This window comes from Rattus norvegicus, chromosome 15 (genome assembly GCF_021556685.1).
Source record: "Rattus norvegicus strain SHRSP/BbbUtx chromosome 15, alternate assembly SHRSP_T2T, whole genome shotgun sequence".
Lineage (NCBI taxonomy): Eukaryota > Metazoa > Chordata > Mammalia > Rodentia > Muridae > Rattus > Rattus norvegicus.
Window position 1 is genome coordinate 31858205 of NC_141548.1, and position 139905 is coordinate 31998109.

The window sequence follows — 139905 nt, forward strand, 5'->3', positions numbered from 1 at the left end:
CAAGACCAGAGTCTTCAGGTTATTCCCCCAACAAACCTGCACCCCCGGGTTACAAGTCCACCCCCTGCCTAACGTCCACCAATGCAGAGGGAAGCAGAAATTAAGTTTATGATAAGACTCCCAGCACCAGCCAATTATGTTAAAGGCCACAGTAGCTTTCCAATCAGATGCTTGCACACGGACTCCCTGCTTGCTACTTACTATAAAGCCTTGTCCCAATAGACATTCGGGGCTCCCCCACCTCCAAAACCGCCGGGGCGTGATGGTGGTGCTTTTGGGGGCAGGACGGGAGGGTGGGTGGGGCGAGCTAGCTCCAATAGAATAACGACCCTGCTGTGAGTTGCATCAGATTGGCTCCTGTATGTGTTTTGGGGGATCGCTAAGGTTTCCCTGGCACATTTCTAAACTTTTACAGGTGCTCTGTATTTTAACATTTAAATGAAGCTGTTTCCAACACACAGATAATGAAAGGTTGTCCCTACCCCCAGGTTTTGTTTCTTTGTTTGGGTTTTGTTGTTGTTGTTGTTTGTTTTTTTTTCTTTAATTTTTAGAGACAGGGTTTTGCTGTAGCCCAGGATATCCTAGAACTTACTATCTAGACCAACCTGACCTAAAAGCAAAAGAATCACTGATAACAAGGGCAGTAGAAACGTTTATTGTCCTTCTTTCTTATCAGTTTTTAAAGATTTATTTATTTATTTATTTATATATATAAGTACACTGTAGCTGTCTTCAGACACACCCAACCCCATTACAGATGGTTGTGAGCCACCATGTGGTTGCTGGGATTTGAACTCATGACCTCTGGAAGAGCAGTCGGGTGCTCTTAACCGCTGAACCATCTCTCCAGCCCCTTTCTTATCAGTTTTATCCTCTCTTTGTCCCCTTTTTCTTTTCTTTCTGGGATAGGGCCTTGAGTGTCTCAGGTCGTAACTAGGTATGTGGCTGAGGATGATATTGAGTTCTTTCATCTTTCTGCCTCACCTTCCCAAGCATGGGGTTATTTATTCAACCAAAAAAAAAAAAAAAAAAGAAAAGAAAAGAAAAAAAAAGCTAAACTTTTTTTTCCTGGAGAGCTGTTTGTTGTGTGTTTAAGCCAATCAGCCTCTATCCACATAACTTCTTAGTTTTTCTATTTCTAATTTATGCTGTACTTTTAAAGCATCCATGATTTTCACTTCATTTTAGATTATGTCAAAGCTTCTATGGCTTTGCGACTCCATTTTCTTTGGTTTTGGGGGTCGTTTGTTGGAACATGAATAGGCTCATTTCCCCCCTCTCAGCTTCCATGGTAACAAGGGGTGCGTCCAAGACCTCTTGGACTTGTCAGGCCACCGTAGGGCCCACCTGCCAAGGGAGCCGGCCTGGCTGCTTCTGCGGCTGCGCAAGAGGATCCCCGCCCCACCCCACCCTGCCTGTCCCCGCCTGTCCCCGCCCACACCGCGTGCTGGTTCAGTCTGGCAGCAGCCTCACACCTGGTAGCTGTCCCCTGCGGTGGTGGCGGCTGCTTGTTTTCCCGCCATTTCCTGTGCCTCGTGAGAGAACCGGATGGTTTGAGATCTGAAGTGTTGGATCCCGGCTACCAAGCTGGTAGGGACATGAGCTAGAGTCAAGCTGGAGGCCGCGCGAAGGCTGGCGGCCTCTTCCCCAGCCAGTCAAGGCCGCTTATTACTCCAGTGTAGCCGTGACTGAAACCCACCAGCCTGGTGCTGTGAGGACGGTTTATTTAGATATTTATTTATTTAGATTGTTTATTTACTCATTCATTCATTCATTCATTCATTCATTCATTCATTGACAGGTTCTCACTACATAGCTCTGACTGTCCTGTAGACCAGGACATGGCCTCCTAACACACAGTGAATCTGCCTGCATCTGCCGTCCAAGTGCCAGGATTAACGTCCTGTGCTACCTCACCCTACCATTTAGTAAATAAAAGAACGTTTTACGTTTATTTGTGTGGTGGGGTGGGGGTCATGCGAATAGTAACTGGGTGGTGGCTCGCTTGCTGTGGTGCACTTGTGGAAGTCAGGGGGCAGCCTCTGGGAGTCTGTCCTACCTGTGGATCCCAGGTGTCAAGCTCAAGTCACCAGACCTAACAGTAAGCAGCACCACTATCTTAACCAATGAGCCATCTCTCCAGCTCCATTGATCATAAATCTTAAACGGCAGATGTTTATTTTATTTCTTGACACAGGGTCTCACTATTTAACTCTGGCTGGCCTTGAACTTACAGAGGTCCACCTACTTCTGTTTCCCAAAAGTTCTTGGACTGAAGATATGTGCCACTTCGCTGGCTAAGTGGCAGAATTTTTTAAGATGGGGTGCAAAGTAACCTCATTCACTTTGTAAGCCTTTGCATAAACTGGCACTCTAAAAATGAGTATTGTCGAGAGAAAAGGATTGTGGTAGGGAAGAAGTAACTTGTTTTAACATTTTAAATATTAATTTATATTTTATTAAGAAATTTATAAATATATGATACATTATATTATGTTAATACATTAATATTAACTAGCATATTCATATCCAACATAGTTTGTTGTGTTCTTTTATAGAGCCCAAATGTCAGTTTCTTCATTTAAAACACTCCTACAGCCTGGTCTACAGAGTAAATTCCAGAATAGACAGGGCTACACAGAGAAACCCTGTATGGAAAAACAAAGCAACTCCCACAAAGAGGGCCAACAAGATGGCCCAGTGGGTACAAGTGGTTGTCATTTATGTGGAGCTCATGATCCCCAGAATCAGCATGGTGGAAGGAGAGAAACAGCTCTCAAAAGTTTCCTATGACCTCTACACTTGCCTGCTCCACCTATGAAATAAACATTTTTTTCAAACCTCATAAAATCACTTTTGTTTGGATATATATTTAAGAAATTGTACAAAAGTTGCTGTTAGAAAAAAAACAAAATCATACCATACAAATTATGGTATGATTACCATGTGAATGGAGGGCCTGTTTAATACAGGAACATGCATTTTCTACAGAATCAGGAGAATCGGATTCTAATTCCAGAATTACCAGTAAAGATGGAGTTTTGAAAAGGTTGGTTAGTCCTGGTTATAGTCACGTACATCGTGTGTCTGTGTGTGGGAGGGGCTAGGATAAGCTTGCTCCTGACTTTAACACCTTCCAGATCTGTGACTGGGTTTCTGTGAAGTAGAAGGTGTGTAAGCTGAGACTGTTATCACTCAACTGTTTCCTTTATATGAAACATGTCCAAGTGCGTAATGTGTGGTCCTTCTGATCCAGCACTGTCTATTGGCTCCTTTCTCTGCCCTATTAATAAAGACACAGGCTGGGCCTGGGGCTCAGTGGTGGTGTGCGTGTTTAATGTAGCACCTCACAAACATGATGGCATTCCTCACGTTTTTAAAGATTGATTTTCTAGTTATAAATTGGTATATGTGTTAAGCTACAAAACTTAGAAAGCAAAAGCGAGTTAAAGTAAAGGCAAGCACATAAATATAAATACTTAACAACTATGCCACTCCAAGAAAGGGGGAAAGCCTCATTTCTGATTTCCTATGACTTTTGTACAATTTTTGCACACACACGTATGTACGTACACACACACACACACACACACACACACACACAAAGACACACACGTGCTCTATGGCATATAGTAAAGGTAGTTTGCCATGTTACATGTATATCACTACAGACAACGTAATGCACACAAATTCGCTCCCACACCCAGTAAACTGAAAAGTTAATCAGTTTTATTGTAACAGCTATAATTCTGTCATGCTCTACGTTATTCTTATTCTTTCTCTCTATCTGGTCCAGAATGGATTGGTTTCATTGCAACCAGTGTTTCCGAAAAGATGGGGCCCATTTCTTTGTCACCAGCTGTGGCCATATTTTCTGTAAAAAGTGTATGACTCTGGGTGAGTGACTTCTTTTCAGATTTATCCCAAAATGATTTCTAACTTGGATATAGTGGATAGTCATTTCTCTGTGTGATGTAGAATAAATGTCAGTTAGTAGGCATCAATGACAATATGGATACTGTACGCAGCTGTTCATTTTGGAAATTGAAGGAATCCATTAATAAAAGAATGGAACAAACTGATTTAGCAATAGTGTTACTCTTCAGTGTTTTGAATTGTGTCAGGAAAAGTCATAATGGATGAAAAATGATGTTGATACCTTGGAGTTTAATAAGCAATTTCCTGTTTATTTGGCAGTGCTCAGTATAGAACTAGGGCTTTGCGCATGCTTGGTAAGTGCTCTGCCAGGGGCTTACTTCTTAAGCTCCTATACAATTAAAAAAATAAGTTATAGTGTTTATTTTCAGTAAACTGATTTTTAAAAATAGTTTTTGCTTTTCCTGTTGTTTTTGAGGCAGGATCTATAATTACTATATAGCTTTAACTGTCCTTGAACTCACAATCTTCCCGCCCCAGCCTCCCAAATGCTGGGATTTCAGGTATATATCACCATATCCAGCCTCTAGCACCAGTCTTCTGAATTTTCACCACAGTCCTTGGTCGTAATTGTATTCTGTAAATAAGGAAATTATCTGAGAGAATAAATGATTGCCAGCTTCTTACAACTATCAAGTTTTAGAAAGGAAACTTGAAGGCCAGGTAGAGTATGGCAACAAATGCCTTTAATCACAACACTGAAGAGGCAAAATCAAGCAGATCTCTGAGTTCCTGGCCAGCCAGAGCTATAAAGTGAGACCCTGTCTCAAAGAAAGAGAAGTTGAGTTTAAAGTTTTATTTTGTAGTGAGCATTAGGAACTGAACCCAGGACCTTTAGGATGCTAGACAAATTTCTGAGCTACACCCCTAATCTAATCACTATTTTGTTTTATTAATAGGAAAATTCTTAGGGCTGGGTGAGCAGACATGGTGGTTATGACTATAACTACTAGGGAGGCTCAGTCAAGAGGGTTGGTTACTTGAACAGAGGAGTTTGAAGGCCAGTATAGGCAACATACAGATTCTGTCTGAGAACAACTATAACAAAAACCCTATAAATTATCCAAATTGCAAAAAAAGGAATTTTTCCCTACTTAGGACAGGATGCTTTGATCAAGAAAAACATCTTAGAAAGCATTATGCTGCAGTAGGGTTTTGAACAATAAACTGGAGTTTGCCAAGTTTGGCAAAGATCATTCTAATTTAAAACTGGGGGCTGGACAGAGGGCTCAGTGGTTCGGAGCACTTGCTGCTCTTGCAGGGGATGTGTGTTTGGTTCCCAGCATCTACACAGTGCCTCATTGCCCTCTTCTGGCATCCACAGGCACTAGGCACACACCACACATGGTACACATACTTATAGGCAGGCAAATGCTCATGTATATAAAATAAAAACACATCTTTTAAAACAGTTTAAGACAGGGGTTGGGGATTTAGCTCAGTGGTAGAGTGCTTGCCTAGGAAGCGCAAGGCCCTGGGTTCAGTCCCCAGCTCCAAAAAAAAAAGAACCAAAAAAAAAAAAAAAAAAAAACCAGTTTAAGACAGTAGCACGTGTAATAACAGGACATCATTAAATTGTAGTGCAGATACTTACCCAGAGTCGAGATAGAGTAGAGACAGGTAAAATGGTGAAAGATGAAGCTAGTGGTAGGCAGAAGCAAAATGGTAGAAATTTCTATCCATCAGGGTAAGGATCCTGAACTGTTAACCTGTTGGTTCTAGAAAGCTGTAGAGTTGTGTTTCTTTTAAACAGGATTTTTTCACTTGCTGGCTCATACGGAGATCAGTATATAGGGCAGACTGGGAAAGAAGCTCTCTTCCCCAAGGAAAGAACAGTCACATTAAATAGTCTCTGGAGAACTTTGTCTTCCTGTCTGAGGCTCTTGACCTTTTTGAGTTATCTGCTGATGCAATGATGTTCTCTATGGTTGCAGCAGCTCACTTTAGAGTGATTGTCTCTGCGAAGCATAAAGCCATGTACTGCTTTTTCCTGACATGGCATCTGTCTTTCTTTTTCTTGGTCTTATGTATGCTAAACAAGTATTCTATCTGAGCCTCATCCACAGCCCCGTGACACTTACCATCAGCAACACTGCTAACACTGCATTTTAAGGAAAGCTTAGAAAGTGCACTTTTTGCCTCTTTCAGATGGCATGAGTTGAAGAGGAAGAGTAGGGGAGCTTCTAGATCTAGGAATATGAGCAAAGTGACAACAGGGTAGGATAACCATGGAGCCAGCCTCTTATAGTACCCAGTGTGTGCCTGCTGTCAGGCAGAGAGGAGAGGTGGCTCAGTGGCTAAAAACACTAGCTATTTTTCTAGAGAACCCAGGTTCAATTCTGAGCCCCCATATGGTGGCTCCAGTTCCAGAGGATCTGACACCTTCTGATTTCCTTAGGCACCAAACATGTAAATGGTTCACAGTCATACACAAAGGCAGAACATTCATAGAATAGATATTTTTTAAAAGTCACCTGAAGTGAGGATCATCGTACTCTTGTATTTGTCTGAGAACACTTGCAAATGTATTCCTGTACTACTGTTGGCACAGTAGAAACTACCAGTAAATACCACTAGTCCCAGCACTCAGAAGGCTGAGACAGAAGGGTTGCTACAAGTTTCAGGCTAGTTTGGGCTACATTTATGAAACCTTGGCTCTAAACCAAAGGAAAGCAGACAGAGACATAAACACGGTGCAGGCCTCATACTTCAGCATGTTTGTTTGGCAATGCTGACTTAGAGAATAGAGATCAAGGTAATATGTTTTATAGCACAATGATAATCTAAATTTAGTTAAGAATCTCTTCTACTTGACATTTTACTACATACTCTAGGAAAATCTTACCTCCTGTCCTTAAGAACAAATATCTTTTCCTTTTTCGCTCAGAGAAATGTGGTGTTTGTGGACGTCCTTGCAAGCATCTGGCCCTTTCTGATAATGTAAGTTTTCACCTTTGTCATAAACTGTCATCCGGTCCCTGGCCTGTAGGAAGTACATAACACAGGTAATGAGCAGCTCAAAAATAAAAGAAAAAGAAAGCAAATTTAAAGATGGCAGTTGTAAAGGGTAGTTGTTTAGTGCGGGGTCAGTAGTTCCTTTCATTTTGTTGTGGATATTCTCACTGCGTGTCTTCCTCTCCTCACAGCTAAAGCCTCAGGAGAAGAAGTTCTTCAAAAGCCCTGTGGAGACGGCTGTGCAGTGCTTTAGTCACGTCGCTCAGGTATGATAGCCAGAGGAAGAGCAGGCCTCACTGTGTAAGCTTAAGGCTACCTTGGGTCACGAGTGATACAGCTGGGTACATAGAACCCTTGTCTCCAAGAGAAAGGTGAGGGGAGCCACCTCTACCTCTTTTGAAACAGGGTTTCTTCGTGTTAGTCCTGCCGTCCTGGAACTTGCTCTAGAACTCAGAAATCCACCTTTTGCCTCTGCCTGAATTAAAGATTTGTGCCACCACCACCAGGCAGGGAGTTTTGTTTTTTGTTTTGTTTGTTTGTTTGTTTGTTTGTTTTTGTTTTTTTTAATGCTCAGTAAACACAGAGTTTCTTTTTAAACTGTCTTTGTACAGTGGACAGAAACTGCTTTCTTTACTTTCTTGCCTGATACAATCTCTATAGTTAACTTTTTACTGACTAGAATCTATGGTATGGAGGGAAAACTGCAATCTAATTGAATCTTACTTTGTAGTTCCTACTTCTAGTAACCTGTTCTTGTGGCTCAACAGTGCTCTAAAGAACCGTATCATCATCTTTCTCTGCAGACAGAGGCATTTCTTCAAAATTACATGTCTAGGCCTACAAAGAATGGATTTGGTAATTTAGCTTGTGACCTTTTGCTTGTAGACCTATATCCATGAATGTATGTCTTATCCTTTGTCTTTCAGTAATCTTTTTTTTTTTTTTTTGGTTCTTTTTTTTCGGAGCTGGGGACCGAACCCAGGGCCTTGCTCTTCCTAGGCAAGCGCTCTACCACTGAGCTAAATCCCCAACCCCGTCTTTCAGTAATCTTTGCAATAATATTCAACTTTATTTGGAGTTAACAACCAATTGCTTGAATGTTAGAAAATATTTGTCTTTGCTGATGTCCCATATGTTGGTGAATGATTGACATGGTCAGGAGTAGTAGACTATAGCAAAAGGCAGAGAAAGAGTAGGATCATTTGAGAGAGTTCTCAAGTCGTAAAGACTTTGACTTTCACATGAATATCATTGCCCTCTACATGCTTGGCAAGTGCTCTACCACTGTGCCAAATCCCCAACTATTGTCTTTTTTATTTGCTTGTTGTCCTCGAGGGGAGCCTCCCCCCATCCCCCACTTCTTCAAACTCACTGCTGCTATATATGTGTGCCCGTGTGTTAGAGAAAGGGCCATTGCATACCACAGCAAAAATGTAGGACAGCTTGCAGGAGTCAGTTCTCCTCTCTTTCCAGCACATGGGTGCTGTGGATTAAAGTTTGGTGGCTAGTACTTATTCCACTGAGCCATCTCTCCAGCCCAAGGGAAGGTCTGTTGTATGCTATAACTCACTGTGTAGCTAAGGATGACCCTATATTTCTGATTCTTTCCCCTCTACTTGCATGCTGAGAATATAGGAATGTCCTGCCACTCTAGGTCTATATGTGCTGGGAATAGAACCCGTGGTCTTACATATACTGGGCTAGCAATTAACCCACTGAGCTCCAGCTCCAGGATGTTAATTTATTGTTTTCGTTTGAGAAAGAATCTCACCTTGTAGGCTAGGCTAACCTTAAATGCACAATCATCTTGCCTCTATCCCCTGAATGCTGTACAAGGCATTCAGTACAAGGCATGTACCAAAAACCATACTTGGCTTTGATATTCTTTTTCTTGTTCTTTTGTGTGGTGTATTGCTGGGAGCTGAACCCAGAGTCCCACACATACCAGGCAAGCTTTATACCAGTATCAATTCTTCTTAAGAAAGCTTTTTTTTGTTCTTGCTCTTGCTGCTCTGCTCTCTTCCCCTATGTCCCTGTCCCTTCTCTCCCCTTCCCACCCCTCCACATGCCGGCCTCCTTTGTTCCTCCCATCCTTCTTCTCTCATTAAACCTCTCCACGTGGGGAAAAAAAAGAAAGCTTTTTTTTTTTCTTTTTTTCTTGAGACATGCCTCATTATAGCTCAGGACGGCTTTGAACTCATGATTGTTCTTCTTCCATTTCCCAAGAATTGGGATCACAGGCAAGACCCACAACAGCCAGCTTAAGTACACCTTTTCTAAACAGGAAAGTTATCATTAATGTTTCCCCAGCTGCCAATCTTAGCTCTGGAAATACAGTAAGCAGAATTAAAGCTTCGGCTGTAGCTGTCTTAGTCACTTGGATGAGCCATTATATTGAGATATATTCGATGTTGTAAGTCAATAAAATCCAGCTGAGACCCAAGGAGAAATGTAAAAGAGGTCACTTGAACAAGAGAAAAAGCAAAGCTTTGGCTAATATTTAACCCCGTGGTTAGTTAATAATCAGTAAAGAAATTATGTATAGTCTGAATCTTAACCTGCCTAATCACGGGACCAATTATACATGGTCAAATAATCAAGGTAAAATAAATAGAAAGGATCAGTTAATCATCACCTTTGTGATGGGACAGTTTGGTTAAGTCACCAATTTGGAAATGTATTTTCCTACTCTGTGAGGCTGAATAGCTGATGTGGTGCCTACCCCTACACTGAGTCATTCAAGCTTCTACTTAAGGGTCCTCTCCTCAGAAGGATCTTCCCTAGCATCAGAAGCTGCTCCAGCATCTACTTCGTGTCTTGTTTTTCTCACAGCTCCTGTCTGTTGTCTTGCTTACCTCTGAATGCTGTGCTGAAGTACAGCTCTGGGAGGACAGAGGTTTGGTCAGTTTAGTCTGTTGTTCTCTTTGAATAGTTTCTAATACTGAATAAACATGCAAAACATTGCCCTAAGTGAATGAATGGACTGTGGCTCTAAATGTCCATTTCCATTCTCTGTGATGACTCAACAAGGACTTTTTTTCTGCTTTGTTCTAGTTCTTGATAAAGCTTCCTGTTCTTGACTCCACTCTAAACTTTGCAAGAGAATTGAAGAGCTTGTAAGAACCTGCTAGTTTTCTTATATTCCTAAACCATAGACCACCGTCTTTACTCACAACTTGGCACCTTTTAAATAGATGGCAGAATTGTTCCTTCTCTAGTAAAGTCTTCCATGATTTCTGTACCAGAAATTTGTTTTGTTTCTTGTACCCTCTATTGCTTCTAACTCTGCAAAATATTTAACTCTAAAAAATGTGATTTACTTGTGCACATATCTGTTTTATGTTTTTCTCACTTTTTAAAGGCAGACACATCTTTGTAGCACTTAATGGCTTACTAATTGTCTCACCTAAATTCATGAGAAATGTTTTGTAGAGCCAAGTATGGTGGCAAAACCATTTAATCCCAGCACTGGGAAGCAGAGGTAGGGGAACTTCTGTCAGTTTGAGGTCATCCTGGTCTACATAGCAAATTGCAAGACTTGGAGCGTTTTTTAAACAAGGAAATGATGTCATGTGATATATAATTTTAAAAGAGAATGTGGCTGTTGAGTGACTAGACCATAAATAGGTTAAGAGTACAGGCAGAGAAACCAGTCAGGAGGGGAAAATCTAAGCAGACTGCTTGCACAGTGATGGCAGCAGAAGGGAAAAAGGCTTGAAGGTTATAGCTCAATAGCAGAGCCTTTCCCAGCAGGTAGAAAGGCCTGGGTTGATTCTTAAGACACACACGCACACAGAAGAGAAGGTCGTTACTTGCATTTTGTTTTGTATTCTGAAAGCTCAAGGGCAATTTTATTAATGTTTAAGAAAAAACATAGTACAGGTTAGGTGAAAATACCAGCAGCTGCCAGGAGAAGTAGAGAAAAAGTAATGCCTTTTGAGTTAAACATTTGAAATAGATAGCTTATTTTAAAGGGGGAGGGGCCAGAGATGGCTCAGTGATTAAGAACACTTGTTTTTGGAAGATCTATGTTCAGTTCCCAAAGTCCACATGGTGGTTCACAGCCATCCATAACTCTAGTTCCAGGGGATGATGGACTCTTCTGACCTCCACAGGCATAAACATAGTACACATACATTCTGAGAAAATACTTATACACAAACAATAAATAAACAAGCAAGCAAATGAGAAGGACTGCAGCAATGACTTGCTCTTCTAGAGGTCTGGAGTTCAATTCTCAGCATCTGTCTGGTGGCTCACAACCGTCTCTAATGGGATCTGATGCTCTCTTTTGGCATTCAGGTGCTCATGCAGATAAGAGCGTTAATACATAAAATACATATACAAATCTTTTAAAATATTAAATAAATAAATTAATAAGCAAGCATTTCCAGGAATGGAAGTAGGAACTAAGGGAGCTAAGTGCCTCAAAGCTTGTTTTGTGGATTTATTTTGTTTATTTAGGGATGTTTGTGTATATGTGTGTTGTTTTCTTTTGAGACAGGGCCTCTCTACATAGCCATGGCTGTCCTAGAATTCAATATGTAAGTGAGGCTGGCCTCCAACTCACAGAGGTCCACCTACCATTCCCTCTAAAGGTGTGAACACCACACTTCGCATGACTTACTTTCCAAAGAATGAAGAAGTAATATTGCTCGTGCAAAGCAAGAAAAGGTTTACCTTGTTTTGATTGTTTCCTCAAAAATCTGCAACCATTTTTTCCTGGTTGATTTTTTCCTGCATCTGCCAGGATGATATAGACATGTTAGGTTTTAGATGTTTCTCAGAAATCCAGGTGGAAACTCAGGAAGGCTGAGCTCATCCTGGAGCACAGGGCATAGGACAAGACTGAGCTTTGGGTTCACAGCTTGCCAGAAAATCCTTTTTAAAGCGTGGAGGGGAGAGCAGTGTGGGTGGGTAGCTCAGCGGTAGGGTGTATCCCTTCCTGAATGTTAGAGTGCCAGAGCCATGTATCCATCCAGGCGCAATCCCCTACCCTCACCCCAACACATAAACACAGCGAAAATAAGTCTTGGGAATAAATAAGATCATGTAAATAGAGTCCCTTCAATGTTAAGCAATTAGGTGGAAAAAGAGAAATTAGGAAAACTGCAATCAGAAGTTAAAACAAAAATATGTGGTGTCCCAGAAGTCAAGTGAAGGAAGTGTTTCCAATGGTAGATATAGTCAGCTGAGTCAAATCCTGTTGAGAGATGAAGTCAAAATCGTATGAGTAAAAATCAGAGTTGGCTGGCCATAGCAATGTAAAGATTACTGTCATTCCCCACAGAGTCTTAACACTGTACTGGACCTTACTGCTGGGGAAGTAGCTTTCATCTAGTTTACCTCCTGAACTCTTTTTTTAAAGATTTATTTTATATATGTGAGTACACTGTAGCTGTCCTTAGACACACCAAAAGAGGACATCAGATCTTATAACAGATGGTTGTGAGCCACCATGTGGTTGCTGGGAATTGAACTCAGGACCTCTGGAAGAACAGTCAGTGCTCTTAACTGCTGAGCCATCTCTCCAGCCCCCTACCTCCTGAACTCTTACTAGCCCTCTGTGATCTGGTTTCTAACTGTTGCATTAAAAACTGCCCCTGCTAAGGGCATCAACATCCTCATCAAAATCAATAGATAACTTTTGTTTCTATTATAAATGGTCTCTTTTCCACATCTGAAGTTTTATTTCTCTGCTTAGAAATAGTCTTTGGCTATCTTAACCAACTCGTACTGTTGCCTTCATCTTCATCCGTACATCTCTTTTTTTTTTTTTTTTTTTTTTTTTTGGAGCTGGGGACTGAACCCAGGGCCTTGCGCTTGCTAGGCAAGCGCTCTACCACTGAACTAAATCCCCAACCCCCATCCGTACATCTCTTAAATAGTTATATTTCTCTGAGGGATATCTTTCCTCCTTAAAAGTGCCAAGAATAATCTCATCAACCTGGGATATATGCCCAGAGTAGTATAGCTGACTCTTGAGGTAGATTGATTCCCAATTTTCTGAGAAACCTTCATATTGATTTCCCAAGTGGCTGTACAAGTTTGAACTTAAACCAGCAATGGGTAAGGTTCTCCTTGCTCCTCAGCAGTATGAGCTGTCACTTGTGTTTTTGATCTCAGCTCTTCTGACAGGTGTAAGGTGGAGTCTCTAAGTCATTTTGATTTGCATTTCCATGATGGCTAAGGAACATTTCATCACATGCTTCTTAGCCATTTGAGATTCTTCTGTTGAGAATTCTCTGTTTAGATCTGTTCCCCCTTTTTAATTGGGTTATGTGGTTTGTTGGTGTCAAATTTCTTGAATTTGTTATATTTTGGATATTAGTCCTCTGTCAGATATAGGGTTGCTGAACATCTTTTCTCATTCTGTAGGCTGCTGTTTTGTCCTTTTGCTTTACAGAAGCTTTGCACTTTCATGAGGTCCCTTTTATTGTCAGTCTTAGTGTCTACACTATCAGTGTTCTGTTCAGGAAGTTATCTCCTGTGCCAGTGCATTCAAGGCTCTTTCCCATTTTCTCTTCTGTCAGGTTCAGTGTGTCTGGTTTTATGTTAAGGGTTTTGATCCACTTGGACTTGAGTTTTATACAGGGTGATAGATACAGGTCTGTTTGTATTCTTCTACATGCTGACATCCAGTTAGACCAGGGCTGTTTGCTGAAGATGCTTTCTTTTTCCTATTTATATTCCTGGCTTCTTCATCAAAAATTAAACATCCATAGGTGTGTAGATTTATGTCTGGAACTTTGATTTGATTCCGTTGACCAATTCATCTCTTTTTATGCCAATGCCATGTGGTTTTTATTATTATAGCTCTATAGTACAGTTTGAGATCAGGGGTGGTGATACCTCTGGATGTTCTTTCATTGTACAAGATTGGTTTAGCTATCCTGGGTTTTTTTTTTTCCATATGAAGTTGAGTATTGTTCTTTCAACAGACCCATCTTTCTAGCACCTTCTAACTTGTTCAGGAACACAGAAGCTCTCCAAACTTTCTTTTCAGTTAGTTTATGAACATTTCACTAGGCGTGACTGATTAAATAATTGTCCATTGGTGATCAAACTTATTCTCTTAGCCTTTATCCCTTCCATAGATATGTGGAGAAAAGGGAAGGATTAGGGCTAAAAGTTCTAACCCTCTAATCAGTACTGATTTCTCAAGCAACCAACTCCCGTCTCATTAAGAATCACCTCATCAACATACACAAGGCATGGTTGAAAGGGGCTGTGAATAACTGGATTCTACTCTCAATGAGGACAGTGCCACAAATTTTAGGAACTATGTTCGTTGTCATGCTACATTCTTTAGAAAATCAATTTAGTGTCAATACAAAGCATTTCAAAGGTGGTATAAAAACACAGTTTACAGGGTTGGGGATTTAGCTCAGTGGTAGAGCGCTTACCTAGGAAGCGCAAGGCCCTGGGTTCGGTCCCCAGCCCCGGAAAAAAAGAGCCAAAACAAAACAAAACAAAACAAAACACAGTTTACTCTAGAAATAAGTATGAGAGGCCACAGCCTGGCAGTCTAGGTTCAGATTGCCCTGAGGGGGAAGTTTCATGTAGAAATGGTTGCATCAAGTTTTATAAGTTATAGGACAAAGTCATAAAGCCAGGCACTTAACCATTGGTTGAAAACACAAATAGGTGAGTTATAGCAAAGTAAGAAAAATTCTGCAGTTGGTTTCACATGTTTCTCACAACCTTTGTAGCCTTTGAAATTGAATAGATAATGGTCTGCCAAGGACACATTTTAAAAGATTTTAGGAGTCACAAGGATAGTATCAAGTCAGACATAGAAGTGGGCAATGAATGACTTTCAAAGGAACTAAAAACAGCACAAGGTATTTTGGTTCTAGTCTGCAACATTTTTCAAAAAAATCTCTTTTAAATAACTTTGATTGGGCTGGAGAGATGGCTCAGAGGTTAAGAGCACCCGACTACTCTTCCAGAGGTCCTGAGTTCAATTCCCAGCAACCACAGGGTGGCTCACAACCATCTGTAAAGGGATCCGATGCCCTCTTCTGGTGTATCTGAAGACAGCTAACAGTGTACTTATATATAATAGATGAATAAATCTTAAAAAAATAACTTTGATTGTTTTTTGAGACAAGATTTCTTTATGAAATCCTGGAAACTACTAGTAGTCCAGGCTAGCCTCAAACCAACAGAGTTCTACCTTTATTGTAAGAAAAAGTGAGGAAAGGGAGGTTAGGGTCCCCATGTTCTTTTTTTTTTTAAAGATTTATTTTATGTGAGTACAATGTTGCTGTCTTCAGACACACCAGAAGAGGGCAGCTGATCCCATTCCAGATGGCTGTGAGCCACCATGTGGTTGCTGGGAATTGAACTCAGGACCTCTAGAAGACCAGTTAGTGCTCTTAACCTCTGAGCCATCTCTCCAGCTCCCCATATTATTTTTTTTTAGATTTATTTATTTATTTATTTGTTTGTTTGTTTGTTTAATGTATACGAGTACACTGTAGCTGTCTTCAGACACACTAGACCTCATTACAGATGGTTGTGAGCCACCACGTGGTTGCTGGGAATTGAACTTAGGACCTCTGGAAGAGCAGTCGGAGCTCTTAACTGCTGAGCCTCCCCATATTCTTTTAAGGACTTACCTTTGGTAAACCTTTTTCTGGTAGGCTTCACTTCTTAGAATTTAGCCACCTCCTAATAATGCCACAGACTGATGACAAAATCTTCAACACATAAATCTTTGAAGCATATTAGGATCCAAACCACGTCAGGACCTCTATGTTAAATAAAATCAGTGACAAAGAAAATACATACTTCGCCATACTGTACAACAGTCCTCAGTCAATCGGTAGTTTTAAAGGGCTGCAGTGATAGTTCAGTTATTTATTACTATGCATTTATTACTCTTTCAAAAGACCCATGTTTGGTTCCCAGCACCCATATGATTCTAGCTCTTCTTCTGGCCTCCATGGACACCCCCACACAAACCCATATACATACACATAAATACAAATGAGGGTTGCTGTTGTGTTTTTTTTAAGATTTATTTATTTTATTTATATGAGTACACTGTAACTGTCTTCAGACACTCCAGAAGAGGGTATCAGATCCCATTACAGATGGTTGTGAGGCACCATGTGGTTGCTGGGAATTGAACTCAGGACCTCTGGAAGAGCAGTCAGTGCTCTTAGCCACTGAGACATCTCTCCAGCTCATTGTTGTTGTTTTTATACCACTGAGAATATTCACAGGAGATAGGCAAATAGTCTCTACCTCTCAGCTACATCCCCGCCCTTTTAAATTTTATTTTGAGGCAATATCTCATTAAGTACTTAGGCAGTCTTCAAACTTGTGATTCTCTTGCCTCAACCTCCTGAAAACCTGAGACTATGGGTATGCATCGTCATGCCTAGCTTTAAAATTTTGTTATAGATAATTTCAAATATATTAAACCAGAGAAGATGTAATGAATCTCCATTACTAATCATCATTGTATTTCACCAGTTGTAAGCTGATGGCCATATTTTCCCCTTATCTTCTACAATCTTAACCAAATTATCCAAAATCAGGCATTTTATCATGTTAAATGTAAATATTTCATGTGTATCACTTAAGGTGAGAGCTCTTTTCTTTAATATTTCCCAATATTGTCAAATAATTACACAGTATTCATATTTCCTCAGTTTTCTCATGATTTTTATTTTTTGAGACAGGGTTTCCCTAGCTGTCCTGGAATTCGCTGTAGAGACCAGGCTGACCTTGAATTTACAGAGATCTGCCTGCCTCTGCCTCCTGAGTGCTGGGATTAAAGGTGTGCAGCACCATGCCTGGCTTTCATGATTACTCTTAGAGTCTGTTTGAGGTAGTTTTCAATAAAGTGTATATATTTCAGTTGGCTATTATTTCTCAAGTTTCTTTTCACCTCATTCCATTTTATTATTAAAGAATAAACTGGTCTTTTGTCTTACTGTTCATAGCATGGATTTTGTTTACTGCATTCATTGGCTATTCACTGTGCTCTTTGGGCCTGTTTCCTATAAATCGGCAGGTAAAGCTTGCTCACCATCATTGAATCTGGGAGAGGGGAGGCAAAGCAATGTCAGTGTATTGCATTTCACAAGAAGTACATGTTGCTCTTCTGTCATTTGTATGATGTTGCCATGATGAACTTTGTACATACTTGTTAATTCCTTACATGTTTTAAAGTGTCGATATGCTAATTCTGTCATTTCCTTTGCAGTTTTTTAAGCTGAAATACTAAAACCAAATTCTGCTTTATTAGCTTTGTAACTCTGAAATATAGTTCAGAATATAAGACCTAGAAGATTGCTCATTGGGCAAAGGCAGTTAACAGTGAGCATGAGGGGGTTGGGGATTTAGCTCAATGGTAGAGCGCTTGCTTAGGAAGCACAAGGCCCTGGGTTCGGTTCCCAGCTCGGGGGTGGGGGGGGCAAACAAACAAAAAAAAAAGAACCAAAACAGTGAACATGAGGACCTGAATTCAGTCCTTGGGACCCACATAGTGAGAGGAGAAAACCAACTTCCCAGGTTGTTTTCTGACCTCCATACACAGTCCGTGGCACACACAAATAAATTAATGTAGTTGTAAGACTTTGGGGGGTTGGGGAGGCTGGAAAGATGACTAGGTGGTAAGAGCACCAGCTGCTCTTCCAGAAGACCTGGGTTCAGGTCTGTAACCTTAAAATAGCTCTCTAAAACTTATCAACTCACTACATGTACTCAAAACTGCTTGAGACAATAAATATTTAGCCAGATAAAAACTGATCCTGAGAATTAGAATTAGGGGATGAGGGATGGTTCAATCAGTAAATTACAGGCATATGGACCTGAGCCTGAATCCCTAGCACCCATATAAAAAGTCAGGGGTATCAGCACTGGGCAAAGTGGAGTGGAGGACAGAGACAGATGGATACCTAGAGGCCATAGGCCAGCTACATTAGGACATGTTTAAGTTTGGTGAAGGAAGTTGAAGACACCCATTATCAACCTCTGACCTCCACAAGCATGCATGTACGCACAAGGAAACTTTAAAAAGTAAAGCCATGGGGTCGGGGATTTGGCTCAGTGGTAGAGCGCTTACCTAGGAAGCGCAAGGTCCTGGGTTCGGTCCCCAGCCCCGAAAAAAAAAAAAAAATAAAGCCACTTTCAAAACCAGAAAGCCACTTTTGTCAGGCATAGTCACATATACCTTCTAGCACAAGAGGATCACAACAGGTTTGAAGTCAGCTTGGTCTACATAGCAAGTTCCAAGCCAGAAAGAACTATAATAAGACCTTGTCTCAAAAGAAAAAAATCGGGGTTGGGGATTTGGCTCAGTGGTAGAGCGCTTGCCTAGCAAGCACAAGGCCCTGGGTTCGGTCCCCAGCTCCGAAAAAAAAGAACCAAAAAAAAAAAGAAAAGAAAAAAATTAATAATAATGCTACAAGTAATGCTCATTTCTATAACAGTAGTTTATAAACAAAATCTTTGTTTTAATTACCCACATCGAGAGCTAGTAAGATTTCTCAGTGGGGAGGGCACTTCTTTCCAAGTAGAATGACCTGGGCTGATGAGACGGCTCAGCTGTTAAAGACTGGGCTCACAACCAAGCCTAATGATCTGAATTCAATCCCCAGAATCCACATGGTGAAAGACAAATACAGTACCCTTTAGACTATTTTCTGCTGGCCACATGTGCCTCCTCCCAAAATAAGTTAGTGTAAAATAAATCAATAAACAACACCAAAGCAAAATAACAACAACAAAATACAGAGTGAATCTGCTACTTTGCTTCCATAACTGTGCCTCACTACAATTTGGAAACTGATGTCTCCCAAAGGCTCCTATGTTAAACACTTGGCCACCTGTCTGTGGCACTATTAGAGTATGTGGGACCTACAGGAGATAAAGTTGGGATGGTAATGTAGCTTGGTTGATAGCGTTTGCCAAGCATTCATGAAGCCCTGGATTCACTCCCTAGCACCTCATAAAACTGAGCACATGATAACCTGCCTATATTCCAGGTCTTAGGAAGTGAAGCTCAGAGGGTCAGAAGGTCCAGGGCATCATCCGCCCCATAAAGTCAAGACCCTGATTTCTTGTTCTAAGTGAGGCCTAGTAGAAGAAAGTTAGATAATCGATATGTCTTTGAAGGGAACATGGAGATCCTGGTCCCTTCCTCTCTTCCTGCCAGCCATTTAAAGTTGAGGGCCTACCACTGTGCTTTGCCACAGGTCCAAAACCAAGGTTACTTGGTGTGGTACTTTGAATGAAATGTTCCCCACATCCCAGATTTTTGAACACTTGGTTCCCAGTTGACGATGATGTTTGGGAAGGTCTAGAAAATGTAACCTTGCCGGAGGAAGTACATCACTAGGGGTGGGCTCTAAGGAGTCAGAGCCAGTTGTTTCCAGTTCACTCACCTTTATGCTTGTGGTTCAGTGTGCGAGCCCTTGGCTTCCTGTTCTACTCTCATGGACTTCAACCCTCTGTAACTGTAACATAGATCAAGTTCTTCTGTTTGTTCCTTTGGCTATAGTATTTTATCACAGCAACAGAAAAGCACCTAATACAATTGATAAGCATAGACTATAACCTTGGGAACAATAAGCCCAAAAACCTTTCCTTCTCTAAATAATTGTGGGTATCTTGTCACTGTGGCCATAAGCTGAAGAACAGTTTTCAGGTGTCTTTCCTTTACTCTCTCCAGCCTTTTGATAGACCTAACTCAGAACTGAAGTTTTACAATGCTCTCCTCAGTAAGTAAAAGTTATGTTCTAGTTGGGCATTGTGGTGCCTTTATACCTTTAATACCAGCTCTTGGGGGCAGAGACAGGTAAATCTCTGTGGGTTAAAGGCCAGCCAAGTCTATAGCAAGTTCCAGGGTAGCCAGGGGTATGTAGTAAGTCCTAGCCTCAAAAAGAAGTATGTTCTATGTGTTAAATAAAAGTTATAGATAAAATTTATAGGAGACTATTGGATTAGACTGAGCTGCTGCAGTAGGCCCAACAGACCAAACCAAATAGACCTGTTCATGCAGAAGTTCCATGCCACCAAACTAAATTGTTTATATGACTGCCTAAGAAGGGTGGAGTTGGAGAATAGTCAACTCTAAACATGCCACTTTTATTCATAATGATAAGATCCACTTTGTTTTTATAAGAAATTTCCTTTGAAATGCTAATATGAAGATGGCATGGGCATATGCTTAGGACTCCAGGACTTGGAAGGATGAAGAAGTAGATCATGAGTTTGAGGTCAGCTGGCTATATAGAATAATTTTGAAGTTATTTTAAAATTTGATTTAAAAATTAGTAATCTGCTTTTTTTGCTGTTGTTTTCTTCAGCCTCTAATGCCAACTCTTCTCAGTTTATCAGGCTCCCCCTGTTTTATAGAGAGATAATGCCTAATTTAAGAATCAAACAATACAGTCCTCCTTAGCCACAAGGAATACCATGTTCCCCAATGGATTCATGAAACAGCAGATAGTTCTAAAATTTATGTGTGCTGTGGTTTTCCTCTGTACGCATAAACCTGTAGTAAAGTTAAATTGGTAAATTAGGCACAATAAGAGATTCACAAGGCAAAACTGAAAAACTTCTTTTTCCTTCTGCACAGTTTTACAATGTGCTGGCTTGTTTTATGTCAGCTTGACACAAACCAGAGTCATTTTGGGAAGAAGGAACTTCAGGTGAGAAAGTAACCTCACCAGATTGGCCTGAGGTGCATTTTCTTGGTTGATGATAGGTGTAGGAGAGCACAGTTGACCGTGAGTGGTGGCCCGGGTTAAAGTTCAAAGAATACAGGCTAACGGAGCCATCAGCCATCGGGAAGGAGCCTGCAAAGCAGCACTGCTCCTTGACCCCGCATCAGCTCCTGCCTGGAGGTTCCTGCCCTAACTGCCTTTGATGATGGACGGTGATAGGGAAATGTAAGCTAAGTTACTTCCCTCCCCAGGTTGCTTTTGGCCATGGTGTTTCATCACAGCAGTAGAAACCCAGAGATACATGAGTATATTTGTCCTTAGAAAAATTTAACAACTTCCACACATTTTTCCCTTTTCCCTTTAGTCGAGAATTTATACCTATTCACTTAAAGGAAGCACTTCATGACTTCTTGTTGGTGTTTCCAAATTGCCAGCATCTACTGTAAGTACAGTAAGGGTTACTCAAACACAAGCACTACAAAGATTGCTATGAAAATACTTTAAACCACACTGCACCCTGGGTCATTGAAATCCTAGGAAAGTGAAGTGTAGCTGGTGTTTGCTACATTATGGATTCTTCTTTTGCCCACCCTTTATCCCCCTTTCACCACTTTGACTAGATAGGGGAGAAAGTATAGAGGAGAGAGAGCTCCATGAATCTAATTTCTTCTGTGTCTTCTTTGAGCATGACTACTAACAGACTGCAGCCAACCTCCCTCAGTGACCAACAACCACCTGCCTCACCTCTTAGGGCCCCAGCCTTTCCGTACCTGTCGTTTTTAAAACAAAATACCAAACATTGCATTTCACCAAATGAAGACTCAGGAGTCAGGCGCTGGGGTGGAAGCCTGCTAGCTCGGAGAGGCAGAGAAAGCACCCTTCCTCCTCATCTGATGTCCCAGAAGGAAGAAAAACAGTTCTCCATACTATCTTAAAACCCAACCGAATGTCCCTCCTTTCTGTTTCCTTTGCATCTCCCCACCTTTCTGACTTCCTCTCTTTTAATAGACATTTTATTTTCAGTAGCATAAATAAAAGTTTATTGATAAATACAATGAACATTCTTCAGTCAGCTTTTTCAAGCCCAAGGAATAAGACCTGAATTACAATTTATATTTTGTTTCACACATTAGAAACTCCATCCATGTCAGCTGTGGGATTTTAATCCTTAGTGATACTGTTGGTTTCTTGAAAAGATAAACATTGAGCGGGGACCAAATCCTTAATTTTTGCTATCCAACCATTTTTCCTGATCTTTCTCTCTAACGCCATATGTTCCAGACTGTAAAATGGATTTGTAATAAACTTCCAAAATAAAGGGAAATGTCTACTCATTGTTTGCCTGAAATCTTGGCTTAAGTTTATCCTTTTAAACTAAAAAATAAGCTCCAAAAATAAGCTCAGCAGCTAAAACTCCTTTAAAGATCTTCCTTGCCAGAGGTTCCATGGTTCGAGCCATCCTGAGACCTTACCAAACCCTCCCCCCCTTTTTTTTTTCTTTTTACTCCCTGTCAACTGGTTACCTGCTCCATCTCGACCTATAGTTGATTTTATTCAATTTTTTTTTACAATAAACAGCTCTTGTATTAAAGGTATGTGCTAGGACTGAGCCACACCATTACTAGAAATAGTTTTTTCCAGTATACAATCTCACAGTGTGATAATGTCGAGTAACACTCTTGAATTAAAGGTGTGTGCTAGGACTGAGCCACACTACAGCTAGAGATGGGGTTTCCCAGTACACAATCTCAGGGTTCACCGTGTGATCAAATATCCTTCAACGTATATCCTCTGAAAAGTTCCCAGATTTCAAACATCACACAATTGCAAAAACTATCTTCAGCTAGCAAAACCACACTTCTATTAGAGCACCAGGCAAATCATAGTCAGCTGCTTCATATAGATCAAAGCATCTCATCTCTGGTATCAAAACAAAAGTATATTCTTATAATATTTCTGTTTTTTAAAGAAACCAAAAATTTTAAATTGTCACTATAATGAAGCTTTCAGTAAATTTAATTAAAACCCTGTTAGTATCTGTAAGCTAAATTTCATACATTTTTTTTCTTAGACAAAATCTCACTGTCTAACTCTTGTTGGCCTGGAATTCGCTATGAAGACCAGGCTAACTTTAAACTTACAAAAATGTACATACCTCCTGAGTGCTGGGATTAAAGTTATGCACCACCAGCCTGACAATTTTATAATTTTTAAAATGAACAAAATCTATAACATGAAGGCAATGATACTTACTGTCTGATCCTAGATGTAGAGGTGAATGAATGTCATTTGGGTCGGGAAGTGGATAGTTTCACATAGTGTTATAATTAAATGAATAATATTAACACTTGAGTTATCTAGATTGTGTTTTCAGTAGTATAACAACTTTTATTATCTGCTCTAGATTACTGTATTAACAAAACAATCATCTTAAAAATGATCTATTTAACAGGGTGGAGTCTTTTCCAGGCAGCTCAGTTGGTCCGAGGCTCTTCCAGGCAGTTTGGTTCATCTGCTTCTTCCAAGTTTTAGCAGTTCTTACTAATCCATATTTTGGGGCTGATGGGACCTAGTGAGTCTTGTCAGTTTCAGGGACTTCCTGAAACTGAGCTATTTGCTGAATTTTAGAGACCTTCCCTGCAGGATGAAATGTTTCATGTCCCTTTAGAATATCCCATGTCTTAAAGAGCTTCTTTGAAAGATGAAAGGTTTTATTGAAAAGGAGAATGCTACATAACCCTTGGCTTCATGTGAGATTTAAATTTCAGTTTTGGGGGATAAGAAGGCAAAGAAAGCTTGCTTAGGACTAGTCAGAGGGCTCTCCTATAGTCTAATCTGGCTCTTTGAGTTCTGTAGTGGGGTCTAGTCTCAGTGTACCTGTGACCCTTGACAGTCTCAAAGTGAGCTATATCTAGACTAAAGTAGGATTTGGCTTTGATCAATCTCCCCTTTTTGTTAATTTTTAAAGTTTTGTACATTTTATTTTTAAAAATGTTATGTGCATGCTTGTCGTGGTGGCTTAAATGAGAATAGCCCCCATAAACTCATATTTGCATGCTTAGTCCCCATTTGGTGAGTTGCTTGGAAGGTTTAAGAAGTGTGGCATGGCTGGAGTATGTGTTCTTGTTGGAAGAGGTACATCACTGCAGGCTTTTGAAACCTCAAAACCAGGCCCAGTGTATTTCTGTCTTTGTAGTTCCCAATGCCCCCGTAGATCCAGATGTAAAGCTCTCGGCTGCTTCAGCATTATGCCTGCCTGTGTGCATTGTACTCCCTGCCATGATGATCATGTACTAACGCTCTGAAACTGTAAACAAACCCCAATTAATGCTTTTATTAGAGTTACCTAGGTCACAGTGTCTTTTCACAGCAATAGAACAATAAATAAGGATGTGTGAGTGTGTGTGTGTGTGTGTGTGTGTGTAGAGTGTATGTACACTTATGTGCACACGTCACACCACATGTGTGGAAGTTGGATGACTACTTGCAGGAGTCTGTTTTTTCCTTCTAACATGTGGGTCCCTAGGTTGAACTCAAGTCATCAAGATTGACAGCACCCACTGAAGTCATCTCACCATCTGGCCTATTGGCCTTTCTTAGTCATAGGATCTTGCTCTGCAGTCCACTAATGTAGCTCAGGCTGGCCTCAAAGTTAGAATTCTCCTACCTCAGCCTTACAAGGGCTAAGATTACAGGCATGAGCTATCAAATTCAGCTAAAATTCCAAGTGCCTTATAATAACTCATTTCATAACATGTTGATCCCACAGTTAAAACTAGAATGTTGGGAGTACTGTGTCTTATTACATAGTTATCTTTTTTTATTCACGTCCAAACACATCCTCCTATCATTTCAGATAATTCTATGTAATTTTTTTGCTTCTGTTTTGTTCAAATTTTCTAAAATTTTACTTTTATAAACAAATCAGATGAGAAAAAAATCATGTGAAGAGTACACATACCCAGAGAAGGGCCTTTGATAAAGGATTTATAGTCAGATCAATGAGATGAGACATAAATTCTGCTGTGTATTCAAAATAGAGCCTGACACAGCTAAAACACTTTGTAAATATTAACTCTGGTTCAACAGTCCTGTGCTAGATACATTAGTGTAGCAAACGGTAAAATAATACGGAAGATAAAGTTATATGTCTATATCCAAAAATAAATCAGAAAACTTTAAAAAAATCAGAAATATTCTTTTATGTCCTTCCTCCTTGAGACAGGGTCTCATAGCCCATACCACCTTCAAATTCACATTGTGGCCAGTCAAGTCAAGCCTCAAACTCCTCATCCTTCTGCCTCTCCCTCCTGGGCACTGGGATGATGGGTGTGTGTCATCATACCTGGTCACATCTACCACTTCTACTTACACAGCACAAACATCCTTCGACTAGCACAGCCTAAGTGTTACAGAAAATACATTGGAAGCATTGAAAAAAAACTTGAAAGTTTTATTATTGTTTTTTGCTCAGGATGAACAGTGTGTGTGTGTGTGTCTGTGTGTGTGTGTGTCTGTGTGTGTGTGTCTGTGTCTGTGTCTGTGTGTCTGTGTGTGTCTGTCTGTCTCTGTGTGTAGAATGAATATTATGAATATATATATGCATATATATATCATTCAATAATGCCAAATATTCTCATTAAGGTAAGAGAAAGCCAATGTCCTAAAATGGAAAGTTTTGACTCTCCCTAGTGTTGAACTCTATAGTTTTGGGGAGTTAAAAGTTATACTAAAAGGTCTAGGAGAAGAACAGTTCTAAACTATGATTTAGTGAATTTCCCCTTATAGTTTAAAGTAATATGAATGAGTTAATAGAAGTGTATGCCAAAGACCTCTTTTTTCCTAGTAGGTGTGGTGCTTCCAGAAGAAACAAACAGATCTTCTTATCGCCTTTTATAAGGACAGAATTAGAAATTTAGAAGCAGCTGTGAAGGAGGCCCAGGAAACAGCAGCCAGCCAGAACAAGTAAGCACAACGTTAAACCTCCAGCTAGCACCTTTTCTTTCTTTTAGTAAAACTGTAGTCTTTTCCAAATGTAAGCACTGAAAATTGCCCTATGCATGTTCATATTTGTCTTAGGAAAGTCAGGTATGAAATTTTTGGTTGTTCCCCTTGGTCTCTCTTATTTTTTTTTTTCATTCTTCAGTCTATGGACTCTCCTCACTTTATAGCATTTCTCTTCTACTTCATTATATCCAAAAACATTTCTTCAGTGAAGTCAGATATAGCAGACTCATATTGATAACATTGAGATATAACATTCAAAAGGAGTGCATTTTGGAAATCTTAAACTAAAAGACAGAATCTTTGAGACTGGAGAGGTAGATCAGCAGTTAAGAACACTGGCTGCTTTTCCAGAGGACACATGTTCAATTCCCAGTACCCACTTGGTGGCTCACAACTACCTGTGACTCCAGGTCCAGGGGATCCAATACCCTCACATAGACATATATGCAGGCAAAACACCAATGTACATAAAATAAAATAAAATGCTAATTAAAAAACTAGAGTCCTTGTTGGAAACTTAAATTGTTTCTTTACTGTTTGTGAGTGTGCTGTGCATGCAACCCTCCATGCATGCCAGCTCAGAGGGCAACTTGGCAGGTTGGTTTTCTCCCCTCACTACGTGGGCTCAGGGAATTAACTCAAGCCATAGATCTGATCCAAAGCCTTTCTCCACTGAGCCTTCTCAAAGGCCCAGTTGTTGGAAACTTAGACATCAATAGTCCAAGGTTATGTATGAAGAAGAAATGGAATTCTATGCAAAACCCCTTGAAGTCATACCAAATAACTGCTCATCTTGTCCATTTGTTTTTACCATCAAAACCCTGCCACTTTCTCCCTGAATCACCAGATCCTTGATGAAAGTACCTTGTCTTTCTGCAAACACCTCTCAGCAAGCATTAACTAAGATGTTGATAATAACAATAATTTCTATCGTAGTGCCCTGGACCTGACTGTTTCCATCTTTTGCCTAGAGAGCTATCAGTCTTAAGGAAGGAGAATGGAGAACTGAAGAAAATTCTAGCCATCCTAAAGGTGAATAAAATAGATTTTATCTTTTTTACTTGTTTTGGTTTGGATTTCTAGAAATCAAATTCAGGGTCTTTCACATGCTCAGATAGATAAATGCTCAGTTACTGAGCTCCATCCCCAGGGTTCTCACTGGGTAGTCCAGGCTGGCTTCAAACTTAGGATCCTTCTGTCCCTGTGGTCGAGAACTACCACCCATGTCCCCGTGCCCAGTTGAATAAGACTCTTTATTATTATTCTACTTCCTACCTTATTCATCTTTCTGGATGGCTATTTAGAACAGTGCTTCCCAGAAAACTCATATTTATACAGTAGGCACACTGTAGTAAATAAATACAGGCACAGAAGACTTTGGAAGGCTGGAAGCATCAATAGTTAGCACACTTTCGACCCATTCTGAAATGTCAGTGAGTAGTACTGTAATTGATGAGAATCCCTCATTAAGAAACATATTTCAACTTAACATTTCTCTTGAAGAAGTCCAAAACGCCTCAGGATCCTTTCCTTGTTATGTTTGTTTCAAGATTTGTTTAATATTATTATTGTTAGTGTGTGTGTGTGTGTGTGTGTGTGTGTGTGTGACGTATGATGCGTATGTGCTGTGTGCTATGTGCATGAGAGCAGCTGTCAGTCAGATGTACCTTTAAGGAATCAGTTTTCTCTTTCTACGGTGGGAATGAGGGATCAAATGCAGGTTAGCAGGCATTTTTACCACCTGAGCCTTCTTACTGAGCTAGCTAGCCTAGGACTCCTGAGTCTCTTGCCTTCTTCCCTTAGTACTGAGATTACATGTGTGTGCTATATGCCTAGCCTCCCCAGTATGCTGTTATAAAAAAAAAAAAAACAACTAAATTTTTATTCTCTGAAAGCTAAGAACAATTTTTTAAGAAAACACAGTTCTGTTCTTCTGTTGGCAGCCTTAGCTAGGGGGGCTTTCAGGTAAATTATATAACAAACCAGTTTATAATCCATTAATTAAAGCCTTTAATGATAGCTTCCCTCACTTTCATTTCCCACCTACAGGGATCGCCAAGCTGCTACTACGGAAACAGGTCGGTTTCTACCTCACTAGCCCACTACCTTGAAGTTTTCTGATTTGTTCTTGAAAACATTTTCAGTTTTATAGTTGTACATAAATGTGATGATGTGCTCCATGTGGACACTGTGGACTGAACAGTTCATGGTACCTGGCATTCCTTCTCCTAATCCTTAACCATTTTCTTATGTTGGGAAGCGTTTGGCTAGTTTTTCTTTTCTTTTCTTTTTTTTTTTTTTTTTTTTTTTGGTTCTTTTTTTTTTTTTTCGGAGCTGGGGACCGAACCCAGGGCCTTGCACTTCCTAGGCAAGCGCTCTACCACTGAGCTAAATCCCCAGCCCCTTGGCTAGTTTTTCTTGACTCCTAATTGTGTGGGCTCCATGGTGGATAAAATGGTTGATGAATATATCTTTTACTTTCCTGATTCTCTGACAGAAGTGAAATATTTTTGTTTTATTTTTTGTGGTACTAGGGGCTAGGGTCTTTGCCACTGAGCTAGTGCTCTCAAGAGCCACCTCCACCCTCCCCTTTTTATGGAGAAGAAACTCTCACTATAGCCCTAGCCAGCCTGGAACTCAGAGATCTGACAGCCTCTGCTTTTCACTGTGCTGGGACTAAAGGTACATACCACCATGCCCCTCACCCCGCCCTTCCTGCCCTCTCTCTACTAATCATTTTGAGACAGCCTCACTAAGTTACTTAAGCTGGTTTTGAACTAGTGATCTTGGCTCAGCCTCCTGAGTAGTTATATGTGCCACCACGCTCAGCTCTAAAGTGAAATCTTGAGTTTAATACTCACCCTTGATTACTGTCTTATAAGTTCCTACTAATTCCTCAAGAATTCAACATGTATTACTGTACTGTGCCCTACTAACTAGTAAATATTTTTTTTAATTTTTTATTAGATATATTTCTTTACTTACATTTCAAATGTTATTCCCCTTCCTGGTTTCCTGTCCAAAGGCCCCCATCCCCTCCCCCTCCCCCCCATCTGCCCTCCTTACCCCCCCTTGAAATTCCTCTGCACTGGGGGTCCAACCTTGGCAGAATCAAGGGCTTCCCCTTCCACTGGTGCCCCAACAAGGCTATTCTCTGCTACATATGCAGTTGGAGCCCTGGGTCAGTCCATATATAGGTATAGGTCAGTCTAGTACATGTATTGGGTAGTGATTTAGTCCCAAAAATATGGAACGCTTCACGAATTTGCGTGTCATCCTTGTGCAGGGGCCATGCTAATCTTCTCTGTATCGTTCCAATTTTAGTACATGTGCTGCCAAAGCGAGCACTAGTAAATATTTTTAATGATGAATATATTCAAAAGACATAGCACTCCTGAAGTCACAGAGGTTGCTATCTAGTATTTCAATTTTTTTTTATTTTTGTATATCCATTATAATATATAAACTGTTGTGCTTGAGTTTGTTTGTCCCCCCCCCCCCCCTTTATGGTCCTGGCATATCAAATCTCAGGCCTCGCTAAGGAAGCACTCTACCACTGGGTTCTATCCAGGCCTGAGTCTTACCTTCTCTTAGTAGCCTATGAATCTCTCATAGCCAACTGTTCTAATCTCAAGGCATAGAACATAGATATGTTTGTTGAATGGATGGATGGGTGGATGGATGGATGGATGGATGGATGGATGGCTTGCGGGCTGACTGGCTGGCTGGATGAATGAATGGACGAATGGATCAGTAGATATAAAGTTGAGAATATTTGGTAAGATGCTATCAGAAGGAAGAAAGACAGAACTCCAGAATTACTCTATGAGAGAGAATAGAGGAAGGCTCCACTGGGGAAGTGGAGAGTAAGGGACCTCACAAGGAAACTTGACTTCTGTATGCTGTGATGATGTCTTTCCTACCATGTTGTGAGTACTCATTCTTAGAGAAGAAGCTGCTACTCCATTCTTTCTTTTCTTCTCTTTCCTGCTCTTTTCTTTTCTTTTCTTCTTCCTCTGCCTTTTAAAAGAGATTTTATGGGCTGGAGAGATGACTCAGTGGTTAAGAGCACTGACTGCTCACCCAGAGGTCCTGAGTTCAATTCCCAGCAACCACATGGTGGCTCACAACCATCTGTAATGAGATCTGATGCCCTCTTCTGTGCTCACATACGTGAAATAAATAAATCTTTTTTAAAAGAGATTGTGTGTGTGTGTGTGTGTGTGTGTGTGTGTGTGTGTGTGTGTGTGTGTGACCCATGGAGGCCAGAAATATCAGATCCACTAAAGTTGAAGTTAAAGGCAGTTGTGAGCAGTCAGACATGGATCCTCAGAAATGCAAGAGCCATTTCCCCAGCCTCTAAGCTACTGTTTTTATAATCAGTGAATGATTGACTCTCTAATGTGACCTGTAATTCTGCTCCATGAGATCAAAGCTGACTTCTTTTCATTTTCTTGTAGGTTAACCACACCTCGACCAGTGGGTATTACTTCCCCATCACAGTCAGGTGAAAAACAAAAACTAATTCTTTCCAGATATCTGTGTGAGATGAAAAAGTATCTTTTCCTGATATGGAAGTTGTTTTTTTCCTCAGAAACCGTAACATGATTATGCTAATCTTATGTATAATGTGTAAAACATGATATAGCCAGGTCACCACTCAAAGCACATTAGCCAGGTAAGGCAGAGTTCCACTAATGGCAATTTTTCCTACACTTCATGCTCTTTCAGCTGCTCCACGACCCAGTTCCCAGCACAGCAGCCAAGTGGTCAGGTGAGTGGAGGCCTATTATTGAACATTGTAGCTGTTAACAAAGGTGGATGAGTGAGGTGGCTCAAAGTGGTACTGGAGAGGGTTACTGCCAAGTCAAATGTAACACAGGTTTTTTATGTTTGCTTTTGTTTTGTTTGAGTTCTTGTTTTATCTCATTTTATGCAGTCGCTCTTCTTCTATGGAGTCCATCCCTTACACAGTGGCTGGTATCAGTCATGTGGAACAGGTAAAGTAATGGTCATATTATTTTTTTAAGAATTTATTTATATGAGTACACCGTAGCTGTCCTCAGACACATCGGATCCCATGACAGATGGTTGTGAGCCACCATGTGGTTGCTGGGAATTGAACTCAGGACCTCTGGAAGAGCAGCCAGTGCTCTTAACCGCTGAGCCGTCTCTCCAGCCCCATATTATTTTTCTATATTGAGGTTTCTAATGTTTAATAAAAGCAAGACTGTAATTCAAGAATCTTAAATATATATTGGTTTTGGCACAAATCTTGTCATGCCATATGGCGCCTACCTTAGATATTCAGCATTGGACAATGACATGGATCAGCAGGGGCAGCTGCAGTGTAAGTGCTCAAGAAGTGAATGTGCAGTCCCCGCCTCATGCATGTTTGAAGTAAAAAAGCACAAATCCCTCTTTATTCTTTAAAGACTCATTTATTTATATATAAGTGCACTATAGCTGTCCTCAGACACACCAGAAGAGGGCATCACATCCCATTACAGATGGTTGTGAGCCACCATGTGGGTGCTGGGATTTGAACTCAAGACCTCTGGGAGAGCAATCAGTGCTCTTAACCACTGAGCCACCTCTCCAGCCTGCATAGGTCCCCCTTAAAACCAGTTCACATGCTGTGGGAGAATGATAGATGTGTGAGCGAATTGTTACTGAGAAACAATGGGGAGTCGGGGATGTAGAGGAACTGGGTTGAGTAATTAATGGTCATTATTTTTCCGTCAGGGAAGCAGAGGCCTGCACGAAAGGAGCGCTCCCAGAGACTCTTACACTGGTGAGAGAGGGTAGGGGGAAGGTATCTGAAGTCTGCATGTTCTGTCCAGATACTAGAAATTTCTAGTGTTCTATGCATAATATAATGCTGTTTTACTTTTTTCTTGAAAAAATGATCCCAGGTATCCCAGCATACATTACAGTTTTTCAAGTATGGTATTTTTGTTCTGAAACAGAGAGTAAGAAAATAAAAAGTTGAGAGATAGCCATTGAAAACCTGATCAAGGGGGCTGGAGAGATGGCTCAGCGGTTAAGAGCACTGGCTGCTCTTCCAGAGGTCCTGAGTTCAATTCCCAGCAACCACATGGTGGCTCACAACCATCGGTAATGGGGTCCAATGCCCTCTTCTGGTGTGTCTGAAGACAATGACAGTGTACTCATATGTAATAAATAACTCTTTTTTAAAAAAAAGAAAACCTGATCAAAGGTGTCGCTCAACGGGTAATAGCCTTCTAATCTAAATTTGACTACCCCAACAAACATAAATGTGGAAAGACAGAGAACTGGAGAGAGGGCTCAGTTGTTAAGAACACTGGCTGCGGGTTTGGGGATTTAGCTCAGTGGTAGAGCGCTTGCCTAGGAAGCGCAAGGCCCTGGGTTCGGTCCCCAGCTCTGGAAAGGACTGGGGTTCAATTCCCAGCACCCATATGGCAGCTCACAATGTCTATAACTCCTGTTCCAGGGGAACCAACATCTTCACACAGACATACATGCAGGCAAAAATACCAATGCCCATAAAGTAAAAATAAATACGTCATTTTTTAAAAGATGGAAGGAGAGAACCAAGTAAAAGTTGTTTTCTGGTCTTCCTATGTGCACCATGGCACAACAATCTCCCCCTCTCTGTCCCCACCCCCACTCCTACCTCTCTACCTCTACTTAAAAAAAAAACAAAAACAAAAAAACTCTGATCAAAAGACCTTAAGTTATTCGAATTTTCAGAATTGCCACAAGATGGCAGTAGAAATTAAGTCTAAAAGGAAATTAACAAAGTGAATTTCTTTTGTAATGATGGCATTTACTTCTACTTTTCTGCACCGAGACACATGTGAAGGTCAGAGGGAAAACTGTGTGGAGTCAGTTCTGTGGGATCCAGGGGTCAGACTCAGGTCATCAGGTTTGAGTAAGCTCTTTATCTGCTTAGCCATCTCACCAGTGCATAAAATATCAGTTTGTAACCTGAAAGGTGTTTGTTTTCTTACTCCGCATTAAAGGTAAAACATGGACTTCGTTTTTAGTAACAATGTTTTTTTTGTTTGTTTGTTTTTTGTTTGTTTCTTTTTTTCGGAGCTGAATTAACAATGTTTTTTAAAGTCTTGTTTTGTCTGTTACTAATACAGCCACTTGGGTTTTCTTTTTTGCTTTCTTCATGGAAGGCAGTGTGTGTGATGGGCTGGGGACTGAAACTGGGGACTCAAGCATATTCCCATTGAGATACATACACAATCTTTTTCTTCTTTCCTTCCTCCCTTCTTTCTTTCCTTGTTTGCTTTCTGCTTTCCTTCATTTTTTCTTCTTTTCAATCAGTACTGGAGATCAAATACATATTAGGCAAATGTCTACCACTGGCCTCTATTCCCAGCCTGTTTGATTTTATGTAAATTTTTCTTTTAACTTAGTATGTGTACACATGAATGTATACTAACCCATGACATCCATGTGGACGTAAAAAGACAACTTTGTGGAGTTGGTTTTCTCCTTCCACCTTAGGTGGTCTCTAAGGGTTGAATTCAGGTCTCCAGGTTTAAGCAGCATTGGTCTTGGTTTTCTGCCTTTTCATTGGAAACATTATTACATTTATAATTGCTATAATTGCTAATAAGAAAGAACTGCCATTTTGCTATTTCTTTTATAAATGTCATCCTTTTGTCATTAATTCTTTTATTACCGCCTTCCTTTGTGTTAAATTGATTGTTTTCTAGTACAACACTTTAGATCTTTTATTTCCTTTACTATATTCAAAACTGTTTTAAGATTACAGCTAACATCATTTATAAAAGCCTGGTTTAAGTTAGTACCGCATTTAATATCAATACTTACCAAAACTTCATAGTTCTGCAACTCAAACTTTAAATTACTACCTTATACAATTGTCTTTAAAATACGATAGGGGGAAGCTACCAAGAAAAATGCACTTAAACTGTCTTTTGTTGTATTTACCTCTATAACTATCTTTTCCACATTTGAGTTACTAATTAGTGTCCTTTCATTTCAGCCTGAAAGACTCCATTTAGTATTTCTTATAAGGCAAGTTTGAGAGTGATAAGTTCACTGTCTAAATTTTTGTTTATATAGGAATATTTTAACTCCTCCTTCAGTTTTGAAAGGTAGTATTATTGGATATAAGTTTCTGGTTGATAATATTTGAGAACTTTGAGTGTCCTCTGGTCCCTGGTATGTCTGATGAAAAAGTCATTATTATTATTTGTGACGTGTGGCTTCCCTCTTGCTACTTTTAAGGCTCTTTGCCAGGTAGAGGGCATGTGGCTCAGCTGGTAGAGTGCGTAGGTTACATGAAACCCTGACTTGATCCCCAGCATGGTGGCACAAACCTATAATTACAGCACCAGAGAGACTGAGGCTGGAGGATCAGATGTTCAGGGTCATCTTTGGCTACTTGAGACCCTGTCTCAAAAGAGCAAGCTCAATTAATCATTGATTGTTATGACGAGAAGCAAAGTATAGGCAACTCTTAGAGAATACTCCTTTTGTTTTCTTACGTTAAATAGTATTACACACCCTGCCAGCTTTGTTTTGTTTTGTTTTTTATTTGTTTTTATTTGGGGGGGGGTGTGAATCTTCAAGACAGGGTTTCTCTGTAATAGAAACTTGTCCTCAGGAACTTGCTTAGAGTAGTCCAGGCTAGCCTCAAACTCACAGAGATCCACCCGTGTCTACATTCCAAGTGCTAGATTAAAGGTGGGCTCCACCACCACTGGCCACTTTTCTTTTTTCTTTTTTCTTTTTTTCGGAGCTGGGGACCAAACCCAGGACCTTAAGTGCTCTACCACTGAGCTAAATTCCCAACCCCCACTTTTGCTTTTTCAAATGGGGTCTCACTGTTCGGACCAGGCTGGCCTTAAACTCAAAATTCTTCTGCCTTGTCCCCCCAAGTACTGGAAGGGATTCTGGGTACTTGCCACCATTCCTAGCTACTTTTTAATTTTTTTCCCCAATACCATTTAACTTTTTCATTTATCCTCCTCCTTCAACTTCAATTCACTCCACACCACAAGATTCACTGAACACTTTTCAGTCAAGGTCCCATAAAACCTCGAGCCATTTTCCAGCATTGGTAAATTCTTTCTTAAAATAATTTCTCACTTTCTTTTTTTTGTTTTTTTTGGAAAATTATCTTTAATCCCAGAATCATATATTTCTTCCCATATACCAAGCATTGAATTAGTAAGGGATATTGTAATTCATTTCAGTACAAGGAAAATATTACAAAATATTTACAGGAAAATATTAAAAATAACTCAGTCACAAAAGTCAAGTTGGAGTAATCTTTTTTCCTCCAGAATTTTCTACTCTAGTCCCCACTGCATATGAGTGAAAACGAGTAACTAAGACCTCCCCTACAGAATTCCCAAAATAGAGAGGGGATGAGACGGAGGATGTGGTGGTGTCAAAGGGCACAGGGGTGGGCAGCGTTCATTCCTTCACGTCCTGGTCGATTATAAAGAAACGCGTTGTGTGGGGATCCCAGCAGACAAACATTAGGAGGCTCCTGGAACGGGACTTGGACAACACCTGACAGTGGATGTTGCTCTTCACTCTAAGTTTAGCAAGAGTCTGTTGTTCTCTGGAGAGAACAATCCAGTCCTCTGGAGAGAAGCCTGTCCTGGCAGGAGACTCTGTCACAGCAGCCCTCCCATCTCTTTCATAAACGCTTCATAAGCATCGTCCTTAGTTTGTGCTGAGGCAGGAACTGAGGGACCCCATCTTGGGGCTGCTTTGGCAATGGGCACAGCAGCCTCATCCTCCAACCTTCTTTGGAAAACAGTAGCATCTTTATTCTCACGTCGCACCTTCAGAGCAGTGGGCACGAACCGTGTGATGTCTGCCTTGGGATTAGAGATCTGGGGCTTGGCACTGATGGTCACTGTGGCTTTCTTCTCCATGGTGACTACACTTGCACCTTCTGCCTTTGGTCCCTGAATGAGGCTGGGCAGGTCAGTCAGCACCCCTGTATTGGGCAAGAGACCTGTTGAGTAAAGGGAAGGTGGAGCAGGTACAAGAGGAGGCACCGAGGATGGGCAAATCATCCCAGGATGAGGAGGGATCCCTGGAGGTACAGGAGGAAGCCTTGGCAGAGGTCCTTGCGGGGGCTGAGGGGGTAGACCTGGAGGAGGACCTGGGGGAGGGTCAGGAGGTCTGCCTGGAGGAGGTCCTTGAATTCCTGGCATTCCAGGTGGTCTCAGGAATGGAGGCCCTTGGAGGTGGCCCACGAGGAGGGCCTGTAGGTGGTCCAGGAGGTCGAAGAGATGGTGGTCCTGGCATGGGAGGTGCTTGAGTCTGAGGAGGAATGGACTGTGGAGGAGCCTGGTGCTGTGAAGAGGCAGCAGTTGTGCCCTCAGAGTGGGAATCTTCTTTATCCTGCTTCTGCGATTGTTTTCCCACTTCAGAATCTTTAGAGTCTTTCTCGTCCTGCTCCTCTGAAAATTGCTCTGATCCCCATCCTTCCTCGGGGATTTCCTGACCTGCCATTCGCAGCATCATGGCTTGAAGAGGAGTTGACTCCTTTATGTTGTTCTTCCTTGATTTCCCAGGCATATCAACACATCGCACCTTCAGACCTGACCTTTTCTCTTCAGTCTTGTATCTCTTACTGCCATTGGGGTGACTCTCTGAGTCCAATCTGTCAGGGTCTCTGTCCTCAGTATTCTCATCATGTGTATCCTGTTCCATGTCCTCCGCATACCCATGATCCTCCCTGGTACTGGACGTGTCGTCATCATGACCACGCTGAGCAAGCCCTGGGCTGTACAGCATGTCTTCATCTTGTCTCTGAGGGGAAGACCTAGAGCAAAGCCCTCTTTACAGCCATCCATCAGCAGAACTTGAGGAGGAGGGCCAGGTGGAGGCCGGGTGGTTTTCTGCCAGGGGGCAAACGTGGGACACCACGACCCAGGAGAGTCAGCATAGGAACTGCTGGGGTTGGAGGCCCGTACGCTGAGGCTTTCTTCAGGATGGAGGGCGGCTGTGCACCAGGAAGAGGAATGTCCTGGATCAAGATGTTGGAAGGAGCATGGGACATGTCTGGCAAAGGGATGCTCTCTAAGTCCACATGCTGAGCGTTGTTGATGGCATCAAAATACTGGATCTGTTGATTTCTCTTTTGTTCATAATCTACCTCTAGCTGTCTCAATTCTTTGTACACATCTGGGTTTTCTTTTCGATAAAGTTGTAGAATTCGTTCAAACGTTTCCCGCAGCCTTTTCAGCTTGGCTTTCAGTACTTTCTCATTCAGCTGTGGCTGTTGCACTGGGTTAAACTCCATTGCATCCAGTGTCTCCATGTCCCGGATAATCTGTTTGGGATCTTTCATCTTCAAAGCCGCAGCTCGGACCATCATGCACTGTTTTTTGTTCTTTTTCTTTTTTTCTTTCTTTTTTTTTTTTTTTTTGGTTCTTTTTTTCGGAGCTGGGGACCGAACCCAGGGCCTTGCGCTTCCTAGGTAAGCGCTCTACCACTGAGCTAAATCCCCAGCCCCTTTTTGTTCTTTTTCAATTCTCTTTTCCGGGCTTCCTTTCTGGCTTGGTCTGTGGGGTTAATAAACTTCCCACTCTTGGTGGAGGATGTTGATCTTTGTCCCATGTTGACAATCTATTTGATTTTCTTCTTCAGTAAATAAAAAACAGAAGGACCGCTGAGTCCTTTCTGCGAAGGGGCCTTCACCTCTGCCTCTGTGTCTACCACCCAGGCAAGGCGATCTTGAAACCTCGAACACTGGTGAACTTCAGCTTCTCAGAAGAAGGAAGATCCTTTCTTCCCAAGATAGAGTTTTTCTTGGTTGTCCTGGCTGCCCTGGACATCTGTGTATAGATCGGGTTGGCCTAGATCGACTATCCCGCGCGCCTCTGCCTCCAAATGAACTCCAAGGCAGGAAGGAGAGAGTACTGTGACTTTTTTTCTTTCTTAATTCTAAATTCAAATTTTCCTTTGACTTCTCTGGCTTCTCTATTAGAGTTTCTTTTGTTGATTCCTTCTCTACCTAAGTGTTAAATAACATTTCTCAAATGTTTGGGTCTTCCATACAAAGGACCTCAGTCCTAGGAATATTTTTTAAATGGGTTTTTGTCTTTTATTTAGCCCAGAGGTTAACTTTGGGTGTCTTCCTCAATTACCATCCACTTCCACCTCCTTTAAAGCTTGCTTTGTTAGCTGGGTCTGCTAGCACACACCTTAATTCCAACACGTGGGAGGCAGAGGCAGGCAGATCCCTGAGTTCAAGGCAAGCCTGATCTACATAGAGCTCCAGCACAACCAAAGATTCATAGAAAGACTGTCTCAACACCTGCCCCAAGAAAAATGTTTTAATTACATTTATGAATGTATTTAGTGTGTATATGTATGTGGGTACAAATGAGCCACAGTGTCCATGTAGAAGTCAAAGGACAACTTTTGAGGGCTGGTTCTCTCCTTCCACCATGTGGGTTCTGGGGATCTGACTCCAGTCATCAGAGTTGGTACCAAGTGCCTTACCCACTGAGCCATCTCACCAGCCCAGTCACCTTAATTTCTTCCTTCCTTTCTCCCCCCGCCCTCCTCTTTCTTTCTTCTTCTTCCTCTTCCTCCTCCTCCTTTTTTATTTTTTTTTTTGAGACAGGGTTTCACTATGCATCCTGGAATATACTCTGTAGACCAGACTGCCTCAACGTCCAAAGATCCCTCTGCCTCAGCCTCAGCTTCCCCAGCACTGTCATCAAAGTATTCACTACCGTGCCCAGATTTTTTTTTTAATTTATTTATTTGGTAATTTCCTACTTATTACATACTTTGTATCCTGATCATACCCACCCTCAATCACCCCATTCCTCCCTCTCCACTGAGTTGAATTAGTCCTGCCTATATGAGCGTAGGCAACCTACCAGCCACATCCCCAAAGAAAAGTAATGCCTCCCTCTTCAGTTGCCAAGAACTCCTCAGCCTGGGCGAGGTTTCATAGCCTCCCTACCCTGACCATAGTGTCACTGTTTACTGGTTTCATCGAGTCCAGGCAACCACAGCTGTTGGGAATTGATGAATGCAGCAGGCCACACCATTCCCTCCCCACCCTCAGGGTCTTAGATCTCCACCCCATCTTCCTTAGTGATTCCTGAACCTTGTGTGCTCCATTTTAATTTGTTAGACAAGGTCTCTCACTTGAGCTTGCCATTTCTGCTAGACTGCCTGGGTACAAAATCCTAGGGATCCAGTCATCTCTAGTCCCTCCTGCGATGGGGCTACAAGCTCACACTGCAATGCCATGCCTGGGTTTCCCATGGGTACAGGGGTTCCAAACACAGGTCCTCATGTTTACATAGCAAGCTCTTTCCTAGCTGAGACAGCCTTCCTCCCACACCCCACCCTCACCCCTACTAATTCTCTTGTGTAGTTTGCTTTCTTGATTTGATAAAGTGCTATTCTCATCCTTTCTTTTAGCATGTTAATATAATGGGGCAGACAGGAACTCCGGTGCTAGAGCACATATGTGGCACATAGAGGACAACTTTTGGGAGTCAGTTCTATTTTCTCTCTCATGGGTTCTGTGGATCAGACTCAGGCATTCAGGCCCTCAGGTTTGTGTAGTAAAGCAAATATTCTTAAGGGATGAACATCTCACCAACCTATTTTCAGTGCTTTAGACATAATTCACTTTCCTTCTTTAAATGTATTTTAAAAGGGTGATTAAATCTTTGGAAAATTCAGTGCTGAATTTTTTTATCTGTTACATGATTTGCATACTTCCGGCACTCAGTCATCTAATTGACAACTGTTCTTTGAGACCTTCCATTTGTATATTGTCAGGGTTAGTTCAAGGTGAGAACTTAGGCCTTTTCAACTGTTTCCTGCATTTGTGCACAGTCCTGGGTCTAGGTCCTGGATTTGGGTTAAGACATTTCAGAGTTCTCACACATCTCACTCCCCCAGTTTTCCTCTATGTCTTTCAGTCTGTTGTTTGTCCCAACTGACATCATCTCAAGCAGCCAAAGCAAGTGCCTCTAACTGTTTTCAACAGTACTCCTGGGGAAGAGGCTGGTATGTGGTGAGCTCTGACAGAAAAAACCTGGTAACCTTTAGTCCTAAGTCTTCAGTCCTGTGTGAGGATTTCCAGGAACCAAACAGTTCAAGTAATGACAGTTGTCTAAAAATGCAGCTTTGAAGCTGGGAGATGGCTTAGTTTGTCAGGTTGGGCAGGCCCAAGCATGTGCTTGGGTTTGGCTCTCCAACACACATGTAAAGCCCAGGTATAATGACATGTGTCTGTAGCCCTGTATTGGGGAAGTAGAGACATGAGGATTCCCTGGAGTGCTGTCTGCTGTCTAGATGAACAGAGCTAATGAGCTCCCAATTCTGAGAATAAAGTACTGGGCCTGGGAAGGTGGCTGGGCGGTAAGGGCTCACAGTGCCTTTGTTCCCAACACCCACAGCAGCGGCTCACAACTCCCTGTAACTCCAGCTCTGGGGGATCCTATGATGTGGGCACCTGTCCTCATATGTACACCATATGCATAATTTAAAACACAGCTCTTTAAAAAAAATAAGGTGGGCTGGAGAGATGGCTCAGCGGTTAAGAGCACTGACTGCTCTCCTAGAGGTCCTGAGTTCAATTCCCAGCACCCACATGGTGGCTCACAACCATCTGTAATGGGATCTGATGCCCTCTTCTGGTGTGTCTGAAGACAGTGACAATGTACTCATACATAAAATAAATAAATTTTTTTAAAAATTAAAAAAAAAATAAGGAACTGGCTAGGTGTAATGTGACATACCTCTAATCCAAGCACTTGGCAGGGGGGCGGGTGGATCCCTGTGAACTCTAATTAGCCAGGGCTACATAGTGAGACCTTGCTTTTTTTTTTTTTTTTTTTTTTTTTTCCTGAAGCTGAGGATCTACCACTGAGCTAAATCCCCAACCGGAGACCTTGCTTTAAAAGTGTACAGAGCAATAGAAGATACCTGACACCAACTTCTGGCCTCTACGTGTATGTGCATACACATGCACACCTATACAGCACATGCACACCTATACAGCACATGCACACCTATACAGCAATGCACACCTATATAGCACATGCACACCTATGCAGCACATGCACACCTATACAGCAATGCACACCTATATAGCACATGCACACCTATACAGCACATGCACACCTATCCAGCAATGCACACCTATATAGCACATGCACACCTATGCAGCACATGCACACCTATACAGCAATGCACACCTATATAGCACATGCACACCTATACAGCACATGCACACCTATACAGCAATGCACACCTATCCAGCAATGCACACCTATCCAGCAATGCACACCTATCCAGCAATGCACACCCATACAGCAATGCACACCTATCCAGCAATGCACACCTATACAGCACATGCACACCTATACAGCACATGCACACCTATACAGCACATGCACACCTATCCAGCAATGCACACCTATACAGCACATGCATAGAGATGGCAGCTTTGAAGAACTCCAACCCCACTCCTTCCCTCTCGTCACTGTCAAACCTGTTTTATACATGATTATGGCCTGTTGTTTTTCAAAGCTACCATGAAGCTGGAGGAGACATGAGTACAGTTGAAAGGTTAAAGCGTTTGCTATAGTTGTGTGAGTTCTACTCACATTCACTGTTGGTTTTGTTTTTGTTTTCCTTAATGTACATTCTCCAGGCTGCCACCAGATCTTTATAACTTTAGGTGTCCTGTAGGATATTCTAACTGCTTTTGCAGGATTTTTCCAAGCCTTGGATGCTGGGGATCACTTTTGGAGCTCTGATTCACCCTCTCTTCGCTGATGTCTCTCCTTCAGCTATACTTTTCAGTCCCGCCTTAGAAAGCTGAAGCACAGCCATGTTACACATCAGTGATGGGCCCTGGCTCCAAACTCAAGAAAGTGAAAAGAACGCCTTTATGGGGTGCTGCCTTGTGACTTACAAGCCTTTTCACACACCATTAGCCTTAACCCTAAAACATATGGGAAAAATCTTTGGCCCTATTTCTTTTGCTCTGGCCCCAGAATCCCTTCTGAATTATCTCACTGGTTCATGTTTATGCTTTCCAGAAACCCCTTCACCAGCTTCAACTCATAGCCTCTCTTATCGGTAAGTAACTTTGTACTTCCTTTCTGTTTTGTTTTGGAGGCAGAGTCTCCAGATTTACTATGTAGGCCAGTCTGCCTTTGAAGGCCTGATCCTGCTGCCTCTGCCTCTCAAGTGCTGGGATCACAGGTGAGCACAACCATGCCTTGTTGTCTTGTTTCCTTTTCTAGAGATGTGTTTACAATGTTTCTGCCAGAATTCCTCGGGTTCCTTGCCCAAAGGCCTATACTGCTGGCATTCATAATGTGTAGTCTATAGAGTAGAGGAGTATTTGTGTACTATGCAATCAGAGTCTTTCCCTCTCAGTTATGGGCAGGATTCTCTCCACTGCCTAAGGCTTACTTTTACATGCACTTTACCCTGCTTTCCTTCCCTATTGAGTTTGATTACTTTGCTTACTGTTGGTTGGTTGATTTGTTTTGAGAACTTGATTCAATCCTCCTGTCTCTTGGATCACCACCCCTGGGATTACAGTTGGGCTCGTACAATTCTAGCTTTGCTGTTGCTTTTATTTCTATTCCTTAGACCTTCATCTGCCTCCTCTGGACAGGGGGTTTCTTTTAGACCATTCTTCAGTGGGGATTCAGGCCACACAAGAGTCCTCACCCCCAACAATTCTGGTAAGTTAATGTTCTCAAGTTGTCTTTACAGTGAGGAGAGTGGTTTGCATTTTGCCTGCCTAGTACAAACCTGTCACCAGTAGAATCCTACTATGTGCAGATTGGCTTGTAGTAGGCTGGCTCCCCATGCCCATCCACAAGCTAGATATCAAACCCAGGACCAGGGCCTTATTAAAAGTGTATGCTAACCACAAATTAGATCTCCTGAGCCAGGCCTCGTGCAGGAGAGCCTTCAACCAACTATGAGGTCCAGGTATATCTCAAACTAGTGATCTGGCTTTTTTCTATATCTCATGTTGGGATTTGGTAAGAGGACAGCAGGTAGTGGCTTTCTACCAAGCCTGATGACGTAGTTTGATCTTAGGACTCACAAATGTGAAAATTGTATAATGGAAGGAAAGAAAAGCAGCTCTTGAAAGTTGCCCTTGGATATCACCTGTGCATATGGCACCTGTGTGTGTGACACACACACACACACACACACACACACACAAATAATAATAATAATAAATGTTAAAAAAAAAAAAGCTGTGGATTTTTAGATCCCACATTGAACATGGTGGGTGTTTGGTTCCAAAGGTTGTAAAAGCCAGTATGTTTTTAAAGTACCTCTGTTACCAGCCCTGTTGTCACCTTCAATGTGAAAGATCCCCCGAGCGGGGAGACCCTCACTCAAGTCTCGGGATGACGCGACCCCCCCAAGAACTCACACAAGACCATCTTTGCTGTAATCACATGAGGTTTATCGATAGGAACCAGTGCACTGGGGTCGAGACTCGTATCCCACGCAGGGGCAGTGGAGTTCGACCCCGAGAGGCTGGGAGAAAGAGTATTTAAAGGCAGAGGCTGGGGGTTGGGGATTTAGCTCAGTGGTAGAGCGCTTGCCTAGGAAGCGCAAGGCTGGGTTCGGTCCCCAGCTCCGAAAAAAAAGAGAACCAAAAAAAAAAAAAAAAAAAAAAAAAAAGGCAGAGGCTGTGAGCCCAGGGGATGGGGGGGATGTCAAAGGGGGATGCACCACAAGTTACAGTATTGTTTTATGGCTCTAGGAGATAAGGGGACCCAGAAGGTTTTATGGCCCCCTGGTTCCTGGAACAGAGCTACTAAATCAGGAGAAGGGTCGGGCCTTCAGGTCCTCATTATTTTTAAAAGTTTGTCAGAATTGATGAAGCATCTGCATTTGAAACACCTCTGGTTAGGCTTGGGCCTCCGGTTTCTTGGAATGTTCTCTGCAGGAGGCAATGGCTGGCAGGGACAGTGGGGGCTTAAATAAACATCACTGGGGCAGAACAAAGAACAGTTACTCACACCGGGTGATAAGCAAAGTAGTTCTCTTGCATTTTTAACACTCTGTCTTCCTGAGTCAGATCCTGTTGCTGAGTTTGGGCTAATTTAAAACTCTATCTCTCAAATGCTCACTCAAATGTTTATCGTGCCTCTTTCAACTTGTAATTAAACTTAAGTCTCAGACTGTTCTGTCCCGATTCCATCCTATGTAGCCACACTGGCATCATGAAAAGAACCGACAAACTGCTTAACTTCTTTGAGACAAGGTTTCGTGTAGCCCAGCCTGGCCTGGAATTCCCATTGTAACTGAGGCTGGTCTTCTGCGTGGGGGGCAGGTGTGTGCCTTTTTAAGGGGCTTTCTGTTTAGCCAAAGCTGGCTTTGAACTGTCTATAGCCAGGCTGGTCTCAAAGTCATGATTCTTCTGCCTCTACCTTATCGGTGTTGGAATTACAGGCATACATACATCACTATGCCAAGCTGCCTTTCCCTTTCCAAGTAGTAGTCTTTGTTTTAGATCTTACTAGATACTATAGTCTACAGTAACATGGCTGAGAAACTCTGAGTAAGTCATTTTACAATTCTGTCCTACTCTTCAGGTCAGAGGGAAAGCAGAACTACACCAGAGAACCTTCCTGGTTTCCAACTTCCAGTCCTACAGGTGAGGTCTGACTAGTAACTTATCAGTGTATGGAACTCTGGAAGTTAGGCCTTCATGCTAAAAGCTGACGCTCAGGCGGTAGAAGATAACCAATGGAGAGTGACGTAGGTGTCACCATGGTAAGCTGGTGTTCAGTTTCAGTTTCAATGATTCTGTCTTACTGTAATACTAGTTTGCTGTGGGGTGTTTTTTGTTTTGTTTTGTTTTGGGAGGGGGGGCGAGTAATTGTTTTTGTTTGGTTGGTTTTTTTCAATGCAGGGTTTCTCTGTCTGGAACTCACACTGTAGACCTGGCTGGCCTTGAACTCGGAGATCTGCCTACCTCCTGTGTGCTAAGATCAAAGGCATGAGTCATCACTTCCCAACTGGTTTGGTGTTTTGTTTTGTCTTGGGTACTGGGTACCTTGTGCGTTATAGGCAAGTACTCTTCCAGCTACCTCTCTCCCTAGACCTTTTCCATTTTACGTCAGATCTTAGTGAGTTGCCCAGGCTGGTCATGGGCTTAGCTTTCTTGGCTCAGTCTTCCACACAGCAGTGAGCACAGGCTTGCACGGTCATCTCTGGCAACCAAGACTCCTCTCAATGGAATATGTCTTTTGCACAAACTATGGAGAGCATGTCTCCAGAGATGAATTTATGGGGCTAATCCTAATCCAAAGAACAAGAAGAAAGGGTGTGGCAGAAGCTTGTAAGGATATCCCGAAGTGAAAAACTCCACATTTGTGTCTTTGCAGTTTTTTGAGATTATTTTTACTGAAAGTCTCCCATGAACCAAGGAATAGCTCCTGGGATATGTTTATTTCCACAATCTAAAATGCCCTTTATCAGCAAGGAATCAAATTTAAGTAGGGCTTTGTGGCAAAAGTCTATAATTCAAGCTACTCAGAGACTTCAAGAAAAAAGAAAAACAAGTTCAAAGCCAGCCTGGGCTATAGTGTGAGTTTCATGACTTAGTAAAACCCTTCCTGAAAAATGACAATTAACCAGGTGTGGTACAGGGTACCAATAATCCCAGGGTTTCAGAAGATGACAGTAGGAGAATCACATGTTTGAGTCCATCTTAAGTTACACAGCAAGTTCCAGGCCAGGCTGGCTAGAGACCTTGTTTCAGGTAAAAGAATAGACAGGGCTGGAGAGATGGCTCAGCGGTTAAGAGCATCTGACTGCTCTTCCAGAGGTCATGAGTTCAATTCCCAGCAACCACATGGTGGCTCACAACCATCTGTAAAGCGATCCGATGCCCTCTTCTGGTGTGTCTGAAGACAGCTACAGTGTACTTATATATAATAAATGAATAAATCTTAAAAAAAAAAGAATAGACAAACCAAGTCTATATAGGGATACAGGTCACCAGTAAGTATGCTTGCCTGGCATCCACCAGGCCCTCGGTGATATCAATCCCTAAAACTGGAGAATAAAAAGAAATTAAGGTTTAATAATCAAACTCTTTGCTTGTAAATTTAAAACATGAGCTAAGTCCTGGGTTCAATCCCCTGCATTTCGTAAAGCTAGATACTTGCACTCAGGAGAGGAACAGGAGGTTCAAAGGTATCCTTGTTTATATATCAAGTTCAAGGCCCATGTCTCAATAGAGAGAAGAGAGGAAGGGAAGAGCATTGTTGTTGCTGCTGTTTGTTTGTTTGTTTGTTTTAAGATATCAGGAGCCCAGCATAGTGACACATACCTGTGATCCCAGCATTCAGGAGGGACAAGCAGGAGAATTAGGAGCTTAAGGCCAGATTGAGATAACTAAGCTGTCTCAAAACCAACAAAAGAAAAAGCTGGGATTCAAGCTGTAAGAAGTAACACTAAGTAAACAGACCCTCGGAGAGAGAGAAACCTATAAGGAAATGTAAGAGATCTAGAAGTATGTGGCCCCAAGTTGAATCTTGTTAAGAAACACACTTATTTCTGTCTGGATATAGTGATGCATACCTGTCGCCCAGCACTTGAGATCTAGGTAGGAGGGTCAGGAGTTCAAGATCATCTCGACTACATAGCAAGTTTTCAGGCTAACCTGAGCTATATAAAACCTTATCTCAAAAACAAAACAAACAAACCCTGCTTCTATGAGACAATTGAGGAATCTTAGTCTGTCAGGCACTATTACAAACATTTTTTTGGGGTTTGGGGTGGGAAGGTGGGCGGGCTCTCTCTTGTAATCCTGGCTGGTCTAGAACTGTAGACTAGGCTGGCCTTAAACTCAAATCCACTTGCCTCTGCTTCCTGAGTATGGGATTAAAGGTATGTACTATTCCCTGAAGTATTAAAAGAACTGTAAACACAAGAAATATTTCAGGTCTGATGACTCTGTTTGCACAAACACAAATAATAACACATACACCCATATGTATGTAAATAAAAATTTTATGAAGTTAAGTATCTAGATTTTGTTTTAGTATAATTTACTAAAAAGAAGTAATAGAAAATAATAAAGGTTGGCTATGAGATTTGTTGATGTTAGATGATAGGTCATTATTCTGGTCTACCCTTTAAAACAGTGGTTCCCAACCTTCCTACTGCTGAGACCCTTTAATACAGTTCCTCATGTTGTGATGACCCCAACCACAGAATTATTTTGTTACTACTTCATAACCGTAACTCTGCTACTGTTATGAATAATATAAATATCTTATATATAGGATATCTGATGTGACTCCTGTAAAAGGTTCATTTGACCCCAAAGGGGTGGAGACCAATAAGACAAGAACCACTGTTTTAAAACAAAACTTATTGTGACTCGAGAGATGACTCAGCACTTAAGAATACTGGCTGCTCTTCGAGGGGACCTGGGTTCGAGTCCCAGCACCCACATAGTGGATCACAACCTTCTGTAACTCCAGTCCCAGGGGATCTCCAGAGCACAGAAATACATGCAGCAAAACATCCATAGATATAAAATTTTGAAAATAAAACACTATAAAGTTAAAAAGTTACTGAACAGTGCCACATCACTAGAGGTGTAAGATCTCTGCCTCCCTGGTAATTGCTTTTTGATACAATAGTCAAAGTTCCAAATCTTCCAAAAGTTTCTCAATATTTTACACCATCATCATAAAGCACTGAAGCGTACAGTTTCTTTCTTTCTTTCTTTCTTTCTTTTTTTTTTTTTCCCCCCGGAGCTGGGGACCAAACCCAGGAGGGCCTTGTGCTTGCTAGGCAAGCGCTCTACCACTGAGCTAAATCCCCAGCCCCTGAAGCGTACAGTTTCTTAAGTAACAACAAAGCCCTCGTCACACAGGATGTATCAGATCTTAGTCTGGGTTGGGCACAGTGGCCAACCATTTGGGAAACGGAAGCAGGCCAATCTCTCTGAATTCACGGCCAGCCTGGTCTACAGAGCCAGCAGGGATAGTGAGACCCTGTCTCAAACAAAATTTCTTTTAGTTTGGAAGTTAGTCATCATACAATGAGGAAAATCCATGGAGAAGCAATAGGCAGTTGATTTTGTTCAGTAAAACTTTATTGGTAGAACCCCTTACTCATCTGTGTTGTCATAACATGCAAATCTGTTCTCTGCTGCAGACATTCTACCAACACAGACAGATGGGACTAGCCAGGAGAGACGGATGGAGCGTTTCCAGATAGAGATCCCTCTTCTGAAAGGTCTGATCTGTGCGTAATGCTCCAACTGGACTGCAGTGTCCAGCACTGTTAGGGAATATGGGGGCCTGCAGTTTCCTGGTTTCAGTCTGCAGCTTCATCTCTTGAACTTTATCTTACATGTCTTTCTCTCCAAAACATTTAAAATTTTTTAAAGAATATTCCCTGTTGTAGGAGGGTATACCACTTGCACCTGTGATGTAGGTGCCCTCAGAGGCCAAAAGAGGGCGTGTGATCCCCAAAAGCCAAGGCTATAGGCAGTTTGCTGACTGACATGGGTGCAGGGGAACCCGGTCTGGGCTTCTTTTTTTTTTTTTTTTTTTCTTCTTTTTTTCGGAGCTGGGTACCGAACCCAGGGCCTTGGGCTTGCTAGGCAAGCGCTCTACCACTGAGCTAAATCCCCAACCCCCCGGTCTGGGCTTCTTGAAGAGCACAAAGCATACTAAACTGCTGAGCCATTCCTCCAGCCCCTTGAATTTTTTATTAATTTATTTGGTGTAAGTACTTGTGGGGAATCCGAGGACAACTTGTAGGAGTCAGTTCTTTCCAACAAAGTGGGTCCTGGGGATCCAACTCAAGTCACTAGACTTGGGGGCAAGTGCCTTTACTCTCTAAGCCATCTCAGTGGCTCTATCTTCCACTAACACATGAGAAAGCGATTAGGTCCTACACAGGGCTTCAGGAAGATAATCATCTCTCCCCTTCATGCACAGCCTTTCATTTCCTAGTTCGAAACTAAAGTTGCAGAAATCCTTAGCCTCATGCTTTGGCATAGGGAGACTAGAATATATATATTATATATATATATTCATTCTTTATATATCCTGGTTCATTTCTGGATTTCACTTGTTTAGCTCTGGACTCAGCTATCGTGTTGCCAAGGTTAATAAACGATTGCTCCCGCCCTAATGTATCACATGTTTACCTACTGTTTGTTCTACAGTCAGCTGCTATGAAATGTTTTGATTTTCCTTTGTCCAAACAATAGGTAGAATACATTTCCAGCTTTGATTTTCCTGTTACAACAATAGATTTCCAGCTTTATTATAGACTATATAGACTAATAAAGAGGAAAAAAAATCATTAAAAATATATCCTTTTATGGCTACTGCAACTCTTGCTAAAACAGTTTCTAGAATGGTGGGATAAACAAATAGAGTTACAATCTGTCTGCTGAAGGACCAATAAATCTTGCCATCTGACTCTGGAAACCACTGTGTGTCAACAGATGCTGAATTACTGTCTTCTATTTTTCTATTTTTATTTACTGCAGTGTGTACTGACTGACTCTTTAAAAAAAATAATAAAAATATACTAAACCAGAAGTAATTTTAAAGTGGTGCTGGGGCTTGAAACTAGAATGTCACACATGCTAAGTAAGAGGCCTATCGCTGAGCTACACACCAGCCATTAAGTCAGATGGTAATGGACTTGGCTACATTAAACCCTTACACTAGGCTAGGTACAGCTGTGGCCCAGTTGGCAAAGTACCTGCCCACCACACAGAGGCCTGGTCTGATCCCAGGGCTGTATAAACTGGGCATGACGGCACATACATACTTACACTCAGCATTTAGGAGATGAAAACAGGAGGATCAGAAGTCCAGCAGCAGCCATGGTGTCAGTGAGTTCAAAGCAAGCAAGCATTTAAACACTGAAGAGGGGGCTGGAGAGATGGCTCGGCAGTTAAAAGTCCTGAGTTCAATTCCCAGCAACCACATGGTGGCTCACAACCATCTGTACTGTGATCTGATGCCCTCTTCTGGTGTGTCTGAAGACAGAGACAGTGTACTCACATATATATAGGTGAAGGTGGGTGGATAGACAGATAAAGATATATCTTTAAACATAGGAGTGGCAAAGTGGAGAAGAGAAACAATTTTATTTTTGGCCTTTTTATTATCTTAGCAACTGGGGCTTACACTCTACTTTCAGATGACTAACCAACTGTTAGCAGTGATCCCCGTTCTACAGCACCATTAGTTAGAAGACCATGGTCCTTCTGTCCACAAGACAGACCCTATAAAGAGGGAAACATCTCTTGTTAGACACAAACTGAAGCACTAGCAAAAAAGGAAACAAACAAACAAAAAAGCCCACCTAACAAACTCTATCAACCCTGGCAGAAAGTAGTGTCAGGTTTGTAAATCCAACCTGTAACTACCCCACTGCCCTTCTCCTCTGTCACACTGTTACTTCAAAAACAGATTCTCACATAGTCCAGGTTAGCCTTTAACGTCCTAGGTAGTAGTCAAGGCTGGCCTTGAACTCCTTGATCTTCCTACCTCTACCTGCCAAGTATAGTAGTCACAGGGACTATGACACCTACAATAAATATACAAATATTCACACTCTGATTATTAAAAAAATTTCCACAAACTCTGGATGTAAAGATTTACCCTGAGACAATAGTGAGCAAAGAGGGGAATAGAAATCAAATGGTAGAGAGCAGATTGGTCAGTGTCAGAAGCAAGAACAGTCTGCTGTGAATTAGTGACAAATCGAGTTAAGACATCATCAAAGGGGTCTGAGGACATGTCTGTTACAAAACCAGGGCCCTGCAATCAGTAGCAGCATTGTGTTTGACATGTGCTCAGAAAGACAGGACAGGCACAAAGGATTCTCTGACCAATGCTGGGGTGCACTAGGATCAACTGGATCACAATGCCTCTCTCCACTCAGGTGCCCTGTAGATGTGGGACTGAGACATGACTTAAGAGTCCTAAAGAACAAGACAGAGCAAATGCTCTTTTCAGCCACTGTTTGTCCACATCCCAAATTCTCTCTACATGGAGGCTGGAGAATTGGATTTATGCTGATCCAATTACTTCAGTTTATCCTTGTCACCCTCTCCTGTCTACTGTCAAGATCACACACTTCGACTATTCAAGAAAACAAAACATTTACAAGAGCAATTTTAAAAAGTTTCAACAGTCACTAAGTTGATTAATATTTCAGTAATAGACTGCCCTTTGCCTCAGCCTCCCTCAGTCCCGTATGATTACATCATCATCTTCTTCCTCCTCCTCCTCCTCTTCTTCCTCACCATCTTCTGGCAGTTCTTCATCCTCCTCCTCTTCCTCTTCATCTAAACAAACTACCACTTCTGCTGGCTTGGGCAATCGAGAGTCAAACCAGTCCAGCACTTGCTGAGTGCTTAGTCTTGATGCCTGACTCAGTTTAAGGATATCAGCTTCCTGCAGCTGCTGGTGGGCTGCCCAGTACCTCTCCAAAGGTCGTATATCTGGTGGGGGCGGTGGGGCTGGTAGAGGTGGTGTCTTGGCCCATTCTTTCAAGGAACGAGTTGATGATGTAGAAATGGCTGGATCTTGAAAACTAGGAGTACCAAGTACTGCATTGTCCCGAAACCATTTCAGCTGTCCATGCTTCAAGGCATAGCGTGTATCACCAAACCATTGAATGATCTCAGGGCGAGGTAAACCAGTGATCTGTTCTAACTTATGGTAATCTTCTCGTCGTGCCCATTGGCACTGCAGGAAAAAGGATTTAAGGATGGCCAACTGTTCTTTGGTTTTACGCTTAGTCTTTCGCTGGTGTTGCATATCTGGGGAAAGGTATTCGGTGGGGCCAACCCTGCTCGGTACTGAGTTATTCCGTAGCCTTTGGGACCAGAGTGGTTCTACTTGTGGAGACAGTGCCTGCTCACTAGGTGAGAATGACTGTGGGATATAACCCAAAGGCTGGAGGGGTTTAGGGGTGGCAGTGGTTCCATTAGCCAGTACCTGGAAAGGAGAAGAGGCAGAGGAAGATGGAGGTGTTCCACTAGGTTCAGATTCCTCCTTACAACTATTATCAAGTAATGAGATCAATGGGGACTTATCTGGCTGATGGACAGCTATGGAGTGATTCCAGGAAGCAGTTCCTCCACCACATGACTGGTCAGGACCCCCGCCTGCCTGCTCCTTAGAGAGGCCACTGATCTGAAGATCCTGACAATCTGATTGGTGGTTCAATGTTCTGCTGCCCATCATCAAAGGCTCCTTAACTTTCTGATGATTCAGTGGCAGCTGTGATACCTGAAAGGGCTCCTCAGGCTCAACCTTCAATCCTTTCATCTGAGTGGGCTCGCTAAGCGCCAGAGGACGCAGTCCAAGAGCAACCTGTTCTGGAGGGGTCACTGGAGGCATCTCCTGTGGGGGCCTCACTGCGTGATGTGTGAAAGACAGAAGAGACTTGAAAAGGAGCTGATCTCGGTGGTACACCACTCTGGCTCGAGTCTCTTCTATCTCTTCAGATGACCAGCTAATGCCACAGCGGAGACGTTGGGCCATGAACCAGGTCTTTACCTTCTCCATCTGCAGCCCATGCCGCAGGCAGAGGAGAGCGATATCTGCCAGGCTTGGGTAGGGGAAGTAGCTGAAAGCCTGTAGCAGGTGCTCATTTCCGTCCAGCTCACTGGTTTGGACCGCTTGAGTCCACACAAGCTGTAGCTCCTCGGAGACTGGCGGGAGGCAGACAAGCCCTGCTCCCGAGCTGTTGAGACTGCTGGAGTCTTTATTCGGACTCATGACCTGCTCTGATTTGTACCCTTCAGAGACAGCTGCAAGAAAAGAAATAGTTCCATTACATTTAATGTTTACAAACTGCTGAAACCAGACAGTTTTCTATCTGAATGATGTTTATCGCTCCCTAAAATCATTTCTCAACTTTCACAATCTTGTCAAGTCATCAGGACCTGCTGTAATTCTTGTTTCTTTGTATTAAATGTAAGGTCCATAGAAGTTGGGGTAAAATTGACCCTAAGCCTCATGACAAAAAGGCTGTCTTTAGAGGCTAAGGAAAAAAGGTATCCTGCCACAGCCTTTACTGTTCCAACTTCAGTTTGCTTCTAAAGCTGTCACTCAACTCTCACCTTTAAGTTCATGGACCAGCACTCAGACTGTACTTAACCACAAAACCAGGGCCTCATGCTCTAATCTCAGAAAGATTACTCTTTAGTGCCTAACAGTCTTGTATGACTTCCAGAACATGAAGACAGGGAGACAACCTATCACGTCAGCACGAGAGGGTATACCTACAATCCCAGCACTTGAGAGATAGTTAGTAGGACCAGGAGTTCAAGCACAGCCTAAACTACATAAAACTATCTCAAAACATACAAAAAGCAGGCAACGACAAAACAGGGTGGGGGTACTCTGCCCAGCCCCAAAGACCACCCCTCTTTTCTTGGTGGTGGGAGTACTGGAAATAGGAAACTGTATTCATAGTACATTAAAGCCCTAAACTCATCTCAGTAGGAAGACAGAGTCCAAAACCTTGGTATAAAAGAACCTTATTCCCCTTGGGTTAGATTTTGTGGAAAGGGCAGTTTTCTTCCTCAGCCAGCTTAATAAAGGTTAATCCCCTCCCTGAGATTTTGTCACCTCTCACAGCTCAGCCTAAGGAGATGATTCCCTCCCCATGAACAGCCTACTCCACAAAGGGCAAAAGGGCTCCTGCTTTTGTCTCTTCAGTCCAGTTTTCTCCTCAGAACCAGCTGGGCAAGTTCATTAAACAGCACGGCTCGCTCCCAGCGGTGGGCAAGGGGACCTGTTCATTCCCCAATGCCTGGCAAAATCTGGGAGTATTCTCTAACTTGTTTTTTTAGTTTTCTTTTTTAAATTCATCTATTTTATTTATGTGAATAACTGTTGCTGTCTCTGTTCACACCAGAAGAGGGCATCAGATCCCATTACAGATGGTTGTGAGCCACCATGTGGTTGCTGGGAATTGAACTCAGGACCTCTGGAAGAGCAGTCAGTGCTCTTAACCACTGAGCCATCTCCACTCATTCTCTAACATTTTAATTCAGCTCCCTCCTTAGGTATTAGAGATACTCTATCACATCACATTTTATTCTTGGAGGAATCCCATTGGTATTTACATTATTTCTGGTCTGTCTAGGATAGGATGAGATTCCCACATAAATGCTACTGATTAACTGACAAGTTTCGAGTCTACAAAGACCGCATATACTGTTTTCATTTCTTTGGAGACCTCCAGCCTAGGCAAATGCTCCAAAAGGTCAAATCCTAGGGGCTTTATTTTAATCTATAAAGGTTTTTTAGTTAGATTTTATTTGATAACTGGTCCACATGTACATATGCACCATGTGTGCTTGGTGCCCTCAAAGATTAGAAGAGGGCATCAGATCTCCTGGATTTGGACTTAAAGCTGGTTCTAGGCTGCCATGTAGGGAGGGAATGGAACCCAGGTCCTCTGCAAGAGCAGCAAGCGCTCCTGAACGCTGAGCCAGCCCCCTTGAGGCTTTATGGTTATAAAACTGGACATTCCTTTTAGTGTTTGCTTGCCATAGCTTCTGACAATCAAATCTAAGAGACCAGAAGCCATGCAGATCCTAAATGCATTACACTTGAAGGGTTCTTTACAGGTGAGGAGGCAGATCTAAGTGGAAGCAGCTTAAGAATTCTAAGTTCCAGACTGGAGAGATGGCTCAGGGCTTAAGAGCACTGATTGCTCTTCCAGAGGTCCTGAGTTCAATTCCCAGCAACCACATGGTGGCTCACAACCATCTGTAATGGGATCTGATACCCTCTTCTGGTGTGTCTGAAGACAGTGACAATGTACTCATATATAATAAATAAATAAATCTTAAAAAAAAATTCTAAGTTCTACTTAGGTCTAGCTCTGGGTTAGTCACTGAATCCCTACTGATTCTCTGCTCCATTTCCCTCCTCTGTAAAGAATGCTGTATGCTGTGTGCTCACGGAAAAGTCATATTGTCACCAGGCATCTGTTGTGTGCAGGTGCTACAGCGTCACAAACAGCAGCTTGGGGAGACCGAAGTTTGGGGTGTAGCAGACTTGAGGTTAACTGCAGCTTCCCTGCTTTCTAGAATGCTATTTGTCCTTAGCCAAGTTATTTCACCTAAAGCTTAGTTTCTCCTCAGAGAAAAAGGTACCCTACCTGGGAAGTCTAAACTGGGTAGAAGTCAGAGTCTTCTGGCAGGCAAGCGGTTTAACAATGAGCTATATACAGCTCCAGCCCCATGACTTTATATTCTCCAATTCTGAGGTTTTGAAACAATTTCAAGATGGATTCTGCTGCTTTGAAAAAATCTGTATAAAGGCTAGAGAGAGGACTCAGTGCTTAAGAACCTGGCTGCTCTTCCAGAGGCCATAGGTTCAGTTCTAACATCTACAAGGCAGCTCCCAACCAGCTGCAAGTCAAGTTCTAGGACACTTGGTGCCCTCTTCTGGCCACTGTGGGTATTGCATGTATGTGGTGAACAGACATACATGTGAAATAAAACGGAAAAAGAAAAATAGTCTGTGGCCATGTCTCAGAGGGATAAATGCCATGTCTCAGAGGGATAAATGCCGATTGAAAGCGTGTGCCACTACACCCAGCTAAAATCAAGACGTTCACTGTGTGGTTGGTAACTCTCTGAAGAATCTGTCTTTCAATCAGGAGCACATGGCTCCTAATAACAACAAGTAGGGGCCAGGCACAATGGCACAATGTAAAGAGACTGTCTCAAAAGCAAGAGTGACAAGGATGATAGACCAGTGTTCTTTTTTTTTTTTTTTCTTTTCTTTTTTTCAGAGCTGGGGACCGAACCCAGGGCCTTACGCTTGCTAGGCAAGCGCTTTACCGCTGAGCTAAATCTCCAACCCCTAGACCAGTGTTCTTAACAGTATTCTTGTGCCTCTATCTTGGACTGGAGAGAGAAGGAGAATCCAAACTGGAGGGTTTCTACCTGGGCAGAGATGGTGGTGGTAAATCTATTATGAATAATCACACCTGAATCCTTATTACAGATGCCAGATATATTATTCTGCTTAGTCATTGATGTAAACAGTACACTTATAACGTTCTTCCCTCCCTTTGATTTCTAACGCCCCAGCCAGCCAGAAAGGAGAAGCAGCTTAAACTTGGAATTTAGATGCTTCCTATACACTGATAGGGAAAAGAGTTTGGAATGTTTACTTAAATATAGGCTTGTACTAAAACAGAAGACAAAGCAGAAAACTGGATATGATCCTGCTCAGCTCCTAAGTCTTTATTCAAATAAGATCTGAAATAATGCCTAAGGTATGTCTGGGTAATACAGTGTTAAGGGCCTTACGGACTTTTGTGATGTTTAACTTATGTGCTTCTGAGTTGCCTAAGGTATGTCTGGGTAATATAGTGTTAAGGGCCTTACGGACTTTTGTGATGTTTAACTTACGTGCTTCTGCACTTTTTAAATAATCAACTTCTTTGAGAATCAGATAAAAATCACAGCACTTTGGGCTGTAGAGATGGCTCAGCACAAGTTCAGTTCCAAGCACCCATATCAGGTAACTCATAGCCACCTGTAACTCCAGTTCCAAGGGATCAAAGCCCTCGGGTTTCCCCAGGCTTGATTGTACATAGTGCACACAAACTCACACAGGCACACACAAATCAATCTTTTTTTAAGAGCCAGACCTTTCGAAATTTGTGACTTAAAAATGTATACCCGGGGCTGGGGATTTAGCTCAGTGGTAGAGCGCTTACCTAGGAAGCGCAAGGCCCTGGGTTCGGTCCCCAGCTCCAAAAAAAAAAAAAGAACCAAAAAAAAAAAAATGTATACCCAATACAAGTCACAACTGCACTCAGACATCATTGCCAAGAGATCAGCTTCAGATCTCTGCTTTGTAAGTCTTCCTAACTTAATGAAGGCAGTGTGCTATCTTGCTTAAAAGTGAACAAGCAAATTAAATGAACGGAAAGAGTGGGAGACAAGAGTTCCGACTGTCTAAAAGGGACCAGGGTATCTGTGGTACCAGACAGGATGGGAAAGATGCTAAAAAGTGACCCATAGATTACATGGTCAATACCCAATGTCCTGGACACTCAAGGTTAGCTACTGTCTAGTGCAACACACTGGCTTTATTCAGTTGTCGTGCTTGAAACTGTGTGCTTCTCCAACTGTTTGTGGCCCCACACACTTGCCCATTTCTGGGCATCTCTGGGTATCTGTATAATAATGTAATTAAAATATCATGCACCTATTTAAATATGGAAACTAAAGACACCTCAGCATGCTGAGGCAGGAGGATCACAAATTTGAGGCCAGCTTGAGCTACACAGTAAAGCTGTATAAACACAAATTAAATGCTTTGGAGAGACTAATTCAAGAATATGCATTAAAAGCCTGCCCAGTCAGGAGTGGGCAAGGCAACTGTTGAAGATTGAAGTATGTTCCAACTCAGACAGCTTCCAAAGGTCCAATCTCACTTCACTTTGAGAAAAGCCAAACTGGAAATAACATGGTCAAAGTGAGTAGCTTTCACCTAGAGTGGCACACTAGAATTACCTGGGAAACTTAGAAGGCCACCCTCCTCCCCACTTCCTTCTGATTAATGCACTGGGACACAGGCATTCATAATTTTAAAAAGTTCTCAGGAGGTTGGGGATTTAGCTCAGTGGTAGAGCGCTTGCCTAGCAAGTGCAAGGCCCTGGGTTCAGTCCCCAGCTCCGGAAAAAAAAAGAAAAAAGAAGAAAAAAAAATTCTCAGGGTGCAGTTAATGCTAAAAACGGGTTAAACAATACACCAAACACTGGTGAAATTTACTTTGAATTTTAAGGTTTAGGATAATTCACGTATCTTAATTTTTCAATTTCTGGCTTTTGCAACTACTGCTATCTGAAACATATGACGAAGACTCATCATACGCATCGATCTAGGCCCACACTGATTTTTCAGACAAGCCTCAAGCTTGAGTTTTCTTCCAGCTGACAAGTCTCAGACGCAATACCAGGAACCTATGAGGGCTTTTCATTTCCTGGTTGGTTCTCTCAGTATGGAGGGGCACAAGAGTCGGGGGGCCACTTGTTTGTTTGAAACCATTCATTTCCAAATGGTAGTGCTCCCCGAGAAGCGAGGTCTAGTTGTATATGCCTGTTGAGGTCGCCAGGAGGTAGTCATGGGGACAGGGGAAGCCCGGGCCGGAACTGGGTCAGAGAACAAAAAGTTGCAGCACTTGGGGCAGTGAGCTCAGAAGGCAGGTGAACCTGCATCCTTGCAAAGGGCGTCCCAACCCAACCTTTCCCATCCCCCCCTCTGTAGCCTCCCCCAGTTACAACAACACAGATTCGAAAGTCCAGGGGAGGAAATAGGGACAGGACCCGACGACTTCCAACGGAGGATTCTCCTCCCACCACGAGGATGGGACTCAGAGGGTCCGAGGTTTCGCACTGGCCCGGAGGCAGGCCCAGGGGCTGGGGGGGGTCGGTCACTCACCACGGCGCGGCCCCGGGCGGCGGCTCCCAGCCTCGCACCGCGGGCTAGGGCGGGAAGGGGGAAGAGGGTAGGGTATCCAAGAGGGAGAGGGGCTGCGGCACGCCCGACTCCTGGCACCCCAGCCACGCGAAGCCCTGGACCGCCGCTGCCCCCAGCCCCTGGAACCAGGCGCTCCGCCCCTACTAGTGCGGCTTGGGGGCGGAGGCGGGGCCAAGGTCGGGATTGGTGGGCGGGCATCGGCACAACGCACTGGGCCGGCCATTGGCTGCACGGGTCCCGGCCGAGGTCCGCGATTGGCTGCGGGGAATCGGTCAGTGTAGGCGCGTGGGGCTGGGAACATGTCTTCCTGGGCAAGGCGCCTGTAGTGGACCTCTGCACCCTGTGGTCCATCCAAAGTTCTTTACTGAACTGGCCCCCAGTCCCGCAGGAAGACCTTCGGAAGACCTTTTAAAACATCTACCACCAGTCTTAAACTGGAGACCAAGCGCCACCAGCAGCGGCAGCCCGGGCAAACCGCTTAAAGCCACTGAGAATGTACACAAGAAGGATCAGATGTTTAGCCCCCAGAAAGATGGGCATCTTAAGTACCCGGAGACTTCGGCCACTTATGAGGTCAATGTGGCGAAAGTGTTCTCAATGACGAAATATTCTGGGTTTCGCTATTAGGGTGTAACAAGATGTGCTGTTCACTAAACCGTATTTTCCATAGGATGGAAGTTCTCGACAAAATTTATCACATTTAGGATTTCCGATATTACTTGGAAACAGCACTTCTGAAGTCAGTTGTGGACATTTGAAAAGGCCTAATCTTATTTATTTGGGTAACTTAAAAGGCATTGTCAGTCTTAGGTATTCTCAGACCTCAGTAGGTAAGGCTTTTCCGTACCTATTTGTCGCATAAACTTTTCTTGAAAGAACAAATGGAAGCGGAAAAGATGGCTCAGAGGTTAAGAGCTCATGCTGCTCTGGAGAGGTCATGAGTCAGGTCCCCAGCACCGACATCACAGTCACCTGTAACTCCAGCTCTATGGGGTCTGAAGCCCTCTTTAGACCTTGTGAGCACGTGCTCACACGTGTCCCATGTTGTTCTCAGAATCCCCATAAGTTTAAAAAAATAAATCTTAACAAAATCTCCAAATGGCTAACAAAGGTGACCAAAGAGATGACTCCACCCATGTATAGCTTGGTGAATTGGTGAATGGTGTGTGTGTGTGTGTGTGTGTGTGTGTGTGTGTGTGTGTGTGTGTGTGTGTGTGTGTTTTCAAGACAGTGTTCCTTTCTGAAGCCTTGACTGACCTGGAACTTGATTTGTGGACGAGGGTGGCCTCAAACTCAGAGCTCCATCTGCCTCTGCCTCCTGAGTTCTGGGCTTATGAACTTGCACCACCACCGCCCAGCTGGTGGATCAGATTTTAACTGGGTTACTAGGAGAAGTGTGAGCAATTTTATCAGTGGCTGTACTAAAGACTTAAGTGTCTCCCTCATCCTAACAACTGTTAACTGTTTCTACATCCTCAGGGAATGGAGGGAGCCTTGTGAGCTCCTTCCCCAACAACCCACCCCCACCCCCACCAGCCCACCACCACTACCACTCCCCACCCCCGTGTTTCTGTTAGGTGTGGGTGGAGCCTCATGAGCACCGTGTGGGTCTCCTTGCAGGTAACCACCCACAGTTTGAATTCAGGAATGGGCAGGTTTACCATTCGCTAAGGACAGAATTCCATTCCACACTTCCTCTCTAAGAAACCAGGTACAAAACTCGGTTCATTTTTCAAGGGTTCCACTCCAAAACCTAGAGCTCTTTGCAGGCTGACAGACATCTTAAACATCTCTGGTTTGATGCTGAGCCGTATTTTTCTGTTGCTAGCCTATTATTTGCCTCCAATCCCTTTCCTCATTGCTCTACCTCAGCCTCAATATTAAAAGCCCTCTTTAGACCTTGTGAGTCCATCCAAATGGACTCAGGTGCCTGGCAGAAACATCGTGCAGGTAAACAAGAAAAAATAGGTTTCTTTAAAAAGACCGCTTTGAACTGTCAGGTGTTGCAGGATAGTTGGAACCCCAAGATTGTGTTATTTACTGGGGAAAAAAAAATCCTGTTTTCAGTTGTGGTGTGGCTCAGACTTAGCACACGCCTTTAATCGAAGAGCTTTCTCCTTGAATATTGTAAACAGGATTAAATAAAGTCCACCTTAGGTCAAGAGGCAGAGAAGGCAACCAATGGAAGGAAGTAAATGTAGGATGATTAAGAAAAAAACATGGTACGAGGGAGTCCAAAGGACAGATATTGAGACCCGGAGAAAGTAGAAGGGAGGGACATTCAGTTCGAAGGATATTTTTTAAAGACTTCGTGAGAGAGAGGGGCATTGCTGGTGGGACTTCGGCTGTAAAGGAAGGGCAGCTGGTTGCTTTATCTCTCTGAGCTAGCAGGCTTTCCCCCCAGCATCGGGCTCCCAGGTCTTTGTTGGTAAAATCTAGGGTAACTTTTATCTACCAGGCTTTGAGACACAGCTGTTGATATTTACAAGACATTCTTCTGAGTCACAATATACAATGTCCGTTGTTTGGTGGGTAAGATGAAGAAAGGGATACAATGTCCATTGTTTGGTAGGAAGATGAAGAAAGGGAGAAATGGGACGTCTTAGCTGGGTAGCCCTTAATTACCAGTGAGCAGATCATTCCCCTCACAACACTCTATTGGACTGGATTGCTTGGGAAGAATCTGTGCTCGAATGGCTGGGAACTGAGGGAGGAGCCAGCCGTCTGTGGGAAGCAAACACCTGACTCTGGAAAGGTTCTGGCCCCTGTGGGCACTGCATGCACGTGGTACACAGACACTTATGGCACGGAATACTCAAACATTTCAAAGTGAGATAGTCAAAAGAGGGTGTTGGTGTGAGGGAAAAAATACACAAAAAGAAGAAACCCCTGTTCTAGGTTTACTATGAGCTTTAACCTCTGGATTTAGAAGTTGCTGTGGACTTGGGTGTGAAAATTACTGAGCAGTCATCCAAACACAAACACAAAAGGAGCCTGTGATTAGCAGGATAACAACCGTCTCAACTCTTCTTGTACTTACGACCAGGGGCTCATGTTATCCTCAAAGGCTCCCATCTTTGGTGAGATTTTTTTTTTCCTCGGGCTTGCAAGAGGTCTCAGCAGCAAAGACGCCCGCTGCCAGGCCTGAGTGCTTGAGTCGAATGCCATCAGTTTGGTTCCCGGGTCACACATGATGGAGAGAACTGACTCCAGAAAGTTATCCTCTGACCACCACACTGCCCATAGCATGAGCCCATTCATACACATATTTATGCACCCAGGCGCACACTCAAAAAAGGTCATTTAAAAAAAAATGTCCTGGGCTGGAGAGATGGCTCAGTGGTTAAAGCACTGACTGTTCTTCCAGAGGTCCTGAGTTCAAATCCTAGCAATCACAGGGTGGCTCACGACCATCTGTAATGAGATCTGGTGCCCTCTTCTGGTGTGTATGGAGACAGCTACAGTGTACACATATACATTAAATAAATACATCTTTAAAAACAAAATGTCCTAGCAGAGTGTAGTGACACACACTTTTCATCCCAGTGTGTATTGTTGTCTATATGCAGGTGAGGGCAGGCACAAGATAAGGCAAGGTGTGTGACTGGGCAGAGAAAAGGTAAGGCAGGCACAGAGTTTTGGAGAGGGGAGAGAGAGGAGAAGGTGGAAGAAGAACCAAAATGGAGGCAGAGAAAAACAACCCAGATCTGTGTGGCCTTAAAGGGTCACAGGTAGTTATGAATATTTTATAAGGAATAGATTTTTATAGGACAATTTGTCTTATCTAGGTGGGCAGTTTATATCAATATTAATTGGTTCAGAATTATTGTATGGATGTTTTATGGGGTGAGAATTTACGGATATAAATCTGATAGATAAATTATAAGCTTTTAGAGTTTTGATTTTACCGGGATACTGGGAGTTTTGACTATAACCACAGGGGGCAGATGCTGGGAATGAGTCTGCAGCAAGAGAGCCACGAGATAGGCGGTCTCTGTATGGAGCTGGGGTGGCAGCGACCATGGCAGTCTTGGAAACTAGGTGGATGGTCACTGATGGGGCTAGTCACTGAGGCGGAGAGACAGAGAGTAGCCAGCGGCAGCATGGGATGGAAATTGGACACTTAGCGAGTCGGGTTGAGATGATTTGCTGATTAAGATGAAAATACCCCCGCAGATGCTGCCTGGCCCACCAGAGCTGGCAATATGGTGTATCTTTTTTTTTTTTTTAAATATTTACTACAACATCCCAGCACTCAGGAGGTGGAAGCAGGAGGATCTCTGTGATTTTGAGGCCAGGCTGGTCTACAGAGTACATTTCATGACAGTCAGGGCTGATACACAAAGAAACCCTATCTTGAAAGAACAAACAAAACAAAATTAAAGTAAAAAAAAAAAAAAAAAAAGAAAGTCCTCCTTTTGAATGGCTGAGGTACTGGCTGACCAGAGGAATAATTGGCCTATGGAGTTCCAGAGTCTCTCCCTTAACAGACCTCTTGCAAAGCATTGAGAAGCCCAGCAACGTGTTAACATGGTGGTAAGTCGTTGTAACGTTTGGAAATATACCTAGTGGAAAGGCAAACTTGCTAAGATCGATGTGCCCTTCCTTTCTTAATTCTCCCTCCATCAAGCTTCCCCCTTTGTCCATTGGCAATGACTGCCATGGACATCTTGAGATTGGCTGAGCTAGGAAAACATTAGTTGGGGCTTAGTAGGGTACTTATGTGACTTTTCAGTTATGCCTATTTTTTTTTTAAAGATTTTATTTATTTCATGTATGTGAGCACACTGTAGCTGTCTTCAGACACACCAGAAGAGGGCATCAGATCCCACTGGATCCCAGATGGTTGTAAGCCACCATGTGGTTGCTGGGAATTGAACTCAGGACCTCTGGAAGAGCAGTCAGTGCTCTTAACCGCTGAGCCATCTCTCCAGCCCCTTCAGTTATGCCTATTAAAAACGTATTACCCCATGGCAGACACAGTTTCTGGACTGAATGTCCTTCCTTCTCCATGGTAAAACAGCAGTGGGCAACTCCAGTGTCTCATAGTGCGGGATCTGGAGGTCTTGGAGGCGGCGATTAATGTCTTAAGCTCTAACACGATCTAACCTGACTGTAGTCCTAACAGGGAGATTCTGACATGGCTGGGACTGTACACGGGGAACCATGTGAAGGTCCAGTGGCACACAGCTGTAATCCCAGCACTCCGAGTGGCAGAGGCAGAGTGATCACATTCAAGGCCAAGTCCAGGGGCAGCGAGCGTGGGGGTGGAGGAGACTACGATAAGGAAAAAGCTCAGAATGGAATTATTATCTTCATCTTGGGCTTCTGGTCTTCGCTCAGTAATAGAGGTGGGAGCCCCAGCACTGAAAACAGAACCCGGACAAAAACTAATTACATGAAAAGAAAAAAAAAATAGGGGTTGGGGATTTAGCTCAGTGGTAGAGCGCTTGGCTGGAGAGATGGCTCAGCGGTTAAGAGCACTGTCTGCTCTTCCAGAGGTCCTGAGTTCAATTCCCAGCAACCACATGGTGGCTCACAACCATCAGTAATCATGTCTGGTGCCCTGATTCTGGCCTGTAGTTGCATACATGCAGGCAGAACGCTGTATGATGTATACATAATAAATAAATGTTTAAAAAAAAAAAGGTGGGGCTGGAGAGATGGCTCAGCGGTTAAGAGCACTGACTGCTCTTCCAGAGGTCCTGAGTTCAAATCCCAGTAACCACATGGTGGCTCACAACCACCTGTAATGAGATTGGATGCCCTTTTCTGGTATGTCTGAAGACAGCTACAGTGTACTTATATATAATAAATAAATAAATCTTTAAAAAAAAAAAAGGTACAAGATGCTTCCTTTCCGCCATTTTGTTCTGCCATCCCTAGTCTAATACCTTACACCAAATATGAAAGAAATGGTCCATTTTTCCGAGTTTGGAAAAAATGCTGTCTGTCTTTTAAGACACATTCTCAATAGTAGCCAAGGTTCATTCACCTGCTAGGCTAACCTTGCCTCCAGGCAATTCTTCTCCATTGGCCTCCTGAGGGCTAGAATTACCAGTGTGAGCTATTATGCTTGGTCTGAAATTTTTTTTTTTTTTCCGGAGCTGGGGACCGAACCCAGGGCCTTGCGATTGCTAGGCAAGTGCTCTACCACTGAGCTAAATCCCCAACCCCCTGAAATTTTTTTATAACATAATCACTGTAACAGGCCCCAGACCTTGCCACAACTGACTCCATGATGGAAATACCATTTAGGCTGTAAGACTCAGCACGGAGATAGCCTCCTGCTAAACAAAAACAAAGGCCCAATCCATCGAAGCTGATGAGAGTTCTGGGAAAGTCTCAAGATATACTAACCTTGCTTGTTAGCTTGTTAGTTCCACTTCTGTTGTTAACTGAAGACATGGTTTTTGTGCTTAAAAGCTCACTCTGAGAAAGGATCAGAGCTCTATTGGGACCCTGAGTACCCAGTATTGTCACCAGCTGACTCATAGACTTCCTATTGGCTAAAACCCGTGTCCGGGCAGTCTTCTCTGGTGGATACTCCACAAGTCACAATGTGTAATTCTTTTAAAATTACCATAACCTGAAAATTAACAGTATGCTAGAAAACTGAAATCCTTTCTTGTTTGTTTTTCCATACAGGGTTTTTCTGTTACCTTAGCTGTGCTGGAACTCACTGAAGAGCAGGCTGGCCTCTAACTGAAAGATCCAACTACCTCTGCCTCCCCCGTGCTGGATTAGAGACGTGTGCCACCATGGTTCAGAACCTTATTCTTTGCAGTAAGTATTAGTTACCTGTTCTATGAAAAGGCTGTCAGTGCAGCAGGGTGGGTACAGCGCGATGGGTGCAGGCGCCTGCTGCCTGGCCTGCTGACCTAGGTTTCATTCTAGGGGAACCACACCCTGGAAGAGGGACGCCATCCCAAAAAGTTGCCCTCTGTCTCTATGTGTGGGTCTTGAACACACACAAATAAGCCAGGTATGGTGGTGCATACCCTTAATCCCATCGCTCAGGAGGCAGAGGTAAGTGGATCTCTGTGAGTTTGAAGACAGCCTGGTCTACATAGTGAGTTCCAGGACAGCTGGGGCTATATAGTAAGACCTCCCATCAAACAAACAACAAAAACAAAAAAGTTCAATCTGATTTTTTTTGGTATCCAAACACATGGAAAAAAAATTGTTTGCCAGGTAGGTAATTTTTCATCAGCTTTTTTTTTTTTTTTTTTGGTAGCGTGCATGTATGTGGGGGTTCACGAGTGTTTTAGATTGATGCCAAATCTTCCTTGATAGCTCTCCACCTCAGCTCTCTCTTTTTTTTTTTTTTTTTTGGTTCTTTTTTTTCCGGAGTTGGGGACCGAACCCAAGGCCTTGCGCTTCCTAGGCAAGCGCTCTACCACTGACCCCCTTTCATCAGCTTTTTAAAAACTGTAACTGATTTGCATTTCCCCAGTCCTTAAACGTTCACTTTATGCCCAATCTTGTATTTAAAATTTGTATTTTCGGGCTGCAGAGATGGCTCAGTGGTTAGGAGCACTGACTGCTCTACCAAAGTTCTTGAGTTCAAATCCCAGCAACCACATGGTGGCTCACAACCATCTGTAATGAGATCTGACGCCCTCTTCTGGTGTGTCTGAAGACAGCTACAGTGTACTTACAGATAATAAGTAAATAAGTAAACAAATAAATAAATCTTAAAAAATAAAATTTGTATTTTCTTCTTAAAAGTTGTATACTTTAGGATACAGAAGTTTTACTCGACTGTGTAACCAAATGACCATGTTCGGTTTCGTCCAGTGTTTGGTGTCTCCTCTCCTAAGAAATGCCAGAGGTCAGGGGAGCTCTAAGGCTGAATGGTCACCAGTGCAGGTGTTGGGAATCTGGGATGGATTTGAAACAGGAAAAGCTACATTAAAGCTCTCTGTGAAAGAAAGAGTTCAGGGGTTGGGGATTTAGCTCAGTGGTAGAGCGCTTGCCTAGGAAGCGCAAGGCCCTGGGTTCGATCCCCAGCTCCGAAAAAAAAGAACCAAAAAAAAAAAAAAAAAGAAAGAGTTCAGATCAACCCACCATCAAACTAAGATGTCCAAGTTGGGAAAGAGGCTAGGGCCACGGAAGCCCTGCCCAGCCTCCACCTACCTCTCTCTGGGTGTCTAGTCCTCATGCTGACTCTTCCTTCACATATGTACTTCGCTTTCAAAACGTACTGAGTGGGTGCTGTGCAATGACATCACAGCTCGACTATTATGACGTAATGAGGAGGCCAGTGACTGTGCTCCAACCAGTGTCGGTGTTCTGAGTCTCATGATGGAAGAAAGCAGGCCACTCAAGGATGTGGTAAGGCCTTGCTGGCCCCAGGGAGAGCCAGCCACTGCAGACTGAATCTTGAACAACTGTACAAAGGCGTATTTACTGATTGTTACAGAGAAGTTAGTGTTTGGGTGAAACTGGTTCCTCATACCAAAGCCCCTGACCTGACCTATGTTTAGGGAAGGAGACATCACACCTCTGTGACTTCATGTTTATTGTACGCTGTCTCCAGTACCCAATAAAGCACAGCACTCCAGGTGTGCCTGGAGCTGTGACCAAAGTCATGGAAATGTCATGAAGCTCCTTCAGTAATACAACTCTATCAATCACAGGAAACAACCGCCATTTTCCACAATAATTCCTTCCAGGTCTACGTCCTTCTAGAAAAGAACTATTCATTCTATTATTTATCAGAGATACAATGAAAACCATTCCATGCTAATGTTTACCGTAGACAATGGTTTTACTTAGAATTACACTACAAACTAGGGCTTCCCTATCAGGTCTGCTGTTCTCATTACCCTGTGGCTGATTCCATTAGTAGATGAAGCATCCCGACCTAAGAGGAAATTAGCTTCTCCCAAGCTGGTCCCTTTAACCACACAGCTCGTGCTGGGTGCCAGGCAGCTAGAGCTTGGCCCTCCAGACTTTCCCACTGTCCAAAATGGTAAAAGGATCTGATTGGAGTGTCTTGGGTCAGGGTTGCCAAACCCTCTGTACCTCTTTCTCACCCAACGTTTACATGATCCAAGACTCCATTAGGGTTGGGAGGACAGCTCAGCGGGTAAAGGTACTATGTTACATAGCGTCATAAAGACATCACCTTGACACTGGCTAAAGTCATCTGAGAGGACGTAACCTCAATTAAGAAAATGCCTCCATGTCAGGTGTACACCTTTGATCCTGGCACTTGGGAGGCAGAGGCAGGTGGATCTCTAAGTTGGAAGCTAGCCTGGTCTACAGAGTGAGTTCCAGGATAGCCAGGATTACACAGAGAAACCCCTTCTCAAAAAACAAAACAAATAGAAAGAAGGAAATAAATAGAGTGAAGGAAAGAAAGAGGGAGGAAAAGAGGAAAGAAAATGCTTCCAAAAGTACAAGCCTATAAGGCATTTTCTTAATTAGTGATCGATGGAGGGGACCCAGCCCATGCAGATGGTGCCATCCCTGGACTGGTGGTCCTGGTGTTGCAGGATTTCTGATCACACTGTGAATCCCAACATTGTGTTGTTTACTGGGGAAAAAAAAAATCTGTTTCTAGTTGTGGTGTGGTTCAGCCCTAGTCCATGCCTTTAACCCAAGGGCTTTCTGCTTGGATATTGTAAACAGGATTAAATATAGTCCACCTTAGGTCAAGAGACAGAGCAGGCAATGAGCTGGGAGGAAGTGAACAAAAAAAATCTGAGAATAAAAGAGAGTCAGGAGGACAGAGACAGGAAGTAGAAGGGAGGACATTCTGTTTGAAGAGTTCTTGAGACAGCATATAGAAAGGCCTTTTGAGTTCTTGGCTATGGAGAAAGGTCAGCTGGGTGCTTTCTCTGTCTCGTTCCTGAGTCTTCATTGGTAAAATTAAACGATTGAAATTTTGTTAAAAAACAACACCTGGGTTCTATAAAGAAAGAAGGCTGAGCAAGCCATGAGGAGCAAGCCAGGAAGCAGCAGCACCTTCTATGGCCTCTGCATCAGCTCCTGCCTCCAGGTCCCTGTCCTGTGTGAGTTCCTGTCCTGACTTCCTTTGATGATGAACAGCAATGTGGAAGTGTAAGCCGAATAAACCCTTTCCTCTCCAACTTACCTTTTAGTCAGTGTTTCACTGCAGCAGTAGAAACCCTAGGAAAGACAGGTACTTGTGGCAAAGCTTAAAGATCTGAGTCCCATGGAGAGATGGCTCAGTGGTTAAGAGCACCGACCACTCTTCCAGAGGTCCTGAGTTCAATTCCCAGCAACCACATGGTGGCTCACAACTCTCATGCCAGAGGGATCTGATGCCTTCTTCTGGTGTGCGTGAAGACAGTTACAGACAGTTACAGTGTAGTCCTGTAGATAAATAAGTCTTTAAAAAAAAAAAAGATCTGAGTCCCATCTGCAGGAAAGGAAAAAAAAAAAAAAGCCAGCTCTTCCAAATCATGCTCTAACTTCTGCCCTCCCAATAAAGAAAAATTATTAAATAGTAACTAGGTATGGTGGCTCAAGCTTGTCATCCAAGATGAAGCAGGATTATGAGTTCAAGGTCAGCCTGGATTACATAGGACCTGGCCAGCCAGAGCTGTAGAACAAGACTTACAAAAAATAGATAAGACAGATGATCAAAATGTGAATGCTTCACTCCTTCTTTAAAAGGGGAACAAGAATACCCTTGGCAGGGAATAGAGAGGCAAAGATTAAAACAGAGACAGAAGGAACACCCATTCAGAGCCTGCCCCACATGTGGCCCATACATATACAGCCACCGAATTAGACAAGATGGATGAAACAAAGAAGTGCAGGCCGACAGGAGCCAGATGTAGATCTCTCCTGAGAGACACAGCCAGAATACAGCAAATACAGAGGTGAATGCCAGCAGCAAACCACTGAACTGAGAACAGGACCCCCGTTGAAGGAATCAGAGAAAGAACTGGAAAGCTTGAAGGAGTTCGAGACCCCATATGAACAACAATGCCAAGCAACCAGAGCTTCCAGGGACTAAGCCACTACCTAAAGACTATACATGGACTGACCCTGGACTCTGACCTCATAGGTAGCATTGAATATCCTAGTAAGATCACCAGTGTAAGGGGAAGCCCTGGGTCCTGCTTAGACTGAACCCCCAGTGAACGTGATTGTTGGGGGGAGGGCGGCAATGGGGGAGGATGGGGAGGGGAACACCCATAAAGAAGGGGAGGGGGAGTGGTTAGGGGGATGTTGGCCTGTAAACCGGGAAAGGGAATAACACTTGAAATGTAAATAAGAAATACTCAAGTTAATAAAAAAAACAAAAACAAAAAATAGATAAACAAAAGCAGGAAACGAGCAGAACTCTCGGCTCCCCCTGTTCTTCACCCCAAGAATACTTCTAAATAGCTTCTCCCTGATTCCCTTATTTATTTGAACTCGCTCTGTAGACCAGGCTAGACTTGAACTCACAGAGGTGTGCCTGCCTCTGGAGTGCTGGAATTATGGGGTTAAAGACATGCACCACCACCGCCCAGTTCTCCCTGATTAATTTTATTTCCAATATGGTTTTGTACCTGCAGGAGGGCAGATGCATGAGGAAGCTGAAGTGAGGTTCAATACCAACGGGCTTCCAGCTGGCATAGTGCACGGGGCTGCACTGAGGGGCTGGAGAGCAGTCTGGGAGGGTCACAGAACAAACTCATTTTCTTTCCACATTAGCTACCCAGTACTATGTAGTACACATTCTATGGATTTACAAAGATCAGTACTCTTTAACTTTACCCAAGGAAGCTCAAGGCAGACAATAGAAACCTTACCAGTCCCTGGAGAAGGAAGAGAGACAGCAGAGGGAAGGAGGAAGGTAGGAAGAGGATGGAGATAGTACAAGGAAAGGAATTTGTGAGACAGGGTCTATGTAGCTCTGGCTGTCCTAAAACAGATAAGGATATGCAGATAAGGATGTCCTATGCAGATAAGGATGGTCTCAAAACTAGCAGAGATCCACCTGGCTCTGCTTCCTGAATGGTGGGATTAATGCTCTGGCAGTTCAGAAGGAATTTTTTATATTAACCTTTGCCCTTGCCATAATACTCACAGGTAATGAGATTTGGCAGTCGGGAAGCCCAAGTGTTAAGCCCAATCTTTGAGGTACGCTGACACGTTATCATGCTGCTGAGACGGTCACTTCCTATTTCTGGTCTTGTGTTCTCTGAAAGGGAACCTGAACCCTGGGATCTCTAGAGACAAGGCTTTCGTGTTTCTGATTGTGTGTGCGTGGCAAGCGTCCAGAGGAGCTCCAGCACAAACCAGAAACAAGAATGTGGAAATGAAGCCGGAGGTTCAAGAGCTAGGGCTCCTTATGAAGGAAATGGACAACATTCTTAAAGAAGAAAGTCTGGCATGGTAGAAATCCTAGCTCTTGGAAGAATGAGGCAGGGGTGTTACAAGTCTGAGACCAGGCTGGGCTATGCAGCTGGACCGTGTCTCAAGAGTCAAAATATCGAAAAGGAGAAGATGGGAGAATCAAAGAGCTGGGTGGAGGGTTTCAAGACAGGCAGCTGTAGGATACTTTCTTTTTTTTTTTTTTTAACATTTATTTATTTATTATGTATACATCATACAGCTTTCTGCCAGCATGTATGCAACTACAGGCCAGAAGAGGGCACCAGATCTCATTACAGATGGTTGTGAGCCACCATGTGGTTGCTGGGAGTTGAACTCAGGACCTCTGGAAGAGCAGACAGTGCTCTTAACCGCTGAGCCATCTCTCCAGCCCTGTAGGATACTTTCTCAGGACTAGAGAAAGGGTATTCCTGTTGGAGTTCAAGGATAGTAGTATTCTCTCGGGACACTTTCCAACACATGGGAACCATAGAAAAAGCCTCCACCACAGTGCCTTGTGCAGGACTACTACAGTTAATTAGAGCAAGCAAATACTATATCCCATGTGTGGTTGGACTAAGGCAGCAAGGGGTTGGAGCGAGAGTCGGTGGCTACAGCTCTCTGTGGGCAATACTCTCTTTTGCTTACTGGCACTGTTGAAAGAAAGAAAGAAAGAAAGAAAGAAAGAAAGAAAGAAAGAGAGAGAGAGAGAGAGAGAGAGAGAGAGAAAGAAAGAGAGAGAGAGAAAGAGGAAGGAAGGAAGGAAGAAAGAAAGAGTGGGTGACTCTTGGAAAGAACAGCATGCCAGTGGCTCAGAGGTTAAGAGCACTGACTGCTCTTCCAGAGGTCCTGAGTTCAATTCCCAGCAACCACATGGTGGCTCACAGCCATCTGTAATGGGATCCGATGCCCTATTCTGGTGTGTCTGAAGAAAGCAATAGTGTTCTCACATATAAGAAAGGGAGGGAGGGAGGATACCAGAAGAAAGGGAGTCTTACTTGATTTGTGGGTGGTAGGGTTTACAATTCTGCTACTCTAGGCTAGTTCAAGATAAGAAAAGGGAGTTTTTGTTTTTTTTTTTTTCTTTCGGAGCTGGGGACCGAACCCAGGGCCTTACACTTGCTAGGCAAGTGCTCTACCACTGAGCTAAATCCCCAACCTTTTTTTTTTTTTTGTTTGTTTTTTTTTTTTTTTTTTTTTAAGAGACAGGGGCTCACTATGTAGCACTGGCTGTCTTGGAACTTGCTCTGTAAACCAGGCTGCTCTCAAACTTAAGAGATCTGTTGCCTTTGCCCCTCTCCCCCTTTTTTGTCTGGGGATTAAAGGTGTGATCATCACAGCTGGTGAAAGAGGGAGAATCTTAAATTCATGTGCCAGGAAAGTGACCTCCCTGTAGGAAATATCTTCTGGGAATCTCAAAAGGACTAGGTACACAAACACCGCTCAAGATGGGACACACAGCAGCCCTTCCCTATTTGACAAGGCTCTTGGTTCACTGGTATTGTTAGTTCAGGCCCAACCCTGGGGACTAGAGAAACACCTTGTCCTCAAGTGCTTCATTAAACACTGAATTGGGCAGTGGTGGTGCACCTTTAATCCCAGCACTCGGGAGGCAGAGGCAGGCAGATCTCCGAGTTTGAGGCCAGCCTGTCTATAGAGTGAGTTCCAGGACAGCCAGGGCTATACCAAAAAACCCTGTCTGGAAAAAAACAAAAAACAAAACAACAAACAAAAAACCCCAAACAAACTCGAAGACTCCTGACAGCTGAGGATAGGGGTGTGAACGAGCCATGGTGCCTCTTACAGAGGAAGCTCAGGATGACCTATGGTTCCCTAGCCCAAGCTCACACTCACCAACCTGGTGCTACCAGGGGCCCTGGGAGGAAGCCCAGCAAAGACCACCTAGCAGTCACCCTACGTTTGGAACTGTTCTCAAGGAGACATCAAATAATCTACCTGGGCAAGAGTAATGGAGAGGGTGGGAGGGAGGGAAGGAGGTACACCCAAAGGTATGGGGTTGGCCAGAGCCAGGACAGAAGCCCCTGGATGGAAACCTGGCATTTCAGTAGGTTCCCAAGTTCTCTAGCAGGCAGGTGGGATAGTGCCTTGCTGACCCTGCAGAGCTGGAACGCTGGCACAGGAGACGGCAGGAAAACAGGTCTGGGGCCCTTGGAGGACAGGAAGGAACAGCATAATGAGGAAGTATGGTCTTTCCCCACCGTAAATGATAGATATATAGCAAAGTTTTTAATTTTGTTCTTCAAGGAAAAAGAATACAAACCACCACGGTTACACACAGACTGTGGGACTTCCTGGGCTCACAATCCTACAACCCTGAAACCCTGAACAAATTACTGGGCTTAGACTTATTTCTATAACAGGGATAATGCTCACATCATGGTGCCACTTTAGACATGCACGTAAAACATTTAGCACGCAGAAGTTAAATGGGAGCTGTTGCTATTGTTAATATGACGTAACAATAACACACACACATTAAGGATGATGTCAGAACACCTGAACCTCAACCCGGTCTTCCCTGGGCTCCGGGTCGAAGACTAGAGAGTGAATTGTTTTGGGAGTTTCCAAGACAATTCTTCCCTTTACTTTGCTGAACCTGAAGGTGGTCCAACCGTCTTCTTCACAAGGGAAGATGATGCTTAAATGGGCATTTATCTGAGGCATGACCAGAGGGCGAAGGAACAAGGCTCGAACTGAATTGTGAATGTGTGTGTAGGCACCTGGCAGAGAAGAGGGGAAGTGAGAAACTGTTCGAGATGCTGGTAATGGGAAGGGGTGTGGGAAGCCAGTTGCCTGGGAGGTCCTCGTTCAACTGTATGCAGCATTAGGAGTCCTTCTCCCTTTAGAGAGGTGTCTGAGCAAAGTGGGTCATCAATGGCCTTAGGAGAGAAGCTACAGGTCCTGTCCACCTCAAAGGAAAGGGGGTGTCCAGCAGAGACCAGCATGGCTAAAGAGAGGAAATAAAGGGAAGTGTCTACATGGTCAAAGAATCAAGTGGTGGGAAGCGAGAAAGGCAAGAGAAGGAAGGAAGCAGCAAACCCGATTGCCCGCTCAGGCTAATCACAGAGGCCTCCAGGTTTTCCATTTCATTGGCTCAGTCTGACACTTCCTGGTGCCACTTCCTTCTCAGATGGGTTCTCACTCTTGTTTTCTATCTCTTATACCCACAATCCTTTATCCTCCAGAGGTCCAACACTGTTTCACTCTGGGGCTTCCAAGCCACACTTTCCCTACCAGCTGCACTCTTCTCCGATCTCTCTGGAGACCCAGACGGGAAGTCTGTGGAGGCAAGAGTAAAATCCAAAGGGCACAGGGTGAGCTAGCCTGGGAGCTTTGCTGCTTGCTTCATGGGTCCTGGATCATTTGAACTCTTCTCGTCTGCAGCCACAGGCTCAGAGTGCTGGGTAAGTCTTGTTTCTTCTTCTCCTTTCAATGTTCTGAGAGTCAAATGTAGCCCAGGATAGCTTGGTAGATATGTAGCCCTGGCTGGCCTCAAACTCAAAACAGTCTTCCTGTGTGTGCCACACCTGGCTTGCTGTGTGGTCTTTAATTGTAGCAATAGGTTGAAAGATGTCGTTTCTAACCTGTACCGTGCCATGAATAAACCATAAAATACCAAAAAAGTTACCCTAAGGGCATAGTGGGTCACACAATGACCACAACACAGCAGAGGCTAAGGCAGGAGGGTTGCATACTGGGGGCCAGTCTGGGCTAGAGACCATGTTGAAAGAGAAAGAGAGAAGGAGGAGGGAGGGAGGGAAGGAGTGGGGAGGAGGAAGAGAAGGAGAAGGAGAAGAAGAAAGAGGTAGGCTTAAGAAAGAAAGAAACAAAAGTAGCTTTAAGGAAGAAAGGAAAGAAAGGTAGCTTTGGGGGGCAGGCCTTAGGGAACCACCTAACTCCACTTTCTTACAGAGGAAACTGGAGCCCAAGACACCTGTTCAATCATACAGATACTCAGTGGTGTCCTCTTTTTAAGAGGCAAAAAGACTAAATCAGTAGAATAAATAAATAAATAAATAAATAGTATGTCCCTTGATATAAAGTGCTTAGAGGTTTTAAGAAGGCACCCAGAAAAGTAAGGCTGGCATTCACTTTCCTGGAAGCCTATGTAAACCCCTTAGATACCTCACTATTTGGCTACAAGGACTAGGGTGGGAGTTACTTTTGCCACCGTCTTTATTCCTAATGCTTGCCTGGTAGCTGAAGGAACTCAAAAGGTAATCTACCATTGGCCCCGTCAACCCCTGTCCTCGAAGACTGAAGCCATGAACTGTTGAGAGACAAGGGAATGCTATCATACTGCCAGAGGGCAATGGTCAAATTCCTGGGGTTTAAGCAAGGCAATCTCGGCTCAGGTGAAGCTAGGATGGGCAGGACACAGGGACGAGAGGTGGTAAGGCCAGTAAGAGGGAAGCGATCCGAATGACTTCACTGGGCTGGACTTTATACACCAAGCTCCTCCTCAGTTCATAAAGCTTTCCAGCCCAAGGAGGCTTCTTGACCTTTCCAGAGATCTTGTGGACCTATCTCGCATTCCTTGAGTTCCTTCCACTTACACCCACCTGGTGCTTTCCACCCCAATCTCTTGAGTTTCGCAGGCGGTTTCCAGCCACCTCCGCTTGACTCTGGGACGGCTCTCCACCCATCTGCCAATTGTGGTTCCCTGGTTCCTGGCGCCACAGCCTTCCCCCACCCCCTCCACGCCTGGATGCCTCCGCTTTTTCCCTGCCGTGGCCTAGTCTCAAATAAAATGGATCCAGCCCTGGGGCTCCGCAGCTCCGGCACCGCCAGGGTGCTCGGGCCCAAGGAGCGCGTAGTCACGGCCGCCGTTGTTGTCCCAGAACTCGCGGCCCGTAACCCGGTAGCGAAGGGCGAAGAGCAGGGCACCGCCGACCGGAGGCGCAGGCAGGCGGAAGGCGAAGCGGTCAGCCCGCGGCGGGGCCGGGGCAGGACCGGCGTAGGAGGCGGGCGATTCCCGCAGGCTGCGCCAGCCGTCCGCGCTCCAGCGCACGCTCACGCGCTTCTCGTAGGCCAGGTCCAGCACGCGCGCGCTCCCGGCCACGCCCAGAGGGCCCGCGTCTGCGCGTTCCAGGCAGATGCGCTGCGCCTGCAGCCGGGCGGCGAAGCCGGGCTCTAGGGCTGGCTCCAGGGCGATTCGCGCGTCCTAAGGAGAGAGGGCGGGAAGGCAGGTCAGGGCGGGACTCCCGAGAGAGAAGGTTGAGGCCCGGGGGCGGGGCACGGCGGCGCGCCTACCTGGAGGCCGCGGGTGCGCGGCGGGCACGGCGCGAAGTGGCGCAGGGCGTCCCTCTGCAGTTGCACCTGCACGTGGCGGGGCACCCGGGGCGGTTCCCCCGGGCGGAAGCGGCGGACCACAGCCAGCTCCAACCCCAGCGCGTCGGCGAAACGCACTCTCTTGCGAGTGTCAGGGCTGCGGCTGCGGGCTGTCCGCGCCCCGCCGCCACCCGCGGGCGCAGAGCGGGCCCTGCGCCCCCGACCCGGAACGTGAGCCCGCGAACGGGCGCCCGGCCGGGTCCCGCCCTCCCCCGGCTCCTCCTCCGACTCCTCCTCGAGGCTGGGCCGCTGGCTGCGGTAGTACGCGCGCTCGGTCAATGCTGCTATAAAGCTCAGGTTGCGGGGGATGTCATTGCGCGGTGGCCGCTCGTGGGACATGTCACCCCTGCGCCCCAGCGGGGCCAGCACACAGTGCCCGGCGCGTCCTCGCTCTCCCGCCGGCTCTATGTCCGATCATAAGGTGCAGGGCTGCTCGGCAGCTGCTGGCTGTGGACTCTCCTTGCCGTCACCCCACGTACCCGGCCTGCTTGGTTTCCTTGACCATTTTTCCCTTCCTTTAGCGGCCAGTCCCCGGTGTCAGAATATCCGTCCTGCTTGCTTCCAGATCTCTGCTCTGAGCGTGCGCTCAGCGGCGCTCACCCTTCGGTTCTGCGGGCCTCGCTGACCCGGCCCCCGCCCACAGCCCTCTGACAGGTGGCTGGTATCTATCTTCACTGCTGCACCAGGGGGCGGGGCTGCCTCCATCCTTGGGGTCCCAGATGAGTTACTCCAGTAAAAGAAGGGTTAAAGCAGGAAGGGAAAAAGTAATCTTTCTCCTTTTTTTTTTTTTTTTTTGCACGAGAAAATTAAAAATGCGGAGGGTTTAACTCTCCTTAGAGCTCAGTGTTTTCTTAAACCCAGGCTACAGGTTTGAGACCCAGGCAGGTGGCGATGGGTGTAGTGACAGAAAGGGCAGGAATCCCAGATAGTGTCCTAAGTAGAAGACTCAAAAGGATGAGCGGTGGCACACTGGCTGCTGAGAAAAGTAATGAGAACACTTAGCTTCTTGTCCTATGTCCCCCGTTGTTTAGTTGTGTGACCTTGAGAAAGGAATAATTTCTCTTGACCTTGGTTTTCTCCATCATTAAAAAAAAGTATTTCAGATCTCTAACTAAATCTTTTTAAGCATGAAGACTTTCCGATTCATGGCAGTTTTTAAACATGGTAGGTGTTCCCGTTACTGAGTCGAGTGCCCAAGAAGGACACAGGACAGGCAATTTTTCATTTTATTTTTGAAAAACACACTAGTGACAATGGCATGTACAAAGTTTGCTAACTTCTCTACTGATTTTTTTTTTTTTTTTACAAAGATCTGTTTCTTTTTTTTTTTCCTGAGCTGGGGACCAAACCTAGGGCCTTGCGCTTGCTAGGCAAGCGCTTTACCACTGAGCTAAATCCCCAACCCCTCATTTTTAATCATCTGTATGGTGTCAGAGGGTATGTATGCAGGAATGCAGGTACCCACAGAGGTCAAAAGGGGACATCAGATGGCTGCTGCAACTGGCTTTCCAGGCAGATGTGAGCTGGTATAAGTGTGCGCTGAAGATGCATTAGGGCCGTCTAGAAGAGTGGTATGTGCTCTTAACTGCTGAGCCATCGCTCCTGTTTTCTATAAGTTTTATAATACAGAACACTAGGCATTGTTGTAGTATTTATAATTGTTTCAAATATTACAGATGGGAGAGGGAAAAAAAAAATCCTTGCCCAGCGAGTGTCACGTAGTTACCAGCTGCGGAACTCGACCTTGTTGTGGTTTGCCCGGAAGTTATCTGTATTTTGATGCGAATTCCACTGCCCCAAGGACAGCTGCCTAGTCACCTACTCGGGAATCAGGTGACTTCACCAGAGCCTCCCCACTGAATTTGTAAAGTACAGGTGAGGGGCAGGTACAGGATAGAAGGAGGCCTGTCATTGGAGGAGAAGGAAGGATAGGTGGGAGGGAAGTTTGAAGGAAGAGGAGGAGATCAGAACAGAAAGGAAGAGACCGGACAGAGGAGAGGGTGAGGAGCCTTGGCATTTGATGTTAAGATTCTGCTCTGTGTATTTACAGGCTGTTATTAATGTTCCTAAGGGATGGATGGTACTGGGCTTTGTATGTTTGAGTGGGCAATTATATCTTACCAATTGGATCTAAGATTATTGTGTTGTGTGTGTGTGTGTGTGTGTGTGTGTGTGTTTTTTTTTTTTTTTTTTTTTGGTTCTTTTTTTTCGGAGCTGGGGACCGAACCCAGGGCCTTGTGCTTCCTAGGCAAGCGCTCTACCACTGAGCTAAATCCCCAACCCCCTGTGTTGTGTGTTCTTTTATGTGAGGGTTTGAGTGTAGGAAAGTGTGTGGCTGGGATGTGTTTCCGCCAAGATATCTGCTAGATATCTTGCCGGACCAAGCGGGGTAAAAGACAAACTATATGTTTTTTATTCTTATATTTTTACAACAACAGGACCTCAGCAGCCAAACTCTAGAGCTCACTCTTCTCATCATTTAGTTTTATACAACATTAAAACATAATTGATAGGTTGGGGATTTAGCTCAGTGGTAGAGCGCTTGCCTAGCAAGCGCAAGGCCCTGGGTTCAGTCCCCAGCTCCGAAAAAAAGAAAAGAAAAAAAACATAATTGATAATAATGATAATACTGGTATTTTTTGTTAAATGATGGCATCTGATATAGAAGTGGACAATGTGGGGCTGTAAGGGTATGCACTGCTCCAGGGGACCTGATGCCACTTTCTGGCCTCCAGGGACACCTGGATGCACATGACCATAGCTTCCACTTGGACACACACAAGCACATAATTAAAATTAAAGAAAAATATTTAATGGGCTGGGCATGGAGGTTTGCTTCTTTAATCCCAGGATTTGGGAAGCAGGAACAAGCAGATCTCTAAGTCGGAGACCAGCCTGGTTTACAGAGTGAATCCCAGGATAGCTGGGGCTACACTGAGAAATTCCGTCTTGAAAACCCAAAAGAAATAAACAATTAATTAAGTAACTAAATAAATAATAAAATGGGGCCAGGCATAATAGTCGCAGGTGTACACCCTTGATCCCAGCATTCAAGAGGCAGAGGCAAGGGGTTGGGGATTTAGCTCAGTGGTAGAGCGCTTGCCTAGCAAATGCAAGGCCCTGAGTTTGGTCCCCAGCTCCGGGGAAAAAAAAAAAAAAAAAAAAAAAAGCAGAGGCAAGTAGATCTTTGTGGGTTCAAGGCCAGCCCTGGTCCACATGAGTTCCAGTACAGTCATGGCTATGTAGAGAGACCTTGTCTTAAGAAGAAGAATAGGAGGAGGAAGAGAAGGAGGAAGAGAAAGAGGAGAAGAAAGAATTGAAAATATTAGAGTACAAATAAAATCTCCAAGTTGATTTATTTGCCATGTTGGGGTTTGAACCCAGGCCCTAATACATGCTGGGCAAACACTCTTATCACTGAGCTCATCAAGTCTCTACATTTTTAGCCGGATGGCTTAACAAAAGAAGACAACTATGGCAGGGACTCAACTGGGCACGAAGTGTGAGACTTAATGCTGTGTTATTGTTGTACAGTTCATTCTCGTGTGTGTTTTCACAGCAGCGTTAAACACGGTGTTACCTAGGACTCACTTTAAAAACAATGTTGAGTTGCGTTACATACTTCACACGTTTGTAAAATGCACGGACATGCTGTGTGTCTTAAACTGTAAAATAATTTGTGAGTATTGGTGGTCGCTTAGGACAGCCAGTGGAAGAAAACCACTACAGGGGGGACCACCTCTGTGGCACTGAACCCCAACAGCCTCCTAGAAGCTCTTTGTTGTTGCTCTTGGTTTTGGTTTTGGTTTGGTTTTCTGAGATAGGGTTTTGTGTATAGCCTTGGCTGTCCTGACACTCACTCTGTGGACCAGGCCTCGAACTCAGAGATCCACCTCCCTCTGCCTCCCAAGTGTTGAGACTAAATACATGTTCACACCACTACACTCCGTTTAGATGCCTCTTTTTATTGTTATACAAAGGGACCTTTAACAAGTCAATTTCCTCATACCAGAACTTCTTATCTGATCTTCTTGAAAGACCTAAGCAATTCTCAGCCGTGCAAACCACGACAAGCTCTGAGAAACATTCAAAGGAATGACCCCATAAAATCTCAGATAACCATCACTGACAAAAGGCTACTTCAAAACTCAGGTGCCATCACTCCAGATTCCTGCCAGATACCAACAGTTTGGCTAAAATTCTGGAACAATGATTGTACTCTGATTATATTAGATCAGGCAGCTTAAGGGATTCTCCTTGCTCTGGTAAAAGAACAAGGCATTGAAGTAAAATCAAGGAGGTTCCCCACTAGTTTATGGCCTGGAGGTTTTGGCAAAGACTTTACTACCTACCTTGTCTACAGCTGGAACTACCATGTTTGGCTTTGCATGGTGGGGCTGGGAAGATCTTTGAGGTGTATAGTTTTGGACTAAATATAAGATTCTGACTTTGACCTTCTAGCTGCTCACATTAACACCGAATCTTTCTTCCAACTCACTTTTTAAAATAGTTTTTGTTGTTGTTGTTGTTTTGTTTTTTTGTTTTTTTTTTTTTTTTTTGAGACAAGTTTTCTCTGTGTAAAAGCCCTGGCTGTCCTGGACTCACTTTGTAGACAAGGTTGTCTTCAAACTCAGAAATCCATCAGCCTCTGCCTCCTGAGTGCTGGGGTTGAAGGAGTATGCCGCCATGCTTGGCTTAAGTCTTTATTTCTTCAACAGCAATTGCAGTCTTCTCTAAACCTCTGACTGGAACTGCTCAGAGATTGGCAGGAGGTGTCAAATGATTCATTTAGTTGACATGTGCTATTGACTTATTTGGCCAAGAAAACACAAATGTGAATAAACCCCAGCCCTGGCTGCCAAAGAGCTTAAAACTAATAGGTCAGATGGAAATATATTAGTGTCTCTTAAGACCAGTAATAAAAACAAGTTCAGTGTGGGCTTCACTCCTTTAATCCCTGCAGTAATCAGGAGTGCACAAGGGTCATCAGAGTTATCTTCATGTAGGGCAGCCTGATCCCACTGCAAAATAAGGTCCCCACCCCCACAAGAATATTTATTTCTGGTAAATGTCTTAGACTAAACCATATTGCAAATGAAAACCTTTAAGTAGATTTTTTTTAAACATCAATTATTAGATACTAATTTATTGTTTTATTTAATGATTTACTTTTTTCTTTTTTTTCTTTTTTTTTTTTCCGGAGCTGAGGACCGAACCCAGGGCCTTGCGCTTGCTAGGCAAGCGCTCTACCACTGAGCTAAATCCCCAAACTTAACTAGATTGTTAAGGCCTAAGTAACAGTGGTTTCTGATAGTACCGAAGCCATTTTGAATAAAACTTCTGTTTTATTAGCTGCCAAATGGTTTAAGTCCCCAAGACCTCCCTGGGTAATTGACATCTTGTTTGGCAAGTTGAGACATGAATGCTGGGCAAGTCACCTGTCACAGTTGACTAAGCCAACCAATGGGAGCAGGATAAGTGTACCACAAAGCCGTGTTCCTAAGGAAGCCCCTATCCCTAAATCCTGAGTGCTGGGATAACTTGGCACACATGTTTGTGCATTTCAGGCTTAAAAGCTCAGTAGGTTAGGACCACAGTCTCAGCTCCCAAGCCCGATCAATCAGTCCAGAGGTGTGTTTTCAATAAACTATCCCTGCTTGATTGAAATCTCTGTCCATGTGGTTTGTGGGCGATTCCTGTACCCCAACACAATCTGTCTCTAAAAACAAATGGGGGCGTCTTGCTGGTGGCATCTAGAACGATCAGTCTAAGAACAACGGAGAAATGAGGATAGGTGGAATGATAGAACCTTACAAGAGTAGAACAGGCTGTCTGCTCAGAGTAGAGGATTGAGCAGGAACTCAGAATTGCTGTGGATTCCAGCTATAAGAACAGTGCTGACTGCCAACGTGAAGAGATCATTTTTTGAGGCAATACATTGTCAAAGTTTGAATTTACAGGTCAGACTGATTTAGATTTAAGTCCTAGCTTCTCCTTGATATGTGGATTTGGGTAAATGGCTTAATCTCCCCAAATCTCAGCTTCTTTTTTTCATGGAATAAGGATTAAGCAGCCTAAGGAATGAGGTAAGAATGAAAATTAAAAGTTATACATGTAAGAAAACTTCTGTGGCTCACACCCACAATACCACCAGTCTGGACAGCTGACATAGACAGATTGTGAGTTCAAGGTCGGACTGACCTACAAGGAACACACACACACAGAGAGAGAGAGAGAGAGAGAGAGAGAGAGAGAGAGAGAGAGAGAGAGAGAGAATGAGCACAGCCAATTCCCATAACATATTGCTTCTATGATCATTGTGGCTTCTCTGGTGACCACAGAAATGGGAACAACAAGGTTTAGTGGGAGAAGCAAGGGGAAGCAACGAGAAAGAACTGAAGGAAAAAGTGTAATTGGGTTGCCTCTTTCTGGCCTTAGCTGGAGTTCCAGAGCCAGGGTCAGGGGAGAGGTGGGAGGATCGGCATGCTGCTGAGTGCCCTCCGGTGGATCTTCTGCTCAGAAAGCTTCTTGCCCTGGAAACTTGCTCTACAGAAAGATATTATCATGGGCTGGGCAGTGGTGCCTCATGCCTTTAATCCCATAATATCTGAGGCAGAGGTGGGCAGATCTCTGTGAGTTCCAGGACAGCCAGGGCTACACAGAAAGAAACCATGTCTCAAAATACACACACACACACACACACACACACACATTTTATATATACATATTTATGCACATATAAATAGATATGTGTATATATCTTTATAGTATATATACATATGTGTATATGGAATATATAAATATTTGCATAAACTGATAAATATTCTATATACTTATATTGATACATTTATTATACATATTTTATATTTATACTTATAAATATATTTTTACATGTATATATATATATTTTTTTTTTTGGTTCTTTTTTTCGGAGCTGGGGACCGAACCCAGGGCCTTGCGCTTCCTAGGTAAGCGCTCTACCACTGAGCTAAATCCCCAGCCTTACATGTATATATAAAAAGCATATACTTATATAGACATGTGTATGTATATATATATAATCTATGTATTTTTAATATATTCACATGTAAGTTAAAGATATATTTAATCTGTAAAACAATCAACTTTAACATTGGTAACCTGTATTTAGGAAGAGTGTGTATGATTAGTAAACTTGTATCAATTTGTGCCTTTTATTGTTTGATTTTATTTTTAAATAATAAGAATGAACTCACGTGGTGGGTAAAAAAATGAAAAGAAAATCAATCTGATTACAAAAGATGAAGATTGCTTGTGGACACTGTAAATGAAGGCCTGTCACCTGATACCTAGCCGAAACTCCAGCCCAGGAAGAGCCCACTGCATTAAAGGTGCTGAGGGGAAGTATTTTTGTGTTTGGTGTCCCACAAGGGCAAGGCATTGTTCCCAGCTTTATGGGAACTGCTCTTCTTTTCCTAGGCACGCAATCCAAAGCTGGAAAGTTCAACAAGTGCATGAACAGAAGAGACCTTCCGGAATGCTGAATTTGCACTGAGCTGCTGAGGCCCGGTGTGTTTCTCTGGGTAAGCTGCGAGCTTAGCCGGCAGCCGGCACAGGTCACTGTGGCCTCTGAACAGCTCTTCAATGTCCCTCTCTTCCCGGAGTTGTGGCTCTTCCCAGCCCAGCCTCCCAGCCCCGCCCCTCTCTCTGGACGCATCTCTGTGTCCCATCATCACCCGGCGCCGGGCCCTCCCTCCCTGCCCTCCCCTCCTCCCTCCTTCCTTCCTTCCTTCCTTTCCTCCCTCTCTCCCTCCCTCCCTCCCTCCCTCCCAGCTCCTCCACCAGGAAACAACCGGATTCCCGATCCCGACCGAGGCCTTCTTCCTGACTCGTGAGATTTCCTAACCTGGCTGTTGGGCGGGGTTGAAAAACCAGCTAAGCTTGGGGAGGAGCTGGGCCTTTAGGCTGCTCTTGGGGGAGCCGGGAGTAGAGATGGTGTCGGCAGGAAGCCCGTGGTCCCGGGTTTCCCGAGAGGGCAGTCATTAAACATGGAATCGGCCCCACAGCTGGCTAAGCGTTGGAGGTAGGGGCTCAGTCCCAGGCGCTGCAGTTCCAGTTCTTTCCGGGCCAGATCCCCGGCCTTTTCCACCTAGTTCTCTCTCCCTCCCCTTTTCAGGGCTCCACTCTCGCCGGGAGGATGAAAGGCCTCAGCTGGGGGCTCCCTGCCATCAGCACTGGGTCGTAAGAGCTGCCATCCAGGCTGGGTAAGTGTCTTCTTCCTTTCTGCCCCATTACAGCCCTTGGCTTTTCCCATCTTCCTATTCAGCCCCTGTCTCCTCCCTATCTTGTGCCTCTGCCAACATCTTCACATCATGCTCCTGGGGAGGTCTTTAGCCTCTTCCTGTAGCCAGAAAGGTATGTGTGTGTGCGCGTGTGTGCGCGCGCAGAGGTGTCATACAGCTGGTGGTGTCGTATGAAAGGAATCTGAAGTAGTCTAAAAATAAGATTTCCTGTTGCACACTTAATTTGACATGTTATACGTGGCCAGCTGCTTATGCTCTGAAACCTCCCCAAGACTTAAATCCTTTGCTCTTGCTTGTCCCTGCCCAGTGGCCTCTGAGCATTTCACCTATCTCAGGAGCTTGATCAAATAGAAAATGTCCCTTTTTGGTCTCTGTCAATATTTTTCATATATTTATGTCAGTCTGTCATCCTTGCCCCTTTCAGCCGCCCGGATGGCGACCCCAGCCTCAACCCCAGACACACGGGCTCTAGTGGCTGACTTTGTAGGCTATAAGCTGAGGCAGAAGGGTTATGTCTGTGGAGCTGGCCCTGGGGAAGGCCCAGCAGCCGACCCGCTGCACCAAGCCATGCGGGCAGCTGGAGACGAGTTTGAGACCCGCTTCCGGCGCACCTTCTCTGACCTGGCCGCTCAGCTACACGTGACCCCAGGCTCAGCCCAGCAACGCTTCACCCAGGTTTCCGACGAACTTTTCCAAGGGGGCCCCAACTGGGGCCGTCTTGTGGCATTCTTTGTCTTTGGGGCTGCCCTGTGTGCTGAGAGTGTCAACAAAGAAATGGAGCCATTGGTGGGACAAGTGCAGGATTGGATGGTGACCTACCTGGAGACACGCTTGGCTGACTGGATCCACAGCAGTGGGGGCTGGGTAAGAAGCTTCTCAATTGCTGCTCTCCGCATACCTCTGCGAAGTTGGTCTTCGTGGGAAAATGGGGCCTCTGGTGGGGGAGTGGGGGTTGTGCTGGGAAGGGCAGAGTTCCCCTATTTAAGTGGAATCAGAGGAGAGCATCAAGCTAACTGTACTCCAGGGATGTCATGCAGTAGTCGCTGGATGGGCTTCAGGGTCCCAAGAAGACCGAATGTAGAGTTTTATAAACGGAGAGCCTTCAGGGAAAAGTTGTGTACCCCCCCCACACACACAAGTACATAGCATGGGTGATGGGGTTGGTCAGACACGGGTCATGGCTAGGCAAGCCTTTGCAAAGGATGCCAGTTCTGAACGGAACTTAAGGGATGCCATGGAAGGGATGCGGCTCACTTCATACAGACAGTGCAGAGGAGCCCAGGAGGGGCTTCAGTGGGGCTCGTGGGCAGTAGAGCTTTGGTGGAGCAGCTGGGTGTGGGGGCAGTGCTTACAGTGGATGGAACTGGAACTCTTCCTTCCTTCTTCTCTCCACTATCCTCTCCTGATATCCCTCTCTCCTTCTTTCTCTACTTCCCTTCTCTCCCACAGGCGGAGTTCACAGCTCTATACGGGGACGGGGCCCTGGAGGAGGCACGGCGTCTGCGGGAGGGGAACTGGGCATCAGTGAGGACAGTGCTGACGGGGGCTGTGGCACTGGGGGCCCTGGTAACTGTAGGGGCCTTTTTTGCTAGCAAGTGAGAAAGTCTAGGGTCAGGTGGGGCTAGGTGTGGCTAGGGGCCAGGAGAGCTGGAACAATAGAGAATGCCCTTGGAAGAAACTGGATGGTCACGGAACAGAGGAAGGCAGAGGAAGGTAGTGTGTGTGGGAGCCAAGCACGCCAGGCAGGTGGCAGGAAGGAGGACTTGGAAACACTAAGGAATGTTTCAAGGCCAGGAACCCAGAGGGTGGAGTCATCCCACGGCTTGCAGGGAGGTGGGAGGAATCCTGCCTATATCGTGGGCACACAAACTACCTGGATCAGGGCTTGTGGTTCCAAGGAAGGTGAGCTCACTTAAAAGATCGGTGTCTCTACTAGATGAATGGGATTTAGGGAACCTAGAACTCACCTCCCTTTGGAATGGAAGCTTGGTGACTGGATGAAATGGCTGTGGCTGTGGGCTGCATGGGCACACCTGTGCATGGGCACACCTGTGCATGGGCACACCTGTGCATGGGCACACCTGTGCATGGGCACATGCAGGCATGCTCATGTGCATGCTGGGCTGTTTGTTGACTCTGATGATGGGGTACTTAGAGAAAACATTCCTTCTTGCTGTGGCAAGAACAAGGGCCAGTTCACTGCCCTTCTCCCCTCTGCCCCTTCCCTAGACCTTAGGCCTCCAGGCTGGAGGAGGAACACTGTATCTAGACTAGGGCTCTGGCACTGCTGAAAGTTGACAGGGCTTTGGAGAGAAGAGTTCTGCAGCTGGCCTTGTTCTTTACCATCCCCCTTCTGTGTGCATCTGTGCACCCCGGCTGACAAAGGGCAAGGCTGTGGAGCCTGGGTGGATAGGAGCTTTGGTACTTGGGCTTGCCTATCACCTTCCCCTCCAATGGAGGCACCTTGGTACCTAGAGTGTTGCCTGTTTCTAGGACCTCTTTATCCAGCTGAGACTCTAAATTGGGGCACTAATTTTCCTTTAGAAGATACGGATATGAATGCTGATCTAGAATTCAGTTTAGTTCCTGAGCTGTCTCAGTGAGACTGCCGATGCCTAGAGAGGACCATTCCCACTCTGAGTCCCTTGGGAGTGATGGGGACAGGTACTCCTTGCCTGGCCTATTCTGTGTGGTGGGTTTTGGTGCTGCTGTATCAGGGGCCAGGTGTATGGGTTCTAGAGTACCTGCCACGACTTCAACATGTTTTCTTTTGAAGCCATCCATGCTCTTTGCATAGGTTGTGTTGTCAGTACTTGAGTCTCTGAAGATGTCGGTCACGTTAGAACTCACAGTCCAGTCCTCTAGAACAAACCCAGACCATAGCTTTTTCTTTCGAGGGAGGAATCATTCACTCCAAACGCATGCCCTGAGCCAGACCTCACTGCTGCACTTTCCAAGGTGCTAACATTGCTGCTCTTTGACGCCAACTTCGTTCGCAGTGCTCTAGAACCCTACCTACCTATCCTGAGCACTGACCAGCTTGGCTAGGCCACAGCTGACTCGCCTCTTCACTTGGTCCTAGAATGTGGCATCGTATCGTGCTTGCTAGAATGTGGGACCAAATTGGCCTCAGGTGTTTAGTCCAGACTTTTGCTTCTGAGAGAAGGTTGCACTTTTTGATAGTGTCTGTGGGGGATGTGGGAGGCTGCATGTGCCAGTTGGTGTATTTTGAGGGTGATGATCTAAGAAACTCAGAGCTGTCTCTGGCAAGCAGTTGGAGTGGGAGGCTCTGACTTGCTCAGGACAAACTAGGCCAGTGGTTTTCAAACTGCTTGGCAGAGCCCCGAAGTGTCCTAGGGGTTGCCTCAGGAGTCCTTAGGGAGATGAGGGAGTGGAGGGCTGGGCAGTTTGCCCTCAAACAGAACAGCTCCCCTTGTAGCTGTCTTATGTATCGGGGTTCAGGGTAAGATTTTATTTGTGGTAAGGGCTTTGCTGCTGAAAAAAGTTAGAAAACCACTGACTAGACCATCAGCTCCATTTGGAGTCTGTGCTCCTCCGAGTTCCGGGAAGACTCTCTGCTCTACCCTTCCCACGGGACCCCTACCCAAGTTAGCATTCCTGGGGGCCTTTAGCAAACAGGAGCAGTGGGAACCAGGGTCGGGTTACCAACACCCTCTGCTGCTGAGCCTCCAGACAGGTGAAAGGAGAGGCCGTTATGGGAAGCTAAAGGGTTGGTCTTGGTCTGGATTCCCAGAAGCTTAGCTTAGATGGGACCACAGTGGGGAGTTGTGACCTGTTCTGCCCTTCGTTTTGAGGGCCAGTGGAAACCCAGAGACTCTTCTGTCAGGGAAAACCAGGGACTGTCTTTCAGAGCCATATAGTTCCTTGGGATCAGCTCTTGGCCAAGAGGGCTGAGTATGGCTCCCAACTTTTAAATCCATTTCATTTTTTTAAATGAGGGAAATAGATCTAATTTTTCAGATATTAAGTAGGTGGAGAGGATGTTCTTGCTCTCCAAAGCCCAAAGGGATAAATAGGGACTTTGCTTAGGCCAAGGCAAGAGCGGAAGTGGGGCAAGTCAGTCCTGCAGTTGTCAATCCTACTCCCCACCTCACTAGGGCATACATATACTATTTTACTTTTTTAAAATCATAAACGGCAGGAGAACAGATTTGGTTAGTTTAGAAGAAGAGAAAAAGCTCTATAAATATAAATATATATTCCTGTATTTTTATTTAATAATTTATAAATGCCAAGTTCATTTGACTTTTATTTTTGTGTAATATGTAATGGTCGTATTAAAAATAAACAAATAAAGCCCAGAAATTTAATGAGAAGTACCGAACAGGGTTTTGTGACTTCTGTACTGTACAGCCTGGGTTTTAGAACTCTCCTTAAACCAGTCATTTCTTAGGACCATGACCTTACTAAGGGAAATAATTTCAATTATAGGCATTTGGGAAAGAAAGTATTGAGGTTAAAAAAAAAAAAGATCCACACCCACCTCACCCCTGGCCAAATACCCAAAGCTAAGAACTCTATACCAACTCCAGCCTCAAGAAGGGATAGGCACATGTGCTATATTTGGGGCCCTCTACACACAACAACCTAACCCTAACCCTAACCCTAACCCTAACCCCTCCTCAAATATCCTGGCTCGGTTTGGTGGCAAACAACTGCCATCCCAAGCATCAGATAGAGATAGGAAGGTGGGCCACCCGGGTGTACAGTAAGGTCAGGGCCAGCTAAGGCTCGGCGAGACCTTGTCTCTAAGCAGATTAATAGAAAGCAAAAGGATAATTAATGCATGGAGGCTGTTCTTAAGCAATATTCTCAAATACAAAAGCTAGGCTGTGAACTCAGCTATGAGTTTTTGGCGGTCAAAGCAGTCTGGAAACATTAAGATTCACAGCTGAATTGTTACTCAGAAGGCAAGACTTTTCTGGAAAGATACTTAGTGACAGAATTGGTGGCAAATAGAGTAATTTATATCTCTGTCCTTTTAGAGATACCAAGTGGGGATCCAGGAAGTCTTAGGTTTGCTTATCAGTCTCATCATAATTTAGGCCAATATGTTCCTTTATAATGGTCTGATTACTGAGTTTTAGACTGTCCAAAAGGAAGACGACTGCTTTCTTTATATAGTTCTATGTAAATGCAGCTCACCCAGATGGCACTTTTAATAAAAGTTGGGCAACCCTTAGTTACAGTTTCTGACCCTGTGGGGGTAGAGAGGTTGGGGTAGTTCTTGCTCATGCTGGAAAATCTCTTGCACTTCAGGAGCAAGGACGTTAAGTGTAGATCTGGCTGGGGCTACCTATAGGCAGCTAGCTCCACGCCAGCCTGACTGCAAGCTAAGACTCACTGTCAGGAGAAAGAACAAAACCGAAACCCTGCTGTTTCTTGCATATGGGTGGATTATAGATATTCTTCATCAAGTTTTTATTTGCTTTTTCTTTCATTTTTTGAAATAGGATCTTGCCTGTACCCCAGTCTGGCCTCAGGCTCAGTGTCAACATTCCAGGTGTGTGCCACCAGATCTGGCTGACTTCTTTGAAAATTTAAAAAACACCCTTAAATGTGGTTATGGGAAATAACCCTAAAATAATAATAAATAACTAATCAATAACCAATAGATAATAAAAACACAGCCCAAAGCTGGATGCCGTGTGGCCCGTTTATAATCCCAGCCTTTGGGAGTCAGAGGCAGGAGTAGTAGTTCAGTGCCAGTGTGGCTGATAGGAAACCCTGCTCAACACACACACACACACACACACACACACACACACACACACACACACACGCACACAACAGGAATTTTGACCAGAAAGCATACTCTAATGGACGATGTGGCTGCTTCACTCATCACTCATCTCTAGAGAAAATTAAATATTTTCGGCGTATTTAACATAGTTCTAGGCTCCCAGGCAAAGAGAGTGGGGGGACACATCTCAGCTCACATGTTGCGCTTACACTCCAGTAGGGAATCAAACAATAAGTAAATCATAAATATGTTAGAAGGTAGTAAATACTATGAGGAAAGATGCATGGTGACCCATACCTTTCGCCCTAGTGTTAGGGAGGCAGCTGCCAGGCAGCTCTGCAAATTCAAGGCCAACCTGGGCTACATGTGAGACCCCCCCCCACACACACCTAAAGGTATTATTTGTAAATAAAAGGAACAAGGATAGGAATATGTAGATGCTCTGATTTTAAATCAAATGGTCAGGGAAACCCTCATGTCTAAGACGACAAGTAAAACGGTGAATTATGGTGTAACTGAAGATACCTATTAGCACTATTTTCCTATAAAACTTCTATACGTGTGATGATGTGAACTAGTGTGTGTCGGTGTGAAGAATCATACTTTACATGTGTGAGCCTCCCTGCTTAAACGAAGACTTCAGCAAGAGCAGATGAACATACCAGTTGTGGTTTTGTCTGGTAAGGTGGCTTTTGTTCTTTCTGCTGTCAGCATTTTCTGATCTCTGTGGGGTAATGAATATGAGCATCTGATGGAGCAACTAAGAGCAAGTTTTTCAGATAAAAAGTTATTAAAAAAGTAGCCAACCAAGTTCAGGGGTGGGCATTTATACTTGCAGTCTCAACATGAGAGGGATGGGAGGAGACACTGAAAGTTGGGGGGTGATCTTTCTACGCAGTGAGTTCTAGGCCAGCCAGGGCTACCTAGGCAGACCTTTTTTTTTTTTTTTTAATTTATTTTTTAAGATTTTTTATTTTATTGTATATGAGTACACTGTAGCTGCCTTCAGATGCACCGGAAGAGGGCATCAGATCCCATTACAGATGGTTGTGAGCCACCATGTGGTTGCTGGGATTCGAACTCAGGACCTCAGGAAGAGCAATCGGTGCTCTTAACCACTGAGCCATCTCTCCAGCCCCTAGGCAGACCTTTTATTAAAGATTAGCCACTCAGTGGGCTAGAGAGATGATTCAGTCATGGATGGTGGAAAGGGTATACTGAGTCTGGTAAGTTGTCCTCTTACCTCACACAAGTGCCCTGACTCATGTTCCCTTCAAATAAGTGTAAAAAGAAAAAAAAAAATTAAGGTTAGCAAATCAGTTGAGCTAGAGAAATGGCTATTAGTCAAGAGCACTTGCTTCTCTAATTAGAGGAGTAGGGTTCAGATCCTAGGATCTGTGTCAGGTAGTTCAACCCCACCTGAAACTCCAGCTCCAGGAGATTATAAACACCTTCTGGTTTCTGTGGGCACCAGAACACAGACCCATACATACATAAAACGCTTTAAAAGTTAGCAGTCAAAACTGAAATTAAGCAGCCTGGTAGAAGCCCCTTCCACCTTTCAATGCTATCTCACTTCTGTACCAGGTCTGATCTAGGAAGTTAATGCAAGCTAGGTCAGACCACATCAGAAGATACCAGGATCTTTCTAAAATACACCAAAGGCTGGACAGATAGCATTAATGAGTGCTTGCTGCTCTCACAGAGGACCTGGTTCACATCCCAGCACACATAGAATACCTCGCAACTACCTGTACTCCAGTTCCAGGGGATCTGACACCCTCTGGCTTTTGTGGGCTCCTGCATGTAAGTGCTACACATAAACTCACACAAGCATACATACACATACAAATAAAAGTAGTAAGTCTTTAAAAATAGCATAAGGCTTCAAGTCTTTGCCAGCACTGTCCAGTAGAATATGATGCAAGTCACAAAAAGAGTTTTACATTTTTCTAGGAGCCTCATTAAAAATGTAAGAGAGTGCCTTTCATCCTGCATTAGGAAGGCAGGAGTGGGATATCCCTGTGTAACTATGTAGCTCACTGTCCTTATATACACTATATAGACCAGGCTGGCCTTGAACCCAAAGAGGTTCACCTGGGCCCAGCCCTTTTTTTTTTTTTTTTTTTTTTTTGAGACAGGGTCTTATGCAGCCCAGGCTAGCCTCAACTTTCCTATATAAATGAGGTTGGCCTTGAACTCCTGATGCTTCTGCTCCCCCCCACCCAAGTGCTAGGAATTCAGGAGTATCTTGTTATTACGTCTAGCTCTGTAGGGTATTTTGTTTTTAAAGATTTTAAAAATGTATATGGGAGTTGGGGATTTAGCTCAGTGGTAGAGCGCTTCCCTAGCAAGCACAAGGCCCTGGGTTCGGTCCCCAGCTCCGAAAAAAAAAAAAAATAAAAATGTATATGTGTGTGGGAGAGAATATGCGTGTGTTTGTTAGTGCCCATGGAGGCCAGAAGGTGTTGAATTCAGTAGAGCTGAAGTTACAGGTGGAGTGAGCTTGTGGGTGCTGAGAACTGAACTCAGTTCTCAGTAAGAGTACCAAGAACTGTGGTTTTTGAGACAAGGTTTCTCTGTGGCCTGGCTGTCCTCAAACTCACAGAGATCCACCTGCCTCTGTCTCTCCTGGGGCTGGGATTAAAGGTGTATAGCTCTGGCTACTCACTGTGCAGACTGGCCTGGAATTCCTGGCTATTTTCCTGCTTCAGCTTCTCAAGTGCTAAGATTACACATGTGTATAACAATGCTGAAAAAATATAACCTCAGGAAGGTGAGGCAGGGGATCTCAGGTTTGAGGCCAGACTACATAATAATACAGCCCAGTCTCCGGAAGGGAAAAAAAAAGCCCAGCAATGATGGTGCACAAGCCTTTTTGTTTGTTTTGTTTAATAATTTTTAATGTTTTTTTAAGATTTATTATATATACAATGTGGCTGTCTTCAAACACACCAGAAGAGGGCATCAGATCTCATTACAGATGGTTATGAGCCACTATGTAGTTGTTGGGATTTGAACTCAGAACCTTTGAAAGGGCAGTCAGTGCTCTTAACCACTGAACCATCTCTCCAGCCCAAACAAGCCTTTAATCCCAGCACTTGGGAGACAGAGGCAGGCAGATCTTTGAGTTTGAGGCCAGGCTGGTCTACAGAGGGAGTTCAAGGAAAGCCAGGACTACAAACAACAAAATTAAAACAAAAAGATTTAGGGGAATGTGGTTTTATATAGGGTATTCATTTAGTAGATGGACGTGCCAGCACACACCTTTAATCCCAGAGTTTAGGAGGTAGAGGTAGGCGGGTCTCTGTGAGATTAAAGTCAGCCTCGACTATATAAATTGAGCTTCAGGCCAGCCAGAGTCAGTTAGTGAGGTCCTGCCTCAACAACACTGTTGTTGCACGAAGGCATTTGGTTCTTACATTTCCCTTCATTACCTTGCTTAAGTTGGGTGCCAGCAAACCCTTCAAAATTTGAATTGGTTAGAATCAGTGTGAGAGACCTTTCTTTGGAACTCATTTAGTGCCTGACTTCGGTGATCAACTTCAATTGGGATGAATCCCCAGCAACAGTTTGACGCTGCTTCCAGCTCCCAAACTCCTGAGGTAAGGAATTCGGCAGTGGGGTCATAAGCCATGCTTCTTTCTGACTGTGTTTTGCTTAAACGTATTCCTTTTTGTCCCATTCCCCTTTTGCAACCAAGTTAACCTTTTTGGTTGTGCTTGTATGAATCTACTCCCCAGACTTGTAGTTTGGTCTGTCTACAAAAAGTCCTCTTGCAGATTTAGCACTACTATTCTTTATTTCTATAAATGTGTGAAATTTCTACTGGGGTGTGGCTATCGTACTCTCTTCTCCAGAGCCAGCTCTCATGGTTACTTGAAGGTGTAGAGCTGTCTTGAGCACCTACATGGAGAATTTCCTCTGGGGTCTTCAAAGGGGTTTGGAAGCTAGGAAACTGGACCTAAAAGTTGTAGCCCTCCAATAATCACACATGTGTACTCTGCTAAGTGTACCACCATGTATGGATCCAAATATAAACAGGACTTGAGCCCTGGTCTGCAGGCACTCCACCTAGTTAGGAAGCAGCACAGAATCGCTAAGTGTGCAGCGGAAATAGGCCCACTTGTCTCAAGATAGAATGGGAAAGCTGGTGGAAGGCATTCTCACTGAGGTCTGGTTTAGGAGAAACTCCACAGATAGAGGCTAAATCTTTGAACCTCAGGTAAAACCGGGGAATGAGAGAAGTATGGAGACACTTGCAAACTAGCCCCAAGGCTACAGTAAGAAATTTTGACACTTCAGCTGGCCAGGAAAAAGAGGGTGCTGTACAAGTTAGGCAAGAAAACAGGCTAAGTCTAAGCAGGGGTTAGAGTCTAAAACAATCACCTCTGCAGAACAATGGGACAACTCCAAGTCTGAGTGAAGATTAGTGAGGTTTGTTGATTTTTTTTTTTTAAATACTATTCTTTAGGCTACTTCTCTATGTAGTGCTGGTTGTCCTTGAACTCACTCTGTAGAGTAGTCTGGTTTTGAACTCACAGAAATCCGATTGCCTCCGCTTTCGGGGCGCTGGTATTAAAGGCATACGCCACCACACTCAGTCCAGGAATTTCCTATCGTTAAGCCAGGCAACCCTTTCGGGAGCAAGGTTCACCTGTCGCACAGCGGGTGTCAGCCCGTCGAATCCCATAAGCCAATCGGCATCCAAGAATGGGCCACTTCGGTGAGACGTTTGGAAGATTGGTCCTTTCCACTTCACCAGTCAGGGGCCAATTGCCAAGCATCCTCCATGTTGTGGACCCGCCCATGGGCGGAGGATGAGCGGGAAGTCGTCACAGTGCAGGCTTATTGTTACCTAAGGACTCGACAGGAGGTGGGGTGTGTTGATTGACAGGCATATTTCACCTACCGGGTTCAGAGATTTTGGCACGGTGGCCCGCCTTAGAGGTGGGGTCGTGTGTGATTGCCAAGTAGAATTCCCCAATAGTATTCGAGCTCGAGGTAACGGGCAGGCTGACTGACTAATGAATCCTCGACGTGGCCAGCTCAGTTCTCCAATCGCCGAGCGGCGGGCCCCAGTCTGAGCGGCGATGGCGGCGGCGGCGGCGGCGGCAGCAGCAGCGGGGGCTGCGGGCGGTCGGGGCTCCGGGCCGGGGCGGCGGCGCCATCTTGTGCCCGGGGCCGGTGGGGAGGCCGGGGAGGGGGACCCGGGGGGCGCAGGGGACTACGGGAACGGCCTGGAGTCTGAGGAGCTGGAGCCTGGGGAGCTGCTGCCAGAGCCCGAGCCCGAAGAGGAGCCGCCCCGGCCCCGCGCCCCTCCGGGAGCTCCGGGTCCTGGGCCCGGCTCGGGAGCCCCCGGCAGCCAGGAGGAGGAGGAAGAGCCGGGACTGGTTGAGACCGACCCCGGGGACGGCGCCATTGAGGACCCGGTGAGGGGAGGAGGCCGAGCGTGCGGGCCGGGTCATGGGAGGCCCAGAGCACGGGCAGGAGGCAGGCAGGCGGGGGGTGGGGTTGGGCGGGGAATAACGTGGCTGGTGGCGGGCCGAGGCCGTTCGTGAGCGGTCTGATGGGGCATCATGGGCGCCTAGGATGGCTCTAGAGAAGGTAAATTAATTGGCTCTTTTTATTTTTCGGCGTGTTTTTTAAAAAATTGATTTTCTATTTCAATCACGACCCTCGCACGAGGCGAGGGAAATGGCCGAGCATGGCTGTGGCCAGGCCCAGACAAAATGAACGGCACAGCCCCTGCGTCTGTGGTTAACTGCATGCCCTGCTCATTCATTGTAGGAGCTAGAAGCGATCAAAGCTCGAGTCAGGGAGATGGAGGAAGAGGCTGAGAAGCTAAAGGAGCTACAAAACGAGGTAGAGAAACAGATGAATATGAGTCCACCCCCAGGCAATGGTGAGTAAATGGCCTCTTGCACATACAGTCGGGGTCTTTGGTTGATAGGGTGGTGGGGGAAGACTGCAGCGGGGCATTAGAGGCTCGGGATCTTGAAGCCGCTCATCTGAGCAGATTTTCTGGGCAGGTGCTGTGGTCATAGTCCATTATGTGTTCTACTGACCTTTGTTAGACGCAGGCTGTTTTGGTGGTGATAGTGTTGTGCCTTCCTTTGTCTCATTTATAAGTGTGTTTCTCTTTGTTCTTAGTTTGTCTGTACTCTTGTGGCGATTAGCAGCTAGCATTTGACCTTCAAATCTTAACACTTTTCAGTGAGAGACCCTTTATTAGGATTTATAAGGTGACTGATGGCTGTGAGGAGTTCTTTTAAAATGTCAGGTTTCGGTACATTGAGTTTTGTTCACGCTGAGAGGCATTTCAGCCAAAGCTGGATAGAGAGTCGACTTGAGAAACATAAAATCTTAATACCCTTTTCTTTGGTTTTTAAGAGGTAGTTTGTCTAATGTATAGTGAGACCTACTATGTGCCGGGCACTGTTATAGGCAGTAGTTGGTATAGCAGAACAGGCCCACATCTTAACCTGATGGTGGAGTGTCTATGTATTGACCCAAGCAGGAAATGTGCTTGCTTAAAGTAATTTTTTTTCCCCTCTAAAAGCTGGCCCAGTGATCATGTCTCTTGAGGAGAAGATGGAGGCTGATGCCCGTTCCATCTACGTTGGCAATGTATGTATTAAGGAAAGTTCTGATTTGGGTTTGGGGGTGTTGTTTTTTATTGCTTTGTTAGTACTTTCCCCATACTTGTAATGTGTCCTTTTCCTCAGGTGGACTATGGTGCGACAGCAGAAGAGCTGGAGGCCCATTTTCACGGCTGCGGTTCAGTCAACCGGGTGACTATACTCTGTGACAAATTTAGTGGCCATCCCAAAGGGTAAGGAGGGGGATAGGTTGATCATTTTAGTCACACTTTAAAAAATACATACCACTTTAGTACCACTACCACCATTCTCCGAGCTGGGAATTGAACCCAGGACCTTGAACATGCTGAGTGTGTGATGTTGATCTACTCCAGAAGTGTTAACTGTTTTTAAATGTTCTATTTATGTGATTTGGTTGGTTTTGTTTTGTTTTCGAGTTAGGGTTTTTCTGTTTAACCTTGGCTATACTGGAATTAAATTAGCTCTATAGACCAGGCTAGCCTCAAACTCTTATCTGCCTCTGCCTCTCCAGTGCTGGGATTAGGATTTAGGCTTATATCACCATGACTGGCCTAACTTATATTTCCCAAAGAATAGTAATTGCTTGTTAAGACAAGTAGGTTTTGCCTGTTAAGTGTCTCTAACATATCAGCAGTTGTATATTAAGTGTTTTCAGAGAACAGGTAGTAAACTAAAGACTGGGCAGGGATGAAATTGTAAACTAGGGGGGGGGGGCAGCATTTAGTCAGCACCAGCTATTTGTGTGTGACTGTATGGAAATCTGGGTCTTGTTTTTTCTAATTTTGGTGGTGCTGGAGACTGAACCTTTGGACTCAGGATGTTTGCTATGCAAGTCCTCCTACTGAGGCATATCACACTCAACCAGGCTGGTCTTAGCAACTCTGTAGTGAAGACCATATGGACAGACCATAAAACTAGATTCTCCTAACTCAGCCTATTTAGTAGCTGGGATTATAAACTGTTCTATACTACTAATACTCGGAAGTTTTTATAAATACCATTTAATAATTATTTTAAAGTGTTAACATTATATTCCAGTTAACTGTATTTACAAGTTGGGTTTAACCTGTAAGCTATTTGAAAAGTCTGATAAAATGGCCAAATTATTCTTTCCAGGTTTGCATATATAGAGTTCTCAGACAAAGAGTCAGTGAGGACGTCCCTGGCCTTAGATGAGTCCCTGTTTAGAGGAAGACAAATCAAGGTAAGCCTAGGGCCCTGGCTACTATCCATTCTGTACAGATTCTCCAGCTTGACTCCAAGGCTTTCTGTTCTCTGTCCTTTTCAGGTGATTCCCAAGCGAACCAACAGACCAGGCATCAGCACAACAGACCGGGGCTTCCCGCGTGCCCGATACCGCGCCCGGACTACCAATTACAACAGCTCCAGATCTCGATTCTACAGTGGTTTTAACAGCAGGCCCCGGGGTCGAATCTACAGGTCAGGATAGATGGGCTGCTCCTCTTCCCCGCCTCCCATGAGCCCTTAGGCTTACGTTCTTTCCTGATCTGAGGACCCTTACTCCCATGTCCTCCCTTTGGTTCCAGGGACTTGGTCCTGCTTGTGCAGAGTAAGGAAGTAGTTGCAGGCCAGTTGTGTACGTTTTCTTGAGTAGGAGTTGATGAGGGTCAATTTGTTGTGAGGTGTTTGTTCCCTTGGCCTTTTGGGGAATTGGTGGCAGTGAAAGTGTTTACACTGAGAGTTGTAAGGCCTCAGGGTAGGAAAAGTAGCTTGCTTGGAGTTTGTTACTTTTCCCATGCTTGGAAGGATCCAGCTCCGGGCGGGTCCTCCCACAGCCATATTCCCAAGGTTAGCTGTCTGATGGGGCTTGGTGGCTCCGCAGTGTGACTGCTCTATTCCTTCTGTCCTTGCATTTGAATTGCACAGTAAGATAAAGCCTGCTTTCCTACCAGATAGGGCCTGGGTGCTGTGGAACACTGGGCAAACAATGGATCCTTTTTCTTGTCCTCAGTATCTAAGATGTATTTCCTTGCCCCTTTCCCACCTCAAGGCCCCCCAGTTTGCCAGTTGTGTTATTCCTGGATTGAGGCCTCGCTTTTGAGGTGCTCCCTTCAGTCACTGGGGCAGTTGCGGGCCCAAGGGGAGGGTCTTGCACTGAACTCTCTAGTAACCCTGTTAACACCTAACTCTCCTTCTTTCTTCCAGGGGCCGGGCTAGAGCGACATCATGGTATTCCCCTTACTAAAAAAAGTGTGTATTAGGAGGAGAGAGAGGAAAAAAGAGGAAAGAAGGAAAAAAAAGAATTAAAAAAAAAAAAAGAAAAACAGAAGATGACCTTGATGGAAAAAAAATATTTAAAAAAAAAAAAGATATACTGTGGAAGGGGGGAGAATCCCATAACTAACTGTGAGGAGGGACCTGCTTTGGGGAGTAGGGGAAGGCCCAGGGAGTGGGGCAGGGGCTACATATTCCCTCTGGGGATTCGCCATGGACACATCTCAACTGTGCAAGCTGCTCCCTGTTTCCCTGCTCCCCTTCATCCTCTTTGGGCCTGCTCAAGGGTAGGTGGGCACGGGTGGTAGGAGGGCTTTTTTTTACCCAGGGCTCTGGAAGGACACCAAACTGTTCGGCTTGTTTCCTTCCCTCGTCTCTCCCTGCCTTTTGCAGCCCCTGCCTTCCTGCTCCTGTCCTACCAGGTCTCCGCCCACCCTACCCTCTTTCCTCCGGCTCCCTGCCCCTCCAGTTTGCCTGGTGATCTATTTTGTTTCCTTTTGTGTTTCTTTTTCTGTTTTGAGTGTCTTTCTTTGCAGGTTTCTGTAGCCGGAAGATCTCGCTCCCAGCGGCTCCAGTGTAAATTCCCCTCTCCCTGGGGAATGCACTACTTTGTTTTGGGGAGTTTGGGGGTGTTTTTGTTTTTCAGGTGTTTTTGTTTTGTTTTATTTTTTTTTTCCTTTACCTTTTTTTTTCCCTTTTATTTGGAGGGAATGGGAGGAAGTGGGAACAGGGTGGTGGGGGTGGCTTTTGTTTTTATTTTTTTAACTCATTTCCAGGGGATGGGAATTTTTTTTTTAAATAATGTGTCATGAATAAAGTTGTTTATGAAAAAAGTGTTTAGCCCTTTGGATGTGTATTCATTACATGCCAGTTCTCTTAAGTCAAGGATGGTTTTAGTTTAGGGGGCGATGCTGGTGTTTTAGAGGGGGTTACATTTGTAAATTAAGATAGAAGTTACAGGGGCTGGGGATTTAGCTCAGTGGTAGAGAGCTTACCTAGGAAGCGCAAGGCCCTGGGTTCGGTCCCCAGCTCCGAAAAAAAGAACCAAAAAAAAAAAAAAAAAGAAGTTACAACTAGCTGTAATGTATTCAGTTGAGGATGATTGATCCTTTTTCATGAGTAAAGACCTTCAAGAGTGGCCCTTGCGGGCTGGAGAGATGGCTCAGCGGTTAAGAGCACCTGACTGCTCTTCCAGAGGTCCTGAGTTCAAATCCCAGCAACCACATGGTGGCTCACAACCATCTGTAAAGAGATCTGGTGCCCTCTTCTGGTGTATCTGAAGACAGCTACAGTGTACTTATATATAATAAATGAATAAATCTAAAAAAATTTATATAAAAAAAAAGAGTGGCCCTTGCAGTACACAGGCAGGCGGATCTGAGTCTGAGGCCAGTCTGGTCTGCATGGTTACAGAGCAGCCAGGGCTACTGAAGGGCAACTGAAAATGTTGGGATGAGTGCAAATGCACCATGTCATACTTCTAGATTGGGGTCTTCCTAACTCTTGTGTCTCAAGATGGACTCAAGAAATGCAAAACAAGGACAACTAAAGCTCCCTCTCTGAGCCAGACTTTCTGTCACACAGCTTTAATCTTAGCATTCCTGAGGTAAAAGTAGATGTCGAGTTAGAAACCAGACCTTGTCTACAGAATTGCAGGCTAGAGCAGGTTACAGTTTTATATTGTAAGGTCAGACTGAAATCTTGGGTACTATATTATCTAATGTAGGACTTGTGTTGTCAAGAGGTTTTGTTGATTTTATTAGTGAATTCTGCCTATGTATGTAGCATACCATGTTTGCACTACCTGTGGAAGCCAAAAAGGGATGAGAGAGCTCACAGAACTGGTAAGGCCTGGAAAACAAACCTGGGTACCTCTGGAAGAGCAGTCACTGCTTAACCACTGAACCATCACTCTTAACTCAAGATGTACTCTAGCCTCAGGTTATCCACTCAGCCATTGTTAGTTCTGATGAGTTGGTCTACATGCTTTTCAGAACTTGAGCTGTAGCCTGCATCCATGAAGCCCTAATGCCTCTCATGTTTCTTGCAAGAGTGTTAACCACCAGTGTATTTAGCATTTAGTCATTGTATACCTCTTGTTTAAATCCTTTTTTCCCCCCGGAGCTGAGGACCGAACCCAGGGCCTTACTCTTGCTAGGCAAGCGCTCTACCACTGAGCTAAATCCCCAACCCCTTAAGTCCCTTTCTTGAAATAAAGTTGAAATATATGATCTCTGGATACTTCTGCAGAGGCTGGTAAAGGAATCAGTCTACAGTTCAGTATTAGAATAGGAGCTTGAGTGTGATGGTAGACAGGACTAACCCCATGCAATTACTCATAGATTGCTATGGATTGCTCATAGATCTGGGCTAGAGAGTATGACTTTCAGTCTTTTGGTTTTTGTTTTAAGTTGTTAGAAGACAGGAAACATGTCAGGAGGACTAGGCTCTGGGAATCAAATCCTTGTCATGCGGTGGTGTAGGCCTTTACCCACTGGCTATTTGGTTTGGTCGTCAAAAGTCACAAAGTGAAGCCAGACACGGTGATGCTGCATTTGGGAGGCAGAGATCTCTCTAAATTGGAAGGCAGCCTGGTCTACATAGTTCCAGGACAGTCAGAGCTACTTGAGACCCATGAGACCCTGTCTCAAAAAAACAAAAAACAAAAAACCAACCCAAAACAACAACAACAAACAAAACAAAACAAAACAAAACAAAACAAAACCCAAGGCTGTGAATCGCTCAACTTGTTACAAATAAATACTGGTCTAGTCTCACTTATCCACTAGGGGGCACAAAAGGGTTAGTTCTGAAAGATTCCCTAGCCATTGTTTTGAGACAAGGTCTGGAGGGCCAGGACCTGATCAGTATGGAGAACAGACTGGCCTGGGACTCTAAGAGATGTGCCTACTTCTACCTCTGATTGCTGCGTTTTAAGGTATGTCCCGCCACTCCCAGGACAAATTAGTTTTTGTGAGCTGCTTTGGGTGTTTCATTTTGAGATAGTTTAACTATGTAGCCCAGGCTGGTCTGGAGCTCAGATTCTCCAGCCTCTACCTTCCAAGTGCTGGGATTTAACATGTGCACCACCGTGCCTGGCAGATGAGTGGTTTTTGACCCTCTATGATCTTAATTCTTTTCCATCCATCCTATTCTACCATGTTCTTTTCTCCATTCTTTTCATGTTTGATTTACACGGATTCTCTAGCCTGCTATGGTTAGCCTAACGTATCTGTGGAAATCGTGAACATAGTGTAACTAAGGAGGGGTAAAAATAGTGATGAAAAAGCCATAATATAGGGGTTGGGCGTTTAGCTCAGTGGTAGAGCGCTTGCCTAGCAAGCGCAAGGCCCTGGGTTCGGTCCCCAGCTCCGGAAAAAAGAAAAGAAAAGAAGTCATAATATAGTTTAAATGAAATCATCCCACTTAGGCTGACAAAGTGCTTTCTTCAACAGAGACCATTACAGAAAATCACAACCAATCAAAATGCAGAAAATGTGTTTGTGGGATGCCCAACCCCAGTGGATCTGTCTTATACAACTATAAGGCCTAGGGAACATCACACAAGATGGGACAGAAAGTAAAGGCCAGAGAATCAAGAAATCAACTGTGAGACTGTATCTCCTAGAAATAATACGGAAAGTTCACCCATGTATGGTAATGCCTCCACCAAGTGACCATCGGAATAAGATCTGAACAAATACAACGCCGGCAGACACACTAACGGAGAAGTGGGGAATCTCATGGGAACCCAGGCCTAGACAACGAACTACAGGCAACTAAGGAGTGCCAAGAGTGGGAGAAATAGTTTTCCCCAGGGATTATCACCCTAATTGGTCAGCCCTAAATCATATACATACAAGTAATAGACAGGGAAGGTAGCACTTACATATTTAAACGTGTATATCTAACAGAAAAGCCACACGTTTGAGAGCTGGGGTCTGAGTGAGAGAGATTGGAAAGAGGAAAGGGAAGGGGAAATGATGGAAGTGTATTTTAATTAAAAAAAAAAAAAAACAAAACCAAAACCCATGGACCTTTCTGAAAGTGTAACCAGGTACCACAGCCACAAAGCTTGAGTTTTTGGTCAGGAACAGCAAAGGTCCTCTCTGAAACAGTTGTACTCACTTGCACAGTTGCAGTGTTTCCCACTACACTGCAAGCTCCCCGAGTGCACACTGTGTGCCTGCCATTTTAATATGTGCCTAAACGCCAGTTCATGTTATGGGTGCCTCTTGTCCTGGGCAAGGCTGTCAAAACAGTAATGTTCCCTTCCCCTGAACCCCCTGAACCTCCTGGTTTCTATTTTCTTTCCTGCACTTTAGAAGTAGAAGCACAGAAAGAAAATTGTCATCCTTGGACAAACCCGGTTTTGGAAACTTATTCCTGTTCATTAATCCTGGTTAACTGAAGAACAGGAGGAGGCGTTCTGTTGTAGAGAAAATGTACATGAAGAAAAAAGGTTGGTTTTGGGTTTTTTTTGGCGAATATTTTTCCTTTTCTTGTTTATGTATTGTTTGTTTTGTTATGTTTTTTGTTTGTTTGTTTTTCAAGACATAGTTTCTCCATGTAACCCTGGCTGTCCTGGAGTTCACTCTGTAGGCCAGGCTGACCTACAACTCAGGTAGACCTGCCTGGCTCACCTCCTGAGTGTTGGGACTAAAGGTGTGCCCTAGCCCAGCTAGATTTGGAAAGTTGCTTTGTTTTTGAGACAGTGTCACAGCATGTATCTGTGACTGTCCTGGAATTCACTAAGCAGACCAGGCTGGCATCAAACTCCCAGAGATCCACCTGCCTCTTCTTCCTGAGTGCCCTACCATGCCCAGGTACGCTTTTTTCTAATACCTATCAGGGTGGAGAAGTCCGATCTTCTAGAACTGCTGGGTTGTCCTGGCTTATCTTCCGTAAATCACTGCCTCACCATAAACACTAAGTCAAGTCACCAAATCTGCTGGGCATGGCGATATACGACTTGGATTCCAGCACTCAGAAGGCAAAGACAGGAGGATCTCTGTGAGTTTAAGGCTAGCCTGGTCTACATAATAAGTTCCAGGATAGCTGGAGCTACATCAGAAGGAAAAAAAAAAAGAAAGAGAGAATCAGCTCATGACATTCTCATGCCCTTTCCCTTTCTAAGCGTATCGACAAGCACTTACTCAAGCAAGGACTTACCGAGCATTTCCCAAATGTGGGTTCTGTCAAAGATGTGATGATTGAAATAGAAAAATAGAGTCATCCTGGAAGGAGACCTTACTGAGGATGGTGTCAGTGTGTCATACGTCTGTTTTGTATGCCACCAAAAACTTCCAAAAAAAAAAAATCCCTAAGCTTAATTTGCTCTCGTGTTTAGTCCGGGGGTGGGGTCACTCATGCAGCAGTCAGGATGACTTGCAGGACTAAGCTTCTCTCCTGGTACCTTGTGGGTCGTAGCGGCTGGGTTCAGGTGGACACAGTCAGGCACACTTTCACCCACTGAATCAGAACTGGGAAATCAGTCTCTGTTGCTTACAGCCATGCTCTTACTGTGAGTTCTAGCTGCTGGGGTGAAAGGTTCGGGCCACCACATCTGACTTTAGAAGTGTAACTAATTTTTTTTAAATTGTTATGAGGGGGTACACACATGTCGTGGCTCAGGTCGGCAACCCTGTGGAGAGAGTCCTGTCCTACCTTTATGTGGGGTGCAAGGATGGAATTCAAGTAGCCAGGCCTGTGAAGCAAACACTTTTATCCTTTCAACCATATTCCTGGCCCTAAAAGTGCAATTTTTTTTAAGCATGTATAAGTGTTCTACCTGCATGCAGAATATTTATTTATTATATGTGTCTACACTGTCGCTGTCTTCAGACACACCAGAAGAGGGTATCAGATTTCATTACAGATGGTTGTGAGCCACCATGTGGTTGCTGGGATTTGAACTCAGGACCTCTGGAAGAGCAGTCGGTGCTCTTAACCAGTGAGCCAACTCTCCAGCTGGGAGATGACTCTTTTCAAAATGAGGTCTCACTAACTATGTAGGCCCAGCTAGCAAGGAACTTGCTGTGTAGTCCAAGCTGGCTTCAAACTCACAGAGATTGGCCTGTCTCAGCTTCCCAAGTGCCATAGTAAAAAGCTGTCTTCATCATGGAGCTTCTCCTGTCTGTCTCTAATAGAGGTAGAACCTACTGTGGTCTGAATTTGGTAGCTCCGGATTTCTATATTGAAGCCTATTCCCAGGGGTGAGGCTCTCTGGGAGCTGGGTAAGCCACAGGGCCCAGCTTTTACAAAAGTGATTGGTGCTCTTCTCCAAAGATAACAGTTTTCTTGCACTTTCTACCATGCGGATGCAGCAAGATATCACCTCTGACCTCCACACCAAACTGGCCAACACCTGAGCTTACTCTCCTCAGAACAAGAGGGAAGCACTTTCATGCACGTCGTTGTGTGATGCTTTCTCTCCAAAGTCACCGACACTTTTATCCATGTCTGCATTTTCTACACAGATCGTAATTATTTGCCTTAAGAGTTTTCACACAGTGAACAAGACGAGGAGCTTGGGCTCCTCCCAAACCTAAAGCCAAACCAGACACTGGTAGCTAATTCTTGTAAAAAGTTGGTTACATGGTGACCGGACAAGGTTGGCTTGAGAAGGGGAAATGTGTACTTCATGTCATTTTATAGCTCTTTAAAGAATAGTTTTAAAGACTAACATTGTGTCGAGACACAGGGGTGAGCCATGATGCAAATGTGGCGACTGAAGGACAACTTGTTAGAGTTGGTTCTTCTTTCCCCCGTTGTAGGTCCTGGTGATGGAACCTAGGTTGTCAGACCTAGTGGCAAGCACTCTCACACCCTGAGCTATTTTGTTGGTCGACTTCATACAACTTTTTATTTATTTTTATTTCACATGCTTCGGTGTTTTGTCTGCTTGTATGTCTGGGTGAGGGTGTCGGATCTACTAGAACTGGAGTTACAGACAGTTGTGAGCTGTCCCATGGGAGCTAGGAATTGAACCCAGGTCCTCTGGAAAACCAGCCAGTGCTCTTAACTGCTGAGCCATCTCTCCAGCCTCAGACCCGTTTTTAAAGTTAGAAACGTACCCTTTATATCCTTTTGATTTTGTCTCTCAATAATTCATTATGACTCTTAGTTGAAAATCTAAAGCATTTATACTTTCTCACATGGCACTTATAATATTTCCTGTCTTGAGCTGGATATGGTTGGTGCCTCGTACCTATCTATAATCTCAGCGCCTGGGAGGCTGAGGAAGGTCACTGTGAGTTCAAACCCAGCCTGAACTAATTCCAGGCCATCTGGGTTAAGTAGTGGACCTACCTCAAAACCCAGACCATTTCTGTCTGTGGTGCAGGAAGAGGACTGCAGGTCCTCACATCTGGCAATCTGGCTACTCCACTGGCCAGTCCACACAACCTTCAATACGCTGCCTTTCCAAACTATAGTCTTGCAACCTCTTCATGGAAAAAGTCACTTTTCCATAGGGTGAGACTCCAATAAGGCCTTATGGTTGGTGATGATGTCAGTTGTTTGGGCTAATACACATAACCTGTCCCCACTGGGCTAGAAATTAGGGTGACTGCACCTCCCTGTGACTCCTACCTCTCTCTTGTTCACCTTTACTAGCCTCCCACACAACAGCTGTGGGAGCTTTCCAGTTGGTTTTCGTTTTCCTCCTCAACCTTTCTTTGGTGGCTCTATAGTGAGGCTTTCCTCTGATCTGTCCCTTAGCCAGAACTGGTGGTAAATCCCCATGGATCACAGCACCCAGGAGGCCAAAGCTGGAGCACTGTGACTTTGAAGTCAACCTGGGACACAAAGAAACTCCATTAAAAAAACAAAAAACAAAAAAACAAAAAACCCGGGGCTGGAGAGATGGCTCAGCGGTTAAGAGCACTGACTGTTCTTCCAGAGGTCCTGAGTTCAATTCCCAGCAACCACATGGTGGCTCACAACCATCTGTAATCAGATCTGATGCCCTCTTCTGATGTGGATGAAGACAGTGTACTTACATATAAATAAATAAATCTTTAAAAATAAAACCCCCCAAAAACAAATAAAAATAAAACAGCTAAGCATGGTGATGGTGGCCACGGCTTTAATCCCCTTCCACTCGGGAGGCAGAGGCAGGCGGATCTCCGTTGAGTCTACAAAGTGAGTTTCAGGACCAGCAGGGCTGTTACACTGAGAAACCTTCAAAAAAGTAAAAAAGTAAAAGAAAAAGAAAAACAAAACTAAAAACCTAGACCAAGCGCCATCTTACCTGGCGTCTTGTTGGTTGTTACCTCTGGGGGAAATCCACAGCTCTGTCTCCTTTCACCTGAAGCTAAGCTAACACTAGAGTCCCTCGGCTCCGTGTGCGCTGCTCTGTAGCGTCCATGCTTATATTCTCGTATCATAGATCTAACCGACAGAGGCCTGGCTTAGAAGCGTGGTCCTGCCACCGGATGGCAGACCCCTCCGCTTCTCCCCTTCACGCTGTTTCTGCAACACGATGGAGCAGGAATGAAAAACGGCTCCTTATCGAGGGATGGTGAGGACCAAATAAGGATGCTCCCATGAGGTCTCCGGGAACTCTCTTTGGAGCCTGGTAGCATGGTGTTATTGAGCGTGTGGCCTCAGACATGAACTGGCAAAGGGGAACCCCAGTGCTGAGGAGAGCTAAATACCAACCTCTTCTTTCTAGAAGAGTCTGGCCTCACTTCCATTTTCCTAAAAAGTCCTCTCTCAGAACCATCCCAAGATAAGACCTCGCCTTTTCCAACCTCCAGGAATCTGCTCTGCCCGGGGAATTGGCTTGAGCCAGGCACACTGAGTAAGGAATCTACTTGAAGCCTTCTTGTCTGTGAAGGTGCCTCACTTCCTTCCAGCAGTCGTCTAGCCTGGGCTACATGGCAAGTTCAAGGCTAACCTGGGCTACATAGAAAGCTCCCATCTCCAAAGTAAAACAGCCTTTTGTACTCCTGACCACAAATTTCTTCCTTCTTATTCCTCCTGAGGAGTCTCTGTTGACTTGATTTTTTTTTTTGGACAGGACTTCATGTGCTCCAGGCCAGTTCCTTTGGCTTTTGATCCTCCTGCCTCCACGTCCTGAGTACTGAGATTCAGGGCATACACCCCACATGTGCAGAGGACCAAATCTTAGGTTAGCGTGTGCTAAGAAAGCAGTCCAGTCACTGAGCTGCAGCCTCCCTCTGCTCCTTCCCAGGGGTGCGAAAGGGACTCCGTTTCTCACTGTTAAGGGAATCCCCAGTCTGAGGGGAGGTGACTAGAGTGCAGACAGCTCTGGCTGCTTTTCCTTTCTTCCTTTTCCTTTTTCCTTCTGTTTTTGGTGGTTTCGATTGTTTATTTTGACAGGGTCTCACTCAGTAGCTCTGGTTGGCCTGGAATTCACTATGTAGCCTCCAACTAGAGATCCTCCTGCTTCTGCCCCACGACTGGGCCTAAAGGTATGTATGTGCCACTGGACCTACCAGAGCTCCGACTCTGTCTTAGCTCTAACAGGGCCTCACTAGTGTTGTAACCCCGGACAAGTTATGAAGTCCTCAAGCACAGTCTCCCTACTGTAAGAGTTAATGGTTGACAGCCACTGCTCATTTTCAAAACACCCAGTCCTGCCCTAACTGCGATTTTCTTTCCTTTTTCATGTCCCTCGGTATTAGGAGTGGAACAGCGTGTTACTTAAGAGGACCTGCACGGGGCTTCCCGGAAGGCATCCTACTGGAGTTCCTGCAGAGGCCTGCCCGTGCTATACACACTTGCTTCTCCACACTGAGCTCCCACTTTAACCTGTTCCACATTGGATACATTCCCCTTTTAAGTACACCACTGTCAATGAAAGAGATTATCTTGGGGTTGAGGATTTAGCTCAGTGGTAGAGCGCTTGCCTAGCAAGCACAAGACCCTGGGTTCGGTCCTCAGCTCCAAAAAAAAAAAAAAAAAAAAAAAAAAAAAAAGAGAGAGATTATCTTATCTTAATGCACACGCTCGTTATAAGTATACGCATGTGGGTGCTTTTGGAGGGTGTGAGATTCCTGGAGTTAGAGTTACAGGCAGTTGTGAGCAGACGCACAAGGTGCTGGGAACCAAACTCAGGGCCTCTGGAAGATCAGCAAGCACTCTTTGGCACTGAACCATCTCTCTAGCAACTAAAGTTAATTCTGATAGCTCCCGACAACACAACCTTAATTGCTCCAAACACCTACCTTGCAGTTGTAAGAATAAAGAGAGACAAAGCGTGAAGCACCTAGCAGGGTCCTGGCCCAGAGCAGGCAGTGAGTGACATTTCAGGGCAGGGCACAGTGAGAAAGGCGATGTTGTTACTGGCTTCCTCCACAGAAGAAGGCCTTTCCCCAAGAGATAAAAGGACAACAAAAGGGAGGGAAGCCCAGGCTATGATATGCTCATTTATTCAAAATGTCTTTTATTGAAACAGAATGAAGAGCGAGAAAGAGCAAGGTCTGGGAAAATGTCTTTGGGCATAGGATGGATCCCAGACCTAACGGTTATAGCGAGATGCTATCCCCGTCCTGACTCTTGCTGATGAAGTGAACAGAAAGCAGCGGGGAGGAGAGGGGGTTGGGAATGGCACTCTGAGCTCTCCTAGATGGCGTGAGGCGCCTTGGAGCCTTTTGTATGTACAGGGTGGCCTTGCCTCTCCGTCTATCTTGCTAGCCAGCCCTCCGTCACCTTTCTAAATGGCCAGCCTCCCACCAGGCTCAGAGGCTGCTTAGAGGGCAGGATTAGGAGTGGCTAGCAGGGGGACATGGTCACAGCGGTTAGGAGGTGGCTGCCTCAGCAGGGAAGGCCGACGGCACAGTTCCCCATCCCGGAGTACCTCTGGCAGAAGCTTGCGCTTGGTCTCTGGCAGCAGCATGATGCTAAGGATGCAGAGGAGGGCACAGGCCGCCAGTACCACATGCTGCAGGAAAGCTCCATGGCCCATGTGGAGGCGCTGAGCTGGACAGCTCAGCCCTCCAAGCGCCCCAAGTGCCATGATAAGGCCCAGGCCACGGCCCCTGAGAAACGGGGAGAAGGCACTGAGCCTATAGCTGTGAGCCTCACCTCAGCTCTACCCCTGACAGCTTCCTTTCTGCATCCTTCATCTCTACCTCAGCCAAAGTTCTCAAGGCCTGGCTGGCCCTTCTTCCCCTGCCATCACCCCTCTCCTTACCGGACAGTGGTGGGGATGACTTCAGCAGCAAGGAGGGTACTGAGGATAGCAGAAGCTTGGGAGGAGAAGAGTCCGAGGACCGAGAAGGTTGTGATGGCAGCATCGTTCAGATCTGGGGACCAAAAGGTCTATGAATGGAGGTGGGGAGCTCACGCCCAGCCTAGTCTCCCATATTAATCTCTCGGGTCTCGGGGTTGGGGATTTAGCTCAGCGGTAGAGCGCTTGCCTAGCAAGCGCAAGGCCCTGGGTTTGGTCCCCAGCTCCGAAAAAAAGAAAAAAAAAATATCTCTCGGGTCTCAAACCCTCTGCTTCAGGCTCCTTGGGCTCTGGTGCATCAGTAACGGAATGGAGGGAGAGATAAATTTACACAACTGGGCAGCAGTCTGGGAAGGGTCTACGTCTTGGAAGGCCCATGCCTTTCCGAGACACCTCTGTTGAGAGTCCCTTACTGGGCCCACGAGGTGGAAAAGAGAGGATGCTCACAATCCCACAGGCCCAGCAAGACCAGGGATGCAATCCCCGTGAGAGTCATTGAGAGAAGCAGGATGCCCCGACGGCCGAAACGGTCCACGGTCACCCCCAGGAAGACGCAGGCCAGGGCTGCTGTGCCGCTGGCCAGAAGAGAGCACAAGTAGAAGTCTGATGGGCTCCCTCCTCCTCCCACAGGCTGGTAGCAGTGGCGAATGGCATGGGCGATAAAGCTGTGCAACAGGTCGGGGAATCAAAGAACAGCGTCTGAACCCCAATCCGCAGCCTCCCCGCCCCCCCCGCTTCATCCTCTGCAGGCTTTCAAGGGGCTCCCCACTCCCAACCAGCCCCTATCCCAGCTACTGGCCTGGCCCTCAGTTCAGACAGCCAGGCTCACTTGGTGAAGCCCAGGATAAGCAGATTTTTCCAGATGTTTCGGTAGTTGAGGAGGGAGGCGAAGGAAAAGGTGGACGTTGTGGGGAGAGGACAGGTATTCTCCAGCTCTTTGGGGGGAAAGAGAGGAGCCGTTAGAAACAGCTGAGACCCCCCGTGGGCTCCCACATCGAGGTGGAGACCCTGGATGGGGCACAGCTACAACCACACGGAAGTCATCACAGACGGGGACCCCCATGCTTCTCACCCTGCAGGGCTTCCTGGGCCTCTTCTCCCAGCATCTGGCCATGGGGCCGGTTTCGCTCAGCCAGGATCCTCAGCACAGACTGGGCTTCCTCAATCTGCCGTTTCACTATCAGCCACCGTGCGGACTCCAGAAACAGACCGGGCCAGCTACGGGCAGGGTGGTAGAGTGGATTTAAAGCCCTCTTTCTCTGGATGAAGGGACGGGAGGCTACCACCTCTGAGGGACCGGGCAGTTGGTGGTGAGGAGTGGTTTCTGGACTATGGGCTATGCTGGAGATAAAGATGGCAAGAACCAGGCCAGAGGTGAAGGGTGATACTGACCCATAAAACAGGAAGAGGATGCAAGGAGCGGTGATCATTCGCTGCAGGAACCGCCAGTCCTTAGAGACAAGGGCCAGGCCCAGGAACAGGAAGTGCCCTCCCACCCCTACCAACTCCCCTGCCAGGGCCACCCGAAGCCTCTGGGTTGGGTCGCACAGCTCCAGGCCTGGAGATACAGATGAAGGGAGGAGAGCCAGGGAATAAGGAGGTGTGAGAGAGAAGAGGAGAGGGAGGGGAGGAAAGGACAGAAAGCGAAGTCAGGCCCCAGCAGAGGCTGCAGCCATCCCCTACCGCAAACTGACCTCTGGGTGGCAAGGAGGAGGAGCCTACACCTACTCCTCCTCAAACCTAGCTAGACTTCAGGCTCAGAGCCGCCTGGGTGCTCAAGATTCTTGGTTTGCAAGTCTTTTTATATTCCGTCTCTTATTTGACCTTCATGTTGACCCTTGTCCAAGGTCACACAAACTTCTCAGGATTTCACTTAGGATGGGATTTGAGACAAGGTCTCACTTGGACTCACAACCTTCCTGCCACAGTCTCCCAAGTACTGGCAGTACAGTATGCTGCCACATATGGTCAATATTTCAGTTTTTTTTTTCTTTTCTTTTTTTCGGAGCTGGGGACCAAACCCAGGGCGGCCTTGTGCTTGCTAGGCAAGCGCTCTACCACTGAGCTAAATCCCCAACCCCCAATATTTCAGTTTTTAAAACGAGGCTCTATTCCCTGACAAAAGTAAGGCCAGGTCAGGATTTTAAAGATTACAGAAGTGGGAGGACGGTGTGAGAAGGAAACAGCAGGACCCCCTGCCTGGATCATTTAAAAGGCCTGGGCAGGAAGACAGCTGAGAAACCGGACAGCTGAAATCTGGGACCCAGGGGTGGTGGGAATGACCTATGACCTGGAGATGCAGAAAGGTAGGCACGAGAGCCAAGGCAGAGTTCTCTGGCAGGGGCCACTTACGCATCAGGTAGACACCAAGGTCAACGCCAGCCAGCAGGAAGCCCAGGAGGAATCGAAGAGTCATTATGCCCGTGGAGGAGCCCGCAGCAGCTCCTCCCACTCCACAGGGGCCCACGAGCCCCAAGGTCAGCAGTACAATCCCACGACGGCCAAACCTGGAAAGTAGGGAGGGCTGCTGGCCACCGGGACTCCCTGACAGAGGAGGTACTAGACGGAGCCTAGCTGCCTCCTTCAGAGCTGAGATGAGGATGAGATGCAGGGAGCAGGAATTGTAAGGAAGCCAGAAAAGACGGCAAAGTGGTTGTGGTGGTGCACACCTCTGATCCCAGCCCTTGGGAGGCAGAAGCAGAGGCAGGCGGATTTGTATGACTTCAAAGCCACCCTCAGGAGTTCCAGGGCAGCCAAGACTACTACACATATAGACCTTATATAAAACTGAAAGGAGAGGAAGAGAAAGAGAGAAAGAGAAAAGATGGCAGGTGACAGTGAAGGGGGCTATGCATACGTGATGTCCACTACTGGGCAATGGGCTCTAGCTATCGTTCGTCATAACTCCTGAGGACAGGGCTATCTGTCAGAGATTAGGACATTTAACCTTGGGTGTGAGATCAACATGAGGGGAGGAGAATGAGATCCTGCTTAGGGGGCTTGGGGCCTTCATCCTTGTTGGTAGAAGCTTTCGTGAAAGGGGATAGATCTTGTCTTGCTCAGATCACCGGGATCAGTCAGAGGTGCTGGGTGTCACGGATCTATGCAGGGGGAACACCTGATCTGGGAAGTACCCAGTGGCTACTTGTATATGCAAATGCTATTTACTCATCAGCGAAGACACAGCTGTTGTCCTTTGGGGATAAGGCCACTGTTCATAAAGTTGGGGCTTGGGTAGGCAATGAGATGAGCCCCTTGGTCAGGAGAGGAGCTACTGATTCAGGAGACTGGGTCTATTAATCCACGGGACTAGAATACTTATTTTTGGAGAATTGATTCTTTAGTGGTGGAACAGTTGAAGGTCTTAGTGTAGGTTGGTGGGTGCCAATGGGGACAACTAGGTTAATGTATGAGAAGAGACACCTCGGATAGGGAGATGCCACTGGCTATGGTGGCTGTTGGAAGCTGATGATGGTCACTGATCTCAAGCCAACAAGGACAGGGCTACTAAGCTACTCATTGCTGGGAGGTGAGGAACGGTCCTTGGGGGATGAACACAGACAAAGTCATGGTGCTTGGTTAAGGCTATTTTTCATGGTGATGAGCTGATTTGATTAATGTGGTTAAGGCTTCTGACTGTGACTAAATTATCCGTCACTGAGAATGAGGCCACTATTCCATAGGAAAGAGGCTTCTGAGGCTTGGGGGTAGGCTATCTCTCTGCGGGTTTAGGGCCACTGGCCCACGGGTGTATGTGGTTATTAAGTAGTGAAGATGGCTACTGGTTTTCAGGAACCTGACCACTATTTAAGTATTAACTTACGAATCACTCAGGCAGGACTGTAGACCACATGTGGTGGTCCTGGTTTTCAGCAGCAGAGGCGATAAGGATGGATCTATCCAGAGGGTTAGTAGTTAGCAGGATGAACCCCTGCTCTTTAGATGAGATCCCACTGATATGTGGAAGTGGGAGTTTGGGTCCAAGAGGATCTGAAAGCTCTGGCCAGTCATGAAGATAGAACTGTTGGTTTGTGAGGCTCTCCCCGAGTCGGAGCTCCATGGTGCATTGGCAGGAAGTGTTACTTCAGAGTGTATCTAGCTACACTCTGAAGAGTTACTACAGAGTGTTCAAGTGTAGGGGATGGGGCCCTGGTCAGAGATGGGGTCGTCCGTTCCTGAACTTGACTTATCGGCCAATGGGAATAGAGCTGGTTATATTCTGGAATTAACATTTAAGTTTTAGTAATGTGGCCACCGAGACGAGTCAGCTATTAGCCAGTGAAGATTGAATCTAGGATAGTAAGGGCACCGAGAGGGAGATGGGACATGAAATGTTTTGGCCGAAGAATCGCTTGTTAACTTTTGAGATGAAGCCACTGTCTGATGGCTACAGATCTTCTGAGAGGGACTGGAGTAATAGGTCACGAGTGTGAGGTCATTTCCTTGTGTGGAAGTGGGTATAGAAGGTGTATTTCTTGATGGGGGACGAAACAGTAGTTACACAGGAGTCCAGAGGAGACTGCCGAGTGTAGACAAGGGAACCATCCGTGTCCTCTTGCAAACCCAGCTGCTTGGGCTAGCTCTGTCAGCAATCCCTCTTTTCTATCAGCCCTACCTCCCCCCCCACAACATCCTCACCTGTCCGCGGGGTAACCGAGGAACAGGTAGCCGGAGGCAAAGCCCAAGATGAAGAGGATCTGCTCCAGGATCACCTGCCAGCCCAGGTCACACACCAGATCCCACTGGGGACGTGAGAGTGGTGCAGTCGCATGAGGCCGGGTCCTCGTTGCCCTGGCCCGCTCCCACTCCAGGTCCCGCCCGGCCGCCTCACCTGGCCGATGGCATTGGTGGTGAGCACGGGCAGTCCGTTGTAGTCCCAGTCCTTCAGGCAGTGGTTGAAATCCGGTGGGGCGAAGCCACTGCACGAGGGGTCCGTACTGGTGACGACTCTGCTGGCGGCGCTGGCTGCTAGGGCTGCGCCGGCGACGCTGACGCCGCTGGAGTTGGGGGGCTGCTCCCAGCCCGAAGCGTTGGGGGGCAAGGCGCCGTAGTGGCAGTGCAGCGGGGGCGCCAGCGTGAAGATGGGGTCTGAGGCCATGCCCAGCGCCACGAAGAGCACGGGCAGGCAGCACAGGCCGAGCTGCAGCTGCTGGCCGCCACCCAGGGCCCCCACCTGGGCGAGTAGAGCCTCGAAGCTGAGGGGGCCCGGGGGCGCGGCCAGCGACAGGCTGCTGCCCAGCGCGTCGCCCTCCCCCTCCCGCCGGCGCTCCCGCTCACCCTGCAGCTGCTCGGGGGGGACCGCATCTCCGAGGCTCCCGACCTGCTGTGGCGAGGGGTGGGGGAGAGAAGGTGAGGCGGGGGAGGCCGCGGGCACGCGGGGGCCGCGGGTGGGAGGCGGGGCGCGCGGCACGGGCGGGGAGAGGTCGCCGGAAGCCCCGGGGCACAGACACTTACTCCATTGGCGCCGGGGGCGATCTCCACGGTGCTGTCGATTTTGTTGCCGCCCCCGCCATTGGGCTCGGGGGTCCCGGTGGCTACTCGGGGAGCCAGCTTGCCGACCGCTGGGGCCCTGACGGCCGCGCCGAGAGAATGAGTTGTTGTCTGGCCCAGCTATGTGCAAAGGGCTGGGACGCCGAGGGCCGGGAGACCCCGCTCTGCAGCTCTGCAGCCGCGGGCGCCTCCTCCGTCTCTACGGTCGCTGCGCTGCTTTCCCCTCCCCTTCCTCCAGACTCTCCTCCCCTTCCCACGTCAGCAGAACCTGGGTCCAGACTGTTCGTCAGAGATAAAGGGGGGGGCCAAGGCCCCCGTGGAAGGAGGGGCTGGGGTCTCCGTCGTTTGTTTTTTGGGGCTGCAGGCCATTGCGGTTTAGAAAAAAGGTGAAGGATATTGCGGGGACAAACGCCTTAGATTCCTCCTTTATTCCAGTTCTTCCCCGTCACTCATTCATCCATCTGCTCTCCACCCTTCCACATTAATTTTATCGATAAAATGTATTAAGTGCCTACTGTATCCTAGGCAGTGCGTGAGGCCCGAAGGATTATAGGGTGGACAAAATGCCCTTAGAGGTGGTTTCTAGAGGAGGCGACCGTGTAATTCAGTAATTGCGGTATGGTTTATGCAGATGGAGGGATCTGTTGGCACCTTGCTTCTGCTCTTCAGCTTCCGTTCTCCTCAGGGGAACAAGTCTACGTTTCCCCACACCTAACTTGGTTGGATCACCATTTTCCACACGTTTGGCACTGCTGACCACCTCTTCTAAACTTCCTCCCTTGACTGCCAAGTCTCACCTTGTGGCTTTTTTCTTCTCTTCATTTCTCCATGGTCGTCACATGCTCCTCCTCCTCCTCCTCTTCAGCGTTTATACCTTCCCATCTCATACCGTTACCTCCCTGCTATCTGGATTAGACACCATCGGCCCAGACAAGACCTGATTCCTATTCCCACCTCTTCTCAGGGTCCCGAGTCAGTGAAGCAACCTCTTGGTAGCCCCACATATGCGTGAATGTCTCTTAGAGGCCCCAAGAGCACAATCATGCAACACCCTCCCCGTAATCTGGGTGTCTTCTAATGCTTCCCTCTCTGAGAGAATGGCACCCTCACCATCCACCTACGGCCCGTTGTTTGGTGTGTGCCCTTGGAATGCCTTCATCTCATGCCAAGGCCCTTATAAAACTCTTCCACAGTTCTCCACTTAGCATGTGCTGTGGGACCCTTAGTTCCCGACTGATGTTCTGGGTCCACTCTTGCTTCTCTCCATGTTATTTATGGTGCAGATGGAATGATCTTTTTAAAAATGCAGGTGCTTAATTTTTTAAAAATGTATTGCCGTGTAAGTGCATGATGTGTATGTGTACATGCCAGGCTGCGTTGGTTGACGGTCAGAGGATAACCTGAGCATTCTTGTCCTTCCATCTTTTCATCAGTTCTGGAGAAAAGAGTCATTTCCAGACAGGTCTGCACGCTGACCCACCATGCTAGGGTCACAAACGGAGGCCTGATTTCATCTCTTTCTTACTCAGCTGCCTTCAGTGACGTCTCTTACCAGGAAAACTACTCTAGACAATTCACACGTGGGCCTACATGCCTGGTCACATGATGCCGTAGCTACATTCCACCTCTCTGCCCACTCTTCATTCCGACCACCTGGCTGGCTCTCTTCATTTTTCCAGCATCCGAGGGCCTTTGCACAAGCTGGTTCCAAGGCCTAAAGGCTTCTCCTTTAAGGTTCCCACATCCTGTGGCTTTCAGTTCAAGCATCTTTGCCTCAGAGAAGCAACCCTGACCCGACGTGCTATCCAAAGTGTGGCTGATGGACCCACGGCATCCACACCACTTGAGAGGTTGCTAAAAATGCACAAATCTTGGCCTCATCCAGACCCAGGAACCATAATTTTCAACCAGATACCTGGACATATATGGGTATTGAAGTTAGGTATTTTCATGGTTATTCCTCTTAGAGATGTAACGTTTGCTAGGTATTTCATCCTCAACCCCAGGAAAACCCAGCAAGGAGTATCAAGTCTCGGCAATCTTTCACTTCTCCTACAAACGCAACGGAAGCCTGCGCCACAGAATCACAGCTTCATTACTTCCTCTGTTCAGAAAATTTCCAAATACAGTTCTTTTCTACTGCAAGTGACCTTGGAACACCCTCCCCCCTCCCCCCACACACCTCGTGTCTTTCAGAATCACTATCTCTTATAGCCTGAGCTCCCTGGGACCAGTTGATCTCCATCCTTCTCTTTATCTTGGAATAATGTTTCTTTAATGTTGTTTGTTTTTTTGAGACATGGTCTCACTATGTTGACCTGTCTCTGTTTCCAAAGTGCTGGGATTAAAGATGTGTGGTTGCCCAATTTAATGATTCTTTTTTTTTTTTTTAATTTTTTTTTTCGGAGCTGGGGACCGAACCCAGGGCCTTGCAGTTGCTAGGCAAGCGCTCTACCACTGAGCTAAATCCCCAACCCCGATGATTCTTTAATTTAAGTATTTTCTTGTTTTCAAAAGCCCTGCAAGACCATTTTGATCACTCATACTAAAGCTACAGACAAGAGGGGCTGGCGTGACTTACTCACACACAGAGAACATGACACATCTAATATCTGAACCGAAGACTCTAAGGGTTCTTTCTGGAAAGCCTATCTGGAAGATAGGAATGACCTTCGATGTACAGGAGTGAATTTGTTGGCCCCCAAATCTGAAAATGTTTTCCCTCAAGTAGGATGAGAAAAATGCTTAAACTTGAAGAGGCAAAAGTTTAGGGGTGCCAAGATCCAAACATTATGATTAAAACTTGATGTGCCCTGGTGCTACTAAGCCAGGGTCTTGGGGGAACAAAACCAAAGTGGGGGTTACCTTCTTGTGGTTTCCGGCTAGACTGATGGTTACCTTCTGGTGGTTACCGGCTAGTCTGATGGTTACCTTCTTATGGTTACCTGCTAGACTGATGGTTACCTTCTTGTGGTTACTTGCTAGACTGATGGTTACTTTCTTGTGGTTACCGGCTAGACTGATAGTTACCTTCTTATGGTTAATGGCTAGACTGAACATCATTTAAGCCATGGGCTGTCTTCTCATTAATGTTCCGAGGACTTCTAACCTGTTGCATTCGTCTAGTCTTGGCTTTTCTAAGTGAGAGGAGTCTGGGGAAAGCGCCCCTGAGGAAGCCTGATCGACCTGCAGCAGCCTTTTGGTTGGCTATAGGTGACCTAGGGGGTGGGAGGAACTGAGGTTAGCTTCGTGGTTGTGGTACCTTTTGAGGTTGTTGTGGTCAAATCCTCCACATTGCACCTATTTAATGACACTGTGTGACAACGAAGTCTGCAAGCACTAGTCACAGAGCCGTCTGGGTTCTTTTGTCCCATGTCAGTTCAGGCATCACCTCCCGGCTTTCCTGACCCAGACTCCTTCTCTAGTTGCTCTCTTCTAGTCTCCTCATATCACCCGCTGATTTCCATCACCAGCAACTTATTTAGACAGGGTCTCACAGTGTGGCCAGGCTAGCCTTTAACTCACAGATCCAGAGCCACCTGCCTCTGCCTCCCAAGTGACAGAATTTAAGGTACGCAGTGTGATACCTGGCTAGCTAGCTTTTTTTTTTTTTTTTTTTGTTTTGTTTTTTGGTTTTTTTTTTTTTTTTTTTTTTTTTTTTTTGTCTATCCCGGGTTTGCTAGAAGAGTATACTCACTATGTACCCTTTGCAGGAGCTGAGGACAAGGTCTTGAATAGGTCTTTAAGGAGCAAAATCATTCCTTGAAGTGTGGTTCCCACAGGAATGGGGAAGGGCGCCAGGCCTTTCCCCTCAGGCTTTCAAGAAGCAGAGTCAGGAACCATAAGGCAGGTTTTATTGAGGTGCATGCCATGCTTTCCTGACTTGTGAGGGGAGAAGCTCTCCAGTGTTTCCCAGGCTCTTAACATTGTCATCTTCAGCCAAGATACAGGAGAGAGGCTCAGTGTGGTGGTGCCAAGTTTCAGCCTCCTGATTTTCTGTGTTCCAAACTCCCAAAGGCAGAAGGCAGTACAGCGACCTCCACCCAGGATGATGAGGAGAATCCAGTCCCTCCCTACCCCAGATGGCCTGCTGCCTGCCTGGACAAAGCAAGAAATATTAAATATAAATAATTTATACAAAATGGCTCATACAAAAAGCAGTAGGTATGGGGGAAGAGATGCCTCGGTGGGTGGCTAAAATGACCAAGAGATGAACCTCTAGCCGGAGCGCAGGGCTCTGGCAGGCAGGGAGGGTAAGGCTGGACGAACAGGCCCTCAGGGGAGCAGGCCAGCGAGTAGGGTGGTGAAGCGTAGGGCCTGCCCTGCAAGCTCTGCCACACATCGCGCCATCTCTTGGACCGCAGTGTCAGATGGGTAACCTAAGGCGGCCCCCTTGACAGCAAGCACAGTGGCCCGCAAGGTTTGGGCCAGCACTGTACCTGCAGCCCCCACCTGTGCTCGGAGAGGTGCAGAGGCTGCCAGCCGGCCTAGGGTGTCCCCAACAAATACCAGGCGGTGGGCAGCCACCACCACTCGTTTGCCGTGGGGCACAAAGAGACATGGCGGCTGGTTGGCCTGGGTACTGGACATGAGAGCTGCCACAGCAGTCTGTAGAGCTGAGTAGTGGCTCTGGCATTGCCCCGCATAGAAGTGCAGAAGCTGTAGATCTCCAGTGGACAGGACCAGTGGCTCCTCTGGGGACAGGGCTTCCTGTGGATGGAGAAGAAGGTCATCGAGGGCAAAGTGATCAATGTCACTAACACTCCTGCTGCCCCTCCCTTCCTCCCCCACCCTCTGTTTTTCTTTATTGAGTGCAATCCCTGTATCTTTTCTCAGCATCAAAGAACGTAGACAGAGACAGCAATAAAGTGCCCAGAGCTGATTCCAGAAAGATCTAAATTCGAATAATCTCAGGCAACTTCAGAGAAGTCTCTGAACTTCCTTGGATCCTTATCTCAGAGTAGCCTAGTGCTAGGGGATGGGGCTCTTCATTTCGGACCTGCCTAGTGTGTGTACGGCTTAGACTTGCTTCCCAGCGCCAAGAAAACAAATTGCAGTAAGCTAAGCAAGCCAGGGAGCGTAGCTCTATACTGCCCGACGTGAGCACAATGCAAGCCGTTTCATATGTATCTTTAATTAGCCACATAAAAAAGTAGAAAATGTAGCCGGGCAGTGGTGGTGCACACCTCTAATCCCAGTACTCGGGAGGCAGAGGCAGGAGGATCTCTTGAATTCGAGGCCAGCATGGTTTATAGAGTGAGTTCCAGGACAGCCAGGGTTACACAGAGAAACCCTGTCTCCAGAAACAACAAATGCAAAAAAAAAAAAAAAAAAATCCTAAAATTGTTATCTACATCCAAATTTTAAGAACTCAGAGCATCTGTATGTAATCAATCCATACCAACTCCTCAAAATCAGATCTGAGCTGGGCAGCTCTGGAGAGCGTGAGATAGGAGGAGACTTGCTTTGAGTTCAAAGTCAGTCGATGCTACACAGTGAGATTCTGCCTGACAATAGCAACGAAAGTAACCCTGATATTCCATCTCATTTGGCCTCTGTCCACTGAACCATCCCACCAGACTCGTGATATATATCTCATTTAACTCAGACTAGCCACGTTCCGGGTGCTCAAAAGCCATGAGATACCTGTATTAATAGTGCAGGTCTAGCCTGTATTTCCGAAAGCTACTGTAAACACTGGGATACAATGTCGAATTGGCTTAGCACAGCATACTGCATTCAGTTTAAGCACCACGAGGACATTACCTGTGACCGTGACGGCCCAGGCAGCCTTCCAGCACTCGGACAGTACCTGACGAATGGGGGCTACTTGGGAAATACCTAAGGAATGGGGGAGACTATATTATGTCCCTCTGGCCTCTGGCTAAGATCTGGTATAGTGGAAACTGCCTCACTTTGGCGGTCCAGAAAGATTGGAGGTCCAGTTGCTATAGAACCCCAGGTTAATCGCTGGTGGAGACCAGCTTAGGAGCCAGTCTCTTAGGAACCCAGAAATTCACTGCTGGAGAGAAGTCACCTGGCCAGCTTTGATCCATTGCCCAGAAATTCTTTCAGCTCTCCTGGTTACCCAACTTCCTTTGAGCACAGTCTTTCCTGTCTTCCTGAATCCCAATAGACTCTTCTATGTTCCAGCACCTCCTGTTGACTCCCAGCTCCTCTCTGCTCTGTCCTTGCTTCCCGTGCATTTAGCCCTGCCCACCCTATCTCACCGATGGCTTGGTATACCCACTCCCCAAGTTCTAGTCCCACCCCTCTGGGTTTACCTTCTGTTCCACCAGTCCCCTCTCCAGCAGTTCAGGATCCGCTGGGAAAGCGTTATCCAGGGGTCTAGAACCCTGAGCTTTATCCACACCCTGCAGAGGGATCACTCGTCAGTGTTAGGGAAGGGAGCTGAATACAGGCCCCTGTTGCCTCTGGTGCACAGTCCATCAGGAAAGTGTTCCCAGCATCAGAGTCCTTGCCCTGCAGGGGACAGCTATTCACTGGCATGCGGGATTAGGGCATGTGGCATTCACTCGAGTGCTGTGGGCTAGTGCTAGAGACCCAAGCAACTGGGCAGGAGGCCAGGAGAAAGGGACAGAGATAGGGAGACCCTTCTGGTGGGGTTGCCCAGGATCTCACCTTCAGATGCACATAGTCATATTCCTCGGCCATTGGGATGCCTTCATATTCATTGTGAGGGCCTCCTGAATCACTGTCTACCTCCCTGCACTCTGGATCTCCCTCCGGTTTGAGGCCCCCATAACCGGGCAGGCAGGGCGGGGGAGGGGGAAGAGGCCTGTCCTGGATACTGCCCTTTCGGCCTGGGGCAGGAGAAGGTGCTGGAGAAGGAGCAGGAGCCTCAGAGACCGGGAGGGCAGGCAGAGGGCGGCGGGACAGGCTCTCAGTGGATGGTAGTCTGGGCCTATGTTGGGGTGGAGGGCTTCTGGTCAGAAGCTGGGCCACAGTGTCCGGGTCGGCGGAGGAAGAAGCTGCTGGGGGCTCTGGTGACGGTGGCTCTGGCCCCAGCAGAGGCACATCGTAGATGCCTTCATCTGCATCCCGGCTTTCTCCGTTTGCCAGTAGTTCTTCAGGTGCTTCGTACAGGTTGAGCAGGGCAGAGGCCCGCTTTAGGTTGGAAGGGGCAGCGTAAAGGGGAGGCCCTGGCTCCCGGCCCCCTTCCCACTCCAGGTCAGGCTCCATCTCTGCAGGTGACTTCAGGGCCAGAGGCACATCATAGGGAGCTTCATCCTCTCCAGGGGGCTGTGGGACAACTGGGGTCGCAGGACAGGAAAAGGAGGCTGGGGAATCATAGGGGCAATTGGAGGGAGCCCGGAGGATGTTGGGAGGCACATCATAGACCTGGTGGGAGGGATCAGCATTAGCCTTCAGCTCAGCGGCAGACTACCCAAGAATTCTGGCCCTCACCCAACGTACGTACACAGAAGTCTCACCTCTCCCACATCTCTGGGGGCAGTCAGCTGTATCCCATTGACTCTGGGGACCTTGTAGATGGAGTCGGAAGAGGGCGAACAGGATCTAGCTGGAAGTCCTGAGGCAGAGCAGGGTCGAGCTGGTGGTGGTATCACATACACCTAGGGGATGAAAAGGCGGGTGTGCCAGTGGAAGTCACTGAAACAGATACGCAACTTCAGGAACTTAGAGACTTTCTAGCTTCCTCCCTCCACACGTCCTCTGCTGAGCTTAGAAGCAGGTGGCAGAAAGACTTCCACCAGTGAAAGGTCAAGGGTCAAGATCGATAGGCCCGGATGAGAGGCTCTACTTCTTACCTCCTGCTCCTCACAGCCGCGCTCTGGGGTGGGACATGATGAGCCCGGTTGGGTGGGAGGTGCTGGGCAGAGGCTAGGCTTGGGTGCTGGGCTAGCAGGAAGGAGCTTCACTCTGTTAGCAGGGACAATACCCTGCTGGCCATGCAGGGAGCAAAGGCACCAACCATCGAGTCCACCAGCGCCCTCCCTCTGCAGTACCCGTAGAACATCCCCTCGGCGGAAGGACAGCTCCTGGGGGGACTCAGCCGTGTTGTCGTACAGTGCCCGGGCAAGCTGGGCCTGGTGGGAGAGGTTAGGGGAGAACAGTTCTCACACTCGGATCAGCTCCTGTGGAAACTAGACCAGCCTCCCCTTCTAGTCAAGCTAAAAAGTCTCCCTCCTGATTCAGCTGCTCCTGATTAGGCTCTGCCTTGCCAGCGTCATGGAGGGCACAGTCCTCCTCTTTTCCATCTTGGTGCCTTTGCATTTATATCTCCTCTACGCCAGGTACTCTTTCCTGATTCCATTTTACTGATCCTTTTACATCCCTCAGTTCTGAGAAAAATGTCTCCTCAAAGGAGGAGGCTTCTCTTTACTCTCTTCCCCATCTCACCCTGTGCCTGGATCTTCCACTCACTGTTTCCTTCAAAACACCTTCTTTTACTTAGGTTTTGTTATTATTGAGGTCTGCTATTACATTATGAACCTCATAAGAACAAGGGCTGCTGTACTCCATGACCCCTCCAATAGGGTCCCACTCAGAACTGGTCCTCAATACACATTTGTTAAAGAATTTCTTTAAAGCACATGAAGAGGTCTTGCTAGCGTCTGCCATAGACTTCCATGTTCCCTCTGTCCTCCAGTGATTACTCCCCCGAGTAAAAGGTTAGATTAAGTAACTATAGAGACCCATTTTTCTGAAGGAGCCTGGAAGACATTTAGACCAAGTGTTAAGGCACACTTGAGAAAGAAAACAATTAGAAGCTGTTGCTTTGTTCTTAGCCTGAGCCAATACAGCACTACCGGAAGAGGCTGCGGGAGCATGGAGAAGAGAAATGTGTAAATACTATAGGATGTGCGTTCAGAGCACAGCTGGGAGTGACAGTTCGTGCTTGTAATCCCAGCAGTTGGGAGAGCTGAAGCATGAGAACTGCTTTGAAGGTCTGAAGCCAGCCTGCAGACCTGTCTAGACAAGAACCTAAGCTTTTCCCCCATTAAGGGCATAAGCTTAGGTACCGAGTCATAAACATAAAGTATCCAGAGACTCTTAAGTCTTTACACCAAATCTAATTCTCAGAATCTCCATTTCAGAAGAAAACTGGCACACGGGTTTAGGCTTGGTCCAGTGGCATGGCTGACATGGCCAGAAGAGCACACTCTGATGTCAGAGCTTGTACTCTTCTCCAGGGTGCTCCCTATCGCCCTTCTGAATCCACTGTGGCTTACTTTTACACCATTTTGTGTGTGTGTGTGTGTGTGTGTGTGTGTGTGTGTGTGTGTGTGTGCGCGCGCGCACGCGCACACGCGCCACAGTGCACATGTGGAAGCCAGAGGCTAACTTGCAGGAATCGGTTCTCCCCTTCCACCATGTGAGTTTTGGGGATTAAACTTGGTCCTCAGACTTGGCAACAAGCACTTTTACCTGCTAAAGCCTGTCCTTTTCTTTTAGCTTAAAATTTCATGTTATTAGCACAGCAGTAGCGAGCGAGTGATAGTGACTCCGAGGTGAGTAAGGTGTTTACACGGGCTCCTGTATTCAACCTCCCTCGGTTCTCACTCCTCTCGGTGTTCCTGTTTCACAAAGTCCTTTGGGAGAATTAAGCTAACTCCATTCAGAGCACACTCAGCTTCAGTTAGCAATCCCTAAATGACTACCTGCCAGTAGGATCGCAGGCAGTGCGGCTCACCCAGAAACCCTGGAGAGCAGCCAGTTAGACACTGCTGGCCAGGTAGCCATGTGGACTAGTTAAATCTGTAGTCAGGGACTCAGCGTTTAAAAGTGGATACTATTCTTCCAGAGGACCCAACCAACTTTGGTTCTCAGCAGTCACAATGCAGGACTTGCGACTGCCTGTATCTAGTTCCAGGGGTCCAACGCCTCTAGCTCACGTGAGCACCTGCACTCTTATGTACAGACCCCTCACAGATACATGCATACGTAAAGTAAGCAAATATAAAGTATTTGGTTAAACTGAGTCTGGTGGTAGAGGCCTATATCTCAGCAGCTTGGGAAGCCAAAGCAGGAGGATTGAAAGTTTGAGGTCTGGGTGGAGAGATGGCTCTGTGGTTAAGAGCACTGACTGGTCTTCCAGAGGTCCTGAGTTCACTTCCCAGCAACCACATGGTGGCTCACAACCATCTGTAATGAGATCTGATGCCCTCTTCTGGTGTGTCTGAAGACAGCTACAGTGTACTTATATATAATAAATAAAATAAATCTTAAAAACATAATTAAGTTTGAGGCCAGCCTGGGCAACTTATAAGATCCTATCTCAATATGAAAAAGATTGGGGTACTGGGGAGGTAACTCAGTTGGTAGAGTGGTTATCTTAGCATCCAAAAGATTCTAGAGTCTGTCTTTAGCCACTGGGATGGTGGAAGGTATCCTGTTATCCCTGCACTTCTGAAGGCAGAAGGATCAGGGTTGGGCTATATAAAACTTTGCTTCAAAAAACAAAACAAAACAAAACAAAAGACAGAGAAAGGCCGGGAATCTGAGTACGTGACAGTGTAGCTCAGTGGTAGAACGCTTGCCTAGGATGTTTTGAGACATCGGGTTCAACCTCTAGTACTATAAAAAGCATCATCGTCATCAAATAACCAACCGAATGTCCAGCTGTAGGAGGATGCTGCTGGACTGTAAGGGAGGAAGAAGCTCCACTCACAGAGATGCTGTTCCTCTGGGACCGTTTTGTGCTAGGAAGCAAGTTGTGCAACCCTTGTGCTCCTTTCTTCTCCTCCTAAGCAACCAACTACCCTTCCTCCCTTCCTTCTTCAAGATGCTGGGGTCAGGGGCTGGAGAGATGGCTCAGCGGTTAAGAGCACCAACTGCTCTTCCAGAGGTCCTGAGTTCAATTCCCAGCAACCACATGGTGGCTCACAACCATCTGTAGTGGGATCCGATGCCCTCTTCTGGTGTGTCTGAAGACAGCTACAGTGTACTTATATATAATAAATGAATAAATCTTTAAAAAGAAAAAAAAAGATGCTGGGGTCAAACTCAGGTCCCTTTGCAGCCAGGCAAACGTCGCCCTACATGCCTGGCCTTCGTCACACCATTTCTGATTATCACGAGACGTCTAAAAGCAGCACGTCTACAAGAAGAAAGCATGCTAAACAGACAATACAGATCACTGGCTGGCTCTGTACTCCACATGTGTGCACGTGCACGGGGAGGCCAGTGGTTGTTGGTGAGATCCTCCTTACTCATGCTCCATTGTTTTCCCTTTGAGAGACTCTCAACTTTGAGCTCACTGACTTAGCTAGCAGAGCTGGACGAGCCTCTGGAATCCTCGTTTCTCCCCTCACCCCCATTGCTGGGTGAGTACACTGCACGTGGCTCTTTATGTGGGTGCTGGGGGTCAAACTCAGATCCTTAATTTATGCAGCAAGTGCTTTACCAACCGAGCCATGTCCCCAACCCCTGCATCTTTCCTTCTGATTGAAAACTAGAAATTAGTATCCTGGATCTAGCCAGTGATCAAAGACAAAGTTGTAAGTGCAGGCGGACTTGGGGCTGAGTCCCTTTCTTGCTTGGATGGCTTTAAGGAGATTTTAAACATCTCTGTACTCTAGTTTTCTCCACTGTAGAGTTTCCTTATCTACAATTGTTGAATAACACGTCCTTTTAAGCTGCGTGAGACAGTGCATCAAAAGATTGTGACAAAGTTTAGTGCAGCGGCCAGGTGTGTAAACTGTAACTATTACTATTGTTATGATCCTGTGAGTTTCATTAGCATAAATACCCCTCACCCAAATACCTTCTGGACTTCAAAAGTGGCAGTAACACCAGGATCCTGGCAGCAGCTTTGGCACTCCCAAAGGTTCTGCCAGCAGAGGACTAAAAGGTTCTGTCTAAGGAATGGAAAACAGATCCACCCTCAAGGTGTGCTGTGGCTCTGGGCTTTTCTTTGACTTTTGTAACTTTTCTTCCCATAGCCAGAGTCCAGGAAAGCAGGGGGCAACCTGGCTTTCCCCTGGGAATCCCCAGCAAGGGCTGGGGAAGCTGAGAAGGAATGGATTTGCTGTACAGACTCCAAGACAAAGTAGAGGTGCGGCTGTACAGCCCCTCCCAGTATTAGGTTTGAATTTTATCCAATGGGGCCATGCTTTGCGCTTTGCCTAAACCCAGGCCAGAGCTGCTGATAGGATGATGGATACTGGGTGTGATCACTCCTGCTTTACCTCCTCCTAGGGGCCCAGCTGACTTGTGAGGCAATGGCTGACTTATTCGGGGTGGCAGGGTGCCACTGCACTTTCTGGTAGGCCTCCTCCCACAATTCCAACAAGCCAACTGTCCCTGTCTTTTGTCCCCAGTCACCGGAAAGTGACCCGAGGCAGGCTGATATCATCTCTCCTCCTCTGTATTATTTTCCCCTGCCTGTTCACGTGCCTGTGTCTCCATTTCCCCCAATCCTTTAGAGTTGGGCTTCCTTGGCCTTCCATTTTCCTTGGGCTTCCTGGTCTTTGTCAGAAAACTCCTTTTACGTACCTCCCAATTACAAGCCCCTGCCAACCCCCAGTGGGCATCTGTTTCCACCCAGCAAGAGCAGATAGGATGGGGTTACACTCCGCCCTCGCCCTCCCCCCACCCCCATTTATCCACAGCCACTATAAAGAAAGAAACTAGAGAGAGAGGAGGAGGGGCCAACCCAGAACCAGAAGGCACACGGGGCGAGGACTGAGACGGAGAAAGGAACAAAAGAGAGAGGGCACAGCTTGTGGGAGAGGAGATCAGAGTGGGTAGAAATAAACGCGACAGTAAAGCAGGTTGGAGGTCTCAGCCTGGCAAACCTCCTTTCCCTGGTGAACTCACCGACGTGGCAATGGCCATGGCTCTGGCCTCCAGGGTCGCCTGCTTCAGGCTAGGCTCAGTTTCTCTGACCTCAGCGATGGGTGCCCCACACCATGGTTCCCGGCCTCCAAGCCAGAAGGTCACCCCAAGCTGTAGCGCTTGAGGAGATGCCTCCCCCAAAGTTGGAGGAAGAGAAAGAAAACCCACAAAACTTTCCAAATAGGAGGCAGCTTGGCCAAGCAGGAGGAGGAGTAGGGCGGGCCTGGGCGTCGCTGCGGGACCTCATCCAAGGGGCGCGCTCTAAACTGTCCCCAGGGTCTTTCGGGGCTGCAGGCCCCCACAGCTGCTGCCTCAAGTCGCAAAGGCCTCCTGAACACACATGGGGTAAAGCTCACTTCCCAGCCTAAGAGACAGGAGCTGTGGCTGCTTTCGACGCCTCTCCAGGCAGCTCAGGCTAACCCCGAGGGCTGGGAGAAGCCGCCTGAGTGGTTAAGCTGGACGAGCGACTCTAGGGGCCAACCCTCCCCCAGCGGCGCAGAGCTGTGCTCCCAGGGCTGTGGTCCTGGCAGCCGGGGCACTGCGGCGGGACCCGCGGGGAAGGAGGAGGAGCGACAACTGAACCGAGTGTCGCCAAACTCGCTCAAGTCAGCGCAAAGGCCGGAGCCAAAGGCCTAAGAGCGCGTGGCGGTGGAGCTGGGCCGTCTGCCCAGGCCCCCGCCGAGGCCGGCTCTCCCCGCCACACTGCTCAGCACAGCCAGGTCTTGGAGGTGGCCGCGAGGCACCTCTGGGTCTCAGCGCTCAAGGGCGCGCACCACCCTCTGCCCCGGGCACCCCACTGACCGAAGTCCCCGTTCACACACCCTGGACCCGGCCCTCGGCGAGTCCCAAAGCTTGGGGAAGCTCCAGGTGTATTGGGGAACGAAGAAAAAGGCCACAGAGCAAAGGGAACAGAGAAGGGGAAGGGCAGTTCTATGGGCTTGCCTAGGGTCGAGGTGGGGACACTGAAGGTTAGAAAAGGTCCGGGGTCGCTCGTGGCCCCCGCTCACCCCTTGTACTCGGCGCCCCTTTCCCTCCCCTGCCCGAGCTCCGGCTCCCCGCAGCAAGCTCTTTCCCCTCCCCTCGGGCCCACTCCTCTCGCGAGGGGCTCAGTCCAGGGGATTAAGAGAAGGGGGAGGAGGAAGGGGGAAGGGGAAGCTGCAGAGAAAGGGGACGATCCTTCCCGAGGCGGTGTTGAGTTTCAGCTCCCCACCCTAGGGCCAAACTGCGCGCCCCAGCCCGGCCCCTCTCCCCCGAACCTTCCTCCTCGGGACCGCGCGGCAGACCGCGGGGTGGTCTGGTCTGCGCGCTCTGGAGAGCTCCGCTCTGGCCGCCACGCCCCCGCTTTCCCCCGCCAGCCCCACGCCTCTCCCTGCCTCCCTTTCATTAGCCCCACATCTGTCTTTCCCGAGGGAGGGGACGCGCTGCTTCCGCCGCGCCAGGGTCCTGGAGGTTTCACCACGCTGACTTTGCAGGGGGCAGCGGGAGTGAGCCGGGGAGATCCAGAGGGTCACTGGCTTGGAGTCTGGTGTTGAACAAAGATTCTGGCCCTTGGGAGAGAGCGAGAAGCCTTAGCGTCTAACTCCAGATCCCAGGCTGGCCGATTGCACCGCCTTTTCGCCTCCTTTGCCAGTCCGGGCCTGTCTCTCTTTTAAGGCTTGGCCCTCGCTGCTCCTGGAGCAGTTGGAGGAGAGACCGTGGGCAGAGAGGACAGAACTCTTTCAGAGGGACCGGAATCGGGAGTTTTAGCTGAACCCCAGCTCCTTGCTTTCTATACTCTTCCTGCCAGCCTTTCTACAGTCGCTCTCTTCTCTGGCCTTTACTTCGAGAAGGTGTACATCAGAGCTTCTCAGAGGGAGATCTGTCTTCTTCAAATTGTTTTTGGACATGGGAAGGCGGTATTTAGAAAGCAAGCTGCCAAATAGAGGTGGAAAGCTGTAATGTTTTCTCAGTGTTTAACAAATGAACACTTAAAAGCACAAAATAGCGAGCTTAGTCCTATCTAACCTCTTTAGGAGAGAACATATGAAATCTTACTTCAGGACCTTCGTGGACTGGAGGCTTTGAGACCACTGTTCCTCCACCGCAGTGTTCCACAGGATTCACGGCATTTTCCAGAACCACCTGGACAGTGTTTACTGCCTGCTTACCTAGAACCCTCTGCCGAGGGGAGAGCTGGCACCTAAGGGGTGGCTCAGTGAGAGTTTCTGGATGAACACAGGGTGAACGGTGCTGGCTCTGAGCAGTAATGCTGGAGGGCAGACCTCATGCCTTGGCTGGAAACCTTCAACATACTCAGACTCCATTAGAACGAAAGGGAATTTTAAGGCGTTTAGATCCATCTGGAGTGAGAGTTCTGTCCCAGTTTCAGTTTGGCTGGAGGCGGTCGCTAGGGGAACCTTTTCTATCCTCTAGACTCTGGTCCTAGAGGAGAGGATCTGACGGCCTTGGCACTGCTAGGGACTGACTCTACCTAGAGTCACCGAGCACAAAACAAAGGTAAGCAGGACACCTTGGTCCCGAAACATAGACACTCTGACAGACACAGAAATAGATGCAGGCCAGAAGAAGCTAAGCAGAAGGATGCCATAGGTCCAGGCAGGGGTGCAGTTTGAGAGATGGGTGGGGACCCCAGAGCTTGGGAGATGACTTTAGATAGGGCAGCTTCTGTCTTTTTTTTTTAAACTCCTTTATTTATTTATTTATTTATTTATTTATTTATTTATTTATTTATTTATTTTTATTTTTTTTTTCGGGGCTGGGGATCGAACCCAGGACCTTGCACTTCCTAGGCAAGCGCTCTACCACTTGAGAGTGAATCCTGGCTTATCAGCTCTGTTACCTTGGTCAAGTCAGAGGCCACCTCGCAGGTTTAATTCCTCCCAGGAAACAGTCGGCTTTGGCGAGGAGAACATAAAAGGAAAGTGCCCCTTCTTCCTCTAACAGTGCTTTCATAGAAACTGGATGTTCTTAGCTGAGGGAGCGGGAACCTTTCCTGATTCTGTAAGCCCTTACTTCTGCCCTCTCCTTTAAGGTTGCAAATACTCAGGTATTCAGACAAGGAAGAGATCCAGCCTCAGCGTCCGTCCGTCCGTTGGAGAAAACTCAGACTGGGAAGGGGTGATGCCTTGCGTAGACAGCAGCCTCGTGTGGTCCTGCACCATGGTTTGGCTTGGCCATGTTCAAAGAGTAGCAAAGAAGGAAGTCTTTTCTGTCTCCCCAGACTCCTTCTTCTCCCTCTTTCCTCTTCCCAGCAACTTTCCAACTGTCTTCTCTCTCCTTGTCCCACCCACATCTTCCTCCTCATTGCATCTCAGTCTCCTCGTCAACCCTGGCTTTCCATTCACGTTGTCAGAGCCTCCGGATCCATGCCATCATCATGCCAGAAAGGCCTTCCCTGCTAATGTCGGGAGAGCCTTCTCATGTTCTTCCCTGTGCTTTCCACTGTAGTTGGAAGGCCTCGTTCTGATAGTTTCTCACCTGTCCCCTTGGGAGGAAGAAGCCCGTTTCTCTTGTCTTCCTCTTCATTCCTAGCACTTAGAATGTCACTGTCTGCTGTGCAGAAGATGCTCAGTAGATATTTGGTGAGTGGATGAATGAACATAGGGCAACATTGGGTTAGCCTTGGAAGGCAACATTGGGTTAGCCTTGGAAAGGTGCCATCCCTGGGTCCTTGCACTCTTCATCTGATAACCCCATGTGTTTCCCAGATCAAACTGGGTTCTCCTTGAAGATAATCTCCTGAGCTTGTTTTCTCAGTACTTAACAATCCCAATGAATAATTCAAGTGCTGGAGAGATGGCTCCGTGGTTAAGAGTACATACTGCTCTTCTTGAGGACCCGAGTTCACTTCCCAGCCCCTACATTAGGTGACCTGCCTGTAACCCCAGCTCCAGGTGGATCTCTTTGTGGGCACTTGAATCCATGTACTCCCTACACAATACACATAACTTAATGAAATAAAAATAAACCTTTAAAGATAATTTGTATCCAGGGCTATCATCACCTACAAATCGGAATGCGGGAACACTATGTTAGAGGTCCCCATCTTTGCCATTGCTGGATCTCTCAGAAAAGTGTGATGGGGATGCCCCATTGCGAAGAGCAGCTTCTGCTTACCATTTTCAATATTTTAATAACCCGAGTCCTCCTGGTTTCTTATAAGGCAAATAGGAATGAACTCAATCCTGTGAATGTTGCACCATTTTAGGACCTTAGGTCCAGAGCAACTAAACCTTTTGGCCCCTCTAAGATCACTCACTGCAGGGACACACACACACACACACACACACACACACACACACACACACACACACACTATACCACATATACTCCTACCAACAAGGAATCAGGAGGCAAAGGAGCATCCAAGGTCATGAACAGAAAATCTCAATGCAGCAGGCCCAGGCTTGAGCACCCTTTTGAGGGACAGTTGTATTTGAACCCCCTGTGAGCCCCAAGAGCTTTCCTGAGCATGAAGTAGAAGAGAGCTATCTTCTCTGTCTCTTTCTGGGCAGGTGCTGACCTCTTTTCCCAGAGGCATGGGGTAGGAATTCCAGCCCAGTTTGACTGCCAGGCAAGTAGAGACATGTTGGGAGGGTACTCCTAATGTCAGATGTTGGGCCAACCTTTCTTTGCTCCCGCCCCCAGCATTCTCCCCATTACCACCCCCACACCCCTCAAGGATTCCCTGGAAGCTGAAATGACTCAGGGATTCCAAAAGTAGTCACCCAGGAGGAAACCCTCTGGAAAATGTTTCTCATGACAGGGAGTCACCCTAAGGTGTCCCACAAAGCTTCTACCGAGATAAGGCCAGAGGCTGAGCAAGCAGGGTTGGGTGGGGGCCTGTGGTTCAGAGAATAGGTTCATGGGTCAGCCTGGTCATCATGGTATGGGGAAAGCCAACCCTGGGGAAGACTAATTGAAGGGATATTCCATCTTCCTTCCAGAGGCTTCCTCTGGCCTGAGGTACAGAGGCAGAGAGAAACCCCAAATGCCTCATATGAAGAACAATGTCCCCATCGTCCAGACCAGTTTCATTCTGCAGTGTCAACAGTTGAGATAAGAAGCTTGGATCATTTCCCCTTGCCTAGAATACCCGTTCTGCACTGGCCAAGGTCGGCTTCCTAGGGAGACCTATAGGGATCCTTCTCTTAGAAACACAATGCCCTCTAAAGGACCCTGCTTTGGGCTTGGGGTTGCTAAGGAACACCATAAGCTACCTGAGGCCATGTGCCAGACAAAAGGCTGAACAGGAAGCTGGAACAATGGATCCCAGCCAGTAGGGCTGGATGCCAAAGAGGACAGGAATGCCCTGTGGTCTTTGGGCAGGTGCAAATGAAACACTGTTCAGCCCAAATCCAGGGGAACAGGAACACATTTTCTCTGGGGGCTCCCCTTCCATCCACAGCCACCTGAGGCTTGGCTCATACTAGGAGTTTAGATTTGGAGTTACTGAGGGCTGGACTGGAAAGCCAGCTCAGATGCTTTCTCACTGCGTAACCTTGAGTAGATGATTACATCCTGTTGGGTCTCGCTTTCCTCATCTCCAACATGAGGATTTTAGTGTTCACATCATGGTTTTATTGTCAGGATAGTAAGATGTTGTGTCTAAGGCTCAGCACCAAGTCTGGCATGCTCAAGTGCACAGGAGCAAGACCAGCAGTGCACGAAGGGAGATGGTATCCAGGAGCACTGGGGCAAGGATGGGAGCACTGGGGCAAGGGTGGGAGCACTGGGTAAGGGTGGGAGCACTGGGACAAGGGTGGGAGCACTGGGCAAGGGTGGGAGGAGCACTGGGGCAAGGGTGGGAGCACGGGGGCAAAGGTGGGAGCACGGGGCAAGGGTGGGAGCACTGGGACAAGGGTGGGAGCATTGGGCAAGGGTGGGTATGGAATCAGCTAAAGATATTCCTGGCTTTATTATTCTTCCCAAGTGTACTAACCCTGGCCACCAATGGTTTCTCCTCAACGCCTCCCACTGTTCTGGGCCCCTAAGATTCACCCAAAGTAATTTCTTCCAACTTTTTGAGAATGCCCTCTGTTGTCATGACACCGCTGCCCGCTGCTTCCAAGACTGTTTTGTCCCACAGCATCTGAAAGAGCGGTCTTCTCTGGTATGCATTATTCCTGGCTCCCTTTGTTTACTTTTTGATCCCTTGGTTACTTCAGGAGTATTTTCTGAGGGAAAGCACATGCAAATCAGCACGCATTATTCTAGAGACAGTGTGTATGAGTGTGTTGGGGTGGGGCAGAAGGTCCCTGGACAGACAGAGAAAGGCCCGGAAGAAGCACACTGGCTGGTCTCTGCACAGTCTTCCCCAGCAGGCTGGACCTTGATTGGCCTGTGACTTTGGAATCTGTCTGGAGTATACACACACCCACCTGGCCAATAGGGCCCCATGAGAGTGCAGAGGCTGAGTGGGCCCCCTATGGCTTGAGAGTGGCAGCTATCCTTGCTGTGAGCCTTGTCCCTGGGGCCCTGTGAACAGGGGTGAGACCTCCTGCTGGGTCTTAGGTACCACAGTGTCCTCTTCTCCATGCTCCACTCTCTCATTTGTGCAGTGCAGACAATCACCCACAGATTCTTCCATTACCCTTTCCCGCCTCGCCAGAGAACTCCTTCAGGCACATCCTGGTAGCATTGCAGGGTGAGGGCTGCATCCCCATCCCAGGAAGAGGTCAGGGAAAGTCTGGGGACAGGGATGGGAACAGGGTGACAACGTGAGAAGGCAAAGGAAAATGGGGGGGGGCAGTAATGGACAGTGAAGAGAACGCATACTCAGAAGGGCTGGAGTCAGAGGACAGAGTGGGTTGGTGGTGGAAGAAGCTGAAAAGGAGGCACGTGTATATTAAGACGGGCGGTTGGAGACATCTTACAAGAAGAGGGAGGGCTGAAGGTCAGATTCTAGGCGGGAGTGGCTGAAGTCTTGGGAATGGTGCCTTTGGAAAGGAGCCTACATGGCATCTTTAATTTGAGGTAGCAAACATCAGGGAGATTCTCATCATTCCAATCCACAGAGACAGAGACAGACTTGCAGAGTGCTATTACCACGACCCCCGCCCGGAAAGTGCAAGGAACAAAGTTTGCCCAATCAGCTGCCAGGCTGATAATGATGACCATTATAACTTCCATGAGGGTAGCATTTAAACAGCTTTTGGGAACACTTCCAGGGTTGGGTTTTTGTTGTTGTTGGGTTTTTTTTTTCTTTTGGTTTTTCTTTTCTTTCTTTCTTTCTTTTTTAATCTCAAGTCACTCCCTCTAAAAGATAGTGGAAATAAATTTGAATAAACAAAACAGGTTTGCTGAAAATAAAACCAGGGCACCTCAGCCGCTCCAGTCAGCCTGCTTCTAGAAGGCCTGTCAGGCAGGGCAGTACCTGTGGCTGGTGAGCAGTGTCCGGCATGTACCAGGTGAGTGGCCCTGATGTCTGGATGAGAAAGGAGTAGACACGGTACTGAGTATATAGGAAGGCTAGGCTGCCAGGCCTCTGGCCTCAGGGGTGGGAGGACTGGGCTCGTATAGGATGGTGACCTGAGAATACCCTTCTCATTGGCTTTTGCTCACAGGCTGTTGCGTTCTTGGCAATGGTTGTGGGAACCCACACCGTCAGTTTGCGGATCCAGGAGGACTGCAGCCACTTACCCAGATGCTGTCCCAGCAAACAACAAGAATTCCCCGAGGAGTGGCTGAAGTGGAACCCTGCACCTGTGTCTCCCCCAGAGCCTCTGAGGCACACCCACCACCCAGAATCCTGCAGGGCCAGCAAGGACGGCCCTCTCAACAGCAGGGCCATCTCTCCTTGGAGCTATGAGTGAGTATACTTAGTCCCCTCCTGAATGTATTCATGTATCCCCTGGGGGATGTGTGAGGGGCCGGGGGAGTTCCACCCAATTTGACCCACCAGCCTCTTTTAATTAATTAAACAGACCAGAAAGGTTTGGGAGTTACACAGGCCCAAATTTGAGTCTCAGCTCTGCCCTCATTATGTTGGGTGCTGTTTTCAAAGTTCCTTCCTTCTTTCCTCTGGATTATATTCTAGAGGCTAATACATAGGTTAAACACAAGGACGTATGTAAAGCCTGCATTTACACTGATTCTGTCTCTTGGTTGGTCTCCACCATAACTCATATTTCCCTAAAGTATCAAGCAGTGGTATGTGACACAGGCACAAAGCACCACTGTGCTAAACGCTGTCCCTCAATTCTTGTGGGGCAGGTGGGAGGCCAGATTCCTAGGCTTGTTCTCTTTAATCAAAACCACGATTCTCTTAGTCTTTTACACAGTTCGCCACATAAATATCGTAACTCTTTATGTCTGCCACGATATGAAATGGCCAGACAGAGAAACAATTTACAAGTTAGGGTCTTTCTTAGGTTCTCCAAGCAATGTTTTCATTCCTGTATCTTCACATGGTTTTGCACCCCTGCCCCCTCGTGTGTCTCCCTGGCTTAGCCTTACTATTGAGGGGATATGGAGATATTCCTGGTGTAGGGAACTGGTCAGCTTTAACTGATATCCTGTCTAAGACACCAGTTCATAATGCTTTGGAGAAGTCTCAGAGGCTACATGGGAGATCTGCTTGGGGGCGTGTCTCAGCTACACCTGTCCTCTTCTGGGAAAGGCAGTGATAACCCTTGATAGCCACTTACTTAGCAGACCTTCCACGACATACGCTCTACACAGCACTGGTCCCACCCACAAAGCTGTTTCTCAGAAATAAAAGGAATGGTGTCAAGAAGGTTGGTGAATGGGCTGGAGAGATGGCTCAGTGGTTAAGAGCACTGACTGCTCTTCCAGAGGTCCTGAGTTCAAATCCCAGCAACCACATGGTGGCTCACAACCATCTGTAATCAGATCTGATGCCCTCTTCTGGTGTGAAGACAGCTATGATATACTCATATAATAAAAAATCTTTAAAAAAAAAAAGAAGGTTGGTGAAAGGTTACAGAGCCTCATCTCTTGAAGATTCAATGTTCTTCATACATGAGAGGAGTTGGCAAGAGGTCTACAAAAAGAAGCCATTTAGTTTTCCCCATGCTTACTGGATTGCAGAAGCTTTTGTTTTTCAGACAGACAGACAGACAAATAATAACCACAAAATTCCAAGGTATTCATTTTGGAATCTACTTTGCAAAATGCTTGCAGCAGTTGAACCCCAGTTTCCCAGGGAAATGGGAAATGGTTCTACCATATTGGGTGTTCCTGCTGGGCTACTGGATACAATACTTTTTAAATAACTTCTTTCTAGTTTCTGGGGGTGTTGTTGTTGTTGTTGTTGTTGTTGTTGTTGTTGTTGCCACAAACCTTTTCTGCTTTTCTGAATTGTTAAAAGAAAAAAATCTTTCCCATGACCTAAATGTGCTTGTAACACCTGCTTGGGCAGTGGCTGGAAGGTGGATATGAAGCAGCCCTACCTGGGGAGTGGGTAGAACAAAAGGAAACACTTGGTGTTCGTTACGTATTCCTTTATATGTGCCTGTCGACTGTGGGGCTCAGGTCAGCCTCAAACTCATGGCAGTCTTTGCCTCAGCCTCTCGAGTGCTGAGATCACAGGCCTGCACCACCATATCTGCCTCACGGCTGTTTTTTTAATCTCGTAATAGTTGTACTTTGGATAAACACCGTAAGGTGGAATACCTTCCTACGAAGAGCCCTCATCATATCAGACAGGTGCAGTGCTGGTCTGGTGGAGGCTGGCAGGACGTGCTTCACCTCTCTCTGTGCTGTAAGAAGCTGTCATGGCTATGGCCTGGCACTGAGGGCCACTAGGAAAGCCACTTTTTTGTCACCTACCTGTATTCATAGTGGGAGGAAATAAATCTCACAGAGGAAGGGGTAGCATTCAAAGTTACATGGTATAAGGTGCCAGATTTAAGAAGTTGAGTCCCCAACCACACCATTTCCTCCCTCCAGCTTCTCCACCCTATCTGCCCCTTGCTTCTGGCCTGTCCCTCCATGACTGATCAGCTCTGTCCCCACAGGTTGGACAGGGACTTGAATCGGGTCCCCCAGGATCTGTACCATGCTCGATGCCTGTGCCCACACTGCGTCAGCCTACAGACAGGATCTCACATGGACCCAATGGGCAACTCAGTACCACTCTACCACAACCAGACAGTCTTCTACCGGCGGCCATGCCACGGCGAGCAAGGTGCCCACGGCCGTTACTGCTTGGAGCGCAGGCTCTACCGAGTCTCCTTGGCTTGTGTGTGTGTGCGGCCCCGTATGATGGCTTAGTCCTGCTTGCCACCTGCCTGAGGCTGATCCCTTGTTGGGAGAATGGGCCAGGGGTCCCTTGCCAAAGTGGGGCAGGGTACCTGGATGTGAAGCCCTTCCAAAGCCCTACCTGAAGCAGCAGGATCCTAGGACAAGATGGAGGACTTGGGGAGAAACTCTGACTTTTGCACTTTTTAAAAGCACTTTTGGGAAGGAATGGGTTCAGCTTGTGCTGCCGGAAGACGCTGTTGTGGCAGTTCCTCTCAGGAACAAACTCCAAAGGCCTGCTGACCCCTGGAAGCCATATTCCCGGTTCTTCCTTTCCTCTGAACCCCCCAGCCCAGCACTGGCACTTTCTTCACCCTGCCCCTTTTGCCTGCCATTGCATTTGTGAACGCCGACTCTGCTCACGGCCAGGTGCTTTGAAGCAGACGGCTCTGAGGCGAAAGTTGTTATTGAACGTGAAGAGATTTGTCCAAATAAATGTCTGTGTTTTAAAATGGTTTTAATTTGTCTTTGGCATCTGTGGGACTCGAGCATCCCGTAGTAGTCCTCAGCCGGGTCCTTTCTCCTCTCTAGCTCTTTCTCCACTCTGCAACTCTCCCTACTTCCCTGGGTGTCCATTACATCCACCCCTCCCCTTCCCTGGTCCATCCCTGAACACAAGAGTGGGGGGTCAGACAGCTCAACATGGAGGAGAGACAGAAGCCCATTGAGGCACTGCAGTAGGCACACAGCGCCCCCTTGTCTCCCCAACAATCCTCCTTTGTCCTCTGGTTCTGGCTGTTGCAGCTTGGTCCAGCTGGGTACTGCCTGGGCTGGGCTCCAGTTCCCACCTCCCTTAAAGGAAAAGAGAGAAAGGCTTAGCCAAATAAGAGGGTTAAGGTTATGGGAGGGGGCATAAACGTCTTCAGGCTTTGGTTGCTGGGAACTCCTTGCTCTGCCTGTCTCTCTCCTATCCCCCCCAAATCCCCCAACTCCTCAGGTTTCTTTCCCATGTCTTCCCTCCATGTTCCTTCTTTCCTTCTTCAGGGTGGGTTAGGCCAGAGGAAGAGGAGGGTTAACCACCTCTCTCTCTCTCACCCTCCCCATGCTTCCTAGGGGCCCTGCAGGCCAGTCTGGGCAGCTGGGTGAAGCTCATCTGGGCAAACTTGCCCTGGGGACTGCCTTTCCCCAGAGTCCTACAGCAGACCCCAGCTTCACTTTCAGGCCCCTGTCTGCTTCTCTAACCACATTTCTGTTTCCCTTCCTGGGCTGCTGGGAATCTGGTGAGGGAGAGTCCGTGTCCCGTGAGCCTCACAGAGATGTTCAGTGTTTGGGATCGTCAGGAGCGGCCCCCAGAGGAAGGAACAGCTGCAGGACTCCAGGGCTTCGGAGTGGACAAGACCTTCCTGTCTTCCCTCAAAGGCATCCTGCTGGAAACTGAGCTGGTAACAGCTG

At 46.0% G+C, this 139905-nt stretch overlaps 9 protein-coding genes, 1 long non-coding RNA gene, 1 other non-coding gene and 2 pseudogenes across 26 annotated transcripts in view; 6 read left to right on the forward strand and 7 right to left on the reverse strand.

Annotated features, from left to right (window-relative positions):
• Positions 1-1457: 1457 nt before the first annotated feature.
• Positions 1458-48026, forward strand: Rnf212b (ring finger protein 212B). Its single transcript, NM_001447090.1, is given in 15 exon segments — positions 1458-1590; positions 3797-3897; positions 6824-6876; positions 7083-7157; positions 25429-25544; positions 26558-26618; positions 27636-27664; positions 30047-30093; positions 30318-30360; positions 30526-30586; positions 31332-31380; positions 41666-41705; positions 42228-42322; positions 44204-44265; positions 47790-48026. Coding segments are annotated over 14 exon segments (894 nt in total). The 5' UTR covers positions 1458-1590; position 3797; the 3' UTR covers positions 47853-48026.
• On the reverse strand, positions 21802-22038 carry Cebpzos-ps2 (CEBPZ opposite strand, pseudogene 2; annotated as a pseudogene).
• Positions 28828-28934, reverse strand: LOC120097296 (U6 spliceosomal RNA). The gene has a single exon (XR_015639200.1). It is a non-coding gene; the product is annotated as a U6 spliceosomal RNA (small nuclear RNA).
• Positions 35240-37199, reverse strand: LOC134482117 (WW domain-binding protein 11-like; annotated as a pseudogene).
• Positions 48027-49730: 1704 nt separating the features above from the next.
• Positions 49731-66605, reverse strand: Homez (homeobox and leucine zipper encoding). Of its 8 annotated transcripts, none has more exons than XM_087585077.1 (4): positions 66277-66393; positions 52175-52428; positions 50914-51610; positions 49731-49887 (listed from the first exon to the last, which is right to left on the reverse strand). In XM_087585077.1, the coding sequence occupies exons 1-4, from the start codon at positions 66299-66301 to the stop codon at positions 49847-49849; spliced, it is 1017 nt and encodes a 338-aa protein (XP_087441203.1). In that variant the 5' UTR covers positions 66302-66393; the 3' UTR covers positions 49731-49846.
• A 4083-nt stretch (positions 66606-70688) lies between these two features.
• Positions 70689-72738, forward strand: LOC148000949 (uncharacterized). The gene is made up of 2 exons (XR_015638792.1): positions 70689-70799; positions 71370-72738. It is a non-coding gene; the product is annotated as an uncharacterized LOC148000949 (long non-coding RNA).
• Positions 72739-75244: 2506 nt separating this feature from the next.
• Ppp1r3e (protein phosphatase 1, regulatory subunit 3E) lies at positions 75245-76405 on the reverse strand. The gene is made up of 2 exons (NM_001169575.1): positions 75757-76405; positions 75245-75667 (listed from the first exon to the last, which is right to left on the reverse strand). Exons 1-2 carry the CDS (start codon positions 76171-76173, stop codon positions 75245-75247), a joined length of 840 nt encoding a protein of 279 aa, NP_001163046.1. The 5' UTR covers positions 76174-76405.
• Bcl2l2 (Bcl2-like 2) lies at positions 75598-93635 on the forward strand. Of its 6 annotated transcripts, none has more exons than XM_087586505.1 (6): positions 75598-75692; positions 83059-83204; positions 83293-83396; positions 83990-84077; positions 84541-84980; positions 85566-88453. In XM_087586505.1, exons 5-6 carry the CDS (start codon positions 84549-84551, stop codon positions 85713-85715), a joined length of 582 nt encoding a protein of 193 aa, XP_087442631.1. In that variant the 5' UTR covers positions 75598-75692; positions 83059-83204; positions 83293-83396; positions 83990-84077; positions 84541-84548; the 3' UTR covers positions 85716-88453.
• Positions 93636-94960: 1325 nt separating this feature from the next.
• Positions 94961-99574, forward strand: Pabpn1 (poly(A) binding protein, nuclear 1). The gene is given in 7 exon segments (NM_001135008.1): positions 94961-95312; positions 95671-95785; positions 96443-96510; positions 96609-96715; positions 97620-97707; positions 97792-97943; positions 98670-99574. Coding segments are annotated over 7 exon segments (909 nt in total). The 5' UTR covers positions 94961-94973; the 3' UTR covers positions 98710-99574.
• A 9542-nt stretch (positions 99575-109116) lies between these two features.
• Slc22a17 (solute carrier family 22, member 17) lies at positions 109117-115629 on the reverse strand. Its single transcript, NM_177421.4, is given in 10 exon segments — positions 109117-109747; positions 109903-110014; positions 110386-110603; positions 110768-110873; positions 111011-111156; positions 111331-111496; positions 112291-112445; positions 114577-114680; positions 114770-115261; positions 115393-115629. Coding segments are annotated over 10 exon segments (1884 nt in total). The 5' UTR covers positions 115489-115629; the 3' UTR covers positions 109117-109458.
• A 3631-nt stretch (positions 115630-119260) lies between these two features.
• On the reverse strand, positions 119261-129546 carry Efs (embryonal Fyn-associated substrate). 2 transcript variants are annotated; one of them, NM_001106033.2, is given in 6 exon segments: positions 119261-120138; positions 121713-121802; positions 122071-122790; positions 122883-123023; positions 123219-123497; positions 128233-128609. In NM_001106033.2, coding segments are annotated over 6 exon segments (1683 nt in total). In that variant the 5' UTR covers positions 128251-128609; the 3' UTR covers positions 119261-119703.
• A 382-nt stretch (positions 129547-129928) lies between these two features.
• Positions 129929-138969, forward strand: Il25 (interleukin 25). Of its 2 annotated transcripts, XM_087586435.1 has the most exons (4): positions 129929-130746; positions 135547-135659; positions 135816-136060; positions 138231-138969. In XM_087586435.1, the coding sequence occupies exons 2-4, from the start codon at positions 135651-135653 to the stop codon at positions 138484-138486; spliced, it is 510 nt and encodes a 169-aa protein (XP_087442561.1). In that variant the 5' UTR covers positions 129929-130746; positions 135547-135650; the 3' UTR covers positions 138487-138969. The 2 variants fall into 2 exon arrangements, with proteins under 2 accessions (XP_087442561.1, NP_001178936.1); NM_001192007.2 differs by lacking the exon at positions 129929-130746 and having other exon boundaries at positions 135575-135659; positions 138231-138967.
• A 257-nt stretch (positions 138970-139226) lies between these two features.
• Cmtm5 (CKLF-like MARVEL transmembrane domain containing 5) overlaps positions 139227-139905 on the forward strand; it is a 2888-nt gene continuing 2209 nt past the window's right edge. Inside the window, exon 1 of one of the 2 annotated variants that reach the window (XM_087585230.1) lies at positions 139227-139895. In XM_087585230.1, the coding sequence (XP_087441356.1) occupies positions 139770-139895 (126 nt within the window). In that variant the 5' untranslated portion in view covers positions 139227-139769. 2 annotated transcript variants of the gene reach the window in all.

Excerpts from the sequence above, each read along its gene's own strand:
- Ppp1r3e (NM_001169575.1), bottom strand. The coding sequence starts at position 76,173 with ATGTCCCACGAGCGGCCACCGCGCAATGACATCCCCCGCAACCTGAGC. Across the intron at positions 75,668-75,756 it reads CGCGCACCCGCGGCCTCCAG|GACGCGCGAATCGCCCTGGA; the intron begins GTAGGCGCGCCG and ends CTCTCTCCTTAG.
- Homez (XM_087585072.1), bottom strand. The coding sequence starts at position 52,396 with ATGAGTCCGAATAAAGACTCCAGCAGTCTCAACAGCTCGGGAGCAGGG. Across the intron at positions 49,888-50,872 it reads AGGAGGAAGAAGATGATGAT|GGTCTGTCTTGTGGACAGAA; the intron begins GTAATCATACGG and ends CCCTCTTTATAG.
- Efs (XM_087585229.1), bottom strand. Across the intron at positions 123,024-123,218 it reads GCGGCTGTGAGGAGCAGGAG|GTGTATGTGATACCACCACC; the intron begins GTAAGAAGTAGA and ends TTCATCCCCTAG. Across the intron at positions 122,791-122,882 it reads CCCCCAGAGATGTGGGAGAG|GTCTATGATGTGCCTCCCAA; the intron begins GTGAGACTTCTG and ends CCCTCCCACCAG.
- Bcl2l2 (XM_087586505.1), top strand. The coding sequence starts at position 84,549 with ATGGCGACCCCAGCCTCAACCCCAGACACACGGGCTCTAGTGGCTGAC. Across the intron at positions 84,981-85,565 it reads TCCACAGCAGTGGGGGCTGG|GCGGAGTTCACAGCTCTATA; the intron begins GTAAGAAGCTTC and ends TCTCTCCCACAG.
- Il25 (XM_087586435.1), top strand. Across the intron at positions 136,061-138,230 it reads ATCTCTCCTTGGAGCTATGA|GTTGGACAGGGACTTGAATC; the intron begins GTGAGTATACTT and ends CTGTCCCCACAG.